Raw genomic sequence first — 144,179 nt, 5'->3', positions numbered from 1 at the left:
TTTCCCTTTCCCTGAAGAGGAAAGAAAGAAATGGGAAACTCCACCTATAGTAGACACTTCTGTATCTAGGTTGTCTAAAAAGGTGGTTTTACCTGTCCCTGGTTCAACTGCCCTAAAGGAGCCAGCTGACCGCAAGATTGAGACTATGCTCAAATCTATATACACTGCTACAGGCATGGCTTTAAGGCCCACTATTGCTTGTGCGTGGATTTCTAAAGCCATAGTAAAGTGGTCAGGCACATTACTAGAGGACTTAGATGCTATGGATAGATGTAACATTGATTTGTTTTTGCGTCACATACAGGATTCTGCTGGATTCATGGTAGAGGCCATGAAAGACCTTGGAATGCTGAATGCAAGGATTACTTCCATGGCAGTATCAGTATGCAGAGGACTCTGGCTATGCCAATGGACTGCAGATGCAGAATCCAAGAAAAGCGTGGAGAACCTACCCTTCACAGGTCAGGCTCTGTTTGGGGATGCATTGGATCCGTGGATTTCCACGGCAACTGCAGGTAGGTCAACCTTTCTCCCCTCAGTGGCTCCACCGACTAGGAAATCTTATCCTACATCTACGCTGCAGTCCTTTCAGTTGGCAAAAAATTAAAAATCCAAATCCCCTTCCACCTTCTTTAGGGGTGGTCAGGGAAAATACAAAAAAATTGGACCAACAGGTTCTCAGGAATAGAAACCTAGTTCTGTCTGCTCAAAATCTTCAGAATGACGGTGGACCTCCCAGCCTGGGGATTGGGAAGGTGGGAGCAAGACTAAAAAATCTCAGTCACATCTGGGCGTCATCAGGCCTAGACTCCTGGGTGATGAAAATTGTTACCCAGGGATGCAGACTGGAGTTTCAGGAACTCCCACCTCTCAGATTCTTCAAATCAGGCTTACCAGTTTCGCTGACAGAAAGTGCTATCCTACAGGAATCCATTAAAAAATTGGTCAAAACAGATGTTATTGTCCCAGTTCCACCTCACCTACACCACAGAGGTTATTATTTCAACCTATATGTGGTGCCGAAACCGGATGGTTCGGTAAGGCCGATTTTAAACTGAAAGTCATTGAACCCTGCGTAAGGGAATTCAAATTCAAGATGGAATCTCTGAGAGCGATGATATCAGGTCTGGGGGAAGGGAAATTCCTAGCATCCCTGGATATCAAGGATGCATACCTTCTCATTCCGATCTGGCCGCCTCAACAGGCTTATCTCAGATTTGCGCTGCTGGATTGTCACTATCAGTTCCAAGCGCTGCCGTTTGACCTCTCCATAGCACCTAGAGTGTTCACCAAGGTCATGGCAGAGATGATGCTACTCCTCCGCAGGCAAGGAGTGAATATAATTCCATATCTGGACGATCTCCTGATAAAAGCGTCTTCCAGGGAGAGGTTGTTACAGAGTATTGCTCTCTCAACTCGACTACTCCAGGATCATGGGTGGATCCTGAACCTCCCAAAGTCAAATTTGGAACCGACAAGGAGACAGCCCTTCCTGGGATGATACTCGATACGGAAGTGCAGAGAGTATTTCTACCGGTGGAGAAAGCGTTGGTGATCCAATCAATGGTACGGGATGTCCTGAAGCCAGCCCGGGTATCGGTTCATCAGTGCATTTACCTTCTGGGGAAGATAGTAGCCTCCTACGAGGCTCTTCAGTACAGAAGATTCCATGTGAGGTCCTTCCAACTGGATCTCCTAGACAAGTGGTCAGGACCACATCTTCACATGCACCAGCGGATACGCTTGTCGCCAAAAGCCAGAATTTCACTCCTCCAGTGGCTGCAAACTTCTCACCTACTCGAGGGCCACAGGTTCGGGATTCAGAATCTGATCCTTCTAACCACGGATGCAAGTCTCAGAGGTTGGGGAAAATTTCCAAGGAAAGTGGTCAAGTCTGGAATTCATCCCTCCAATAAACATTCTGGAACTAAGGCCTTCTACAAGTGGCACATCTTCTGCAAGGTTCAGTCGGACAATGTGATGGCAGTGTACTACATAAACTAACAGGGCGGAACAAAGAGCAAAGCGGCAACGACAGAGGTAACAAGAATCCTACTCTGGGCAGAAAAGCACGCAGTGGCACTATCACCAATCTTCATTTCAGGGAGTGGACAACGGTGAAGCAGACTTCCTCAGCAGACACAATCTCCATTCAGGAGAATAGGGCCTCCACCCGGAGGTGTTCGCAGAGGTGACAAGCTGTTGGGGTGTACCTCAGGTAGACATGATGGCCTCTTGCCTCAACAAGAAGTTTCGCAGTTACTGATCCAGGTTGAGAGACCCACAGGCAGTGGCGGTGGATGCACTGGTAACTCCGTGGGTGTTCCAGTCAGTGTATGTGTTCCCTCCACTTCAACTCATCCCAAGAATTCTCAAGCTAATAAAAAGAACAAGAGTTCAGGTGATCCTCATTGCTCCAGGCTGGCCAAGGAGGGCTTGCTATACGGATCTTCCGGAGTTATTCCTGGAGGATCCGAGGCCTCTTCCTCTTCACGAGAATCTTCTTCAACAGGGGCCATTCGCTTATCAAGACTTACTGCGGCTAAGTTTGATGGCATGGAGGTTGACTGCCAGATTTTAGCTCGGAAGGGCATTTCGGAAAAGGTCATTTCTACCCTAATTCAGGCTAGGAAGGACGTTATGTCTAAACATTACCATCGAATATGGAAAAAGTATGTGTCTTGGTGTGAATCCAAGAAGTATCCAACGGTGGAGTTTCAACTAGGATGGTTTCTCCTCTTTCTGCAGGCTGGTGTGGATGTGGGCCTACGCTTGGGCTCCATTAAAGTCCAGATTTCAGCCTTGTCCATATTTTCCAGAAACAATTGGCTGCTCTCCCTGAGGTTCAGACTTTCTTGAAAGGGGTTCTAAACATCCAACTTCCCTTTGTGCCTCCTACAGCACCTTGGGATCTTAATGTGGTGCTGCAGTTCCTGCAATCAGATTGGTTCTCGACACGGAAGTGCAGAGAGTATTTCTACTGGTGGAGAAAGTGTTGGTGATCCAATCAATGGTACGGGATGTCCTTTGCAGGAGGTGGACGTCAAATTTCTTACATGGAAGGTGTCAGGAATCGGCATTCAGCAATGTCTCACCTACCAGCGCGCTGGTGTGCAGACCTCTGGAGGTCATGGCCCCAGTTGCAGCTGCATGGATGTGCTGACCGTGAACGTTGTTTTCCGTGTCGCTGAGTACCCCTGATTCAAGTCCCAAGAGTGCCTTGCTGTGTGCCAGTGTCCAGCCATGTGGGTGCCGCCATGACACCTGCTCTCAACTGACCCAGGCATCCAATCCAGTCCTGTGCTTACCCTCAGAGTTTAGGAATCAATCACCGCAGAGCAAGGGGTATAAAGTTCGGTCCGTGGCTCAGACACATCGCCTCGGACAACGAGTCACATTGGTGCCTCAAAGTTCTCCTGGTTCCCGTGTTCCTGTCTCCAGTGGTTCCCTGTGATTCTTCTTATCGCTTCTTTTCATTTCCTTTATTCTGCTACAGACTCCAGCCAAAGCCAGCCGCAGCTCATCAGTAGTAAGAGACTCTCCTCAGGTGTTTGTTACACTGCTTTACCTGTGCATCTTGTTAAATACAACTTATGCAAGCTTGTTCTAATGGGACTGTCTCCTGCCTGGGCCCTGTGTGGTAATAAGAACTGAGCTATACAGAGACTGTGTGTTTTATCAATATTACCGGAGTTCTGTTTTCCAAACCATTTCAGTTACCAAGTTATTCCACGTTTTGTTATCAGAGACTTTATTTGCTTCAACCCTTCTGCATTCAGCCATCAAGTTGTTTTTCATATATATTTGTGTTGCCAGAGATTTTTACCTTGGATTCAATTACCGTTACTATTTCTTTTCTGCCATTACCAATGCTAAGTACCATCTGTTGTTACATCCTTGCTTTGTGACCTCTGTGTGTATTAAACTTTAGCGCATATGCGCAGGACTTTTATTCTGCATCCATGTTTCATATATTGTACCAACACTGACCCACTAGTGCCCCCTCCGGGGACAGACAAAATCAGAAACCTGACAGAAGGCAGTCACACTGTTGGCAATGGCATCTGCTAGATGTGTGTCTGAATTGGGGGCTTTGTCTTGCAAGAGCCCCCATTTGATTTTCCATGAAGATAGGGCTGAGCTCAGAACATGTCAGCAATTTCTTCCTAAGGTTGTGTCTGCTTTTCATATCAACCAACCTATTGTGGTGCCAGTGGCTACTGACTCCTCAATTACCTCAAAGTCCTTGGATGTGGTGAGGGCTTTGAAGATTTATGAGAAGAGAGCCTCTCATCACAGGAAGTCGGACACTTTGGTAATTCTTTATGATCCCAACAAGGTTGGGTGTCCTGCTTCTAAGCAGATGATTTCTCGTTGGATCAGGTTTACTAGTCAGCATGCTTATTCTATGGCAGGTTTGAAGTGTCCAAAATCTGTTAAGGCCCACTCCACTCGTAAAGTGGGTTCTTCCTGGGTGGCTGCCCAGGGTGTCTCGGCTTTACAGCTTTGCCGAGCAGCTACTTGGTTTGGGTCGAACACGTTTGTTAAGTTCTACAAGTTTTATACTATAGCCTCTGAGGACCTTAAGTTTGGTCAATCTGTTCTGCAGGAACCTCAGCACTCTCCCTCATGTTCTGGGAGCTTTGGTACACCCCCATGGTACTAAATGGAACCCCAGCATCCTCTAGGACATAAGAGAAAATAGGATTTTAATTACCTACTGGTAAAACCTTTTCTTGTAGTTTGTAGAGGATGCTGGGCGCCCGCCCTGTGCTTCGTATTTCTGCATTGTTACTTGGTTCAGTATTATTGTTTCAGCCATTGCTGAATTATTCCAAGTTGGTTAGCTTGGCTTTCCTATTTGTTATGTGTGAGCTGGTGTGAATCTCACCACTATCTGTGTATTTCCATCTTTCGAAGTATGTCCATCTACTTGGGCACAGTTTCTAGACTGAGTCTGGTAGGAGGGGCATAGAGGGAGGAGCCAGCCCACACTATTACACTCTTAAAGTGCCAGTGGCTCCCAAAAGACCCGTCTATAACCCATGATACTAAATGGAACCCCAGCATCCTCTACGGACTATGAGAAAAGGATTTACCGGTAGGTAATTGAAATCCTATTTTTGGGGGTTTAAGATTAGGCAAACTAAAAGAACATCAAGAGTTCTTGAAGAGCGAAACATGAAAATTAAAGTTTCTGCTGGTAAATTGCTATTAACTAACAAAACAACAGAAACTAAACATGCCAAAACACAGGCTTGAACCAGGGACCAGGGGATCTTTAGTCTAACACTCTCCCAAATGAACTAGTTCAGATAACTGTGAAAACGGCAAAGTCTATTATGGGGTTTAAGATTATGCAAACTAAAAGAACATCAAGTGTTCTTGAATAGTAATAACTCAACATTATAGTTTCTGCTGTTAAATTCCTTTTCACTGAAGAAAAATCTTATTAAAAAAATGCCAAAACCCATGATCGAACCAGGGAGCTTTAGATCTTCAGTCTAACGCTCTCCAAACTCAACTATTTCGGCTAGCTCTACTAATGAGAATTTATTTTACTGGGGCTAATGATAATGCAAACTGTAATAACATGAAATGTTCTTGAAGACCAGAACCTGGACACGGCAGTTTCTGCTTCTAAATTGCTATTCTGTAACAAAAAACAGCCACCAAACATGCCAAAATCCAGAATTGAACCAGATACCTTTAGATCTTCAGTCAAATGCTCTCCCAACTGAGCTATTTTGGCTAACTGAAAGTGGCAAAGTCTTTTTTGGGGTTTAAGATAAAGCAGACTGAAAGAACATCAAGTGTTCTTGAGCAAAACCTGAAAATAAAGGATTCTGCTGGTAAATTGCTATTCAGTAACATGCTATATTGCTTCTTGCTGAATTGCTATATAGTAACAAAATGCAAACACCCAAACATGTTGAAACCTATGATCGAACAAGGGACCTTTAGATTTTCAGTCTAACACTCTTCTAACTGAACTATTTCAACTAACTGTGGAAATAGTAATGTCTTTTTTTGGGTTAAAGATAAGACAAACTAACAGAACATCAAAAGTTCTTGAGCGAAACATGAACACAAAAGTTTCTGCTGCTAAATTGCTTTTCACTGAAGAAAAAACTTATTGAAAAATGCCAAAACCCAGGATCAAACCAGGGACCTTTAGAGATTCAGTCTAACACTCCCAACTGAGATATTTTGGCCAGCTCTACATATGAGAAAGTCTTTTTTTGAGGCTAATGATAATGCAAACTGAAATAACATGAAACGTTCTTGAAGATTGAAACCTGAATACAACATTTTCTGCTGCTAAATTTGTATTCATTAACAAAAATCAAAACACCCAAACCCGGGACATTAAGATCTGCAGTCTTATGCTCAACCAGCTGAGTTATTTTGACATGCTCTACAAATGAGAAAGTCTTTTTTGGGGGCTAATGATAATGCAAACTGAAATAACATATAATGTTCTGGGAAGATCGAAACCTTAACACGACAGTTTCTGCTGCTAAATTGCTATTCAGTAATAAAAAGCAAACACCCTAACATGCCGAAACCTGGGATTGAAAGAGATGACCTTTAGATCTTAAGTCTAACACTCTCCGAAACTGAGCTATTTCGGCAAACTGCAAAAGTGGAAAAGTCTTCTTGGGGTGCTAATGATAACGCAAACTAAAATACCTTGAAATGAATGAGAAAGTCTTCTTGGGGGGCTAATGATAATGCAAACTGAAAGAGCAAAACCTATGCATGACAGTTTCTGCTGCTAAAATGCTTTTCACTGAAGAGGAAACTTTTTGAAAAATGCTGGCATCCAAGACCTTCATATCTTCAGTCTAACGCTCTTCCAACTAAGCTATTTTGGAAACCTCTGTGAATGAGTAGTCTATTTGGGGGCTAATGATAATGCAAACTAAAATAACATGAAATGTTCATGAAGATTGAAACCTGAACACAAGTGTCTCTGATAAAATGCTATTCAGTTACAAAAAGCAAACACCCAAACTCTGGATCGAACAAGTGCCCTCATTCCGAGTTGATCGCTTGCTAGCTACTTTTTGCAGCCGTGCAAACGTATATTCGCCGCCCATGTGGGAATGCATTTTTGCTTTGCAAGTGTGCGATCGCATGTGCAGCTGAGCGGTACAATTTTTTTTTTTTGCAGTTTCTGAGTAGGTCTGAACTTAATCAGCCCTTGTGATCACTTCAGCCTGTCTGGTCCCGGAATTGCTGTCAGACACCCGCCCTGCAAACGCCTGGACAAGCCTGCGTTTTCCCTACCACTCCCAGAAAACGGTCAGTTGACACCCATAAACGCCCTCTTCCTGTCAATCTCCTTGCGATCGGTTGTGCGAATGGATTTGTCACTAGAAGCATTCCACAGCAACGATGCTGTTTGTACCCATACGATGCACGTGTGCATTGCGGTGCATACGCATGCGCACTAGTAACCTGATCGCTGCACTGCGAAAAATGGCAGCGAGCGATCAACTCGGAATGAGGGCCAATGAACCTTCAATCTAATGATCTCCCAAATTAGCTATTTCGGCAAACTGCATAAATGAAAAATTCTAAATACTAAAATTTCATGAAATGCTCTTGAAGAGCGAAACCTGGACATGATAGTTTCTGCTGCTAAATTGCTTTTCACTGAAGAAAAAACATTATGAAAAATGCCAGAACCCAGGATCAAACCAGTGACCTTTAATCTAACGCGCTCCCAGCTGAGCTATTTCAGCAAACTTTATAAATGAGAAAGCCTTTTTTTGTGGCTAATAATAATGCAAACTAAAAAACATGAAATGTTCTTCAAGAGCTAAACCTGAACAAGATAGTTTCTGCTGCTAAATTTCTTTTCACTGAAGAAAAATCTTAATGAAAAATGCCAAAACCCAAGATCGAACCAGGAACCTTTAGATCTTTAGTTTACCACGCTCACAACTGAGCTAGTTCTGCAAGCTATACAAATTATAGTGTTCTTTTTGGGGGCTGAAGATAATGCAAACTAAAATAACATGAAATGTTCTTGACGATCGAATACAAAACAGGACAATTTCTACTGCTAACTTGCTATTCAGTATCAAAAAGCAAACACCAAATCATGCCTACACACAGGATTGAACAAGGGACCTTTAGATCTTTTGTCTAACGCTGTTGCAACTGAGCTGTTGAAGCAAGCTGCATAAATGGGAAAGTATTTTGGAGTCTACATATAATGCAATCTAAAATTACATGAAATGTTTTTAAAGATCGAAACCTGAACATAAAAGGTTCTGCTGCTACAGATGTGTTTACGTACACCTTTCCTATATCCTGCAATGAGAGAAGGGATTTAATTTGGGATACCACACAGAGCAGTGGGAAATGGATAGAATATTAAGGATAGATATTTTATGTGATGTGGTCACACACCTATAAACCCCGGTATTCCCAAGTGGTCTCCCAACCAAGGGGGTCATTCCGCGTTGATCGCTCGCTAGCTAGTTTTAGCAGCCATGCAAACGCTATGCCGCCGCCCACTGGGGAGTGTACTTTAGCTTAGCAGAAACATGAACGTATGTGCAGCCAAGCTCTGCAAAAACAGTTTGTGTAGTTTCAGAGTAGCTCTGAACCTACTCAGTGCTTGTGATAACTTCAGCCTATTCGTATCTGGATTTAACGTCGTACACCCGCCAAGCAAACGCCCAGCCACGCCTGCGTTTTTTCAGACACGCCTGCATTTTTGCAAACACTCCCTGAAAACGGTCAGTTGACACCCAGTAACGCCCCCTTCCTGTAAATCTTCTTGCAGCCATCAGTGCGACTGAAAACTTTGCTAGAACCTGTGAAAAACAACAACGGGCTTTGTACCCGTACGACGAGCGTGCGCATTGCGGTGCATACGCATGCACAGAAAAGCCATTTTTTTAGCCTGATCGCTGCGCTGCGAACAACGGCAGCTAGCGATCAACTTGGAATGACCCCCCCAAGTACTAACCAGGCCCTACACTGGATTGCTTACAAGATCAGATGAGATTGGGCATATACAGTGTGGTATGATAGTAGGTTTGTTAGGACCCTCATAAGCAATGTGCCATGGTTTGCAAGGTAAATTACTTTTTCTCAGAAGGATTCTGAAACAAAAAATTGTATAAAAGTGACCATCATTCACCTAGGAGTAACCCAGAAAGCCAGGGTATACAGAGGATTTAAATAATCTGGTCACTTTGTGTATCAAAAAAGGAGGCACAAGGCATCTGTGTCTCAATCAATTCAGGTAAACATTCTTTATTTTTATATTGGTATAGGTTTATATTAGAGGGTATAATTATGGTATTCCTACCCTTCTGTTTTTCTCCCATTGTGCCAAAATTGGTATTGGGAGAGGAATGAGAGAGGGTGGCACCTTCCTTCAGTTAGAAAGAAGAAAGTTTGAGATATCTAACACTATGGTAATGTAGAATTTTCACTGATGCACCAAATGCAGTGCAGAGAAAGGGTTTCATTATTAGTCTAATACGCGATATGCTCATAGGGAGGGAAAGGGAAACAAAGGAAACACGCAAATACACAGATAAACAAATATGCTTTGTGCAGTGTGTTAAGTTCATGTAATCATGGAACCATACTGTTTATCCTTTTATTAACTACGTTCTCATTTATCGTCCTCTCAGAGGGATTGTGATGTAATGAGATATCCTTATGCATACAGCAAAGAAAAAAAGGGGTCTAGCAATACCAAATATTTCAGATATCTCAAAGAGTACCTCAATGCTTTTTCAAATTTCTCCTGAAATAGTCAATATGAAACACATCCTGAGTCCTGTGGTTAATCTGCTATTTTGTTTCAATTGTAGCACATGCACTTGCAACAATTGTTGCCAAATATGGATTTATAGAGGGACTTGAGGACCTTTCAATGCAGCCGTCCAGTGCACGTTTATATTAAGCACAAAGTAGGTGCTTTCACCAAGCTAGCTGTGTCTGAATATTATAACAGAAACACATGCAACAAATGTTGCCGAATATTAATGTTAATAAAGAGACAGGTAAGGCTTAGAGTAGGGCCACTTAATAAACATTAAATTCAGCAACAAATAAAGAGTCTACTCCCTGCTTACCGCCCCATGGCAATGTTTGGTAGGTATCAGTAAATAATGGTACAATACCGGGTGTATACTTGTGCCAAAGAAAGCAAATGTTACCATACAGTTGAGGCACCGTGTGATCTTAGGGATGGTTCCAGTCGGGTAGCTTCCATTGAAAAAGATATTGTGAAACGCACATTAGGGAGAAATGAACGCGGTCACGTAGGTGCACACACGTGACCGACAGAGCTGGTGGGAGACAGTTTGGGACCATCCCTCAGCCCGCATGGCACCTCACCTGTGTGGTGTATCAGAATCCTTCTGAGAAAAAGTCATTTACTTTACAAACAATGGCACATTGCTTATGATGGTCCTAACATACCTACTATCATACCACACTGTATATTCTCAATTCATCTGATCTTGGAAGCAATCCAGTGGTGGGCCTGGTTAGTTCTTGGTTGGTTGGGAGACCACCTGGGAATATCTGGTTTTGTAGGTGTGTGACCATACAACCCTACACAGAGGGACAATTTCTACATGGTCTCTGACATAATCTTGCATTTCTATAACTTATAATTACATTTTCTTTTATATTTTCATGATTAGAACCACAATGCCAATTTAATACATTTTAAACAATATTGGGCAATCTGTGTATCTTATATTTAAAATATATGTAATAAAAAAAAATATTATGCTGTGAGGATACCGGGTTCAAAATCACTCAAGCTTGGTAGTAGATGAAAAACCAACCATGGTTTATTGACAGAATAGGTTATAATACCATTCAGCACACTTCTGTAATCCAATTCCACATGACGATTCCCACCACAATCTCCTGACAGAACATTACTTCTTAGTCTGGGAGCAGAGAGTCTCTTCTAGCAATACAGAGTTCCAAATAAATCCAATATAATGGGTCCCCAAGCAGATCCCTGGCAGAACATCACTTCTTAGCCTGGGATCAAAGAATCTCTCTTCAGCTCTCTGGATAGCTCTACTTATACCTCCAGAAGCTTCATATTGCTGGGGTGTGTGTGACCTCTGTGTCTTAGGATCTTACAGCATTGGAATACAATACATATTCTAGTCAAGGTGATTACATCAGTCAGAGAGCCACCCTGTCTGGTCAGCTCACTTTTGGACAATGGGGAGTAAACAAACATAGACAATGGTACCTTATATGACTCACCCTCTGAGGGTCCACTGTGGTGTATGAAAACAATGGGAAACTAGGTCTTACATAAATACATTATCTAAAGGGTAACAGATAACATAACACAATTACATATATTAACAATATTAAGGTTGATTTAAACACAGTATTGGGTGAGCAGCAATGGACATGTTATGGAGAATGAACAAACAGACAAATGGATGAATATGGATATGGGTATAAAAAGTACATATTTGACACAGGAAATGAGGCATAGCTATCTTAATTGTCACAGACCTCATTTTCTCACATTCCTCTCCCACTTTTTAGACATAATGTCCCAGCAAGTTGTAGGTAAAGTCCTCAATGTCCAAGCAAGGCTGTTGGGATAATCCAGTAAGACTTTCCTTAGGTTTGGTGAGAGGGTGATTAGCAGTTCAGAAGCTCCTCCACCACTTTTAAGCCCTGTGCCTGGGCAATACAAACTAGCTAGCACTGTAACGCCACCTGGGTCAAAAGGACTGTGGGTCATGTTTCCTGAAGAATCTAATGACCGGCCTTTTGGGTCTGGTGAATTATGATCAGCAATCCACAATTGCTCAGTTCTTCACCAGATTCTCAATTATATGTCCCTGGTAGCAAATAACTCTGGGCACAAAACATATTTGTAAATGCCTGAACCTCTCCCACTCATTCCGTGGTCTCCCACCTGAGAACAAGCAAATAGTGGCATACTGGCTGAGAGCAGTTTCCCTCCTGGTGTTGCATTACATCCCTCACCTCTGGCACTTCAGGAGTGGGTATTTTATCCATGTGTCCCAAACATAAATTTGTCAGTTGCATAAGGACGGGCAGATGCTGGCGCTCTGCCATGGCCTCAGATACAGTGTGGGGCTCTCCTCCACCCTCATCAGATTGCATGCCCAAAATCTATCCAATGGCAGTAACATGTTGGGGCTCCTGCCCTATTGCCAAAGGCAAATTGAACTTTGGCTGCAGGGAAGTAGCAAATCCAACAATTTGTCTCTTAACTCTTCCCCCTCAAAAGCCACTTTCACTGTTCCCTCAGGAAATTCCCTATGTGGCTGCAGAGAAGCTGACAGGATTGACAAATCGCTGTCCAGGTCTTTTCCCTCAAAAGCCAATTCCCCCTCCCCCAAACACAACACTGTGAATGGCTCAGTAGCCAGGACTGGTTGGTGCTCACCTGAAGGATTCCCCTGGAGGCTCTGTTGCTCCAGTGGTGGTAGGGTGACCATGGCGACTTCTTCCTCAATGTCTCGCTGGCACTCTGCGATGGTTTCTATATCCTCCAAGCCCACAAATGGCCAGTTGTGACACAGCTCGGGCTGGTCACAGAGTGTTTCACTGCGACATTCCCCCAGGGAGAAGAGAATGGGTTGCAGAGAGTGCTTCCTTGCATCCACCTGGTCAAGGTCAGACATTTCCAGTGTAACATACTGGGCAGACAGTTCTTGGCACTCTCTCACTAAGTCCTCATCTTCCATCTCAGCAAAAGGGAAGTTGTAGTGCAGTTCCTCCCTCGTGCCTGGATTGTGCTCACTGCTTTCTTCACTTCAACGCATGCTTCCATCCGTAGAGAACACTGGGCAACGTCTTTCCTTGGGTATGGGAGAAGCTGTTGCAGGTGGTGCCTTTCAGCATCCACCCTGTAACACTGGTCTCGCCATGCTGGGGTATCCAGGGGCCCCCGATCCAATGCCATTTCCTCTGTCTCTGTCCAGGAAGACACTTTACTCTGCACTTGCCCTTCCGTCTATGTATATTGTATCCTTTATGTCATTTGGGCCACTGTGGTGATCACTTCCTCCCTGAATTCCTCCAACTCTGGCTCTCTTAGCAGATTCCATGTGGCTGCTTCACTTCTGCAGTGCATGAACACATTCCCCAGATGACACAACTTGTCCTGTATGCTGGATACTCTCCACCTGCTGATTATCCACTGAGCTTCATTCCAGTACTCCCAAATGTACTGCATCTTGGTAAATATAAATAACATATCCGGCTTCCCAGCCTGCCAATATGCTGACGAACTTCCATCCACAAGCTCCACTGCCCTGGTTCCATTACTGATCCCCTCTGCTGAGTCCTGGACCATATCCTCCTGTTCCTCCTCATCACAAGGGTGCTCAAAGTCCCATTGAGCCAATTTTCCAATTAGGGACCCCTTGGTATCCACTGTATTAAATACAATGTTTCTTGCATGACACAGTTCTTGCATGACTCCCTTCTTGCTGTATCGGTAGCATAGCGCGGCGGAATCCATTGCCTGCTGTGGTTTATTCCTTTCTGCTGGTGTCTTAAGTGATCCCACTGCTGCCACCAAAGCTTGGTAGTAGATGAAAAACCAACCATGGTTTATTGATAGAATAGGTTATAACACAGTTCAGCACACTTCTGTAATCCATGTCCACATGACGATTCCCACCACAATCTCCTGACAGAACATTACTTCTTAGACTGGGAGCAGAGAGTCTCTTCTAGCAATACAGCATCCCAGATAAATCCAATATAATGGGTCCCCAAGCAGATCCCTGGCAGAACATCACTTCTTAGCCTGTGATCAAAGAATCTCTCTTCAGCTCTCTGGGTAGCTCTACTTATACCTCCAGAAACTTCATATTGCTGGGGTGTGAGTGACCTCTGTGTCTTAGGATCTTACAGCATTGGAATACAATACATATTCTAGTCAAGGTGATTACATCAGTCAGAGAGCCACCCTGTCTGGTCAGCTCACTTTTGGACAATGGGGAGTTAACAAACATAGACAATGGTACCTTATATGACTCACTCTCTGAGGGTCCACTGTGGTGTATGAAAACAATAGGAAACTAGGTCTAACATAAATACATTATCTAAAGGGTAACAGATAACATAACACAATTACATATATTAACAATATTAAGGTTGATTTAAACACAGTATTGGGCGAGCAGCAATGGACATGTTATGGAGAATGAACAAACAGACAAATTGGATGAATATGGATATGGGTATAAAAAGTACATAATTGACACAGGAAATGAGGCATAGCTATCTTAATTGTCACACACTTCATTTTCTCACACCTGCCATGTATGGCATGGCTTTGCATGCCATAAACTCAGACATTAAGCCATGCTTTGTTATTTTTAACTTAATTTGCTTCTTTATACATATTCTATTATGGGTAATCAAAAATTTAAAATCCATCCTCTCACTACTCGTAGAAAAAACTTAGCTGTGCTATGCATGACATGCCAAATTCAGCAAAATTGAAAAGGGGAATGTGGACACATCTGTAAATTGCTTTTCACTGAAGATAAAACTTATCAAAATATGCCAAAACCTGTGATTTAACAAGGGACATTTAGATCTTCAATCTAAAGTTCTCCCAATTGAGCTATTTCAACAAGTTGAAAAAAGTTTTGTGAATCCCCTGTAAATGGCGCACTAAAAGCAACCCACTAACTGATTCACCATAGTTGAACCTCACCACAAGTTCAAATAATAATACAAGTTTTAAATAGAAATTTGTAGGAATCAAGATGGCAGGCGCGTACTCAAAAAAATTATGTATACTTAACACAACGTCCCTGAGGTATATGGATAAACTGAATCTCCACACTGCCACGTGAACGCCCTTCTTTTCTTCCTCTGCACAATTCTCTTCTCTCGGGCCAAAACTGACATGAAAAAAGAATAATGCATGTATGTGCAGTAAAGTTTTTTAATTAAAAAGCAAGTCTCTCTTATTGCCACACACATTCACACGGAGAAGATGATATTAATCCACTGAAGATGTGTACCCCAACTCACTTTCCAAATGGTAGTTTTAAACGCATAAAGGTATCTTTTATCCACTACTGTGTCAGAAAAACATAAATTTGGTGATATACCCCTTCTACCAGAAAAGGTAAGCGTACCTCATTCACACAAATGAGGTTTGATAGAAGCACATAAAAGTTTCTTTTATATTCTAACAGATGAATATGAGGCGTACCCTACTCATGGGAAAAGTGATAATGTTCAAACACATCTGGGTTTCTTTCGACGGTTTAATATGTAAGTTGTTCCCAACAACTCATCACCATATATGAATAATCCCAGAGCTTGCACCAAGCAGAATTTCAACCACGATAGGTCCACATAAAAAATATTTATTGATTAAAAAACACCCCACACAGTTGGGGTATAAAGCAGCACAAACAAATGAGTCTGAAAAGGTGTTATAGCAGTGTGACTTACACAAAAAATCCAAATATACAATCTCATAAAAATTACAATGTTCAAAAAACGTATAAAAAAATCGATAGATATCAGTTTATACCTAGATGGTATAAAGGAAAAAGTCCACACTCTCAGTTGATCAACATCTTTCAGCCTGTCATAGGCCTTTATCAAGACATAACACATGTAGAGAGAGTTAGATTTGGGTGAGGTGTGTTCAAACTGAAATCTAAATTGCAGTGTAAAAATAAAGCAGCCAGTATTTACCCTGCACATAAACAATATAACCCACCCAAATCTAACTCTCTGCACATGTTATATCTGCCCCCCCCCCCTGCAGTGCACATGATTTTACCCATGAGAGAAAGATTTTGTTGCTGCGATCAGGTCTGAATTAGGCCCACTCTCCCAACTGAGCTATTTCAGTAAGCTCTACCAAATGAAAAAGTTTTTTTTTTCAGGCTAAAGATAATGAGAAATACAATACCATGAATTTTTCTTAAAGTTCGAATGATGCACATTTCACTTTCTTCTACTAGATTGCTTTTTAGTGAAAAAATATTATCCCAACATGCCAAAACCCATAATCTTTAGTTCTTTAGTGTCAAGGGAGGCAGTGCTGGCAACAATAATCTTGGGGCCAGGTACACTGACATCTCTTAGGGGCCCCCCTTGACCCCCAAACCCCCACACACACCATACCACCACCACACACCCACACTTCCCCTACCTGCATGTGACAATACATGTATTACCAAATATAAGACATTCAAATACTGTTTTGTGAAGGTCAAGTACAAAGGAATTCAAATAACAAGCTGTGTCAATGTCCAACATTTCAGTCCTGGCAAACTTGTATCAACTACATAAAACAATCATCCAAACAATACCTTATATACCAGATTCTTATTAATGTATAGTGAACAGACAGTGTGCGCCCCGCCACCGCCGGGCCCTGGGGCTGCAACGTCACCGACGTATGACATGTGTCATGGCATTACACGCTTACCGGGGTCGGGGGTTGGTGTCTGCAATGCCATGGACACAGTGGGATGATATTGGGATCCCAGTGCTTGGAATGCCAGCAGTCAGAAGACCAACAGTGGCATCCTGATGTGCAGAATCATGACAGCTGCTAAGTATTCTAACCCCCCTCTACCCCCTTAATCCTAGCCCTACCTACCCGCAGCCTACCCCTTACCCTCCCTCTTTAGTGCCTAACCCTTACCCTCCATTTTTATTGCCTAACCCTCCCCCTAGTGCCTAAACCTAACCTCTCCCAGTCCCCGCAGTCTAACCCTAACCTTCCTTGGCATACTTACAATGTCGGGAACCCGGCATCAGTGGTGGATTTCTGGCGTCGGTATTCCGAATGCCAGCATCCCAAATGTTGATGTGCTAACTGGATCCCGACACAGTAATCTTGACACTAATGCAGTATAATTATTAAACAACAGTTCACAAAAACATATAAATAACAATGTATAACAATGTACCTTAAAATTAACACATTACATACATTTGATACCAGTGAAAAAGTGACAATATCTATACAAACAAAATTTGATGAACTGAAATATAATAAAAAAGGGGGAGAGAGAGAAAGAGAGAGAGAGTCAGTGTCACTCAGTCTTCTTCTTGATTGCTGCATCATCACAGGGGAGCAGAGGAGGGTATATGCAGTTAGGGCATGCCGTTGCTGTGTGAAGCCAACAGTGCTGCAGCTTGGGGCTTGTGCCTACTTCCAGTTGCTTCTTTCAGCAGCACTGCTCTTCCTGGCCACGGTGGCAGGGACAGAAGAGTTAGGGCCAGCGTTGGCACAGCATAATGATGTTCACAGACCAGGTGACAGAGGTAATGGAGGTAACCAGGATGGAGGTGGGTGTTACCCTTGCCTGTTTGGGGCTTTGTTTCTTACTCGAGTGACATTGGATATGCGACCGGCGCGCTCAGTCTGTTTTTTTCTAGTTAGTTGATGCAGCTCTGTTTTGTTTCTCGCTGGATCACGGGCCCCTTTGATCCATGGGGTCCATGACAGGGATACCTGAAGGGAGGTACACAAGTAGAGATGTGCGCTTAAATTCTAAGTAATCAGACTAGATTGCTTAGAAATTAGCACACATCGCTCCGAGTGTATAGCCCATAGCGATGCGGCTATCGCAGACTTTAGATTGGCCTGCATACATGCTAAATCTAGTTAGATCGCTCACTTAACTGTTGGATGAAGTGAGCGTTTTGGTTTTTTGTTCCCGCTCGCTCAGCACACATCGTGCTGTATGCTGAGTGTCCAGAGATGTGTGCTGAGTGATATGTGCTAGATCGCTCAGCACACATCTCTGGGAGAAATCTGTACATATGTACCCCCCTTAATGCTCTCCCAACTGAGCTATTTTGGCAAGCTCTACCAGTAGGAAAGGCTTTTTCTGGGCTAAAGATAAAGAAAACTAAAGTAGCGAGATATGTTCTTAATGTTCAAATGATGTACATTTCAATTTCTGCGACTAAATTGTTTTTCAGTGGAAAAAACCTTTATACAAACATGCCAAAACCCAGCATATTTAGATCTTCAGTCTAATGTTCTCCCAACAGAGCTATTTCAGTGATATCTACTGATATCAAAGCTTTTTTGGGGGGGCAAAAGATAATGGAAACTAAAATATTATGAAATGTTCTTAATGTTTGAATGATGTACATTTCAGTTTCTGTTACTAAACTGCTTTGAAGAGTGGGTGATCAAAGGCTTTTCCAACTGCCCCCCTGTGGGACATTGTGGCCCATGGGTGAAACAGTGGGAGCGTGTCCGATTAGTGGGACTGTCCTGTTGGAATCCAGGGTATGTCCCAATTGGAATGCACAGCGTGTGGTGACCGGATAGTCACGAGGAGAGGAAGCAGGAGGAAGTGCTCTCTCGTGGACTGTGACCCATGTAGCAGCGAGAGACACTACCCTGCCCGACACGTGGACCCGCAGCTTCAGGAAAGAGGAAAAAGGCACTGCAGCTTCCACGTAAGAGGAGGGAGAGACACTGGCACTGTGCCAGCCGGAGCGAGGAGGTGCTTCCCCGATCTCCAGAGTGAACACTGGGGTGAGCACTGCAGGGTGACACTGGAGCGGGACATATACACAGCTGAGAGGCACAAGGAGCTCAGCAGTCCCACAGTACACAGCTCTGTACTGGAGCCTGGGAGCCTATAAGAGCCCAGTGAAGCATTACCAGCAGAGGCATCCAGGGAGCAAACCCCCTCACTCCTTCCCAGAGGCCACCACTTCATTTGGAAGCAGAGGGCCCCAGAGAGAAGTGGAGAGAGGTGGGAAACCAATCCAAACCCTGTCTCTCAACTGGGAATTCTACTTACCTCTGGATATGGCTCAATAAAAGGTTGGAGCACCAGAAGCGGGAGCTAATGAACATTTTCTTCAACAGAGAGAGGATTTGGTAATGATTACATGCTGAATAATACTAACATGGCCATGTTTAATTAACCATCACTCTGCATGGAAAAGTTTGATTAAGAACTGTTTAGTTGACTGCATGGAAAAGTCTAACTAAAAACTGTTCAGTAATGTGCATGATTACTAACATCGGATAAAGAATATATACTAATGCCTGCTAAGTGACTGATTGTCCAAACATCGGACACCTTTCAGCTGGATACAAAGTCTCTAATGATTAACACTGCAGTGAATGCCTGATATAAGATACTCTGTAACAATAGCCTGCTGAAATTTATATAACACCTGTCACTTATCTATAAGTAAATACAAAGTATCTTATTGGAATACAGCTATAGGATTACTGAAAAGGAATATTTGTGTTTATAATGAGGTGGTTGTAAGGATTATATATGAATGCATTGTGATTTTAGTAAATTTACACTATTATCAGCTAAAGTTTACAAAGAGATAATATATTTTAAAGGATAAAAATAAAATGTGCAAGCTTCCCAATTGGACCAGTATGTTACAGAGATATTCCAAAATTTACTTCCAGATCTTCCTAACTCACAGCTGATTAATAGACTGTATACATAGACTTCGGAAAAAAAAAAAAAATCCCAGAGAGTATGCCTAGAGATACGATAATGAGAATACATTATTACCAAACCACATAGCAAAGTCTGAGAATAACCAGAGACAATCCAAAGGCAGGAAAAATTCTGTGAATCCTCCATATTTTTGGGGACATATCGATGGATACATTAATTAAAAGGAAAGCATTATCTAGAGTTACGACTACGCTCAGGCAAGTAAATATTCCATATAAATGGGGATTTCCAGTTAAATTGTGAATCATAAAGGCACCACCAACATCTGGAGGTCTGAGGAAGAAGCTTTGAAAACATTAGATCACTGAGAAATTGGATATGCCCCAAGAGCACAAGAGCGTGTTCAGCCAGTCCAACAAGAATGGTTGGACACAAGGCATAAATTGGAGAAGTGAACTTGGATTAATGGGTTTTAGGGTGGAATATATATATATTTCATTTTTTTCTCTCTCTTGAAGGTTTAAGGAGATATAGGGAGAATGTGTCCATAAGCTGAAATAATAATACATTTTGGGAAATGCGGTCACATATATTGTTTAAGGAATGCATATGTTGGAAACAGTAATATACTGAAATGGTGTATATATTCACACATATACTTATGATGGATATTATTATTGGAAGGATTTGCTTGACAGTTATACACATTTTGACCACAGGTTTAATTCAAAGAGAATACATATAGGGGAATACACTAGGCACTATATATACCCCTTAAAGAAGACACAGTTAGTATCACAGTGAAAGAAAAGTATAAGATATAAGGTGATTTAGAGATTAAAGGTTTAACCACTTAACTGATGATTTATTTCACCAAAAACCGCTCCAAAATTGTCGGGGTGTTTTATGAGTGAATTAGGTGAAGAACATGAATTGGGATCCGGTCTGAAGATCGACAGTGTCTAGGTCGACAATGTTTAGGTCGACCACTATAGGTCGACAGTCACTAGGTCGACATGGATGGAATGTCGACAGGGTTTCTAGGTCGACATGTGCTAGGTCGACAGGTCTAAAGGTCGACATGAGTTTTTCACATTTTTTTTTTGGATTTTTTCATACTTAATGATCCACGTGGACTACGATTGGAACGGTAAAGTGTGCCGAGCGAAGCGAAGGCACCATGCCCGAAGCATGGCGAGCGAAGCGAGCCATGCGAGGGGACGCGGTGCACTAATTTGGGATCCCGGTCACTCTACGACGAAAACAACACCAAAAAAAAAAATTCCTCATGTCGACCTTTAGACCTGTCGAACTAGCACATGTCGACCTAGAAACCCTGTCGACCTTCCATCCATGTCGACCTAGTGACTGTCGACCTATAGTGGTCGACCTAAACATTGTCGACCTAGATACTGTCGATAAAACGAACCACACCCCATGAATTTAACCCTATCCCAAATGCTTTTAGTTTAAAAAAAAAGGAAAAAAAATATTTTTATTTATTTATTTATTTATCGGTTTTTTAAATTTTTAAAAATTGATCGGGAACATCGTGACTATCGGAACATCGCGACCAGTGTGGCTTTCATTTTGAAAGCCGGGACAGCCTGCAGGTATACAGGGGAGGGGGTGGCGTGGGAGGGGTCATTTACACTCCCCAGTGGCTGCCATTGTCTGCAGCCGCTGGAGGGGGTGGATCCTGCTGTGCTTACCGATCAGCAGTGATCGGCATCACGGCAATCAGGGGGGAGAGTGCGGGGAGGCAGAGGGACCTTCCAGCCCTCTGACAGCAGCAGCAGAGGGAAGTTTATCTTCCCTCCAGCTAACACTCTCTATCTGACTGGTCGCATCCTGTGCAACCAGGTCAGATAGAGCACTTGCATGCATGGTCGCATCTGATGTGACCATGCCAGGCAAGTGGATAAAGGAGACAAAGGTAGATTGGTTTATGGGTCCTTGAAGGGTATATTTAAAACACGGTTTTAGAGGTTGGATAGACACTACTACATATGGATATGAGGATGTCTTATATCCCGAAGAGTTAGTAGAATAGACCCTTTGAGCATTTGAGCATTGAGATAAATGGGAGCTCATATAAAGATTGAAAAAGAGAAGTTCCATATAAAAGGGAGCTTTTGGGGTGTTAGGGTTTTTTTTATCCCCCCCCCCCCCATATACATTTACATCTCTCCTTTCCTCTATTTTTCTTTTTCTAAGTCCCTACTATGGACTAGAAATCTCGACCATTTAGGTATGAGGAATAAAAGCAATTGGAGTAAAAGGGCTGGTTCTTCTGGTAATACTTTTTTATTTTTTTAAATATTTTTTTTTTCTGGAAGATCAATTATATCAAGGTTTGATGAGTGATGGGAAACTAAGGTCGCTAACCTTCGATAAAAATGAATACCTCAATGAATAGAGGTCATAAAGGCACTCGAGGTAGAGCCTTGCTAATGTATGTGTTTATGTAATATGTTAAGTCATATGTGTTATAAGTATTGTCTCATTGCATTGTATTTGATACAGGACATAAAGGGTATGGGACTCCAGGTCACCACCAAAAAGGTTGACACACCTTAGGTTGACACCAATTGGTCGACACACCTTAGGTCGACACCTGAAATAGGTCGACATGAACAAGGTCTATGTGGAAAAAGGTCGACATTAGTTTTTAATGTTTTTTTGGTGTCGTTTTCTTTGTAGAGTTATCGGGAACCCCAATTAGTGACTGTGTCCCCTCGCATGGCTTGCTTCACTCACCATGCTTCGGGCAAGGTGCCTCGCTCTGCTAGCGCTGTGCTCGGCACAGGTTACAATTCCCAATTGTAGTCCATGTGGATTGTAAAGTATGAAAAACTTCAAAAAATGGAAAAAAAATTTGAAAAACTCATGTCAACCTATTTTATGTCGACCTTGTTCATGTCGACTTTTTGTCCATGTTGACCTATTGCAAGTGTCGACCTGAGGTGTGTCGACCAATTGGTGTCAACCTAAGGTGTGTCAACCTTTTTTGGTGTTAACCTGGAGTCCGGATAGAGGGCATAAGATAGAGAAGAACAGACGGGAGTTAGTTAAAGGAAAACAGAATAGAAGGGAAGAATTTAAAGATGGAAATAGGAAAAGGAAATGTAAAATAATAGTATGATTAATTTGATGTCAATAAATGTCAAAGGGTTAAACTCACAGCAGAAGAGGAAAGGGGCACTCAAATATTTTTATGAGCAAAAAAATCAGTTTGGTAGCACTACAGGAGATGCACTTTTTGAGAACAGCAGCCCCAGTTTTCTTTGATAATCGATATACAAAAGCGTTCTTCTCGAGTGCCATCAAAAAGAAATGTGGGGTTGACCTATTATTTAGTTGTAAAGTGGATTTTGAACTTGAGACTTAATTTACTGACAAGGAAGGTAGATATATTATTTTAGAGGGGAAATTAAATGGTAAAAAGGTTACAGTAGCATCGGTGTATACACCTAACGTATCACAAATAACTTTTATTAAAACCTTCCTGAAAAAAATATAAAAAGAGTCAGAAGGCTCAGTCTTTATACTAGGAGACTTTAACTTGGTGACGGATGCAAAGGTAGATAAATCTGATTATATTAAATTCAAATCTTCTCAATCTATGTATAGTATAACAGAGAGGTTTGATAGATTTACTAAGATGGGAGTTCTATTTAAGATGGGATGTTGCCCATAGCAACCAATCAGATTCTACTTCTCATTTATCTAGCACCTTCTAGAAGATAATACCTGGAATCTGATTGCTTGCTATGGGCAACATCCCATCTTAAATAGAACTCCCATCTTAGTAAATTTACACCATGGAGAGTAAAGCATCCAGCAACCGGGGATTAAACATTTTTTTCTGTCGCACATAAAACATAATCATGAATATAGTTTATTTTCACAGATAGGATGACCTTACAGAATATTGGGGGTATTTCCGAGTTGTTTGCTCGCTAGCAGTTTTTAGCAGCCGTGCAAACACTATGCCGCCTCCCACTGGGAGTGTATGTTAGCTTAGCAGAAGTGCGAACGAAAGGATCGCAGAGCGGCTACAAAATAAATTTGTGCAGTTTCAGAGTAGCTTCAGACCTACTCGGCGCTTGTGATAACTTCAGACTAATCAGTTCAAGGTTTGACATCACGAACTCGCCCTGCGTTCGCCCAGCCACGCCTGCGTTTTTCCTGGCACGCCTGCGTTTTTTCAAACACTCCCTGAAAACGGTTAGTTGACACCCAGAAACGCCCACTTCACATCAATCACTCTGCGACCAGCAGTGCGACTGAAAAGCTTCGCTAGACCCTGTTTGAAACTACATCAGCCATTGTAAAAGTACGTTGCGCATGCGCATTGCACCGCATACGCATGCGTAGAAGTGCCTTTTTTTGCCTGATCGCTACGCAGTGACCGAAAACAGCTAGCGATCCACTCGGAATGACCCCCATTAGGTGAGCAGAAATACAGTACTACCAAGAACATGGTCAGATTATGCGCCATTAATTGTAATTTGGGAAGAGAGAGCCTATAAAGAGCTCTAGAATTTGTAGATGTCCAAATTTTATCTTCAACTCAATTGAAGGTAACCAACAGATTACGAGTTCATTGGAAGATTTTCTGCTGTCTAATACCTTACAACAAACCAACCCAGTTAATTTTTGGTGAACACTAAAGGCGGTGATGAGAGGTAATATAATACAGATAGCATCGAGGATAAGAAAACAAGAAACTAAGCTTTTAAAAGACTTAGAAAATAAGATCAGGGACCTTCAACAAAAACATAAGGAAAAACCTAATTAGGATCAAACTAGAAATTAACTCACTAACTTAAGAGCCGCGTTAGCGATACATAATATCGACAAAGACCGGGATAGCCTCAATCAAAGATACTATTTGGAGGGTAATAAAGCGTCACGCCTTTTGGCCAGGAAAATTAAAGGAATGAAACTGAGAAATTCGGCTAAAGCCCTTTTTAACCCTAAAGGTGTTAAGGTAACAAATCCCTTAGAGATTTCAAATACATTTGCTAATTATCTCAAGCAACTTTATAACATAAAAGATGACCCTAAGACATTTCATCCTAATAATGAAGAAATAAATAGATCTTTTTCTGTCAAAAGTAAAACTCCCCAAGAATAAACAGAAGCAATTAGAAATATTGAATCTAACATGGAGAACTTAGGAAGTAATAGAGACTATTAAGTCACTGAAACTTAATAAGTCCCCTGGTCCGGACGGATTTATAAATAATTTTTATAAAAATTATCAAAAAGAATTAGCACCTATCCTTGTACAGGAATATCAGACAGGGATGCAAGAAGGGAATTTCCTGGAGGAGCTATTAGAAGTCCATGTCATTTACAATTGGGAAGGAAGGGAAAGACCTAACCTCACCACAAAACTATAGGTCAATAGCGCTGTTAAATACAGATATTAAAATCTACGCAAAAAAAATGATTGTAAACTTCTGGGGGAACTGGTCAATCCAGACCACGTAGGCTTTGTTAGTAAAAGGCAAGGATCTGTTAATACCAGAAGAGCAATTAATATAATAGAACAATCACAATATAAGAAAATTTTGCTGGTGGTGATATCGCTGGACGGAAAAAAGGCATTCGATCGCCTACATTGGGGTTATATGTAAAGGATACTTAAAAATATGGAATAGTAGGTGGCATCTTGAAGGCCATATTGGCGTTATAAACTTTACCAACAGCCCATGTTTTCTGTAATGGGTTTGCTTCATCTAAATTTTATATCATGAATGGAACCAGACAGGGGTGTCCTCTGTCCCCAATTATGCTCGGGTTAGAAATAGAACCACTAGCGGAAAGGATAAGACAGACCCAGGGAATAAAGGGCCTAATTTTGAATGGTATACATCAGAAGATCATATTATATGCAGACAATGTCCTGCTATTCCTAACAGAACCTAAAGAATTACTTTCTGAACTTCTGGATTTAGTGGGTAAATATCCAGAGGTCTCTTATTACAAATTCAACAGAAATAAAACGGAAGCACTCCCAATGAATATTAAATCGGCAGACTGTAATAACCTAAAAACATAATTTACATTTAACTGGAAGATGGACACATTAAAATATCTTGGTATACAATTAGCCACAAGTGAAAAAAACCTTATAGATTATAACTATGGTAAACTTTTGCAACAGTTAAACGGTATAGTAAATAAATGGATGTTCCAAGAAACAACGTGGCTAGGCAGAGTAGTGGTGATATTTATTATTATTTTATTATTATCCTTTATTTATATTGCGCTACAAGAGTTCCATAGCACCCAATTACAGAGTACATATGCACATAATCAAAACAGGAATAACATGATAAAAATGTTTCTCCTACCAAAGCTCTTATATCTCTTTCGGTCTATTCCAAGATGGCTTCCTAAATATTAGATATACAGATTTAACACAATATTTAATAGATTTGTTTGGAGAAGTAAATAGCCCAAATTGGCAAAAAAATATCTGTTGTTGCCTAATTCTCAGGGGGGATTAGACTTTCCAATCTAGAGATATATCAATCCGTCTGCTTTATTAATCAAATCACAGATTGGGTAACAAGAGATAACAGTAAACCAGGTATAGAGATGGAAAGAAATATGGTTGGAGAAATCCCACTGAGGGATTTAATTTGGCTCCCTGGGCAAAGTAGGAATCTAACAAGGCCAATATCGAAGGCAATAGGGGCATCTCTAAGAGCATGGGATGGCTGCATTGCACAACTAGGCCTTTCTGAAGCCCTGATAAAACATTTATCATTGAAGGCATTGACAAAAATCATTCCTAAAATGAAATTAGACAAATGGAGAGACTAGGGCATTTATATATTGGATGACTTATATCTAGAGAATCTATTGATGTCGTTTGCACAAATTAAGTAAAAATATCAGCTCGAAACAGGAGAATTTTATACATTCTTACAAATTAGACATTGAGTATGTTTATACCCTAGCTCTTTGGAAGTGCAGAGAGTGTTACCAAAAAAAGTTCTGACGCAGCTATCTACACCAAAGAAAAGCAGTGATATTGCATTCTGGTATAAAGTTTTATCAGAAGGTAAACCAGAGATGGATTTAAAATTGTAAAAGGGGGGACAAGATCTGAACATATCTATGGACAGGTTGCATTGGGCCCAATTGTTTCAGTCAGTACACCAGATGTTTAAATCGATTACACATATTGAAAGATATATAGAAATCTTTTACAGGATGTATTCAACCCCAGCTAAGATCCATAGAATCTGGCCAGAGCAACCAGACCTCTGTAGGAGATGTTATGTAGAGCGCGGAGATATCATTCACATTTTTTGGTCATGTAGAAAATTGCTGGCTTTCTGGTCAGAAATAGGAAATTTAGTAAACCAAATATTTGGGTTTGAAACTCTACTAACTCCTCAGATGGCATTGCTACATGTATTTCCATTCAACATGGAGAACGCACATAAATATATATTAAGCCAGGTGCTTATTGCTGCTAGAGCAGCACTAACCCAGTTATGGAGATAAGAACATATTCCATCTATAAAGATAGTAATAATAAGATTTTAAACCTACCGGTAAATCTTTTTCTCCTAGTCCGTAGAGGATGCTGGGGACTCCGTAAGGACCATGGGGCATAGACGGGCTCCGCAGGAGACATGGGCACCATAAAGAACTTTTAGTATGGGTGTGCACTGGCTCCTCCCTCTATGCCCCTCCTCCAGACCTCAGTTAGAGAAACTGTGCCCAGAGGAGATGGACAATATGAGGAAAGGATTTTGTTAATCTAAGGGCAAGATTCATACCAGCCCACACCAATCACACCGTATAACCTGGAATATACGCAACCAGTTAACAGTATGAACAAAAAACAGTATAGGTCAAAGACCGATCTCAACTGTAACATAACCCTTATGTAAGCAACAACTATATACAAGTCTTGCAGATTTAGTCCGCACTGGGACGGGCGCCCAGCATCCTCTACGGAACAGGAGAAAAAGATTTACCGGTAGGTTTAAAATCTTATTTTCTCTTACGTCCTAGAGGATGCTGGGGACTTCGTAAGGACCATGGGGTTTATACCAAAGCTCCAAACCGGGCGGGAGAGTGCAGATGACTCTGCAGCACCGATTGAGCAAACGCGAGGTCCTCATCAGCCAGGGTATCAAACTTGTAGAATTTAGCAAAAGTGTTTGAACCCGACCAAGTAGCCGCTCGGCAAAGCTGTAATGCTGAGACGCCTCGGGCAGCCGCCCAAGAAGAGCCCACCTTCCTAGTGGAATGGACCTTTACCGAATTTGGTAACGGCAATCCAGCCGTAGAATGAGCCTGCTGAATCATGTTACAGATCCAGCGAGCAATAGTCTGCTTAGAAGCAGGAACGCCAACCTTGTTGGCTGTATACAGGACAAACAGAGCCTCTGTTTTCCTAACCCTAGCCGTTCTGGCTACATACATTTTCAAGGCCCTGACTACATCCAGGGACTTGGAGTCCTCCAAGTCGCCCGTAGCCACAGGCACTACAATAGGTTGGTTCATATGAAATGAAGAAACCACCTTAGGCAAAAATTGAGGCCGCGTCCTCAACTCTGCTCTATCTTCATGGAAAATCAAATAGGGGCTCTTGTGAGACAACTCTGACACCCGCCTTGCAGATGCCAAGGCCAATAACATGACCACCTTCCAAGTGAGAAATTTTAATTCAACCGATTGAAGAGGTTCAAACCAGTGAGATTTCAGGAAACTTAATACCACATTTAGGTCTCATGGTGCCACTGGGGGCACAAAAGGAGGCTGGATGTGCAGCACTCCCTTCACAAAAGTCTGGACTTCTGGGATAGAAGCCAATTCCTTCTGAAAGAATATAGATAGGGCCTAAATCTGTACCTTAATGGAGCCTAACTTCAGGCCCATATCCACTTCTGTCTGTAGAAAGTGGAGAAAACGGCCCAGATGGATATCTTCCGTAGGAGCATTCTTGGCTTCACACCAAGATACATAATTCATCCAGATACGGTGATAGTGTTTCGCCATCACCTCCTTCCTAGCCTTTATCAGAGTAGGGATGACTTCTTCCGGAATACCCTTTCCAGCTATGATTCGGTGTTCCACCGCCATGCCGTCAAATGTAACCGCGGTAAGTCTTGGAACACGCAGGGGCCCTGCTGCAACAGGTCCTCCCTGAGAGGGAGAGGCCACGGATATTCTGTGAGCATTTCCTGAAGATCTGAATACCAGGCCCTTCGAGGCCAATCTGGAACAATGAGTATTGTCTGCACTCTTTTTCTTCTTATGATTCTCAAAATTTTTGAGATGAGAGGAAGAGGAGGGAACACATAGACCGACTGAAACACCCATGGTGTCACCAGGGCATCTACTGCTACTGCCTGAGGGTCCCTTGACCTGGCACAATACCTCCAAAGCTTCTTGTTGAGGCATGACACCATCATGTCTATTTGAGGAAGTCCCCAATGACTTGTTATCTCTGCAAAAACTTCTTGAAGTCCCCACTCCCCTGGATGGAGATCGTGTCTTCTGAGGAAGTCTGCTTCCCAGTTGTCCACTCCCGGGATGAAGACCGCTGACAGAACGCTTACGTGATTTTCCATCACCAGAATCCAGTCCTGATTGCCGAACCTGCGACCCTCTAGAAGGTGAGCACTTTGCAGCCACCACAGGAGAGACATCCTGGCCCTGGGGGACAGGCTTATCTTTTGATGTATTTGCAGATGGGACCCTGACTACTTGTCTAGAAGGTCCCACTGAAAAGTCCTCGCATGGAACCTGCCGAAGGGGATGGCCTCGTAAGCTGCCACCATTTTCCCCAGAACCCGAGTGCATTGATGAACCGACACTCTTTTTGGTTTTAGCAGGTCTCTGACTATGTTCTGGAGGTCCTGGGCTTTTTCCATTGGGAGAAAAACCCTCTTCTGTTCCGTGTCCAGAATCATTCCTAGGAATGATAGTCGAGTCGTTGGAATCAATTGTGACTTTGGCAGATTGAGAATCCAACCGTGCTGTTGTAGCACTCTCAGGGAGAGCGACACGCTCTTCAGCAATTGCTCTCTCGATCTCGCCTTTATCAGGAGATCGTCCAAGTATGGGATAATTGTGACTCCCTGCCTGCGCAAGAGCACCATCATCTCCGCCATCACTTTGGTGAAAATCCTCGGAGCCGTGGAAAGCCCAAACGGCAACGTCTGAAACTGGTAATGACAGTCCTGTACCACGAATCTCAGATACTCCTGAAGAGGAGGATATATGGGGACATGAAGGTATGCATCTTTTATGTCCAGAGACACCATAAAATCCCCCCCTTCCAGACTGGAGATCACTGCCCGGAGTGATTCCATCTTGAATTTGAACTTTTTCAAGTACAGGTTTAGGGATTTTAGATTTAAAATGGGTCTGACCGAAACATCCGGCTTCGGGACCACGAACAGGGTTGAATAGTACCCTTTTCCCTGTTGGGCCAGGGGAACCCTGATAATCACTTGCTGTTGACACAGCTTTTGAATTGCAGCTAACACTACTTCCCTCTCCGGGGGAGAAGCTGGCAAGGCCGACATGAAAAATCAGCGAGGGGGCACCTCTTCGAATTCCAGTTTGTAGCCTTGGGAAACAATTTCCATCACCCAAGGATCCACGTCTGACAGAACCCAGACCTAGCTGAAGAGTCGAAGACGTGCCCCCACCGGTGCGGACTCCCTCAGTGGAGCCCCAGCGTCATGCGGTGGATTTAGTAGAAGCCGGGGAGGACTTCTGTTCCTGGGAACTAGACGTAGCAGGCGTTCTTTTTCCTCTACCCTTACCTCTGGCAAGGAAGGAAGAGCCCCGACCTCTTCTGGACTTATGCGACCGAAAGGACTGCATCTGATATTGTGGAGTTTTCTTTTGCTGTGGGGGAACATAAGGCAAAAAGGTAGATTTACCGACAGTAGCTGTGGAAACTAGGTCCTCGAGACCTTCCCCAAATAAAACGTCACCCTTGTAAGGTAAAACTTCCATATGCTTCTTTGAGTCGGCATCACCCTTCCATTGGCGGGTCCACAGAGTCCGCCTAGCTAGGACCGCCATGGGGTTGGCCCTTGAACCTAGTAGTCCGACGTCTCTTTGAGCATCTCTCATATATAAGACTGCGTCTTTGATGTGACCCAAGGTCAACAAAATGGTATCCCTATCTAGGGTATCAAGATCTGCTGACAAGGTATCTGTCTAAGCTGCTACCGCGCTACAGACCCAAGACGATGCTATAGCCGGTCTGAGTAAAGCACCAGCATGTGTATAAATAGATTTCAAAGATGTTTCCTGTCTGCGATCAGCAGGATCTTTGAGAGCTGCCGTGTCAGGGGACGGCAGCGCCACCTTCTTGGATAAGCGCGTCAACGCCTTGTCTACCCTGGGCAAGGATTCCCACTGTACTCTGTCCTGCGCAGGGAAAGGATACGCCATAAGAATTCTTTTGGGAATCTGCAGTTTTTTGTCTGGAGTTTCCCAAGCTTTTTCAAATACAGCGTTCAGCTCATAAGATGGTGGAAATGTTACCTCAGGTTTCTTTTCCTTAAACATGTGTACCCTCGTGTCAGGGACAGAGGGGTCATCAGTGATATGCAAAACATCTTTTATTGCAATAATCATATAATGAATACTTTTGGCCACCCTTGGGTGTAACCTAGCCTCATCATAGTCGACACTGGAGTCAGAATCCGTGTCGGTATCAGTGTCAGCTATTTGGGATAGGGGACGCTTTTGAGACCCTGAAGGGCCCTGTTCTCTGGACTCTGCATTGTCCAATCTCTGATGTAACAAGGTCACATTTGCATTTAAAACATTCCACATGTCCAACCAATCCGGTGTCGGCGTTGCCGACTGAGACCCCCCAATCATCTGCTCTACCTCCTCTCTAGAAGAGCCTTCCATTTCAGACATGCCGACACGCGTACCGACACCCCCACACACACAGGGATTGTATATTAATATGGAGACAATTCCCCCAATAAAGCCCTTTGGAGAGGCAGAGAAAGAGTATGCCAGCACACACCCAGCGCCAATAACCCTGGAAATCAAATTCCCAGACAAGTAGCGCTTTTATATATTTATATAGATAAATCTATACACTCACTGCGCCTTACAAGTGCCCCCCCCCCCTCTTTTTGGCCCTCTGTCACCGTGTTCAGCAGGGGAGAGTCCGGGGAGCCAGCTTCTGCAGTGTGCTGTGTAGAAAATGGCGCTGGTTAGTGCTGGGAGATCAAGACCCGCCCCTCCAGTGGCGGGCTTCGGTCCCGCTCAAATTTTATTTATACTGGCTGGGGTTAAAATATATACTGCCAGTCTGCCACTGTAGCCTATATTCATATTTGTGCCAGTCCTAGAGGTTTATTGCTGCCCAGGGCGCCCCCCTGCGCCCTGCACCCATCAGTGCCTCAGTGTGTGTGTAGTGTGGGAGCAATGGCACGCAGCGTTACCTCATAGAAGATCTGAAGTCTTCTGCCGCCTTTGAAGTCTTCTTTCTTCTTATACTCACCCGGCTTCTATCTTCCGGCTCTGTGAGGAGGACGGCGGCGCGGATCCGGGACGAACGGCGAGGGTGAGACCTGAGTTCCGACTCTCTCTGGAGCTAATTGTGTCCAGTAGCCTAAGAAGCAGAGCCTATCATTTAAGTAGGTCTGCTTCTCTCTCCTCAGTCCCACGATGCATGGAGCCTGTTGCCAGTAGTGCTGGCTAAAAATAAAAAACCTAACAAAATGCTTTATTCAGAGAAACTCAGTAGAGCTCCCCTGTAGTGCACCCATTCTCCTCTGTGTACAGAATCTAACTGAGGTCTGGAGGAGGGGCATAGAGGGAGGAGCCAGTGCACACCCATACTAAAAGTTCTTTATGGTGCCCATGTCTGCTGCGGAGCCCGTCTATGCCCCATGGTCCATACGGAGTCCCCAGCATCCTCTAGGACGTACAAAGAGAAAAATAAAATAAACCATAGTTATAAAATGGAAACATGGATTGAGACACGTTCTAAAATAGTAAGGAAGTGAACAGTATCAGAGTTAAAGGAGATTTATTGAAGATAGATATGATATAGAATTTCTTAACGCTATTCTGGAAATAAGCAATGCCTATCTGAACGAGTAGGAGAGTAAAAAGGAAATTCTTATAAAGTCTGTATTAAATTTGTCCTGTATGCAATGTCTGTGTGTGTACAACATGAGAGATATTTTTGTACTCTCATGCATGTTATATACTAAATGTATAATATGATAAATGCAATAAAAACTATTTGTAAAAAAAAAAAAAAGGAATGCACGGCATGTTTTAAATAGTTTAAATCTTTTTACAAGCGGCAGCCCACTTCAGGGGCACAGTAATAATAACCCCACTTTAGTTGGTTCTGAGAACTCCCTTAACAATAATGTAATACAGCAACAGCAGCATATTTTAAAAGTTAAAGGGATAATTAACACCTATTACCCAATAAGGGGAGGAGTCAATTACCAGCAGGTATATAAGTGTGTATAAGGAGCTCCTCACTAGACACCTTTAAAAAGACCGTATTAAGGTTGAAATGCGTCGATGTGTAGGAGCACCTGTTCTCATCTGTACCCAGTGTTCTGAATCCATATGGTGAGATAACTCAGGCTATATATTTCCCCACCTCCTATGTGGTTTCATGATATGCAGTCAAACCATCTGATTCACTGGGTATAAGCTCCTCTGCCAATTTAAGAAGTTGTTACAGTTTTTATGTTATTCCAAATTGCTGTTTTACGATTTTAATGATTCAAATTTGGTTGGTATACTACAAAATGGCCTGTGTTTCTCCTTAAAACAGAGTGAAACGCCATTCCAGACAGACATCGGAAGAGACCGGACCAAAAAGATACCTTTACATGCATAAAACACTTACCTATGAGTAAGCATACATGTGAGCACCTGTTGTAAGCCATTAGAGGTGAGAGTGAACCACTGATTGGATGTGTGGAGAGCAACACTGGACTAGAACTAAGGGGCCCTACACACTCGGCGATGCGCCGCTGAGATGCCCGACGGCCGATACGGCCGACGAGCAACCCGGCGGCGGGGGGGCAGTGACGGGGGGAGTGAAGTTTCTTCACTCCCCCCGTCACCCGGCTGCATTGAAGTGCAGGCAAATATGGACGAGATCGTCCATATTGGCCTGCATGCACAGCCGACGGGAGATCAGCGATGAACGAGCGCGGGGCCGCGCATCGTTCATCGCTGGAGTCTCCACACTGAAAGATATGAACGAGTTCTCGTTCATTTATGAACGAGATCGTTCATATCTTCCAGAATATCGGCATGTGTGTAGGGCCTATAACACAGAAACTAAAGATATCTTTATAAGAGTACCACCGATCACTGAATGTAAGCCCACATGTAAGCATCTGACACCATGTGAACACTAGGGTGAAGCTACTGTATATATGAAAAAGAGAACCCATCGCATAGGTATTTTTTCATCCAATTCGGGAACATTTATCTGTTGTGAAAACTCTAAAGTCAATAGAATTCATAGATATTTTCTGTCTGTCTTTTTCTCATCCTTGTGTATGAGAACTGCAAAGGACATTTCGAATACTGTCTGAAAAAGTGAAGAACCTCACGATTCACTATATGGTAACGACTCACTGTATGATAACTAGTAGTACATTTTATATATATGTATGTATATATATATATATATATATATATATACATTGCTTTGTATGTGGGAGCGCAATCTAGGGCTGTATCTACCATTTTGTCTTTTCATATTATTCTTCAGATGTGTATGGTGACATATCTTTGATACTGCTGACAGAAGCTGCTCCTGAGTGCGCAGCTTGATTCTAATCTTTTCTGTGTGACTGTTGGGAGGTATGCTTAAAGTTCGAATCAGGAACAATTCAGTTTCTGTTGCTAGTTTGCTTTTCAGTGTAAAAAAAGGTAATCAAACATGCCAAAACCTGGGATCTTTAGTTCTTCAGTCTTAAAAAGGCCCATACACACTAGAAGACTTGAAAGATGTGAAAGATTAACAATTTGGAAGATGAGTGATTTCCCTTGAACTCCCTGACAATCGATATTGAGTGTACACACTGAGCGATTTTACAAACGATCTGAACGTCGAATGATCTGCTCTGCTGGGATTGAGGGGATTGAGCTGCATGCATGGATGACTGACAACCTGCTTCAAATGAGCGCAGGTGCACGCATCATTCATTGTTTGCTGTGTACACACTAGAAGATTTGAACAATAGATCAGTCAAAACCATCGTTATCGCTCAAATCGATTGAAAAAATCTTCTATTTTGTGTGGGCCTTATTTCTTCCCAACTGAGCTATTTTGTCAAGCCCTACTTGTGGAAAAGGCTTTTATTGGGCTAAAAATCATAGGGACTAAGATCACATGAAATTTTCTAAACGTTCAAATACTTCAGTTTCTACTGCTGCTGTTTTGCATCTCATTGTTACAAAATGTATATTTTACGGTAAGTGGGAGCATGGAGCTTGTTATTCTTTATTCCTAAAACCCAGTAAGTTCAATCGTTTTGCTCTTTATTATTAAAATACTTCAATTCTGAAAGTGTTTATAAATTATATTTTGATGCCTTGCGCCAAGGGCGTAACTACCATAGTTGTAGGGAGTGCAGATGCTGTGGGACCGAGAGCTAGAGGGGCCCACCTTCACTGTCAAAGTTAAATGTGTCATATACATTTTTCAGCACTGGTAAATACATATGGGCCCTTTCAAATGTTTGACATGTGGCCTACAATTTATCTAGTTAGAGTATACCCCTGGACCAGCTCATTGTAATGTGGTATAAAATAAATTGGAGGGCATTATAATGTTACATACTGTAATATGAACTGGGGATCTCTAATGTGGTAGAATATGAAGTGGAGGCACTATAGTGTGGCATAATATGTACTGGGGACACTGTATGTCATAATGTGAATTGGAGGAACTGTTCTGCATAATGTGTACTGACAGTCCTACAATGTGACATAATGTGCACCAGGGCACTACTATGGTTCATAAAAGAAACTAAGGCACTACTGTGGTTTAGAAAATTAACTAGGGAACTATTATGGGCAATAAAATTAACTGCTGCAGAGAGGTGTCTCACTACTGTAAACTCATTCATTATAAACCCTTAATCAAAACCTGAAATGGTTGTTGCAAAATTTAGTCAAGAATCATTTTGCGAAAAAGTCAAGCTAGGACGATTGCTAACATGAACACTGTATTTCTGCTATATATACTGTGTTGTTAAAGAAAAGGTTATGTCCATTTGGAAGCTGAAACAGAATAATGAACTTTGTTAAGAAATAATGTTGCTTTATATTGATATATTTCAACACTGATCTCTTCTCACTTAAAGAAGAAAAAACATATCCAAATATGCGATTGATCCAGGGTTGATCAGTATTATATCCCTGGATACGGGATGCCAGAGGTCAGAATACTGAAGCTGGCATCCCAGTACTTGTAATCTTGACAGGGAGGAGGCTAAGAATGTTTCCCCTGCCCCCTGTTCCCTAACCCTCCTTTCCTACAGCCTAGTGCATGACCCTTACCTCCCCCAGGTAGTGCCTAAACCTAACCCCCCTTGCTCCTCAGCCTAACCCTCCACCTTAGTGCCTAAACCTAACCTTTCCCCCCCTGGTAATTAACCCTAACCCCCCTTCCCGCAGCCTAACCCTAACCTTTCTCAACCACAACCCCCCCCCCCCCACACACACACACACACACACATACCCCCCGCAGATTAATCCTAATCTCCCCTGGTGGAGCCTCAACCTAACCCATCCCCCACCCGGTCCTAACCCTAATCCATCTACTATACTGATGTTCAGGATTCCGGCATCAGGATTCTAAAGGGTGTCGGGATTCCGGTATCAGCATTCCGACTGCCAGGATCCCGACCACCAGCATCTTGACCACATCCCATTCAAGGACCTTTAGATCTTCAGTCTAATGCTCTCCCAATTGACCTATTTCAACAAGCTCTATAAATGGCACAGGTTACTTTATGGTTGGGGCGGAAATACAGATGTCAATGAAAGTCAAGGTGCTCCAAGGGTAGTGCTAGATAATAATATATATAAATAATAAATAAGCCTTCAAATAGATTTTATTCAAATTATTTAATTTAGAAAATAGAAATATTGTTGAGAATTTTTGGAACAAATATTCAGAGGTTAAGTCATTAAAGCAAACATAGAGGCTTTAAAGCAACATAGGGGCCCATTATCGTCTTTCCGATGTTGCGGACTGGCATCGAAGATGGCATGCTACTTCCACAATGACAATATTCTCAAACTGTCTCACTATGCCTACAATCCATGGCCAGGGCTATTAAAATAATAAAATGTAATATAAACTTTGTATAGTTTGTCAAATGTTACCTATTGGATAATGTGCCTTAGAAAATGGCCTGGCCTGTCATATAATTGAAAAATCAATGGATAAACGGGTATATACCAATCATTTTTTGATCACATTTGGCAATATTTCTACTATTGATGATGCAGTCTTGTTCTGGTGTCACACATGTTGCCTGCAATATTGCAGAATATGTGGCTACCTTTACCCTCATTTGTAAAATCCTCTCATAAAATACAACCTTTAATGGACAAATGCAGACTGTTACAGGTGGCACCCTGACTTCCCTCATTGCTTTAGATACTGCTTTATGCACCTCAGAGCAGGTATAAGCATGTGCCGCAGTCCTCCCTTTCACAGGGCCCTCACCCCAAAGACTGGCCCCAGCCTAGGGATGGTTCTCTGGCAGGTAAACCGCACGAATGTATGTAAAAGAAACAAGGTGTATGTTTCCTTCCTCCATTGACTCTTCCCACTCACATTTATGGCACATGCTTCCTCTGAAGACCCTGATCAACAACGGGTAGTGATTGTGTGCAGTTCATAATGAATTGGGTGAAGATTGTGTGTCTGCATGTTGCTGTTGTGTCTGGAGTGAAAGAGGGGGAGAAGCAGTGTGTGTCAGGGTGCACCGCCTCCTGGAGTGTGGGAAGTGAATGCAGAGGAAGGACAGTGTGGGCCTAAGTGGGTGCTAGTAGAGTGCTGGCAGTGAAGGCAGGGTAGGGAGGGGATGTATGTCTGGGTGCTGCTTGGATGTTGGCATTGAATGTGGGTTAGGGGAAGTGTGCATCTAAGTGCTGCTGAGATTTGGGTGTTGGTAGTGAATGCAAGCAGGGAGGGAGGGGCACCAACAACTATTTTGCCTCTGGGATCCTAGTATGAACATACACTCCTGCTTTTTTGGGGTTAATTTAATGAGATCTAAAGATATAATGAAATGTTCTTAAAGTTCATATCACATACACTTCAGTTTCTGCTGATATAACATTCATATTTCACTGTTCAATTGAATGATGGAGCTTGTTATTCTTCTTTCCTAAAACACAGTAAGCTCAAACTTTTGCTTTTTATTATCAAAATACTTTCAGTCTTACATTGTTAATTTATATTTAGATACCTGTTATCTCTTCTAAGACAATTAATTAACACATTATGCTGTTTATCATTCAAATACATCCAGGTTTACAGAGTACTATTGTCTCGTAGAAGAGAAAACCCCAAAGATCTTAGGAGTGCTTCCTCATTTTCAAACAGAGATGTTTCTCTGGTGTGCCTCAAACCCTTATACTCAAAGATTTTTTTTATATTTATAGAGAAAATAAGGCATTAAAAAGAATGAAAAAAAACATATGGCATTGGCATTGCTTCCCTAAAGATTTAAGGATATTGTTGTTGTTTTTTTTGTTTTTTTCATTTTTTCCATACCCCAAAAACATACTAGTAGGTTATTTGCCTTCTCTGTAAAATAGAAAAGGAATTTAGATTGCAAGGTCAAATGGGCAGGGACCAGTGTGATTTGCATATAATGTCTTTTGAACTCTGCATCATTTGGTGGTGCTATACAAATAGACAATAATAATATAGAACCTGTGTCTAATGCACAGATCTTCATTTTGTCAACATGGCATGCTTTTTCCATTCATTTAATATGTTTAATATTTCTAAAAGTGAACTAGATTAGGTTGTTTCCATATTCTTTAAATATCTTAAATACATTTCCATAAAAGATTTGACACAAGCATCATACCTTATTAGGTTGTTTTTAGCTGTGAATTAGCTATTTATTGTTTTTCATTGCAATGCACAGTATCACACAACTCTTCACATCCCATTAATTCTAGAATCAATCTTTCTATTTATATGGGGTTTTCACTCATGTGTATATCACTTTAATAAGTTTAAAGGGCAACTTTAATAAGTTTAAAAAGCAATATTCTTCTCTTCAGATTAGTTTACAACAATTAAAATCCATTCTGCAGTTGCACCCGAACAAATGTAAGGTATTATTTGGTAAATGCAAACAGACATAGGACTCCAGCCAATATTTAATGTTCAGGCTTCTCTCAGGCTTTGGATGAGGAGTACTGCAGACAGTACGACAACAGCAAAATGTGTTAGTTGTTATACTACTAACATAATAACATCCCAGGATCAGGAAAAGATACAAATACAGTAAAATACAGAAACCAGTCACCTGTGAGTCATTTTAAGGTGTGTCTGACTAGGGCCTAAGCACTTTACTCATATCAGTATTTATCTGTTGCTCAACTGAATGTCCCCAGTTTTTAAACAGGCTAAGATAGAACAAACTTTAACCAATGAATGCTCATAGAACAAAATGTATTTTGAGATGAGAGTGCTGATCAGTGTGTGAGACAGTTTCCTTTCTAATGGTGTAACTATGGGCCTTATTCAGGTTCGCAATTTTCAGAATATCGGTCCAGTGCGCAGGACCCATTCTGCATGTGCGCGGCCTAGGAGATACAATCACATCACAGTGATGTGAATGCCTCTGCCTAATTGACAGGAAGAGTCGTTTGTGGGGCGGTCGGGGCGGCGATGCAGCATTGTGGGAGCGTGGTGTCAAAAATGTGTGCGGGGCCGGACAGCTGCAAAGGGAAACATATCCATGCTGCACCTGCCTTCACAGCCAGGCTGTGTAGGCAGGGGTCGACCCTAGTTGCTGAGATCATGAACTGATTGTGATGCAATCGCAATTGGATTGCGAATGCAGCGCTGGGTGGCACTTAGCATAATGGGTGACCTTGCCCTGTGCTGAGCGTCCCCAAGCATGCAAACATATGCAGTTGCAATTTTGCTAAATTAGCACAACTGCAAATGATGCTGAATATGATCCTGTGTCAGTAGGGATAGGTTTGCATGTGATATGCCTGGTATAACTGAAGCAGATAGAATATGATGGCAAATACACAGCATATGAAAAAATGAATACATCTTGTTAACTATGATGTCAAAAATATATAAATTTAAGTATACCTAGTTCTGATCAATTAGAGTTTCCATTAATATTATAACGCCCAAAGTGGCGTTGCTACTTGCAAAGTAATATTGCTAGACATGTTTTTTTTATTTCTCATCTTCGTCCTCTTCCTCCTTGTCTTCCTGTTGTAATTCATCCTTAAGTTGGTCCCGTGCAAATTCTTCAAATACCATATCCTCATCCTGCTCACTGTGCAACAATGGAGATAACAAAAAATGCTATGTTAACAACCACTTTATGAACTATTTATTTAACAACGTATTTTATGTATTTATTATTACCAGTTATTGATATAGCACACACATATTCTACAGCACTTTACAGAGAATATTTGACCATTTACTGTACATCAGTCCCTGCCCCAGTGAAGATTACACTCTACATTTCTTACCACATGTACACACATTCATGCTAGGGTTAATTTTGCTTGGAGCTAATTAACTTACCAGTATATTTTTGGATTGTGGGAGTAAACCAGAGTACCCAGAGGAAACCCACACAAGCACTGAGATTATGGGCCTAATTCAGGATTGATCGCAAAATTTTTCTCTAATGGGCAAAACCATGTGCACTGCAGGTGGGGCAGATATAATATGTGCAAAAAGATTAGATTTGGGTGGGGCGTGTTCAAACTGAAATCTAAATTGCAGTGTAAAAATAAAGCAGCCAGTATTTACCCTGCACAGAAACAAAATGACCCACTCAAATCTAACTCTATATGCACATGTTATATTTGCATTAGCAGGTGGTGTCTGGATCTTCAAAGGAGGCACTTGGCAGGCCCCACCCACAATAATTAAGAGACAGCAGTATCTTGATTGTCTATTGGCAAAATGGTCGGCCAATAAGCTAATTGCGCCATACACTATAAATCTTTATCGAGGATTGGTTGCTATCAGGTTTGTAAATCTGATTTAGCAATCAAGATCTCTTTTGATTGGAAACACTAATCGGGGGACCCCATATATTGCCAATTTATTGGGACAATCATCTGCAAAACAGTGAAATGCCCCAAATTATCACAGCTGTATGGGAGCCTTAATTCATATATGCTCCAGAACCCACTCTTTGAGGAGGCTTTTAGATCACTATCGTTATGCTATAACTGCTATTGATTGCTCCAAGAGGGCAACCAAACTTACTGTGTGGGAGGTTGTGTGATGAGTCAGCGCAATTGTTATAGAGTAATCCTCATAGGTGGTGGCAATAAAAGAAGTGTGACTCCGTCTAGGTATTCAAATTACCATCTCTGACAATAGTCAGGGCACAAACCGTCAAGGATACTTACTGAGGTCCCTGACAACTCTATACAGTTGTGTCAGTAGCTGCTGCAGAATGAATATACCATTGATGTCCCATAAATTAGTATTTTATGAGTAGTGCACCCATTCACATTGTTTATAATATCATTAATAGTAATAACATCATTTTCTCTGGTAATAAGAATGGGTATCTCAGATATGCTTTCTCCTTATATGACTGATGTGAGAATAAATGAATCCAAATAGTCAATTATCAGTATTTCTCTACTACTCTATGGGGTATATTTACTAAGCTCCCGATTTTGACCGAGATGCCGTTTTTTCTTCAAAGTGTCATCTCGGTTAATCTCGGTAATTTACTAAACACTAATCACGGCAGTGATGAGGGCATTCGTAATTTTTTGCAAGTTCAGGTAAAAAATTACGAATGAATACACCATCGGTCAAAACGCGGCTGTTTAAGTATGAATCTCGGTCATTTACTAAGAAGTGCAAAGCCAAAAAAGAACAAACACTGCCGTGAAAAATTACAACTCGTAAAAAAGTGCTAAAAAAAAACAGACCTTTTTTTTTTATTCGTGATTGGATAGGCATGCACGGATCCATGAGATCCGTGCATGTATATCAGTGGGAAGGGGTGGGAAAGTGCTTATTTTTTCAAAAAAAATTGCGTGGGGTCCCCCCTCCTAAGCATAACCAGCCTCGGGCTCTTTGAGCCGATCCTGGTTGCAGAAATATGGTGAAAAAAATGACAGGGGTTCCCCCATATTTAAGCAACCAGCATCGGGCTCTGCGCCTGGTCCTGGTCCCAAAAATACGGGGGGAAAAAAGAGTAGGGGTCCCCCGTATTTTTAAAACCAGCACCGGGCTCCACTAGCTGGACAGATAATGCCACAGCCGGGGGTCACTTTTATACAGCGCCCTGCGGCCGTGGCATCAAAAATCCAACTAGTCACCCCTGGCCGGGGTACCCTGGGGGAGTGGGAACCCCTTCAATCAAGGGGTCCCCCCCCCCCAGCCACCCAAGGGCCAGGGGTGAAGCCCGAGGCTGTCCCCCCCCATCCAATGGGCTGCGGATGGGAGGGCTGATAGCCTTTGTTGTAAAATAAAAGATATTGTTTTTAGTAGCAGTACTACAAGTCCCAGCAAGCCTCCCCCGCATGCTGGTACTTGGAGAACCACAAGTACCAGCATGCGGCGGAAAAACGGGCCCGCTGGTACCTGTAGTACTACCACTAAAAAAATACCCAAAAAAACACAAGACACACACACCGTGAAAGTATAATTTTATTACATACATACACACATACATACATACTTACCTTATGTTCTCACGCAGGTCGGTCCTCTTCTCCAGTAGAATCCAAGGGGTACCTGTTGAAGAAATTCTACTCACGAGATCCAGGGGTCCAGGCTCCTCGGCAAATCCAGGGATAATCCACGTACTTGAATAAAACAAAAAAACGGTTGCCCGACCACGAACTGAAAGGTGACCCATGTTTGCACATGGGTCACCTTCCCACGAATGCCAGAAACCCACTTTGCCTTCTGGCTAAGTGGGTTTCTTCAGCCAATCAGGGAGTGCCACGTTGTAGCACCCTCCTGATCGGCTGTGTGCTCTTGTCCTCACTGACAGGCAGCACACGGCAGTGTTACAATGTAGCGCCTATGCGCTACATTGTAACCAATGATGGGAACTTTCTGCCCTGCGGTTGACCTAAAGTGACGTCACCGCTGAGCAGAAAGTTCCCATCATTGGTTACAATGTAGCGCATAGGCGCTACATTGTAACACTGCCGCGTGCTGCCTGTCACTCAGTACAGGAGCACACAGCTGATCAGGAGAGTGCTACAACGTGGCACTCCCTGATTGGCTGAAGAAACCCACTTAGCCAGAAGGCAAAGTGGGTTTCTGGCATTCGTGGGAAGGTGACCCATGTGCAAACATGGGTCACCTTTCAGTTCGTGGTCGGGCAACCGTTTTTTTGTTTTATTCAAGTACGTGGATTATCCCTGGATTTGCCGAGGAGCCTGGACCCCTGGATCTCGTGAGTAGAATTTCTTCAACAGGTACCCCTTGGATTCTACTGGAGAAGAGGACCGACCTGCGTGAGAACATAAGGTAAGTATGTATGTATGTGTGTATGTATGTAATAAAATTATACTTTCACGGTGTGTGTGTCTTGTGTTTTTTTGGGTATTTTTTTAGTGGTAGTACTACAGGTACCAGCGGGCCCGTTTTTCCGCCGCATGCTGGTACTTGTGGTTCTCCAAGTACCAGCATGCGGGGGAGGCTTGCTGGGACTTGTAGTACTGCTACTAAAAACAATATCTTTTATTTTACAACAAAGGCTATCAGCCCTCCCATCCGCAGCCCATTGGATGGGGGGGGACAGCCTCGGGCTTCACCCCTGGCCCTTGGGTGGCTGGGGGGGGGGGGACCCCTTGATTGAAGGGGTTCCCACTCCCCCAGGGTACCCCGGCCAGGGGTGACTAGTTGGATTTTTGATGCCACGGCCGCAGGGCGCTGTATAAAAGTGACCCCCGGCTGTGGCATTATCTGTCCAGCTAGTGGAGCCCGGTGCTGGTTTTAAAAATACGGGGGACCCCTACTCTTTTTTCCCCCCGTATTTTTGGGACCAGGACCAGGCGCAGAGCCCGATGCTGGTTGCTTAAATATGGGGGAACCCCTGTCATTTTTTTCCCATATTTCTGCAACCAGGATCGGCTCAAAGAGCCCGAGGCTGGTTATGCTTAGGAGGGGGGACCCCACGCATTTTTTGGGGGGATTTTACATTGTTTAATTAAAAATAAAAAATAAAAAGAACCCCAGCACGGATCACACAGATCCGGCCGAGATTGATTGTAAAAAAAAACGGCAGTGTTTTGCTAATCACTGCCGTAAAATTAGGAAAAAAAAAAACGAATGACATCGACATCGGAAGAAAAGAAAAACACGAATACGACAGCTTAGTAAATCCATCGTAATAAATTCAAAAAGTTGCAGTTTTACACTCTCGATGTCATTCGTGATTGAACTTTGACCTATTTTCGGAAATTACGAATGTTAGTAAATATACCCCTATGTCTTGAGTGACTCATGTTTTGACTACCATACAGACAGCAAGAACATTAGTTCATTCACCACTGGAACAAATGCAAAATCTCTACCGCTCCAACAATAGCCCTGTCAAAATAACTTCTGCACTGCAAAGTCTGCTTAAAGTGTAGTTGAATCTTACTTTTCTTTAGCTGCCATGACACGCAATAGCATAAAACGAAAAGAAAAACAATTATATGCATTGAAGTCATTGACTGTGCAACTATGACAGTACATCCTATGCATTCAACATAACTAGTGTTTTTCAGCCTGTCCCCCTTAAGAGCTTTTTAATCAAGCATATTGGCCCTGTTAATAAAATGGAAGCAGTTACTGTACTTCAGGGTTATAAATTAACTAAAAGTTCTGTTTATTATGTCTGTAAAGCAGGAGATATCACAGATAATAAATATTAGTCATGATTGCCTCCGGAATAGCAGCACAATGAGGACTAGCCCCAAACATTGTTTCTCCCTATATACTGTATACTGTACATACTGTAAGTGCCAGATTCATTCAACTTTTACAATGGCTCTGGGAGACCCATTGAAAATACATTTTGGGGTGATATTCTATGTATTGGTGATGTGGGATTTATCACCAAGATTTCTTAACTACAATAACATAATCAAATGCTCCAACCTCTAACTTAAGATTGTGCTTATTTAGGTATTGTGTCCTTACTATCAAATCACTGCAGCTACTGTATACCAATCAACAATGGAGAAATGGCCCATATTTTATCATTAGGCAACTCCAGACCCAATACTTCATATATAGCTGCCATCTACAATGAACGTCAACTTCATGAGAATTTCTCAGTGATATTTTGTAATGTCCATCAAGAAACATAAAAACACATTGCTCGAATTAATTTTGATTTTAAAAACACAATTTAGCTCCAGTTGAACAACTTACCTGGTTTAGGATGCATGAGAATAAATGGAAGTTCTGTGGAGACCTCACTAAGTACGAGAACAGATAACATAGAATAAGAACCAATGGAAATATGGCCATCGCATCTAAACTTTTTGCAAAAGTACTAAATTAAAAGTTTGAGACTTTGAAAAGTCTTCTCATGAAACTAATCTATCATCTATTCATCACAATCTTAAGTTTGAAGCATAGTAAATAAACAGGAATAGTCCTGCATGGCATGGCTTGTAACCTGTCAGAAAACTTGATCTCCTCCTCGTCGCATATTACACATGAAATCAGTTCCACACATGTGCATTACTAATTTTCTTCCTGCAAATGGAATTCTGGAGCGCAAGCAATGGCTATTAAAGTTCATTTTAAGTGCAAAGAAGGGGACATAAGTTTCCCCACTATTTAGCTTATCTCTGCACTCTGAGTGCAGATACCAGCCAGGGCACTGATGATCAGTCCCCACTGAGACCCACTCTTCTGCGCTCTACATGACAGAGGGAGTAAATGCCACAGGATGTGTTTGTGTGTGTGGGGGGTGGGGGGGAGGGGGAGTATGTGGCAGTAAGTGAAATTTACAGCCAATGAGGGATTTATTGCTACTCTGGGGGGATCTGTGGCCACTCGGGAATCCACTGACACTGGGAGAGGTGAGTTTTATAGCACATTAGGAGCTACAGCCACATGGGATGTTGTTACAGGGGTGAGGCGCATCATGCAGCACTGTTCAGCAACACTAGGGTTGTAGGAAAATGCTACAGGGGGAGAGGACAATTGCTACACTGGGATCCATGATGGGATTGAAAAATGCTACAGGGAACCTGGGACAATGATACAGTCATCTGCTGGACATGCTCCAAGGGTGGTGCTAGACACTCCCTAGGCATATTCTTTTTGCTAAAAAAAAATAATAAATAAGCCTTCAAATAGATTTTAGTCAAATTATTTCATTTAAAAAATAGAAATATTGTTGAGAAATTTTGGAACAAATATTCAGAGGTTAAGTCGTTAAAGCAAACATGGAGGCTTTAAAGCAACATAGGAACCCATTATCGTCTTTCCGATGTTCCAGACTGGCAATGAAGATGGCATGCTACTTCCACAATGACGATATTCTCAAACTGTCTTACTATGCCTACAATCCATGGTCAGGGCTATTAAAATAATAAAATGGAATATAAACTTTGTATAGTTTGTCAAATGTAACCTATTGGATAATGTGCCTTATAAAATGTCCTGTCATATAATTGAAAAATCAATGAATACATTTTTGATCACATTTGGCAATATTTCTACTATTGATGATGCAGTCTCGTTCTGGTGTCACACATGTTGCCTGCAATATTGCAGAATATGTGGCTACCTTTACCCTCATTTGTAAAATCTTCTCATCAAATACAACCTTAAATGGACAAATGCAGACTGTTACAGGTGGGATGCTAGCCAACTTGTATATTATAGGGCTGACCCCGAGTCACACACAAAGTGGCTGTAGCTGTGGTTAGCTGCAGAATATACTACCTTCTGCTAATGTGAGATTCCGTAGGGCTAATATGGGTGTTCATGCAGCTGCAGGCAGAAACCCGTGCTGCCTACTGATTTTATGCAAACAACACTTATCATTATCAACACTTGCACAAGTCCCCGCAAGAGATGCATTTATCATGAAGCCTTATTGTAGACAAATCTCATGGCCCTATGTGGGCACTGCTATTATGTAGTGTAGGACTGCTGATATCAGAGAAGCTGTGAAGTAGCTCAGCAGCTTTCCATATGTTTGTAAATTTATGTAACAAATATCTCTGAAATTATATTACCAGATAGGTTCAAGTATTTTTATAGTTAGTAGTCAGTGTGCTAGGTGGATTCCAGGGGGTAGCACCCCCCCTTCCTTTCTGTTTGCTGTTTGCTGTGACCCCTCCCCTTTTTCTAGCACCTCATAAGTATTTTCAGAATGATTGAGCTGCTACCACTGTTTGTTTGCATGTGTGTGAAGGCATAGAATGGGAGCAGCATTTGAAAGGCATGCTTGTCCTTGTAGTGCTAATGGGAGATCTCAGGGGTGGCTATCAGGTAAACTAGCCCACAATCGGAATGCATTTTTGTATGATCCTTTATCATGAGGCCTTACTGTAGACAAATCACATGGCCCTATGTGGGCACTGCTATTATGTAGTGTAGCACTGCTGATATCAGGGAAGCCATGAAGTGGCTCAGCAGCTAAACATGTATTTGCAAAGTCATGTAACAAATAACTCTAAAATTCTATTACCAGATAGGTTCAAGTAATGTTACCGGTATTAGTCAGTGTGCTGGGGGGATACCAGCAGGGAGTGGGGTGGGAAGCACCCCCCCCCCTTCCCCTTTCTGTTTCCCGCAAAAGGTGCGTCAGAAACTGGTTTCTCTTCCTGATACGCAAAACTCAGAATCACACAGAGCTTTAGGTATATGCCCATGACACTCGCCCAATTCAGGGCTTTTCTGTATGCTTGCATTGTGGTCACTTAGTTGCTGCCTAGAAATGCCCAATTACACAGAAAGACAGACGCCCCCATGCACAGAGTGCGGTCGGATGGTGAATCAGCCCCTATCTTGTTTAGTGTTTTGCTTCTACACTAATTTGGCTCTACTTGGTGCAAAATATACAGTATATGTTTTACCTGGAAGTCATATCTCCCAACAAGCTGCAGATGAAAGAAAATGAAGGAAATACAATTATTAATGATAAATGCAGCATATAATTATTTTCTAGTCTGCAGGAAGTGTAACTTAATGTAATTAAATTAAACTTATTCTTATCCATTAGCAGCAGTGTGAGACCTTCAATAGACATAAAGACAGGCCTGCTGCATAAAGATAGAAAACCTGCTCCTACAATCACCCTGTTATGATATCTCAGATATATTCAATTCTCCTAAGCATTATTAATAGCATCTTAAGGCAACTTTTTTTAAATCCACTACCAATGTCACATTTTTACAAAATGCGTTTGTTGCACTTTAAGTGGATCAGATCATGTTATATCCAAATTCCACTAAATCAGATCCAGAACAATTGTCAAATGCAGATAAATCATTCATTTTTGGTTTGAAAAAAGTCAGCTTAGTCAACTATGTATAGTCAACAATAGTTGACTAAGCCATTGCGACAATAGTCCTTAAATAAGGCATTCCAATTATAAAGTTGCCGTATTTATGGCACTTTTGTTTGCAGCATTTTTAAAATTGTTCCATTAATCAATCATTTGCCATAAATGACATTTCACAGAAGTGGCATCTGAATTGTTATCTACTCTGTATCTTTGTTCAAGATAACCCAGACATGCATCTTCCCCACCATATTACACATCTTATATGGTTTAGTATAAAGTATGGTTTAGTATAAAGACAGGATCCAAAAACACAGGTCACACAAAGGTCACACAAAAACAAATGTGTTGAATTTTAGAAATGCTGACTTTGCAAAAATGAGGAGATGTTTAAGGGATTCATTGGTGGACTGGAGGAACTTGGAAGGAGTGCAGGAGAGGTGGGAAAAACTGAAAAGTGCAATACTAAGGGCAACAGACCTTTGTATCAAAAGGGTTAGGAAAAGCACCATGAAAAGGAAGCCAGTGTGGTTCACAAAAGAAGTATCAACTGGTGTGAAAGCAAAAAAGATGGCTTTAAGAAAATACAAACAGATTCAAAATAATAATGACAAAGAGGTGTATCTTGACAGACGGAAAGATGCTAAGAAAGTGATCAGACGTGCAAAGGCAGAAGCTGAGGAGAAAATGGCCCATTCAGTAGATAAAGGAGGCAAAACTTTTTTAAGTATATAAATGAAAGGAGAAAATCAAATGGTGGAATAATAAGACTTAAGACAGAGAGTGAGAATTTGGTGGAGGGAGACAAGGCAATAGCAGATAACCTAAATAATTATTTTTGCTCAGTATTTACTACAGAAGAAGGGAAGGATCCACAGTTAAGTTGCAAGGACATTCATAAAAATAAGGTAGATGAGACTACATTTACAGAGGACAAGCTCCTAACAAAACTTTCAAAACTAAAAGTGGATGAATCAATGGGGCCAGATGGGATACCCCCAATGATACTAAAAGAGCTAAAAGATGTGCTGGTGACACCATTAACATAATTATTTAACCAGTCACTAAATACAGGTGGAATTCCAGAGGCCTGGAAAAGAGCGAATGTAGTTCCACTGTACAAAAGTGGAAGCAAGGAAGAAGCAAGTAACTACAGACCAGTAAGCCTTACATCAGTAGTAGGGAAAGTAATGGAAAAACTATTAAAAGAAAGACTTGTGGAATATCTTAAATCAAACAACTTACAGGATCCAAAACAGCATGGATTTACTGGTGGGAGATCATGCCAAACAAATCTTATTGACTTTTTTGACTCTGTGATGAAAATAATAGATCAAGGGGGAACTGTAGATGTAGCTTATCTAGACTTTAGTAAGGCATTTGACACTGTCCCACATTGCAGATTCCTAAATAAACTTGAAAGCATGGGGGTGGATTATAAAACCATTAAATGGATAAGAACCTGGTTGCAGGATAGAAAACAGAGAGTTGTAGTAAATGGAGTGCAATCTATGGAGGGAAATGTTACCAGTGGAGTCCCCCAGGGATCTGTACTTGGACCAGTTCTCTTTAATATCTTTGTTTGTGACATTGCAAATGATATTGAAGGGAAAGTATGCCTTTTTGCAGATGATACAAAGATTTGCAACAAGGTAGACACACCGGGAAGGGTAAAACAAATTATTGATGACATAGCTAGGATTGAGAAATGGCCAAGAATGTGGCAGCTACAGTTTAATGCTACAAAATGCTAAATAATGCACTTGGGTCTCAAAAACCCAAAGGCTAAATATAGTATCAAGGGTACTATATGAAAACTACTGAGGAGGAAAGGGATTTAGGAGTCATTATTTCAAGTGACTTAAAGGCAGGAAAGCAATGCAACAAAGCATTGAGAAAGGCTAATCAGATGCTTGGTTGCATAGCAAGAGGAATCAGTAGCAGGAAAAAAAGAAGTAATAATGCCACTGTATAGGTCATTGGTGCGGCCTCCTCTGGAATACTGTGTCCAGTTCTGGAGACCATATCTCCAGAAGGATATAAATACATTAGAGAGTATACAAAGAAGGGCAACTAAAATGGTGCATGGCCTACATCACAAAACTCACCCGGAAAGGCTAAAAGATCTTATCATGTATAGTTTGGAGGAGAGAAGGGAAAGGGGGTACATGATAGAAACGTTCAAATACACCTAGGGTTTTAACAAAGTTCAGGAGGGAAACATAATTCAAAGGGAGAGAAGTACTAGAACTCGAGAACATACTGTACACTGGGGAAATTTGAGGAAAAATTACGTCCCAGTCCCAGAAAGGGTAATGGATAAGGGGAATAGCCTCCCATCAGAGGTGGTAGAGGCTAAGACTGTAGAGCAATTTAAACATGCTTGGGATAGGCATATGAATATCCTTACAAAGAATTAAGGTTCAAACAGGGCTGAGATTACCTAAAGGATAAAAAAAGGGGAAGACTAGATGGGCCAAGTGGTTCTTATCTGCCGTCACATTCTAAGTTTCTGTTTCTATCTTTACCTTCAAACGGTAGTTCTCTTTCTGTTTCTCTAACGTATTTTAACATTAATCTTGGATTAATTACATAAGTAATTGGTGAAAAAACACCTTAAATATAATTTATTTGATTATACAAAAGGTGCTACTACAGTATAACAAAATTGGTGGGAATAAATGGAACAGATAGGTTCTGTCCATGATCTTTCTCAACTAATGTGTTTGAAACACAAGTTTAATAGCTGTAGTCTGGGAGAGATTTATCAAAGCTTGGAGAGAGATTAAGGGGGAGATGTACTAAGCAGTGAAAAGAGTGGAGAAGTGAGCCAGCGGAGAAGTTGATTATAGCAACCAATCAGCATTAAAGTAACATTTCTAATTTGCATACTATAAAATCATACTATATAAATCATGATTGTAGACATAAAGAACTAACCAGTCAGCCTCCAACTGTCATTTTACAGGCTGTGTTTGAAAAATGACAGAAGCTTATTGTTTGGTACTTTTTTCTCTCTACTTTATCTCTCTCCAAGCAAACCCTGTAGACTACAATTGTTAAGCTTGCTTTTAAAACCCATTAGTTGAGAAAGATAATTTAAAATGTCAATTCAATGGATCGCACTGCCCATGAGTTGTCGGCATCAGATCATTTCAGCAGTCACAAGCATCACAGATTGTCCTTTGCAGTCTATACAAGAAAACCTGCAAAGTTCTTCTAATGTTATTCCATGGCAGTAAGGGCAGTGGCACATATTGCTGAGAACTAAAGCAAAATGTTTTTTTTTTAATCTGGGATATTGTTGTTTTGTTTTGTTATTACTTCACGTACAGTATTGTATCTTTATAAGTAATTTGATAGTGCATAAATATCCAACATCTGTATCTTACCCAGAGACAGTGAGTGTGACTTTAATCTTGTAATCGACCAGGATTCCCATGACAGTGCGGTCAATACCTTCCTTCAGCCTGTAAAAGTAAATTATAATGACCAAAATGCATAAGAACTGTTGGCTGTATTTGCTAAATCGATGCAGTAGTTTCTGCTCAAGAAGGTGAAAGCAGCTGAATCAGGTGGCAAGTTCTGATGGTAGCAAAACAGAGGAATTAAAAAAATGCTGATGTTATTGTTGTAAAAGTCTAAATAGCAGTAAAGGTAATAATGATTAAGGTGGCAATATTTATTTTAAACATAAAAAAAATGTAGCTTCCACCCTATGACACGAGACTACCCTTGCAGTCAGGCCCGGCGCTACCCGCTCAGCGAAGGGTTGCAGTGCACGGAGGCGTGGGGACGGAGCGGCACTCTCCCTGCTCTGCATCCCTTCCCTGCTGCTGCGCCGTCTTGTCCCCCCTGCTACTGCTGCCAGCTGCTGTGCCTGTCACTGTATGACAGGCGGCGGCGCTGGCATCAAGAAAAGCTCACTCCCCTCACCTGTGTGACAGCAGCTGTATGGATCAGAGGAGGGGGCGAAGCTACACGGAATGGAAGGGGCGGGGCTAAATGGAATGGAAGGGGTGGAGCTACACGGACCAGGCTGCTGTAGAGAGAGGGACAGCCAGACTTCGGTAAGTGGGGGGTGAGAAAGAAATATGTGTGTGTGTGTGTGTGTGTGTGTGTGTGTGTGTGTATGGTGGGGGTGTGTGTATGGTGGGTGTGTATGTGTGTATATATGTGTGAATTGTGTGTGTGAGGTATGTCTGTGTGCACACGCATTATCGACGCTACTACTGGGGGGGCCATTACATGTAAGGACGCTGCTACTACTACTGGGGAAGGGGCATTACGTATAATGACGTATACTACTGGGGAAGGGGCATTACGTATAACGAAGCTACTACTACTTGGGGGGGGGGCATTATGTATAACAACGCTACTACAGGAGGGGGCATTGCATGAAAGGATACTACTACTACAGGGGGGGCATTATGTATAATGATGCTACTACTGGGAGAGCCATTACATGTAAGGAAGATACTACTACTTGGTGGGGTGACATTACGTATAACGATGCTACTACTGGGGGGGCATTACATGTAAGGACGCTACTACTACAGGGGGGCATTACGTATAACGATGCTACTACTGGGAGGGCCATTACATGTAAGGACGGTACTACTACTTGGGGAGGGGCATTACGTATAACGACGCTACTTCTGGGGGGGCATTACATGTAAGGACGATACTACTACTTGGGGGGGTAGCATTACGTATAATGATGCTACTACTAGGGGGAAAATTACATGTAAGGACGCTACTACTACTGGGGGGGGCATTACGTATAATGACGCTACTACTAGGGGGGAATTACATGTAAGTACGCTACTACTACAGGGGGGCATTACGTATAACGATGCTACTACTGGGGGGGCCATTACATGCAAGGACGCTACTACTATTTGGGGGGGCATTACGTATAATGACGCTACTACTGGGGGGCATTACATGTAAGTACGCTACTACTACAGGGGGCATTACGTATAACGACGCTACTACTGGGGGGCATTACATGTAAGTACGCTACTATTACTGGGGGGGATTACGTATAAGGACGCTACTACTGGGGGAGGCGGCATTATGTATAAGGACAGTACTACTTGGGGGCATTAATTATAAGGACGCTACCATTACTGGGGGGGCATTATGTATAACAATGCTACTACTACTGGGGGGGGCATTACATATAAGGATGCTACTACAACTGGAGGTGCACTATATATAAGGATGCTACTACTACTGTGGGTGCCTTACATGTAAGGATGCTACTACTACTACTGTGGGTGCACTGTGTATAAGGATGCTACTACTACTGTGGGTGCACTGTGTATAAGGATGCTACTACTACTGGGGGGCATTATGTATAAGGATGCTACTATTACTGGGGGGACATTATATATAAGGATGCTATTACTACTGGGGTGCATTACATATAAGGATGCTACTACTACGGGTGGGGCATTACTTATAAGATGAATAAGATTTTGCTACTGTGTGGGGTAAATTTAAATGGGGTTACTATTGTGTGGCCATGACCCTTACTTGTGAGACCACACCCCTTTTCCTGGCATACGCTAAAGGCGCGCGCTGACCCTTTGTCGAATATGGGAGGACGCAATTTATAGTTTGCAGGGGGGTGCCGAACACCCTAGTACCGGCCCTGCTTGCAGTGTACATGTGCTAGTCTAGTAAGTGAGTCTGGAAATATCACAGTTTACATATAGTGACCACTATATTCTACTTGATGCAAATGCTGATGTTCTGTTGTTGGGAATGCAATATATCTGATGGAAAGCAATATAGTATTATCATACATTGTATTCATCTAATGAAAAGTAATGGAATATTTGTCTCTGATCAGTTACCTGATCACTAATAGAACCCAAGTGTCATGCACAGTGCTGTAACTAGACATTTTAGCGCTGTGTGCAAGAAATGACATTGGCGCCGCCCCCCCGCCCTCATATTGTAAAATAGGGAGAGTGCGTAGTGTGTGGGGGGGGGAAATATAGGCGCGTTGTTTCATGGGGAAGGGGTGTGGCCACAAAATAATACCAATTCATATTGCGGTGCACAGTAGTCTCCATTATTCAAATTACTCCGCAAAGTAGCGCCACTACACCAGGTAGAGCCCTTTTTACACATTACGGAGGACAGATTCCCCTTTTTACACATTACAGCAGACATCGTCCACATTACGACAGACAGAATCCACCTTTTACACATTATGGCAGACAGAGTCCCCCTTTTTACACATTAAGGCAGCCAGTCCCCCTTTTTATACATTACGGCAGACAGCGTCCCCTTTTTACACATTATGGCAGACAGCGTCCCCTTTTTACACATTACGGCAGACAGCGTCACCTTTTTACACATTACAGAAGACAGTCCCCCTTTTTACACATTACGGCAGACAGCGTCTCCTTATTACAAATAATGGCAGACAGTCCCCCTTTTTACACATTATGGCAGACAGCGTCCCCTTTTTACACATTACGGCAGACAGCGTCACCTTTTTACACATTACGGCAGACAGCGTGCCCTTCTTACACATTACAGAAGACAGTCCCGCTTCTTACACATTATGGCAGACAGCATCCCCCTTTTTACACATTACGGCAGACAGCATCCCCTTCTTACACATTACGGAAGACAGTCCCCCTTTTTACACATTGCGGCAGACAGCGGCTGTCACGATCCGGGTATCTGGACGCCATTTCTTACCCATCAGATGCCTCCTAAGGCTGGCTCAGCGCTCCAGGACCGGATCCCATCTGTTATCCTGATGTGTACATTCCTGTATCCTCTCCTGTCACTCTGGGACGCTGTCACAGTAAACGCCATATTACACCCGGCATGGCGTCTCCCGCGGCCTCCGCCGCCGTCCCTGAACTTCTGCATGCAGAGTGTCTGAGTGGCGATTACGTCAGCCGCGGCCTCCGCTGTGTCCGCGTGGTTGGATGTGCATCTGTCAGCCTGGCGCCTCCTGTCTCCGGTGGCCGGCGCCGCCATTACTGTTTTCATTACCACATGGATTACAAACCAAACTTCCCTCCAAGTGTCTGCATGGGCGCAGCCATCTTGGATTCTGTCAGCTGATCATTTCCACCAATCTGTTCTCAGTATTGATAATCTGCATAATTGCCTAGCCAATCCCTTCCTTGCTGCAGGTATAAATACACTGTGCCTGAGCAAGGAAGGCGTCAGTGCTTTGGTTGTCAAACCTAGTTCCTGTTTGTCTCTCTCCTGTGATTGTCTTCCAGGTTCCAGCTCCTGTCTCAAGACTTCCACCATAGAGACCCGCACCAGCATTCCACCTGCGGTGTAGCCTGACTCTCCAATCCATTGTGGATTCATCTGTTTCCAGCTACAACATTACCTGCTTCCAGCTCAGCTTCCAGCAGAGTACAGCTTCCCTTAAAGGGCCGGTGTCCTTTCTACACTTTACCACTCTCCACCGGTATTATTATTTCTCCGCTCTCAAGTTCTACATTTCAGTTCATATTTCATCGCTCCCAAGTTCATTTATTATTTAACTGGTTCCAGCCAGTATCCACTCCGTGCTAACAACAGTCTGGTTCCAGCCAGTATCCACAGCAGCTGTTTTATCTTCAGCAACCCAGCTTTTCCTGGAACACCAGCTGGCACAATCCTGGGTTATCTCCATTGCTACAGTCGGGCCTGGTAAGGACTTTCCATCTAGAAGATCATAAGAACTATCTCACACTACCAGTGCCTTGTGGCTCCTGCCATCCTGTAGTACCCAGGAACTGTATTTATTCTTTGCTGACTTTTACGTTTTCTTTTACTGCTGCTGTGTTGCGGAGTTGTCATAATAAACATCATTGACTTTTATCCAAGTTGTCGTGGTCACGCCTTCGGGCAGTTATTATTCATGTTACTTACATGTCCAGGGGTCTGATACAACCTCCCAGGTTCCGGTACATCTCAGCCCCTACAACTGAGGCTGCCTCCCGTCAGCTCAGGCCCTCAGTTGTGACAGTAAGCACTGACCTAATGAATCCAGCCGGAGACCAGGATCAAGCGGCCAGGCCGATGCAAGAACTGGCAGCCCGACTAGAACATCAGGAGGCTGCACAGGGCCACATCATCCGCTGTCTCCAGGATCTCTCTACTCGGCTGGATGGGATTCAGACAACTCTCCGTGGATCAGGCGCGTCTGGTGCGTCAACCACAGTGACTCCAGCTATAACCCCACCCACCTTACCCATTTCTGCTCCACGTCTTCATCTTCCAACGCCAGCAAAATTTGACGGATCTCCAAGATTCTGCAGGGGATTTCTCAACCAGTGTGAGATTCAGTTTGAGCTACAACCTGGCAATTTTCCCAGTGACCGTACAAAAATTGCCTACATTATTTCTCTTCTCAGTGGCTCAGCCCTTGATTGGGCATCACCGTTATGGGAGAGGTCCGACACCCTGCTATCTTCCTACACTGCCTTCGTGTCAACATTCAGGCGCATCTTCGACGAGCCAGGCCGGGTAACCTCAGCTTCATCCGAGATTCTCCGTTTACGCCAGGGGTCACGTACTGTAGGACAATATCTGATACAGTTCCAGATCCTGGCATCCGAACTGGCATGGAACGACGAGGCCCTGTATGCTGCATTCTGGCATGGCTTATCTGAGCGTATTAAAGATGAATTAGCTACCAGAGACTTACCTTCTAAGTTAGATGAGCTAATCTCACTCTGCACGAAAGTGGATTTACGTTTCAGAGAGAGAGCAACTGAGCGTGGAAGATCATCTGCTCCAAAATCTTCTGCTCCTCCTCCTCGTCAACTGTCACCATCTAAAGATGAGCCCATGCAACTTGGCCGTTTCCGTTTAACTCCTGCTGAGCGCCGAAGACGTCTCTCCGAGTTTCTCTGTCTCTATTGTGCAGCTCCGTCTCACACCATTAATGCCTGTCCCAAACGTCCGGGAAACTCCAAATCCTAGCTCGCCAAGGAGAGGGCCGGCTAGGAGTAATGATCTCCTCTCCATCTCCTCAAGATTGTAATCTTGCAGTCTCGCTTCAAGTTGCTCAACGTTATCGGAACGTCATTGCCCTCCTTGATTCCGGAGCAGCTGGGAACTTTATTACCGAAGCCTATGTTAAACGGTGGTCCCTACCCACCGAGAGACTTCCTTCGTCCATTTCTTTAACTGCCGTGGATGGCAGCAAAATTTTTGATGCAGTTATTTCTTTAAGGACTCTACCAGTTCGTCTGAGAGTGGGAGTTCTTCATTACGAACTTATTTCTTTTTTAGTGATTCCAAGAGCCACACATCCTGTGGTCCTGGGCCTTCCATGGCTCCGTCTTCACAATCCTACAATTGATTGGACGACTACGCAAATCCTGGCATGGGGTTCCTCCTGTGCTGAGATATGTTTGTTTAAAGTATTGCCTGTCTGTTCTTCCTCCCCCAGGTCGTCTGATGTTCCACCTCCTCCATATCAAGATTTCACGGAGGTGTTCAGTAAAGCTTCTGCTGATATCCTTCCTCCTCATAGAGAATGGGACTGTCCGATTGATCTCGTTCCAGGGAAGGTTCCACCTCGAGGCCGAACTTATCCGTTGTCTCTGCCTGAGACGCATTCTATGGAGGAATATATTAAAGAGAACCTAGCAAAGGGGTTCATTCGACCTTCTTCTTCTCCAGCCGGCGCAGGCTTCTTTTTTGTAAAAAAGAAAGATGGTGGTCTGCGGCCGTGCATCGACTACAGAGGTTTGAACGACATTACCATCAAGAACCGTTATCCTTTACCCCTGATTACTGAGCTCTTTGACAGAGTTAGCGGAGCTACCATCTTTACAAAGCTGGACTTGCGAGGTGCATACAATCTCATCCGGATCCGTGAGGGTGACGAGTGGAAGACCGCCTTTAACACCCGTGACGGACATTATGAGTACCTCGTCATGCCCTTCGGATTGAGCAATGCTCCAGCTGTCTTCCAGCATTTTGTCAATGAGATCTTCAGAGACATTCTATACCGTCATGTCGTGGTCTATCTAGACGATATCCTCATTTTTGCCAACGATTTAGAGGAACATCGTTTTTGGGTTAAAGAGGTTCTGTCCCGTCTCCGTGTCAATCATCTCTATTGCAAATTAGAAAAATGCGTCTTTGAAGTCAAGTCCATTCCGTTTCTAGGGTACATTGTGTCCGGTTCCGGACTAGAGATGGATCCTGAGAAACTACAAGCAATCCAAAATTGGCCGGTACCCTTAACCCTCAAAGGGGTCCAGAGGTTCTTAGGGTTCGCCAACTATTACCGAAAGTTTATACGAGACTTTTCCACCATTGTGGCGCCTATTACTGCTTTCACTAAGAAGGGTGCTAACCCGTCCAAGTGGTCTGAAGAAGCCATGCAAGCATTTCATCTTTTAAAAAAAAGGTTCATCTCTGTGCCTGTTCTGAAACAGCCTGACATCGACTCTCCTTTCATCTTAGAGGTGGATGCCTCCTCCGTTGGAGTAGGAGCGGTGTTATCTCAGAGGGCTAAAGATGGCCATTTACACCCTTGCAGTTTCTTCTCCCGGAAGTTCTCCCCAGCTGAGCGCAACTATGCCATTGGCGACCAGGAGTTGCTAGCCATCAAGCTCGCTCTAGAAGAGTGGAGGTATCTGTTGGAGGGAGCTTCTCATTCAATCACCATACTTACAGACCACAAGAACCTTTTATACCTGAAGGGCGCACAATGTCTCAACCCTCGTCAGGCCAGATGGGCACTTTTCTTTTCCAGGTTCGACTTTAAACTCCAGTTCTGTCCGGGCTCTCAGAATCGCAAGGCCGATGCCCTTTCCCGCTCATGGGAGCAAGAAAATGAGTCAGAGTCTTCAGACAAGCATCCTATTATAAATCCGTTGGCATTCTCCACGGTAGGGATGGACTCTACGCCCCCATCAGGGAAAAGTTTTGTGAAGCCGATGCTAAGGAAGAAGCTCATGCATTGGGCTCATGCTTCCCGTTTTGCCGGACATACAGGTATCCAAAAAACCCTGGAGTTTATCTCTAGGTCCTATTGGTGGCCAACTCTGAAAAAGGACGTCTTGGAGTTTATTGCATCTTGCCCAAAGTGTGCCCAACATAAAGTATCCCGCCAGTCGCCTGCGGGGCAACTGGTTCCACTATCCGTTCCCCGTCGACCATGGACCCACTTGTCGATGGATTTCATTACAGACTTACCCATGTGCAACAAGTTCAATACCATCTGGGTGGTAGTTGACCGGTTCACCAAGATGGCACATTTCATTCCTCTCACCGGTCTTCCGTCAGCTTCCAAGTTGGCTCAAGTATTCATACAAGAGATCTTCCGACTCCACGGTCTTCCTGAAGAAATTATCTCAGATCGAGGAGTTCAATTCACAGCCAAATTCTGGCGAAGTTTATGTCATGTCCTCCAAGTCAAGCTAAAGTTTTCCACGGCTTACCATCCTCAGACCAATGGTCAAACCGAGAGGGTGAATCAGGACTTGGAGGCCTTCCTCCGCATCTATGTGTCCTCCTCTCAAGATGACTGGGTTCAATTACTTCCCTGGGCCGAGTTCTGTCATAACAACCAGTATCATTCTTCATCTGCTTCAACACCATTCTTCACTAACTTTGGATTCCACCCTAAAGTCCCTGAGTTCCAACCGCTTCCAGCAACTTCTGTTCCCGCAGTGGATATCACCTTGCATCAGTTTGCCAATATCTGGAAGAGCGTACGATCAGCTCTGCTCAAGGCATCGTTCAGGTACAAGAAGTTTGCGGATAAGAAGCGTCGAGCAGTTCCTGCTCTCAAGGTGGGTGATCGGGTATGGTTATCCACGAAGAATTTGAGGTTAAGAGTTCCCAGTATGAAGTTTGCACCTCGCTATATCGGTCCTTTCAAGATTGAACAAGTCATCAATCCTGTTGCTTACAGACTCCAGTTGCCTCCCTTCTTAAAAATACCCAGGACATTCCATGTTTCCCTGTTGAAACCGCTGATCTTGAATCGGTTTCATTCCTCACTTCCTCCAACTCCGAAAGTCCAAACTCAACGAGGCGTTGAGTATGAAGTGGCCAAGATCCTGGACTCACGTCACCGTTACGGTCAACTACAATATCTTATTGACTGGAAGGGTTATGGTCCTGAGGAACGTTCATGGACCAATGCTTCTGATGTCCATGCTCCTGCCTTGGTCCGGAGATTCCATTCCAAGTTTCCTCAAAAGCCAAAGAAGTGTCCTGGGGCCACTCCTAAAGGGGGGGGTGCTGTCACGATCCGGGTATCTGGACGCCATTTCTTACCCATCAGATGCCTCCTAAGGCTGGCTCAGCGCTCCAGGACCGGATCCCATCTGTTATCCTGATGTGTACATTCCTGTATCCTCTCCTGTCACTCTGGGACGCTGTCACAGTAAACGCCATATTACACCTGGCATGGCGTCTCCCGCGGCCTCCGCCGCCGTCCCTGAACTTCTGCATGCAGAGTGTCTGAGTGGCGATTACGTCAGCCGCGGCCTCCGCTGTGTCCGCGTGGTTGGATGTGCATCTGTCAGCCTGGTGCCTCCTGTCTCCGGTGGCCGGCGCCGCCATTACTGTTTTCATTACCACATGGATTACAAACCAAACTTCCCTCCAAGTGTCTGCATGGGCGCAGCCATCTTGGATTCTGTCAGCTGATCATTTCCACCAATCTGTTCTCAGTATTGATAATCTGCATAATTGCCTAGCCAATCCATTCCTTGCTGCAGGTATAAATACACTGTGCCTGAGCAAGGAAGGCGTCAGTGCTTTGGTTGTCAAACCTAGTTCCTGTTTGTCTCTCTCCTGTGATTGTCTTCCAGGTTCCAGCTCCTGTCTCAAGACTTCCACCATAGAGACCCGCACCAGCATTCCACCTGCGGTGTAGCCTGACTCTCCAATCCATTGTGGATTCATCTGTTTCCAGCTACAACATTACCTGCTTCCAGCTCAGCTTCCAGCAGAGTACAGCTTCCCTTAAAGGGCCGGTGTCCTTTCTACACTTTACCACTCTCCACCGGTATTATTATTTCTCCGCTCTCAAGTTCTACATTTCAGTTCATATTTCATCGCTCCCAAGTTCATTTATTATTTAACTGGTTCCAGCCAGTATCCACTCCGTGCTAACAACAGTCTGGTTCCAGCCAGTATCCACAGCAGCTGTTTTATCTTCAGCAACCCAGCTTTTCCTGGAACACCAGCTGGCACAATCCTGGGTTATCTCCATTGCTACAGTCGGGCCTGGTAAGGACTTTCCATCTAGAAGATCATAAGAACTATCTCACACTACCAGTGCCTTGTGGCTCCTGCCATCCTGTAGTACCCAGGAACTGTATTTATTCTTTGCTGACTTTTACGTTTTCTTTTACTGCTGCTGTGTTGCGGAGTTGTCATAATAAACATCATTGACTTTTATCCAAGTTGTCGTGGTCACGCCTTCGGGCAGTTATTATTCATGTTACTTACATGTCCAGGGGTCTGATACAACCTCCCAGGTTCCGGTACATCTCAGCCCCTACAACTGAGGCTGCCTCCCGTCAGCTCAGGCCCTCAGTTGTGACAGTAAGCACTGACCTAATGAATCCAGCCGGAGACCAGGATCAAGCGGCCAGGCCGATGCAAGAACTGGCAGCCCGACTAGAACATCAGGAGGCTGCACAGGGCCACATCATCCGCTGTCTCCAGGATCTCTCTACTCGGCTGGATGGGATTCAGACAACTCTCCGTGGATCAGGCGCGTCTGGTGCGTCAACCACAGTGACTCCAGCTATAACCCCACCCACCTTACCCATTTCTGCTCCACGTCTTCATCTTCCAACGCCAGCAAAATTTGACGGATCTCCAAGATTCTGCAGGGGATTTCTCAACCAGTGTGAGATTCAGTTTGAGCTACAACCTGGCAATTTTCCCAGTGACCGTACAAAAATTGCCTACATTATTTCTCTTCTCAGTGGCTCAGCCCTTGATTGGGCATCACCGTTATGGGAGAGGTCCGACACCCTGCTATCTTCCTACACTGCCTTCGTGTCAACATTCAGGCGCATCTTCGACGAGCCAGGCCGGGTAACCTCAGCTTCATCCGAGATTCTCCGTTTACGCCAGGGGTCACGTACTGTAGGACAATATCTGATACAGTTCCAGATCCTGGCATCCGAACTGGCATGGAACGACGAGGCCCTGTATGCTGCATTCTGGCATGGCTTATCTGAGCGTATTAAAGATGAATTAGCTACCAGAGACTTACCTTCTAAGTTAGATGAGCTAATCTCACTCTGCACGAAAGTGGATTTACGTTTCAGAGAGAGAGCAACTGAGCGTGGAAGATCATCTGCTCCAAAATCTTCTGCTCCTCCTCCTCGTCAACTGTCACCATCTAAAGATGAGCCCATGCAACTTGGCCGTTTCCGTTTAACTCCTGCTGAGCGCCGAAGACGTCTCTCCGAGTTTCTCTGTCTCTATTGTGCAGCTCCGTCTCACACCATTAATGCCTGTCCCAAACGTCCGGGAAACTCCAAATCCTAGCTCGCCAAGGAGAGGGCCGGCTAGGAGTAATGATCTCCTCTCCATCTCCTCAAGATTGTAATCTTGCAGTCTCGCTTCAAGTTGCTCAACGTTATCGGAACGTCATTGCCCTCCTTGATTCCGGAGCAGCTGGGAACTTTATTACCGAAGCCTATGTTAAACGGTGGTCCCTACCCACCGAGAGACTTCCTTCGTCCATTTCTTTAACTGCCGTGGATGGCAGCAAAATTTTTGATGCAGTTATTTCTTTAAGGACTCTACCAGTTCGTCTGAGAGTGGGAGTTCTTCATTACGAACTTATTTCTTTTTTAGTGATTCCAAGAGCCACACATCCTGTGGTCCTGGGCCTTCCATGGCTCCGTCTTCACAATCCTACAATTGATTGGACGACTACGCAAATCCTGGCATGGGGTTCCTCCTGTGCTGAGATATGTTTGTTTAAAGTATTGCCTGTCTGTTCTTCCTCCCCCAGGTCGTCTGATGTTCCACCTCCTCCATATCAAGATTTCACGGAGGTGTTCAGTAAAGCTTCTGCTGATATCCTTCCTCCTCATAGAGAATGGGACTGTCCGATTGATCTCGTTCCAGGGAAGGTTCCACCTCGAGGCCGAACTTATCCGTTGTCTCTGCCTGAGACGCATTCTATGGAGGAATATATTAAAGAGAACCTAGCAAAGGGGTTCATTCGACCTTCTTCTTCTCCAGCCGGTGCAGGCTTCTTTTTTGTAAAAAAGAAAGATGGTGGTCTGCGGCCGTGCATCGACTACAGAGGTTTGAACGACATTACCATCAAGAACCGTTATCCTTTACCCCTGATTACTGAGCTCTTTGACAGAGTTAGCGGAGCTACCATCTTTACAAAGCTGGACTTGCGAGGTGCATACAATCTCATCCGGATCCGTGAGGGTGACGAGTGGAAGACCGCCTTTAACACCCGTGACGGACATTATGAGTACCTCGTCATGCCCTTCGGATTGAGCAATGCTCCAGCTGTCTTCCAGCATTTTGTCAATGAGATCTTCAGAGACATTCTATACCGTCATGTCGTGGTCTATCTAGACGATATCCTCATTTTTGCCAACGATTTAGAGGAACATCGTTTTTGGGTTAAAGAGGTTCTGTCCCGTCTCCGTGTCAATCATCTCTATTGCAAATTAGAAAAATGCGTCTTTGAAGTCAAGTCCATTCCGTTTCTAGGGTACATTGTGTCCGGTTCCGGACTAGAGATGGATCCTGAGAAACTACAAGCAATCCAAAATTGGCCGGTACCCTTAACCCTCAAAGGGGTCCAGAGGTTCTTAGGGTTCGCCAACTATTACCGAAAGTTTATACGAGACTTTTCCACCATTGTGGCGCCTATTACTGCTTTCACTAAGAAGGGTGCTAACCCGTCCAAGTGGTCTGAAGAAGCCATGCAAGCATTTCATCTTTTAAAAAAAAGGTTCATCTCTGTGCCTGTTCTGAAACAGCCTGACATCGACTCTCCTTTCATCTTAGAGGTGGATGCCTCCTCCGTTGGAGTAGGAGCGGTGTTATCTCAGAGGGCTAAAGATGGCCATTTACACCCTTGCAGTTTCTTCTCCCGGAAGTTCTCCCCAGCTGAGCGCAACTATGCCATTGGCGACCAGGAGTTGCTAGCCATCAAGCTCGCTCTAGAAGAGTGGAGGTATCTGTTGGAGGGAGCTTCTCATTCAATCACCATACTTACAGACCACAAGAACCTTTTATACCTGAAGGGCGCACAATGTCTCAACCCTCGTCAGGCCAGATGGGCACTTTTCTTTTCCAGGTTCGACTTTAAACTCCAGTTCTGTCCGGGCTCTCAGAATCGCAAGGCCGATGCCCTTTCCCGCTCATGGGAGCAAGAAAATGAGTCAGAGTCTTCAGACAAGCATCCTATTATAAATCCGTTGGCATTCTCCACGGTAGGGATGGACTCTACGCCCCCATCAGGGAAAAGTTTTGTGAAGCCGATGCTAAGGAAGAAGCTCATGCATTGGGCTCATGCTTCCCGTTTTGCCGGACATACAGGTATCCAAAAAACCCTGGAGTTTATCTCTAGGTCCTATTGGTGGCCAACTCTGAAAAAGGACGTCTTGGAGTTTATTGCATCTTGCCCAAAGTGTGCCCAACATAAAGTATCCCGCCAGTCGCCTGCGGGGCAACTGGTTCCACTATCCGTTCCCCGTCGACCATGGACCCACTTGTCGATGGATTTCATTACAGACTTACCCATGTGCAACAAGTTCAATACCATCTGGGTGGTAGTTGACCGGTTCACCAAGATGGCACATTTCATTCCTCTCACCGGTCTTCCGTCAGCTTCCAAGTTGGCTCAAGTATTCATACAAGAGATCTTCCGACTCCACGGTCTTCCTGAAGAAATTATCTCAGATCGAGGAGTTCAATTCACAGCCAAATTCTGGCGAAGTTTATGTCATGTCCTCCAAGTCAAGCTAAAGTTTTCCACGGCTTACCATCCTCAGACCAATGGTCAAACCGAGAGGGTGAATCAGGACTTGGAGGCCTTCCTCCGCATCTATGTGTCCTCCTCTCAAGATGACTGGGTTCAATTACTTCCCTGGGCCGAGTTCTGTCATAACAACCAGTATCATTCTTCATCTGCTTCAACACCATTCTTCACTAACTTTGGATTCCACCCTAAAGTCCCTGAGTTCCAACCGCTTCCAGCAACTTCTGTTCCCGCAGTGGATATCACCTTGCATCAGTTTGCCAATATCTGGAAGAGCGTACGATCAGCTCTGCTCAAGGCATCGTTCAGGTACAAGAAGTTTGCGGATAAGAAGCGTCGAGCAGTTCCTGCTCTCAAGGTGGGTGATCGGGTATGGTTATCCACGAAGAATTTGAGGTTAAGAGTTCCCAGTATGAAGTTTGCACCTCGCTATATCGGTCCTTTCAAGATTGAACAAGTCATCAATCCTGTTGCTTACAGACTCCAGTTGCCTCCCTTCTTAAAAATACCCAGGACATTCCATGTTTCCCTGTTGAAACCGCTGATCTTGAATCGGTTTCATTCCTCACTTCCTCCAACTCCGAAAGTCCAAACTCAACGAGGCGTTGAGTATGAAGTGGCCAAGATCCTGGACTCACGTCACCGTTACGGTCAACTACAATATCTTATTGACTGGAAGGGTTATGGTCCTGAGGAACGTTCATGGACCAATGCTTCTGATGTCCATGCTCCTGCCTTGGTCCGGAGATTCCATTCCAAGTTTCCTCAAAAGCCAAAGAAGTGTCCTGGGGCCACTCCTAAAGGGGGGGGTGCTGTCACGATCCGGGTATCTGGACGCCATTTCTTACCCATCAGATGCCTCCTAAGGCTGGCTCAGCGCTCCAGGACCGGATCCCATCTGTTATCCTGATGTGTACATTCCTGTATCCTCTCCTGTCACTCTGGGACGCTGTCACAGTAAACGCCATATTACACCTGGCATGGCGTCTCCCGCGGCCTCCGCCGCCGTCCCTGAACTTCTGCATGCAGAGTGTCTGAGTGGCGATTACGTCAGCCGCGGCCTCCGCTGTGTCCGCGTGGTTGGATGTGCATCTGTCAGCCTGGCGCCTCCTGTCTCCGGTGGCCGGCGCCGCCATTACTGTTTTCATTACCACATGGATTACAAACCAAACTTCCCTCCAAGTGTCTGCATGGGCGCAGCCATCTTGGATTCTGTCAGCTGATCATTTCCACCAATCTGTTCTCAGTATTGATAATCTGCATAATTGCCTAGCCAATCCATTCCTTGCTGCAGGTATAAATACACTGTGCCTGAGCAAGGAAGGCGTCAGTGCTTTGGTTGTCAAACCTAGTTCCTGTTTGTCTCTCTCCTGTGATTGTCTTCCAGGTTCCAGCTCCTGTCTCAAGACTTCCACCATAGAGACCCGCACCAGCATTCCACCTGCGGTGTAGCCTGACTCTCCAATCCATTGTGGATTCATCTGTTTCCAGCTACAACATTACCTGCTTCCAGCTCAGCTTCCAGCAGAGTACAGCTTCCCTTAAAGGGCCGGTGTCCTTTCTACACTTTACCACTCTCCACCGGTATTATTATTTCTCTGCTCTCAAGTTCTACATTTCAGTTCATATTTCATCGCTCCCAAGTTCATTTATTATTTAACTGGTTCCAGCCAGTATCCACTCCGTGCTAACAACAGTCTGGTTCCAGCCAGTATCCACAGCAGCTGTTTTATCTTCAGCAACCCAGCTTTTCCTGGAACACCAGCTGGCACAATCCTGGGTTATCTCCATTGCTACAGTCGGGCCTGGTAAGGACTTTCCATCTAGAAGATCATAAGAACTATCTCACACTACCAGTGCCCTGTGGCTCCTGCCATCCTGTAGTACCCAGGAACTGTATTTATTCTTTGCTGACTTTTACGTTTTCTTTTACTGCTGCTGTGTTGCGGAGTTGTCATAATAAACATCATTGACTTTTATCCAAGTTGTCGTGGTCACGCCTTCGGGCAGTTATTATTCATGTTACTTACATGTCCAGGGGTCTGATACAACCTCCCAGGTTCCGGTACATCTCAGCCCCTACAACTGAGGCTGCCTCCCGTCAGCTCAGGCCCTCAGTTGTGACAGCGGCCCCCTTTTTACACATTACAGAAGACAGTCCCCCTTTTTACACATTACGGCAGACAGCGTCTCCTTATTACAAATAATGGCAGATAGTCCCCCTTTTTACACATTACGGCAGACAGCGTCCCCTTATTACACATTACGGCAGACAGCGTCCCCTTATTGTTAGAACAGGCTGTGTTTGTGGATCCATTGGACTCTGACCAACCAAAGCAGCAGATGCCCCTGAGTGCTAGAAACAAGGAGGACAAAGCTAATTCCTTTTCATATATTAAGGATAACAGATCAGAAAGAGACTGTAGGAAGACTTAGACTAATCAGCTCAGGATTGAGAAACTGCAGGGAATGAAGTCCCTGAATGATACAAGGCCGAGATTAAAGAACTGTGAGGAATATACTTAGATTGATATAAAGACGAGACTGAAGAACTGTGAAGTAGAGTTGTTGAGTGATGCGAAGGCAAGGCTGAAGAATTGTGAAGACTGTTAGCCGGATGATGTGAAAATGTGAATGTGGAACTGTGAAGACTGGTTGCCTGATGATACGAAGATGTGAATGAAGAACTGTGAAGGCTGGTTGCAGGATGATGCGAAGACGTGATTGAAGAACTGTGAAGACTAGTTGCAGGATGATGCAAAGACATGAATGAAGAACTGTGACGACTGGTTGCTGGATGATGCAAGGACATGAATAAAGAACACAGGCTAAAGCTGGCGAACCATCGCGAGAATTCTGCAGAATCCAAAGGCACCAGTGGGAGAGCGGTTGACCGTGACTGTGCACTGGAGAGCTGGCGAGCGTTGTGCAGCGAGAGTCGGCTGAGAGCTCAGAGAGCCTGATGGGACCAATTAACAAGAGACGCACAGAACAAACTGTGGTAGCACAGAGCTAAGGCACAGAGTAGCCACAACAAAGCACTGGCACAGAATGCAATAATCCCAGCCTATTTATAGGCAGCAGGAAAACAGGATTGGCTGACACTCACCCATCACGCTCATTGGTGCTGCCCTTGGTCTCCAACATGGCCGCTCCCAGCACTGCAGACACACCAGGAAGCTGCAGGCCACTAGGTCCTCCCTCCAACCTCTGGAAGCCGTCACTCCCGCCGCTGACTCAGCCGCATCCCCGTGCTGGCCACAGAGCGCAGCAGGCAGCCGCACCGGAGAGGACTGGTCCCGGGATCCGCAGCGCTAAGCGCCTGTCGCCAGACACTTATTACACATTACGGCAGACAGCTTCCCCTTTTTACACATTACGGCAGACAGTCCCCCTTTTTACACATTACATCAGAGAGATAGAATAAATAGATAGATGATAGATAGATAGATAGATAGATAGATAGATAGATAGATAGATAGATAGATAGATAGATAGATAGACAGACTATTCAGAATAAATGATACTTACTGTCTCTCCGCTGGCTCAGGCAGTCAGGCTCCTCGGCGCAGTAGCTGCTGAAAGAACCCAGGCAGGTTAGGAAGAGGAGGGAGGTGGACTCAGGAGCCGCAGCTGCACACTGTAATTTGTAGCACCACCGCATGCAGCTGTCCCTCTCCTTCCACATTGGCTGGCCGTCGCTGCTGTGAATGCTGGGATGAGGGAAGCGCATCCCAGCATTCACAGAAGCGGCGGCCAGCCTATGTGGAAGGAGAGGGACAGCTGCAGCGGTGCCACCACCAAAAACAGTGTGCTGCTGTGGTTCCCTCCTCCCCCTCCCTCCTCTTTCATCTCACCTGTTCCCAGGAGCTGCTCCTCTCCTCGATCCAGCACATACAGGTGGCTTGTAATGAGTCAATTTGACTCATTACAATGCCGCTAACTTCAGGGAATGTGGGCAGTTGTGCCCTCAGGGTGACTGCGCTGTGTGCCAGGCACACACGTAGTTACGGCCCTGGTCAAGCAGCTCATGCTGTTTGAAAAATCATTAAAGGTCCAATCTATTCTTAAACTTTAGCTGTGAGTTGAGGTGCAATAAGTAGTATTAGAATTCTGAACTCTAATTACTGGGGGATGATATTTCATCTGAAGCATCAGGTCCCCCAGAGACTTCAATGGTAGAGCAATATGCTCCATTTTCCTAACACTGCTGGATTATTTCCAAAACTGTTGGCAATTCCTCTCCTCTGTGACTTTTATTCTGATGACAAAGAAGGAAAGCAGAGCCTTAAAAGAAATGATCGGTTCAGGGGTAGGGGAAGGGTGGGCAGGAGGTTTGACCTAAATAAAGTGGTTATGAATCAAAGGTTCGACAGTCAAAAGATTGAATTATAGAATTATACTTTATTATTATCTGGATGACAGATTGACAGTTAAAAGGTCGACAAGCAGTAGGTCAACACCAAAATGGTCGACATGCACAGGTCGACATGGTCAAAAGGTCAACAGGGTTGACATGGTTATGGTCAACACCAGTGCTTAAAGTGGTCCTACAGAGGTGGTGGAACTCACCCCCCCTCCCCACGGCGCCCATGCAACAAAGGTATTGCACGCACCGCAAAAAAGGAGCGTGGTCTCAAAAAAGGGGCATGTTACACAATAGTAATAATGCCCACAGTAGTAGCACCCCATAATACACATAATGCCCACAGCAGTAGCGCCTCTTATACAATGCCCACAGTGGTAGTGCCCCTTATATATAGCCCATAGTAGTGGTGCACCTTATGCAATGCACGCAATAGCAGTGCCCCTTATGTAGATGCCCCTCAGTAGTTTGCACCCCAGTAGATGCCCCCCAGTAGTAATGCCCCCTGTAGTTTGCCCCCGTAGTAATGCCCCTCAGTTGTTTGCCCCCAGTAGATGCCCCTCAGTAGTTTTCCCCCAGTAGATGCCGCTACACAAATAAAAAAAAAACACAACACACCATACTTACCAAGCCCCGCTCCGTGTCCAGCCGCTGCAGTCATCTGGGCGTCCGCTCCTCTGCACTATGGGAGAGACGTCATGACGTCTCTCCCATAGCGCGTACTGACAGAGCCGGAAGCCGGAGCTCAGTACTGAGCTCCTGCCTCCGGCTGCCGCTGTGCAGGGAGACGGGAGCCCGCTGGTAACACAATCTCAGCGGGCGCCCGGCATCTCCCTGCTGTGCCGCCAGGGACACATCGGGTGAGGTGAGCCAGAAGAGGCGGAACTGCGTCCCGTCTCCAAGTGGAACTGACGGAATGAAGTTCCGCCCCATTCCGGCTCACTTTAACCCCTGGTCAACACATTAAAAGGTCTACATTGTTTTTGGTGTCAAATTTCAAGCAGGTGGACCCCCGCTTCGCTCGTCATGGTTTGGTGCAGGTTACCATTCTCAATTGTAGTCCACGTGGATGGTAAAGAATGAAATAATCCTAAAAATTCCAAAAATTCCAAAAAAAACTCATGTCGACCATATGTGGTAACGTGTGGTAAATTTGGTAACGTGGCCAGAAAATAACCATTATAGGCCTGATCTTTTGAGCACATTAACAGGCTAAAATGATACCAGGAGTGATCCAACAAACTAATCAAATTGCCAAACAACTGGAACCCTTAGCTCTATATTGGGCGATGGTGGTAGCTCAACCGTCCAATATATCAGTGGTTCTCAAACTCGGTCCTCAGGACCCCACACAGTTCATGTTTTGCAGGTCTCCTCACAGAATCACAAGTGAAATAATTAGCTCCACCTGCGGACCTTTTGAACTGTGTCAGTGAGTAATTAATAGAGATGTGCACTTGAAATTTTTCGGGTTTTGTGTTTTGGTTTTGGGTTCGGTTCCGCGGCCGTGTTTTGGGTTCGACCGCGTTTTGGCAAAACCTCACCGAATTTTTTTTGTCGGATTCGGGTGTGTTTTGGATTCGGGTGTTTTTTTCAAAAAACACTAAAAAACAGCTTAAATCATAGAATTTGGGGGTCATTTTGATCCCAAAGTATTATTAACCTCAAAAACCATAATTTCCACTAATTTTCAGTCTATTCTGAATATCTCACACCTCACAATATTATTTTTAGTCCTAAAATTTGCACCGAGGTCGCTGGATGACTAAGCTAAGCGACCCTAGTGGCCGACACAAACACCTGGCCTATCTAGGAGTGGCACTGCAGTGTCACGCAGGATTGCCCTTCCAAAAAACACTCCCCAAACAGCACATGACGCAAAGAAAAAAAGAGGCGCAATGAGGTAGCTGTGTGAGTAAGATAAGCGACCCTAGTGGCCGACACAAACACCTGGCCCATCTAGGAGTGGCACTGCAGTGTCACGCAGGATGGCCCTTCCAAAAAACACTCCCCAAACAGCACATGACGCAAAGAAAAAAAGAGGCGCAATGAGGTAGCTGTGTGAGTAAGATAAGCGACCCTAGTGGCCGACACAAACACCTGGCCCATCTAGGAGTGGCACTGCAGTGTCACGCAGGATGGCCCTTCCAAAAAACACTCCCCAAACAGCACATGACGCAAAGAAAAAAAGAGGCGCAATGAGGTAGCTGTGTGAGTAAGATAAGCGACCCTAGTGGCCGACACAAACACCTGGCCCATCTAGGAGTGGCACTGCAGTGTCACGCAGGATGGCCCTTCCAAAAAACACTCCCCAAACAGCACATGACGCAAAGAAAAAAAGAGGCGCAATGAGGTAGCTGTGTGAGTAAGATAAGCGACCCTAGTGGCCGACACAAACACCTGGCCCATCTAGGAGTGGCACTGCAGTGTCACGCAGGATGGCCCTTCCAAAAAACACTCCCCAAACAGCACATGACGCAAAGAAAAAAAGAGGCGCAATGAGGTAGCTGTGTGAGTAAGCTAAGCGACCCTAGTGGCCGACACAAAACACCTGGCCCATCTAGGAGTGGCACTGCAGTGTCACGCAGGATGGCCCTTCCAAAAAACACTCCCCAAACAGCACATGACGCAAAGAAAAAAAGAGGCACAATGAGGTAGCTGTGTGAGTAAGATAAGCGACCCTAGTGACCGACACAAACACCTGGCCCATCTAGGAGTGGCACTGCAGTGTCACGCAGGATGGCCCTTCCAAAAAACACTCCCCAAACAGCACATGACGCAAAGAAAAAAAGAGGCGCAATGAGGTAGCTGTGTGAGTAAGATAAGCGACCCTAGTGGCCGACACAAACACCTGGCCCATCTAGGAGTGGCACTGCAGTGTCACGCAGGATGGCCCTTCCAAAAAACACTCCCCAAAAAGCACATGACGCAAAGAAAAAAAGAGGCGCAATGAGGTAGCTGTGTGAGTAAGCTAAGCGACCCTAGTGGCCGACACAAACACCTGGCCCATCTAGGAGTGGCACTGCAGTGTCACGCAGGATGGCCCTTCCAAAAAACACTCCCCAAACAGCACATGACGCAAATAAAAATGAAAGAAAAAAGAGGTGCAAGATGGAATTGTCCTTGGGCCCTCCCACCCACCCTTATGTTGTATAAACAGGACATGCACACTTTAACCAACCCATCATTTCAGTGACAGGGTCTGCCACACGACTGTGACTGAAATGACGGGTTGGTTTGGACCCCCACCGAAAAAGAAGCAATTAATCTCTCCTTGCACAAACTGGCTCTACAGAGGCAAGATGTCCACCTCATCATCATCCTCCGATATATCACCGTGTACATCCCGCTCCTCACAGATTATCAATTCGTCCCCACTGGAATCCACCATCTCAGCTCCCTGTGTACTTTGTGGAGGCAATTGCTGCTGGTCAATGTCTCCACGGAGGAATTGATTATAATTCATTTTAATGAACATCATCTTCTCCACATTTTCTGGAAGTAACCTCGTACGCCGATTGCTGACAAGGTGAGCGGCGGCACTAAACACTCTTTCGGAGTACACACTTGTGGGAGGGCAACTTAGGTAGAATAAAGCCAGTTTGTGCAAGGGCCTCCAAATTGCCTCTTTTTCCTGCCAGTATAAGTACGGACTGTCTGACGTGCCTACTTGGATGCGGTCACTCATATAATCCTCCACCATTCTTTCAATGGGGAGAGAATCATATGCAGTGACAGTAGACGACATGTCCGTAATCGTTGTCAGGTCCTTCAGTCCGGACCAGATGTCAGCATCAGCAGTCGCTCCAGACTGCCCTGCATCACCGCCAGCGGGTGGGCTCGGAATTCTGAGCCTTTTCCTCGCACCCCCAGTTGCGGGAGAATGTGAAGGAGGAGATGTTGACAGGTCGCGTTCCGCTTGACTTGACAATTTTGTCACCAGCAGGTCTTTGAACCCCAGCAGACTTGTGTCTGCCGGAAAGAGAGATCCAAGGTAGGTTTTAAATCTAGGATCGAGCACGGTGGCCAAAATGTAGTGCTCTGATTTCAACTGATTGACCACCCGTGAATCCTTGTTAAGCGAATTAAGGGCTCCATCCACAAGTCCCACATGCCTAGCGGAATCGCTCCCTTTTAGCTCCTCCTTCAATGCCTCCAGCTTCTTCTGCAAAAGCCTGATGAGGGGAATGACCTGACTCAGGCTGGCAGTGTCTGAACTGACTTCACGTGTGGCAAGTTCAAAAGGTTGCAGAACCTTGCACAACGTTGAAATCATTCTCCACTGCGCTTGAGACAGGTACATTCCACCTCCTATATCGTGCTCAATTGTATAGGCTTGAATGGCCTTTTGCTGCTCCTCCAACCTCTGAAGCATATATAGGGTTGAATTCCACCTCGTTACCACTTCTTGCTTCAGATGATGGCAGGGCAGGTTCAGGCGTTTTTGGTGGTGCTCCAGTCTTCTGTACATGGTGCCTGTACGCCGAAAGTGTCCCGCAATTCTTCTGGCCACCGACAGCATCTCTTGCACGCCCCTGTCGTTTTTTAAAAAAATTCTGCACCACCAAATTCAAGGTATGTGCAAAACATGGGACGTGCTGGAATTTGCCCATATTTAATGCACACACAATATTGCTGGCGTTGTCCGATGCCACAAATCCACAGGAGAGTCCAATTGGGGTAAGCCATTCCGCGATGATCTTCCTCAGTTGCCGTAAGAGGTTTTCAGCTGTGTGCGTATTCTGGAAACCGGTGATACAAAGCGTAGCCTGCCTAGGAAAGAGTTGGCGTTTGCGAGATGCTGCTACTGGTGCCGCCGCTGCTGTTCTTGCGGCGGGAGTCCATACATCTACCCAGTGGGCTGTCACAGTCATATAGTCCTGACCCTGCCCTGCTCCACTTGTCCACATGTCCGTGGTTAAGTGGACATTGGGTACAACTGCATTTTTTAGGACACTGGTGAGTCTTTTTCTGACGTCCGTGTACATTCTCGGTATCGCCTGCCTAGAGAAGTGGAACCTAGATGGTATTTGGTAACGGGGGCACACTACCTCAAGAAATTGTCTAGTTCCCTGTGAACTAACGGCGGATACCGGACGCACGTCTAACACCAACATAGTTGTCAAGGCCTCAGTTATCCGCTTTGCAACAGGATGACTGCTGTGATATTTCATCTTCCTCGCAAAGGACTGTTGGACAGTCAATTGCTTGGTGGAAGTAGTAAAAGTGGTCTTACGACTTCCCCTCTGGGATGACCATCGACTCCCAGCAGCAACAACAGCAGCGCCAGCAGCAGTAGGCGTTACACGCAAGGATGCATCGGAGGAATCCCAGGCAGGAGAGGACTCGTCAGAATTGCCAGTGACATGGCCTGCAGGACTATTGGCATTCCTGGTGAAGGAGGAAATTGACACTGAGGGAGTTGGTGGGGTGGTTTGCGTGAGCTTGGTTACAAGAGGAAGGGATTTACTGGTCAGTGGACTGCTTCCGCTGTCGCCCAAAGTTTTTGAACTTGTCACTGACTTATTATGAATGCGCTGCAGGTGACGTATAAGGGAGGATGTTCCGAGGTGGTTAACGTCCTTACCCCTACTTATTACAGCTTGACAAAGGCAACACACGGCTTGACAAATGTTGTCCACATTTCTGGTGAAATACTTCCACACCGAAGAGCTGATTTTTTTGGTATTTTCACCAGGCATGTCAACGGCCCTATTCCTCCCACGGACAACAGGTGTCTCCCCGGGTGCCTGACTTAAACAAACCACCTCACCATCAGAATCCTCCTTGTCAATTTCCTCCCCAGCGCCAGCAACACCCATATCCTCCTCATCCTGGTGTACTTCAACACTGACATCTTCAATCTGACTATCAGGAACTGGACTGCGGGTGCTCCTTCCAGCACTTGCAGGGGGCGTGCAAATGGTGGAAGGCGCATGCTCTTCACGTCCAGTGTTGGGAAGGTCAGGCATCGCAACCGACACAATTGGACTCTCCTTGTGGATTTGGGATTTCGAAGAACGCACAGTTCTTTGCGGTGCTTTTGCCAGCTTGAGTCTTTTCATTTTTCTAGCGAGAGGCTGAGTGCTTCCATCCTCATGTGAAGCTGAACCACTAGCCATGAACATAGGCCAGGGCCTCAGCCGTTCCTTGCCACTCCGTGTGGTAAATGGCATATTGGCAAGTTTACGCTTCTCCTCCGACAATTTTATTTTAGATTTTGGAGTCCTTTTTTTACTGATATTTGGTGTTTTGGATTTGACATGCTCTGTACTATGACATTGGGCATCGGCCTTGGCAGACGACGTTGCTGGCATTTCATCGTCTCGGCCATGACTAGTGGCAGCAGCTTCAGCACGAGGTGGAAGTGGATCTTGATCTTTCCCTAATTTTGAAACCTCAACATTTTTGTTCTCCATATTTTAATAGGCACAACTAAAAGGCACCTCAGGTAAACAATGGAGATGGATGGATACTAGTATACTTATGGATGGACCAGCGACTGCCGACACAGACGTAGCTACAGCCGTGGACTACCGTACTGTGTCTGCTGCTAATATAGACTGGATGATAATGAGATGAAATTAATATATATATATATATAATATCACTAGTACTGCAGCCGGACAGGTATATATATTTATTATGTAATGACTGATGACGGACCTGCTGGACACTGTCAGCTCAGCAGCACCGCAGACTGCTACAGTAAGCTACTATAGTAGTATGTATCAAGAAGAAAGAAAAAAAAAACCACGGGTAGGTGGTATACAATTATGGATGCACCAGCGACTGCCGACACAGAGGTAGCTACAGCCGTGGACTACCGTACTGTGTCTGCTGCTAATATAGACTGGATGATAATGAGATGAAATTAATATATATATATATATATATATATAATATCACTAGTACTGCAGCCGGACAGGTATATATATTTATTATGTAATGACTGATGACGGACCTGCTGGACACTGTCAGCTCAGCAGCACCGCAGACTGCTACAGTAAGCTTCTATAGTAGTATGTATCAAGAAGGAAAAAAAAAAAAACACGGGTAGGTGGTATACAATTATGGATGGACCAGCGACTGCCGACACAGAGGTAGCTACAGCCGTGGACTACCGTACTGTGTCTGCTGCTAATATAGACTGGATGATAATGAGATGAAATTAATATATATATATATATATATATATATATAATATCACTAGTACTGCAGCCGGACAGGTATATATATTTATTATGTAATGACTGATGACGGACCTGCTGGACACTGTCAGCTCAGCAGCACCGCAGACTGCTACAGTAAGCTACTATAGTAGTATGTATCAAGAAGAAAGAAAAAAAAAACACGGGTAGGTGGTATACAATTATATATATATTATATACAATTATATATATATATATATATATATATATATATATTAAACTGGTGGTGATTAATTAAACTGGTGGTCAGGTCACTGGTCACACTATCAGCAACTTGCAAGTAGTACTCGAGTCCTAAGCAGACAATCACAATATATACTGGTGGTCAGTGTGGTCACAATGGCAGTGTGGCACTCTGGCAGCAAAAGTGTGCACTGTACGTTAAAATATGTACTCCTGCTCTCAGACTCTAACTGCTCCCCACTGTCTCCCCCACAAGTCAGATATACAGTCACACTATCACTTCAGCAAGTAGTAGTACTCCTCCTAATGCTCCCCAAAATTACTAAAGTAAATACTGTGTCTCTCTCTACTCTAGTCTCACTCTCTTCTCTATAAACGGAGAGGACGCCAGCCACGTCCTCTCCCTATCAATCTCAATGCACGTGTGAAAATGGCGGCGACGCGCGGCTCCTTATATAGAATCCGAGTCTCGCGATAGAATCCGAGCCTCGCGAGAATCCGACAGCGGGATGATGACGTTCGGGCTCGCTCGGGTTAACCGAGCAAGGCGGGAAGATCCGAGTCGCTCGGACCCGTGTAAAAAAACCTGAAGTTCGGGCGGGTTCGGATTCCGAGGAACCGAACCCGCTCATCTCTAGTAATTAATACACCTGTACACCTGCTGGGTTACCTGCAAAACATGCACTGTGTGGGGTCCTGAGGACCGAGTTTGAGAACCTATGCAATATATTATTAATACAAAGAGGACAAAGACATGGTTTACATTAAGTTCAGACTCACAGGGTGCTAGAAGCCAGATTGGTGTCCTCATGCTTTAATTTTCCATCTAGTGCGATTTCCCGTTTTTCTCTATTATATGCCAGGATAGGCAGCAGCGTGAAGGTGTGGTTGTAAGTGCCCTTTGCTGGTACTTTATCCCTGGTGATAGAAAGATTTTCACATTACTTTAAGGGCTGGTATATACAGTCATGTTAAAGTGCACTAATTTCATCATGCTGATTGCAAACACTGCAACTGTAGCATCAGTAATGACAGTAGTTCTCTAATTGGTACATATGCTAGCAGCACTTCTAAGACTGTGGAATTCTGCAGACAAAAATCATTATATTGAAGAAGTGCACTACAACAGAGATCAGTGATCCTGATCCATTCTGGGGTTATATTGTTCTGTACTTTATACACAGCACACTTCAACATGACTGTGTGCATGAGCCTAAACAACAATGGCCCTTATTCCGAGTTGATCACTCGCTAGCTATTTTTTGCAGAGCAGCGATCACATAGTCTCCGCCTCTAGAGGAGTGTATTTTCGCTTTGCAAGTGTGCGAATGCTTGTGCAGCCGAACGGGACGGAAATTTTTTTTGCAGTTTCTGAGTAGCTCTGGACTTACTCAACCCTTGTGATCACTTCAGCCTGTCCGGTCCCGGAACTGACGTCAGACACCCGCCCAGCAAACGCCTGCACACGCCTGCGTTTTCCCTACCACTTCCAGAAAACGGTCAATTGACACCCATATATGACCTCTTCCTGTCAATCTCCTTGCGATCGGTTGTGCGAATGGATTCGTCGCTAGAAGCATTGCACAGCAACTATGCTGTTTGTACCCATATGACGCGCGTGCACATTGCGGTGCATACGCATGCGGAGTAGTAACCTGATCGCTGCGCTGCGAAAAATGGCAGCTAGCGATCAACTCGGAATGAGGGCCAATGTTACCAATCCCAATCCAACACATTGTGCTAAAGATTATTAATTAGAATAATTAGAATGCTAAAGGGGTTATGGTTTGTTCTTATATAGAGTTATTATGCAGGACTGATCCTGGCTACAGTATGATCTAATGATCCAATAGCTTTCCAGGAGAGATAGTTCCACTTACTGAGATTCATCCAGAGCCACCGTCTTGGTGTAATAATCGCTAGAATACAGCACCACATTAGAAACTTGCTCCACTGCATGAAAATACAATACACATTAATAATTAGTGGGAATGCTTATAATTAGCAATCAAGATATGTAGAGTAGCAGGGAGAAAAATAAATGATGTTGACAATCTTCTCTTATATATAATAGGATTTTGGTTACCTACCGGTAAATCCTTTTCTCATAGTCCGTAGAGGATGCTGGTGTCCACATTTGTACCATTGGGTATAGACGGGTCCACCAGGAGCCATTGGGACTTTAAGAGTTTGAGAATGTGGGCTGGCTCCTCCCTTTATGCCCCTCCTGCCAGACTCAGTTTAGAAACTGTGCCCGAGGAGACGGACATCTTCTAGAGAAGGATTTAACACAGATAGTGGCGAGATTCATACCAGCTCACACATACAAGGCACATCATGCTAACTTAGCTTGAAAACTCAGCAACCGCTGAAACATTACTTACCAAGTAACAAGGCAGTATGCAACTAAAACGAACTTGTACTGAACCAAATAACGATAGCAGGAAAACAAAGCGCTGGGCGGGCGCCCAGCATCCTCTACGGACTACGAGAAAAAGATTTACCGGTAGGTAACCAAACTCCTATTTTCTCTTACGTCCTAGAGGATGCTGCGGTCCACATTAGTACCATGGGGATGTACCAAAGCTCCCAGAATGGGAGGAAGAGCACAGAGGCTCCTGCAGAACTGATTGACTGAACTTCAGATCATCAGAGGCCAAAGTATCAAACTTGTAGAACTTTGCAAACGTGTTCGACCCAGACCAAGTTGCAGCTCGGCAAAGTTGTAAAGCCGAGACACCCCAGGCAGCCGCCCAGGAAGACCCCACCTTACGAGTAGAGTGGGCCTTGACAGTTGTAGGACACGGCAATCCTGCTGTAGAATATGCATGCTGGATAGTGAACCTGATCCAGCAAGAGATCGTCTGCTTAGAAGCAGGACACCCCATTTTTTTGGGATCATACAGGACAAACAGAGAGTCCGATTTTCTGTGATGAGCAGTCCTCTTCACATAGATTTTCAGAGCCTTACAATTCTAAAGGACTTTGATGAAATTGAGGAGTCAGTAGCCACTGGCACCACAACAGGTTGGTTGATATGAAATGCCGACACAATCTTTGGAGGAAAATGCTGACGTGTCTGGAGCTCAGCTCTATCTTCGCGAAAGATCAAGTATGGGCTTTTACAGGACAAAGCCCCCAACTCCGACACACGTCTAGCAGAAGCTAAGGCCAACAACGTGACAGTCTTCCATATAAGAAATTTTACCTCAACCTCCTGTAGAGGCTCGAACCAGTCCAATTGGAGGAACTGCAACACTACGTTAAGGACCCAAGGTGCCATAGGCGGTACAAAGGGAGGTTGGATGTGCAGAACTCCCTTCAAAAAGGTCTGAACCTCAGGGAGGGCAGTCAATTGTTTCTGGAAGGAAATGGATAGGGTCGAAATCTGGACCTTCACAGATCCCAACCTCAGGCCCATATCCACACCAGCTTGTAGGAAGAGGAGAAACTGTCCCAGTTGAAACTCCACTGCAGGAAATTTCTTGGACTCACACCAAGATACAGATTTTTTCCAAATTCGATGGTAATGTTTAGACGTTACTCCTTTCCTAGCCTGTATCAGGGTAGGAATAACCTTGTTCGGAATGCCCTTTTAAGTTAATATCAGGCGTTCAACCTCCATGCCTTCAAATGTAGCCGCGGTAAGTCTTAATAGGCGAACGGCCCCTGCTGCAGCAGGTCCTCCCGAATAGGAAGAGGCCTCGGCCCTTCTTGGTGAAGATCCGCGTACCAAGCCCTTCTTGGCCAGTCTGAAGCAATGAAGGTCACTTGAATCCTTGTTCTCCTTATGAGCTTTAAAACTCTTGGGATGAGTGGAAGTGGAGGAAACATGTACACCAACTGGCACACCCACAGAGTCACTAGGGCATCCACCGCCACTGCTTGCGGGTACCTCGACCTGGAACAATACCGCCAAAGCTTCTTGTTGAGATGAGAGGCCATCATGTCGATCTGGGGTATGCCCCAAAGATCTGTTACCTCCTTGAACACCTCCAGATGGAGACCCCATTCCCCTGGATGGAGATCGTGCCTGCTGAGGAAGTCCGCTTCCCAGTTGTCTACTCCCGGAATGAAGATTGCTGACAGCACCAACGCGTGTTTTTCTGCCCAGAGCATGATTCTTGTTACCTCTGACATTGCAGCTCTGCTCTTCGTTCCGCCCTGTCAGTTGATGTAAGCCACTGACGTTATATTGTCCGACTGCAATTAAATGGCCTGATTTCTCAGAAGATGGGCCGCTTGAAGAAGACCGTTGTAGATGGCTCTTAGTTCCAGAATGTTTATTGGCAGGCCGGCTTCCAGACTTGACCACCTTCCTTGGAAGGTTTCCCCTTGAGTGACTGTGCCCCAACCCCGGAGACTTACATCCGTGGTTAGAAGGATCCAGTCCTGAACCTCGAACCTGCGGCCCTCCAGAAGGTGAGGCAGTTGCAGTCACCAGAGGAGTGAAATCCTGGCTTTTGGTGACAGACATATTCTCTGGTGCATGAGTAGATGGGATCCCGACCTCTTGTCCAGGAGATCCAGTTGGAAGGACCGAGCGTGAAACCTCCCGTACTGCAGGGTCTCGTAAGAGGCCACCATCTTTCCCAGAAGGTGAATGTACTGATGAACCGACACCCGGGTTGGCTTCAGGACATCCCGGACCATTGTTTGTATCACCAACACTTTTTCCTCTGGAATAAACACCCTCTGCACTTCCGTGTCGAGGATCATTCCCAGAAAGGACAACCTCCTGGTTGGTTCCAAATGTGATTTTGGAAGATTCAGGATCCAGCCATATTCCCTGAGAAGCTGGGTCGTGAGAGCTATGAAACGCAACAGCTTCTCCTTGGACGATGCTTTTATCAGCAGATTGTCCATATATGGAATTATGTTCACCCACTGTCTGCAGAGGAGAATCATCATTTCCGCCGTCACCTTGGTGAATACCCTCGGTGCTGTGGAGAGGCCGAATGGCAAGGCCTGGAACTAAAAATGACAGTCCAACAGTGCGAATCGAAGATAAGCTTGATTCAGCAGCCAAATCAGAATGTGGAGGTATGCATCCTTGATATCCAGGGATACCAGGAATTCCCCCTCCTCCAGACCTGATATCACTGCCCTTAGAGACTCCATTTTGAACTTGAACTCCCTCAGAAAGGGGTTTAGTGATTTTAAGTTCAGAATGGGCCTGACCGAACCATCCGGTTTTGGTACCACAAAAAGGTTCGAATAGTAACCTTTGTTTTGCATATGAGGTGGTACTGGCACATTGACCTGTGCCTCCACCAACTTCTGGATGGCTTTTTGAAGGACAGTGCTGTCCACCAGCGGAGCAGGCAAGCCTGATTTGAAAAATCGGTGAGGAGGGAGATTTTGAAATTCCAACCTGTTCCCCTGAGACACAATATCTTGCACCCAGGGGTCCAGGCCGGATGACACCCAGACGTGACTGAAATGCCTGAGTCTCTGTCCCACCGGCCCCACCTCCGGGGCTTGCAGACCACCGTCATGCAGAGGACTTTGGTGTACCTGAAGCAGGTTTCTGTTCCTGGGAATCTGCAGCCGTAGGTTTCTTGGACTTGGGCCGACCTCCCCGAAAGAAGGTGTTGGACGGCTTGGCCTTTCTGGGCTTGGTAGATCGAAAGGGCTGTGATGTAGCTGAAGAAAAGGGTTTCTTTGGAGCAGCTGTAGCTGATGGAAGAAAAGGTGACTTACCAGCCGTAGCCGTGGAGATCCACGCATCTAACTCTTCCCCAAACAGAGCCTGACCTGTGTAGGGTTGGGTCTCCACACCTCTCCTGGATTCCGCGTCAGCAGACCACTGGCGCAACCACAGTCCTCGACGAGCTGATACAGACATGGAAGAAATTCCCGCAGCCATGGAACCCAGTTCTTTCATGGATTCTTCCAGAAATCCTGACGAATCCTGAATGTTACGTAAAAACAATTCAACATCACATTTCTCCATAGTATCCAAGTCTTCAAGTAACGTGCCTGACTACTTTACTATAGCTTTGGCAATCCAAGCACTGGCAATAGTGGGACGTAGTATTGCCCCAAAAGCCGTGTACATGGATTTGAGCGTATTATCAATTTTACGATCAGCCGGCTCTTTCAAGGCGGTAGATCCTGGAACAGGTAAAACGACCTTTTTTGAGATTCTGGATACTGACATGTCAACAATAGGTGGGTTTTCCCATTTTTTCCTATCCTCTACCGGGAAAGGAAATGCCACCAGAACCCTTTTAGGTATCTGGAATTTTTTATCCGGGTTTTCCCAAGCCTTTTCAAAAATTCCTTTGACTCAGGGAAGGTTAGCGAGGCTTTCTTATTTTCAGTGAAGTAAGCCTCCTCAACCTGCTCGGGTGTTGTATCAGCAATATTCAACACATCTCTAATAGCCTCTATCATCAACTGAACCCCTTTAGCAAGTGATGCTGCCCCCAGCAACACATCCCCGTCACTGTCTGCAGTGGCAGAGTCGGTGTCCGTATCATTCTGCATGATCTGCACAACCCTATTTGAAATCTGAGAAATCATTGATTTGATAGAGGATAACCACTCAGGCTCCCTTGCTGGTGTCTGTGCTAAACCAGTGCAATCCTGATTACTTGGAATGGTATCATCCTGAGAGGACATATCCCCTGCAGCATATGACAGAGTTCCTGGACATTGCTAATTGGAGACCACAGACACTCCACACACACAGGAGAGGACAGAGTTTCACCCCCAAGAATGGCAAGAGAGACACAGAGATTGGAGCCAACCCACACACAGCGCTGTTAATGCAAAGTGAGACCCCTACTAGCGCTGACTGTGCACCTTAATAGGTTACGCAGTCTTAATGCAGCCTTTCCCCCTTCTACAACCCCCTGGTACCATGACACATAGATGGAGTTGCTGTGGAGGGACTTGCTTTTCCTGGACAGCTCTGTGCAGGCAGGAAAATGGCGCTGAACGCTGATGGGCCCGCTCTGAGGAGAAACTTCGCTCCCAAAATGGCGCTGTCTTCCCGCTCTTCACAAGGATTATACTGGCCTGAGGTAAAATGCTGACTGAGATCCACGGACCCCGACAGGCTTGCTGACCAGTGCAGGGTTTAGGCGCTGGCTCAGGGTGCCTTTCACAGCATCACACTAAGTACCGTTGAGCCTCGGAGCGCAGTTAGTACTGTGCTCCTACCCTATTGCCGCCATCTTCACACCGGCCCCCCGCTTGCTAGGGGGTCGGTGACTCACTCGCCACTGATTTTCAGCTCTGTAAGGGGGGACCGCATGCTGCTGGGGTGAGCGATCCCCTGTGGCGGGGAATGATCTATCCCCTCAGGAGCTCAGCGTCCTGTCAGCGGAGATAGTGTCTCAGACCCCGCAGGGCGGACACTACTCCCCCCCGCCCTTAGTCCCACGAAGCAGGGAGGCTGTTGCCAGCAGACTCCCTGTAAAATAATAAACTCTAAAAAAAACTTTACCAAAGAAGCTCTGTAGAGCTCTTCTAGCTGTGACCGGCTCCTCCAGGCACATTTTCTAAACTGTGTCTGGTAGGAGGGGCATAGAGGAAGGAGCCAGCGCACACTCTCAAACTCTTAAAGTGCCAATGGCTCCTGGTGGACCCGTCTATACCCCATGGTACTAATGTGGACCCCAGCATCCTCTATGACGTAAGAGAAATATATATTACCTCCTAACTTTGCATGTTGGGGAATTGGTGTGGCAGCACACACGTACAATCCGGCAGTGTGGTCATGTATGAATATAGCATGGCCAGTCATCCCCAGGAGAGAACAAATTGCTTATCACAAGCTAGGCCTCAGTTAATTTTTCCCTTTAATAAAGACACCTGTTTAATGCCTTGTGCACCATAGGCAGGTGCATACTGCACCCTACCATTAGCTTGCCCTATTTCCTTCTATGTTCTTGATCTGCTATGTTGAAATCATTTTGAGCATGCGATCAATGATTCATGCATGCTTTTACCATCCAAAATATAAAAAATGGTCATGAGTGCATCAAAACATACAACCCGCCCTTCCCCCCAAGACTACCACCCACCTACACCCCAGTGATGTGTGGTGGGGTGAGGCAGATGAGGCAGAGCATTTCTTGTCATACTAACATTTGCACCACAGTTTTGACTATATAAAGTATATGAAAAATACAGAAAAATGTTAGAAATATCTTCTTTATATTATTGTAATAATTTTTATAGTCAAAATTCTGAAGTAAAAAGTCTATGACAGGTGAGGCAGTGCCTCCCCTGCCTGTCTTTTACGCACATCTCTGATCAAAACTCACCAAATTTCCAGGAGCTTATACTGCTGCACCAGTGTATAATGCCCAGATGTACCCTTGGGCTCAAATATTGTGTGTAAATCTGGCTCTGGTGCTAGCTAGTGCCTCCTGAGCCATTTACCTCACTGCACGTCCTTGCTACACCCTTACTAAACACATCTATAGCAGACCTATAATAAAGTCTGCAGGTATGATGCCATGAACTACTGACAAGAGGGCTGGACTCTTATTGGATAACGGGCCAGCCAATAGAAAAGCACCCCTATCAAAATAAGTGACTGCAGTGTTTCCATTTACATTAACTTTTCCAGTTTCTGAGAAAATGTCCCCTATTTTGATTTTTCAAGGAAGTCAGAAAATACCATTTATGTTGCTCATATAAAGCTCATTCTTATCCATTAAAAAAATGTGCAAGGGCACAGGGCCTGTCTCTTGTGTGAGTCTGCTAATACTATTCCTTACTCCAGATTACATTTTTGTGTACTACTGCTATGCTTGCAGGTATAATTTAGCATTTTCAATCAAAAGTTTGTTATGTGCTACTGCAATATTTCTGTTCTGCACTTGAGTTACATTATGTTTACCTGCATTACAAAGTTTTGCAGTTCTTGGCATGTTATAAAATACTGTAACTGGTTAATCTGTAGTATATTAATATATACTATTATTATGCCTTACCTGATGTAGATATTTTCTTGACTGTTTTCTCTGAATTATTGGTCACAGAAACAGCCACAGAAATCTGTTCTCCATGATAAAACACCTGTTGATGATTGTTCAGTGGATTATAATCATTTATCAGTTTTCATATGTAAACATAAACTCCGGGTTCAATTAGAATAATATGTTTTAGGTAAATGAAAAGGGGTTTTCTAACTATAATATATAGAGATCCGCAGTGCATTTAGTTTTATGCATGGGCACGTATTTGACCTTTTTTGAGAAATGTCTCCATGGAGGCACTTGGAGGTCTATTTGCAAGATTTGCACAATGGCAGTCCCAAATGTTACTATCACATTTGTACATCTGCCTTATTAATTACAAGCTTTCCTTTTTCTTCCAAGATATTGCTCATTCAAGCTTCATTTGTGTTTTCAATAGGTCTTGAGAATAGGGGACTACAAGGACTATCTTTGTTATTACGCTGCTATATAGCTTCTATAAATATCCTTCCCCATCTAAAGTGCATTTGGATGAATAGTTAGACTATCAATTATGTCATTTAGGTTCTTGAATAGGGCCCACGGAGCGGTATCCGGACTCCAGGTCGACAGCACAAAGGTCGACACACCTTAGGTCGATGCCAATTGGTCGACACACCTTATGTCAACATGGACAAAAGGTCGACGTGGACAAAAGGTCGACATGAACAAGGTCGACATGGAAAAAGGTCAACATGAGTTTTTCACGATTATTTTCTTTTTCTGAACCTTTTCATACTTAACGATCCACGTGGACTACGATTGGAACGGTAAAGTGTGCCGAGCAAAGCGGGAGCGGAGCGAAGGCACCATGCCCGAAGCATGGCGAGCGAAGCGAGCCATGCGAGGGGACGCGGTGCACTAATTGGGGTTCCTGGTCACTCTACGAAGAAAACGACACCAAAAAAACATTAAAAATTCATGTCGACCTTTTTCCATGTCTCGTTCCTGTCGACCTTTTGTCCATGTCGACCTTTTGTCCATGTTGACCTAAGGTGTGTCGACCAATTGGCGTCGACCTAAGGTGTGTCGACCTTTGTGCTGTCGACCCTCAGTCCCAGACCCCACGGAGCACCCAGTGTCCCAGATAGTGCCAACCCATTTTTAGCTAAGAAGGTGGTAGGATGTGGGAGGGTAACATACTCTTCTGGGCCACTCCTAAAATTTGGGCGTCCCCTTGATATCTGGTAAAGTATGAAAGTAGGCAAGTTGACTTGGATGGTATAAAAAGTAACCCAGACCAGCTGCCGCCCAATTTCATTACTTAACACTGACATCAAGCTCTTTGCAAAACTTATAGCCAATAGACTTAAGATATTACTCCCTACACTTAAACACTCGGACCAGGGGGAGTTTGTCCCTGGTTCAGACGCTCAGGAGAACACCACCAAAGTCATCGATCTCATAAACTTGCCTCTGGCAGTTTCATACCAGTGGTGCTATTTTCCATGGATGCTGAAAAGGCCTTTGATAGGATCAATTGGCTATTTATGCAGGGCGTTCTAACACACTTTGGCTTGGGTCCTGATAGCCTTCATAGAATATTGGCACTTTACCACTTCCCTTACGCAAGGATTAGAATTAATGGTACCGCCTCAGAGCATGTCAAGATAAATAATAGTACCAGACAAGGGAGCCCCCTTTCTCTTCTAATTTTCATACTTTATATGGAAGTCCTTTCTTGTACTATTAGAAATAACCCTAATGCTTTGTCTTTTAAAATCAGAGAGAATGAATATAAATTGGCATTATTTACGGATGATTAATTCACGATCCTGTCCAATTCAATTATTTCAGTCTATAACCTGATGACTGAATTTCAGAAATTAGGGAGCTTGTCTGATTTTAAGGTGAATTTTTCAAAACCAATAGCCGTAAATCTGATGGCGCCCTCACATTCTGTTGACATTTTAAAACAGTCTTTTGCTTTCTCCTGGCACCACTCTAGTCTCAAATATTTTTGAATTACTATAAATAACACATCACACCACTTTGATGACAATTTTAGACCTCTGCTCCATACAGTTTGAACGAGTTCCGGGTCTGCGCACAAAGACTTTCTTCTGGATGGGTAGGGTTTTTATCATAAAAATGAACATGCTACCTGGAGTTTTATATTTGCTACAGACTCTCCCCATCCATGTCCCCAATGTCTTCCATGCAAATTTAACTGGATATGAAAGACTGGTCTTTCTCAATACATTTGCTAGCTCTGTCAGTTACTCAGTTATCGAAACTCAATTTAAGGTTCTCTCACACTGGGATAGGCATCCCTTTGCTCTTGTGAAGATATACCCTGGTGTATCTTACCGATGCTGATGATACAGATCAGAACTGATTCCCCACTACATATCTGGTGGGATTGCCAAATTCTTCCTTTTTATGTAAGAAAGTTATTTTCCTTTCTACATCAAGTATGGGCCAAGGAGTTCCTTCAGACCCACTTTCTGGTTCTTAAACTTACATCCTGGGCCTGTAGTGACCTATAAGAAATCCCTACTTAAATATCTCAACAGTGCTGCTAACTTAGTAATTCCAGTCTGCTGGAGGTCCACTTCCCCATTCTCACTTAAAGAATAGTTAACTAGAATAGACCTCTATATGACCATGGATGATCTTCATCTTGGGGTTGAGAAGATCAAGAATTCGGCTCAATTTCGTGTTCATGGTTGGGATTCAAGTATACCACGTCTTGCATAGCAGCTAATGGGTGACTCACTCTGTCAAGTCATTGCCCGCCTGTACTAGTCTGTTTAAATGCTTTCATTAGTTCTATGATATGATAGGAAATATACACCCCTTTTCTCTTCCCCTTATTTTGTTGTATGCTTATGGTCAAGATTTCGGCCTTGAAACTTTTAGATGTTTATGCTGTGTTACTGCCTTCTGATTACTGTTCCATCTGCAGCTGCTATTTCCATGCATATGTTTTATGTAGCTATGCTTTTAATGGACAGTTTGTCTTGACTTCATAAGTTTTAAAAGTTTAATAAAAATGTATTGCAAATAAAAAGTAGCCTAGAAAAGGTGTTGGCTAAATCATCACACTTCATAGAACATGTATAAATTAAATTGTTCTGCAGGGATTTAATGGTTCTGTGACATTCAAGAAATGAAACCCCCCTCTACATATGTATCATTTAACCATTGAATACCATCTAAATATACAGTTCCACAATACAAAATCTTGTCTGTGCATTTGACCACAATACAAAACACATGACGTTCTCCATTGCTGTCAATGCTATCTTGATATTTTCAACAAAACATACTAAACCAGGCACCAGGCACATATAAAGAGGTACAATCACGTAAAATGCAGATGGGTGTCACAAAATGGAATTTGCTATATGGACCCACATATTCAAAGCATCTTAACTAGAGATGAGCGGGTTCGGTTCCTCGGAATCCGAACCCGCCCGAACTTCATGTTTTTTTTCACGGGTCCGAGCGACTCGGATCTTCCCGCCTTGCTCGGTTAACCCGAGCGCGCCCGAACGTCATCATGACGCTGTCGGATTCTCGCGAGACTCGGATTCTATATAAGGAGCCGCGCGTCGCCGCCATTTTCACACGTGCATTGAGATTGATAGGGAGAGGACGTGGCTGGCGTCCTCTCCATTTAGATTAGAAGAGAGAGAGTGAGATTGATTTGAGACAGAGACACTTGATTTACTGGAGCTTAGGAGTACTGTAGAGAGTGCAGAGTTTAGTAGTGACTGACCACAGTGACCACCAAACAGTGCAGTTTTATTTAATATAATCCGTTCTCTGCCTGAAAAAAACGATACACAGTGACTCAGTCACATACCATATCTGTGTGCACTGCTCAGCCCAGTGTGCTGCATCATCTATGTATATATCTGACTGTGCTCACACAGCTTATAATTGTGGGGGAGACTGGGGAGCAGTGCCAGTTATAGGTTATAGCAGGAGCCAGGAGTACATATTATTAAAATTAAACAGTGCACACTTTTGCTGCAGGAGTGCCACTGCCAGTGTGACTGACCAGTGACCTGACCACACTGACCACCAGTATAGTTAGTAGTATACTATATTGTGATTGCCTGAAAAAGTTAAACACTCGTCGTGTGACTTGTGTGGTGTTTTTTTTTTTATTCTATAAAAAACTCATTCTGCTGACAGACAGTGTCCAGCAGGTCCGTCATTATATAATATATACCTGTCCGGCTGCAGTAGTGATATATATATATTTTTTATATCATTATTTATCATCCAGTCGCAGCAGACACAGTACGGTAGTTCACGGCTGTAGCTACCTCTGTGTCGGCACTCGGCAGTCCATCCATAATTGTATACCACCTACCCGTGGTTTTTTTTTCTTTCTTCTTTATACATACATACTACATCTCTTTATCAACCAGTCTATATTAGCAGCAGACACAGTACAGTAGTCCACGGCTGTAGCTACCTCTGTGTCGGCACTCGGCAGTCCATCCATAATTGTATACCACCTACCCGTGGTTTTTTTTTCTTTCTTCTTTATACATACATACTACATCTCTTTATCAACCAGTCTATATTAGCAGCAGACACAGTACAGTACGGTAGTCCACGGCTGTAGCTACCTCTGTGTCGGCACTCGGCAGTCCGTCCATAATTGTATACCACCTACCCGTGGTTTTTTTTTCTTTCTTCTTTATACATACATACTACATCTCTTTATCAACCAGTCTATATTAGCAGCAGACACAGTACAGTAGTCCACGGCTGTAGCTACCTCTGTGTCGGCACTCGGCAGTCCATCCATAATTGTATACCACCTACCCGTGGTTTTTTTTTCTTTCTTCTTTATACATACATACTACATCTCTTTATCAACCAGTCTATATTAGCAGCAGACACAGTACAGTACGGTAGTCCACGGCTGTAGCTACCTCTGTGTCGGCACTCGGCAGTCCGTCCATAATTGTATACCACCTACCCGTGGTTTTTTTTTCTTTCTTCTTTATACATACATACTACATCTCTTTATCAGCCAGTCTATATTAGCAGCAGACACAGTACAGTAGTCCACGGCTGTAGCTACCTCTGTGTCGGCACTCGGCAGTCCATCCATAATTGTATACCACCTACCCGTGGTTTTTTTTTTCTTTCTTCTTTATACATACATACTACATCTCTTTATCAACCAGTCTATATTAGCAGCAGACACAGTACAGTACGGTAGTCCACGGCTGTAGCTACCTCTGTGTCGGCACTCGGCAGTCCGTCCATAATTGTATACCACCTACCCGTGGTTTTTTTTTCTTTCTTCTTTATACATACTACATCTCATTATCATCCAGTCTATATTAGCAGCAGACACAGTACAGTAGTCCACGGCTGTAGCTACCTCTGTGTCGGCACTCGGCAGTCCATCCATAATTGTATACCACCTACCCGTGGTTTTTTTTTCTTTCTTCTTTATACATACATACTACATCTCTTTATCAACCAGTCTATATTAGCAGCAGACACAGTACAGTACGGTAGTCCACGGCTGTAGCTACCTCTGTGTCGGCACTCGGCAGTCCGTCCATAATTGTATACCACCTACCCGTGGTTTTTTTTTCTTTCTTCTTTATACATACATACTACATCTCTTTATCAACCAGTCTATATTAGCAGCAGACACAGTACAGTAGTCCACGGCTGTAGCTACCTCTGTGTCGGCACTCGGCAGTCCATCCATAATTGTATACCACCTACCCGTGGTTTTTTTTTCTTTCTTCTTTATACATACATACTACATCTCTTTATCAACCAGTCTATATTAGCAGCAGACACAGTACAGTACGGTAGTCCACGGCTGTAGCTACCTCTGTGTCGGCACTCGGCAGTCCGTCCATAATTGTATACCACCTACCCGTGGTTTTTTTTTCTTTCTTCTTTATACATACATACTACATCTCTTTATCAACCAGTCTATATTAGCAGCAGACACAGTACAGTAGTCCACGGCTGTAGCTACCTCTGTGTCGGCACTCGGCAGTCCATCCATAATTGTATACCACCTACCCGTGTTTTTTTTTTTTTCTTCTTTATACATACATACTACATCTCTTTATCAACCAGTCTATATTAGCAGCAGACACAGTACAGTACGGTAGTCCACGGCTGTAGCTACCTCTGTGTCGGCACTCGGCAGTCCATCCATAATTGTATACCACCTACCCGTGGTTTTTTTTTCTTTCTTCTTTATACATACATACTACATCTCTTTATCAACCAGTCTATATTAGCAGCAGACACAGTACAGTAGTCCACGGCTGTAGCTACCTCTGTGTCGGCACTCGGCAGTCCATCCATAATTGTATACCACCTACCCGTGGTTTTTTTTCTTTCTTCTTTATACATACATACTACATCTCTTTATCAACCAGTCTATATTAGCAGCAGACACAGTACAGTACGGTAGTCCACGGCTGTAGCTACCTCTGTGTCGGCACTCGGCAGTCCGTCCATAATTGTATACCACCTACCCGTGGTTTTTTTTTCTTTCTTCTTTATACATACATACTACATCTCTTTATCAACCAGTCTATATTAGCAGCAGACACAGTACAGTAGTCCACGGCTGTAGCTACCTCTGTGTCGGCACTCGGCAGTCCATCCATAATTGTATACCACCTACCCGTGGTTTTTTTTTCTTTCTTCTTTATACATACATACTACATCTCTTTATCAACCAGTCTATATTAGCAGCAGACACAGTACAGTACGGTAGTCCACGGCTGTAGCTACCTCTGTGTCGGCACTCGGCAGTCCGTCCATAATTGTATACCACCTACCCGTGGTTTTTTTTTCTTTCTTCTTTATACATACTACATCTCATTATCATCCAGTCTATATTAGCAGCAGACACAGTACAGTACGGTAGTCCACGGCTGTAGCTACCTCTGTGACGGCACTCGGCAGTCCGTCCATAATTGTATACCACCTACCCGTGGTTTTTTTTTCTTTCTTCTTTATACATACATACTACATCTCTTTATCAACCAGTCTATATTAGCAGCAGACACAGTACAGTAGTCCACGGCTGTAGCTACCTCTGTGTCGGCACTCGGCAGTCCATCCATAATTGTATACCACCTACCCGTGGTTTTTTTTTCTTTCTTCTTTATACATACATACTACATCTCTTTATCAACCAGTCTATATTAGCAGCAGACACAGTACAGTACGGTAGTCCACGGCTGTAGCTACCTCTGTGTCGGCACTCGGCAGTCCGTCCATAATTGTATACCACCTACCCGTGGTTTTTTTTTCTTTCTTCTTTATACATACTACATCTCATTATCATCCAGTCTATATTAGCAGCAGACACAGTACAGTACGGTAGTCCACGGCTGTAGCTACCTCTGTGTCGGCACTCGGCAGTCCGTCCATAATTGTATACCACCTACCCGTGGTTTTTTTTTTCTTTCTTCTTTATACATACTACATCTCATTATCAACCAGTCTATATTAGCAGCAGACACAGTACGGTAGTCCACGGCTGTAGCTACCTCTGTGTCGGCACTCGGCAGTCCGTCCATAATTGTATACCACCTACCCGTGGTTTTTTTTTTTTTCTTCTTTATACATACTACATCTCATTATCAACCAGTCTATATTAGCAGCAGACACAGTACGGTAGTCCACGGCTGTAGCTACCTCTGTGTCGGCACTCGGCAGTCCATCCATAATTGTATACCACCTTCCCGTGGTTTTTTTTTCTTTCTTCTTTATACATACATACTACATCTCATTATCATCCAGTCTATATTAGCAGCAGACACAGTACAGTACAATAGTCCACGGCTGTAGCTACCTCTGTGTCGGCACTCGGCAGTCCATCCATAATTGTATACTAGTATCCATCCATCTCCATTGTTTACCTGAGGTGCCTTTTAGTTGTGCCTATTAAAATATGGAGAACAAAAATGTTGAGGTTCCAAAATTAGGGAAAGATCAAGATTGTCACGATCCGGGTATCTGGACGCCATTTCTTACCCATCAGATGCCTCCTAAGGCTGGCTCAGCGCTCCAGGACCGGATCCCATCTGTTATCCTGATGTGTACATTCCTGTATCCTCTCCTGTCACTCTGGGACGCTGTCACAGTAAACGCCATATTACACCTGGCATGGCGTCTCCCGCGGCCTCCGCCGCCATCCCTGAACTTCTGCATGCAGAGTGTCTGAGTGGCGATTACGTCAGCCGCGGCCTCCGCTGTGTCCGCGTGGTTGGATGTGCATCTGTCAGCCTGGCGCCTCCTGTCTCCGGTGGCCGGCGCCGCCATTACTGTTTTCATTACCACATGGATTACAAACCAAACTTCCCTCCAAGTGTCTGCATGGGCGCAGCCATCTTGGATTCTGTCAGCTGATCATTTCCACCAATCTGTTCTCAGTATTGATAATCTGCATAATTGCCTAGCCAATCCCTTCCTTGCTGCAGGTATAAATACACTGTGCCTGAGCAAGGAAGGCGTCAGTGCTTTGGTTGTCAAACCTAGTTCCTGTTTGTCTCTCTCCTGTGATTGTCTTCCAGGTTCCAGCTCCTGTCTCAAGACTTCCACCATAGAGACCCGCACCAGCATTCCACCTGCGGTGTAGCCTGACTCTCCAATCCATTGTGGATTCATCTGTTTCCAGCTACAACATTACCTGCTTCCAGCTCAGCTTCCAGCAGAGTACAGCTTCCCTTAAAGGGCCGGTGTCCTTTCTACACTTTACCACTCTCCACCGGTATTATTATTTCTCCGCTCTCAAGTTCTACATTTCAGTTCATATTTCATCGCTCCCAAGTTCATTTATTATTTAACTGGTTCCAGCCAGTATCCACTCCGTGCTAACAACAGTCTGGTTCCAGCCAGTATCCACAGCAGCTGTTTTATCTTCAGCAACCCAGCTTTTCCTGGAACACCAGCTGGCACAATCCTGGGTTATCTCCATTGCTACAGTCGGGCCTGGTAAGGACTTTCCATCTAGAAGATCATAAGAACTATCTCACACTACCAGTGCCCTGTGGCTCCTGCCATCCTGTAGTACCCAGGAACTGTATTTATTCTTTGCTGACTTTTACGTTTTCTTTTACTGCTGCTGTGTTGCGGAGTTGTCATAATAAACATCATTGACTTTTATCCAAGTTGTCGTGGTCACGCCTTCGGGCAGTTATTATTCATGTTACTTACATGTCCAGGGGTCTGATACAACCTCCCAGGTTCCGGTACATCTCAGCCCCTACAACTGAGGCTGCCTCCCGTCAGCTCAGGCCCTCAGTTGTGACAGTAAGCACTGACCTAATGAATCCAGCCGGAGACCAGGATCAAGCGGCCAGGCCGATGCAAGAACTGGCAGCCCGACTAGAACATCAGGAGGCTGCACAGGGCCACATCATCCGCTGTCTCCAGGATCTCTCTACTCGGCTGGATGGGATTCAGACAACTCTCCGTGGATCAGGCGCGTCTGGTACGTCAACCACAGTGACTCCAGCTATAACCCCACCCACCTTACCCATTTCTGCTCCACGTCTTCATTTTCCAACGCCAGCAAAATTTGACGGATCTCCAAGATTCTGCAGGGGATTTCTCAACCAGTGTGAGATTCAGTTTGAGCTACAACCTGGCAATTTTCCCAGTGACCGTACAAAAATTGCCTACATTATTTCTCTTCTCAGTGGCTCAGCCCTTGATTGGGCATCACCGTTATGGGAGAGGTCCGACACCCTGCTATCTTCCTACACTGCCTTCGTGTCAACATTCAGGCGCATCTTCGACGAGCCAGGCCGGGTAACCTCAGCTTCATCCGAGATTCTCCGTTTACGCCAGGGGTCACGTACTGTAGGACAATATCTGATACAGTTCCAGATCCTGGCATCCGAACTGGCATGGAACGACGAGGCCCTGTATGCTGCATTCTGGCATGGCTTATCTGAGCGTATTAAAGATGAGTTAGCTACCAGAGACTTACCTTCTAAGTTAGATGAGCTAATCTCACTCTGCACGAAAGTTGATTTACGTTTCAGAGAGAGAGCAACTGAGCGTGGAAGATCATCTGCTCCAAAATCTTCTGCTCCTCCTCCTCGTCAACTGTCACCATCTAAAGATGAGCCCATGCAACTTGGCCGTTCCCGTTTAACTCCTGCTGAGCGCCGAAGACGTCTCTCCGAGTTTCTCTGTCTCTATTGTGCAGCTCCGTCTCACACCATTAATGCCTGTCCCAAACGTCCGGGAAACTCCAAATCCTAGCTCGCCAAGGAGAGGGCCGGCTAGGAGTAATGATCTCCTCTCCATCTCCTCAAGATTGTAATCTCCCAGTCTCGCTTCAAGTTGCTCAACGTTATCGGAACGTCATTGCCCTCCTTGATTCTGGAGCAGCTGGGAACTTTATTACCGAAGCCTATGTTAAACGGTGGTCCCTACCCACCGAGAGACTTCCTTCGTCCATTTCTTTAACTGCCGTGGATGGCAGCAAAATTTTTGATGCAGTTATTTCTTTAAGGACTCTACCAGTTCGTCTGAGAGTGGGAGTTCTTCATTCCGAACTTATTTCTTTTTTAGTGATTCCAAGAGCCACACATCCTGTGGTCCTGGGCCTTCCATGGCTCCGTCTTCACAATCCTACAATTGATTGGACGACTACGCAAATCCTGGCATGGGGTTCCTCCTGTGCTGAGACATGTTTGTTTAAAGTATTGCCTGTCTGTTCTTCCTCCCCCAGGTCGTCTGATGTTCCACCTCCTCCATATCAAGATTTCACGGATGTGTTCAGTAAAGCTTCTGCTGATATCCTTCCTCCTCATAGAGAATGGGACTGTCCGATTGATCTCGTTCCAGGGAAGGTTCCACCTCGAGGCCGAACTTATCCGTTGTCTCTGCCTGAGACGCATTCTATGGAGGAATATATTAAAGAGAACCTAGCAAAGGGGTTCATTCGACCTTCTTCTTCTCCAGCCGGCGCAGGCTTCTTTTTTGTAAAAAAGAAAGATGGTGGTCTGCGGCCGTGCATCGACTACAGAGGTTTGAACGACATTACCATCAAGAACCGTTATCCTTTACCCCTGATTACTGAGCTCTTTGACAGAGTTAGCGGAGCTACCATCTTTACAAAGCTGGACTTGCGAGGTGCATACAATCTCATCCGGATCCGTGAGGGTGACGAGTGGAAGACCGCCTTTAACACCCGTGACGGACATTATGAGTACCTCGTCATGCCCTTCGGATTGAGCAATGCTCCAGCTGTCTTCCAGCATTTTGTCAATGAGATCTTCAGAGACATTCTATACCGTCATGTCGTGGTCTATCTAGACGATATCCTCATTTTTGCCAACGATTTAGAGGAACATCGATTTTGGGTTAAAGAGGTTCTGTCCCGTCTCCGTGTCAATCATCTCTATTGCAAATTAGAAAAATGCGTCTTTGAAGTCAAGTCCATTCCGTTTCTAGGGTACATTGTGTCCGGTTCCGGACTAGAGATGGATCCTGAGAAACTACAAGCAATCCAAAATTGGCCGGTACCCTTAACCCTCAAAGGGGTCCAGAGGTTCTTAGGGTTCGCCAACTATTACCGAAAGTTTATACGAGACTTTTCCACCATTGTGGCGCCTATTACTGCTTTCACTAAGAAGGGTGCTAACCCGTCCAAGTGGTCTGAAGAAGCCATGCAAGCATTTCATCTTTTAAAACAAAGGTTCATCTCTGCGCCTGTTCTGAAACAGCCTGACATCGACTCTCCTTTCATCTTAGAGGTGGATGCCTCCTCCGTTGGAGTAGGAGCGGTGTTATCTCAGAGGGCTAAAGATGGCCATTTACACCCTTGCAGTTTCTTCTCCCGGAAGTTCTCCCCAGCTGAGCGCAACTATGCCATTGGCGACCAGGAGTTGCTAGCCATCAAGCTCGCTCTAGAAGAGTGGAGGTATCTGTTGGAGGGAGCTTCTCATTCAATCACCATACTTACAGACCACAAGAACCTTTTATACCTGAAGGGCGCACAATGTCTCAACCCTCGCCAGGCCAGATGGGCACTTTTCTTTTCCAGGTTCGACTTTAAACTCCAGTTCTGTCCGGGCTCTCAGAATCGCAAGGCCGATGCCCTTTCCCGCTCATGGGAGCAAGAGAATGAGTCAGAGTCTTCAGACAAGCATCCTATTATAAATCCGTTGGCATTCTCCACGGTAGGGATGGACTCTACGCCCCCATCAGGGAAAAGTTTTGTGAAGCCGATGCTAAGGAAGAAGCTCATGCATTGGGCCCATGCTTCCCGTTTTGCCGGACATACAGGTATCCAAAAAACCCTGGAGTTTATCTCTAGGTCCTATTGGTGGCCAACTCTGAAAAAGGACGTCTTGGAGTTTATTGCATCTTGCCCAAAGTGTGCCCAACATAAAGTATCCCGCCAGTCGCCTGCGGGGCAACTGGTTCCACTATCCGTTCCCCGTCGACCATGGACCCACTTGTCGATGGATTTCATTACAGACTTACCCATGTGCAACAAGTTCAATACCATCTGGGTGGTAGTTGACCGGTTCACCAAGATGGCACACTTCATTCCTCTCACCGGTCTTCCGTCAGCTTCCAAGTTGGCTCAAGTATTCATACAAGAGATCTTCCGACTCCACGGTCTTCCTGAAGAAATTATCTCAGATCGAGGAGTTCAATTCACAGCCAAATTCTGGCGAAGTTTATGTCAAGTCCTCCAAGTCAAGCTAAAGTTTTCCACGGCTTACCATCCTCAGACCAATGGTCAAACCGAGAGGGTGAATCAGGACTTGGAGGCCTTCCTCCGCATCTATGTGTCCTCCTCTCAAGATGACTGGGTTCAATTACTTCCCTGGGCCGAGTTCTGTCATAACAACCAGTATCATTCTTCATCTGCTTCAACACCATTCTTCACTAACTTTGGATTCCACCCTAAAGTCCCTGAGTTCCAACCGCTTCCAGCAACTTCTGTTCCCGCAGTGGATATCACCTTGCATCAGTTTGCCAATATCTGGAAGAGCGTACGATCAGCTCTGCTCAAGGCATCGTTCAGGTACAAGAAGTTTGCGGATAAGAAGCGTCGAGCAGTTCCTGCTCTCAAGGTGGGTGATCGGGTATGGTTATCCACGAAGAATTTGAGGTTAAGAGTTCCCAGTATGAAGTTTGCACCTCGCTATATCGGTCCTGTCAAGATTGAACAAGTCATCAATCCTGTTGCTTACAGACTCCAGTTGCCTCCCTTCTTAAAAATACCCAGGACATTCCATGTTTCCCTGTTGAAACCGCTGATCTTGAATCGGTTTCATTCCTCACTTCCTCCAACTCCGAAAGTCCAAACTCAACGAGGCGTTGAGTATGAAGTGGCCAAGATCCTGGACTCACGTCACCGTTACGGTCAACTACAATATCTTATTGACTGGAAGGGTTATGGTCCTGAGGAACGTTCATGGACCAATGCTTCTGATGTCCATGCTCCTGCCTTGGTCCGGAGATTCCATTCCAAGTTTCCTCAAAAGCCAAAGAAGTGTCCTGGGGCCACTCCTAAAGGGGGGGGTGCTGTCACGATCCGGGTATCTGGACGCCATTTCTTACCCATCAGATGCCTCCTAAGGCTGGCTCAGCGCTCCAGGACCGGATCCCATCTGTTATCCTGATGTGTACATTCCTGTATCCTCTCCTGTCACTCTGGGACGCTGTCACAGTAAACGCCATATTACACCTGGCATGGCGTCTCCCGCGGCCTCCGCCGCCGTCCCTGAACTTCTGCATGCAGAGTGTCTGAGTGGCGATTACGTCAGCCGCGGCCTCCGCTGTGTCCGCGTGGTTGGATGTGCATCTGTCAGCCTGGCGCCTCCTGTCTCCGGTGGCCGGCGCCGCCATTACTGTTTTCATTACCACATGGATTACAAACCAAACTTCCCTCCAAGTGTCTGCATGGGCGCAGCCATCTTGGATTCTGTCAGCTGATCATTTCCACCAATCTGTTCTCAGTATTGATAATCTGCATAATTGCCTAGCCAATCCCTTCCTTGCTGCAGGTATAAATACACTGTGCCTGAGCAAGGAAGGCGTCAGTGCTTTGGTTGTCAAACCTAGTTCCTGTTTGTCTCTCTCCTGTGATTGTCTTCCAGGTTCCAGCTCCTGTCTCAAGACTTCCACCATAGAGACCCGCACCAGCATTCCACCTGCGGTGTAGCCTGACTCTCCAATCCATTGTGGATTCATCTGTTTCCAGCTACAACATTACCTGCTTCCAGCTGAGCTTCCAGCAGAGTACAGCTTCCCTTAAAGGGCCGGTGTCCTTTCTACACTTTACCACTCTCCACCGGTATTATTATTTCTCCGCTCTCAAGTTCTACATTTCAGTTCATATTTCATCGCTCCCAAGTTCATTTATTATTTAACTGGTTCCAGCCAGTATCCACTCCGTGCTAACAACAGTCTGGTTCCAGCCAGTATCCACAGCAGCTGTTTTATCTTCAGCAACCCAGCTTTTCCTGGAACACCAGCTGGCACAATCCTGGGTTATCTCCATTGCTACAGTCGGGCCTGGTAAGGACTTTCCATCTAGAAGATCATAAGAACTATCTCACACTACCAGTGCCCTGTGGCTCCTGCCATCCTGTAGTACCCAGGAACTGTATTTATTCTTTGCTGACTTTTACGTTTTCTTTTACTGCTGCTGTGTTGCGGAGTTGTCATAATAAACATCATTGACTTTTATCCAAGTTGTCGTGGTCACGCCTTCGGGCAGTTATTATTCATGTTACTTACATGTCCAGGGGTCTGATACAACCTCCCAGGTTCCGGTACATCTCAGCCCCTACAACTGAGGCTGCCTCCCGTCAGCTCAGGCCCTCAGTTGTGACAAAGATCCACTTCCACCTCGCGCTGAAGCTGCTGCCACTAGTCATGGCCGAGACGATGAAATGCCAGCAACGTCGTCTGCCAAGGCCGATGCCCAATGTCATAGTACAGAGCATGTCAAATCCAAAACACCAAATATTAGTAAAAAAAGGACTCCAAAACCTAAAATAAAATTGTCGGAGGAGAAGCGTAAACTTGCCAATATGCCATTTACCACACGGAGTGGCAAGGAACGGCTGAGGCCCTGGCCTATGTTCATGGCTAGTGGTTCAGCTTCACATGAGGATGGAAGCACTCAGCCTCTCGCTAGAAAACTGAAAAGACTCAAGCTGGCAAAAGCACCGCAAAGAACTGTGCGTTCTTCGAAATCCCAAATCCACAAGGAGAGTCCAATTGTGTCGGTTGCGATGCCTGACCTTCCCAACACTGGACGTGAAGAGCATGCGCCTTCCACCATTTGCACGCCCCCTGCAAGTGCTGGAAGGAGCACCCGCAGTCCAGTTCCTGATAGTCAGATTGAAGATGTCAGTGTTGAAGTACACCAGGATGAGGAGGATATGGGTGTTGCTGGCGCTGGGGAGGAAATTGACCAGGAGGATTCTGATGGTGAGGTGGTTTGTTTAAGTCAGGCACCCGGGGAGACACCTGTTGTCCGTGGGAGGAATATGGCCGTTGACATGCCTGGTGAAAATACCAAAAAAATCAGCTCTTCGGTGTGGAAGTATTTCACCAGAAATGCGGACAACATTTGTCAAGCCGTGTGTTCCCTTTGTCAAGCTGTAATAAGTAGGGGTAAGGACGTTAACCACCTCGGAACATCCTCCCTTATACGTCACCTGCAGCGCATTCATAATAAGTCAGTGACAAGTTCAAAAACTTTGGGCGACAGCGGAAGCAGTCCACTGACCAGTAAATCCCTTCCTCTTGTAACCAAGCTCACGCAAACCACCCCACCAACTCCCTCAGTGTCAATTTCCTCCTTCCCCAGGAATGCCAATAGTCCTGCAGGCCATGTCACTGGCAATTCTGACGAGTCCTCTCCTGCCTGGGATTCCTCCGATGCATCCTTGCGTGTAACGCCTACTGCTGCTGGCGCTGCTGTTGTTGCTGCTGGGAGTCGATGGTCATCCCAGAGGGGAAGTCGTAAGCCCACTTGTACTACTTCCAGTAAGCAATTGACTGTCCAACAGTCCTTTGCGAGGAAGATGAAATATCACAGCAGTCATCCTGCTGCAAAGCGGATAACTGAGGCCTTGACAACTATGTTGGTGTTAGACGTGCGTCCGGTATCCGCCGTTAGTTCACAGGGAACTAGACAATTTATTGAGGCAGTGTGCCCCCGTTACCAAATACCATCTAGGTTCCACTTCTGTAGGCAGGCGATACCGAGAATGTACACGGACGTCAGAAAAAGACTCACCAGTGTCCTAAAAAATGCAGTTGTACCCAATGTCCACTTAACCACGGACATGTGGACAAGTGGAGCAGGGCAGGGTCAGGACTATATGACTGTGACAGCCCACTGGGTAGATGTATGGACTCCCGCCGCAAGAACAGCAGCGGCGGCACCAGTAGCAGCATCTCGCAAACGCCAACTCTTTCCTAGGCAGGCTACGCTTTGTATCACCGCTTTCCAGAATACGCACACAGCTAAAAACCTCTTACGGCAACTGAGGAAGATCATCGCAGAATGGCTTACCCCAATTGGACTCTCCTGTGGATTTGTGGCATCGGACAACGCCAGCAATATTGTGTGTGCATTAAATATGGGCAAATTCCAGCACGTCCCATGTTTTGCACATACCTTGAATTTGGTGGTGCAGAATTTTTTAAAAAACGACAGGGGCGTGCAAGAGATGCTGTCGGTGGCCAGAAGAATTGCGGGACACTTTCGGCGTACAGGCACCACGTACAGAAGACTGGAGCACCACCAAAAACTACTGAACCTGCCCTGCCATCATCTGAAGCAAGAAGTGGTAACGAGGTGGAATTCAACCATCTATATACTTCAGAGGTTGGAGGAGCAGCAAAAGGCCATTCAAGCCTATACAATTGAGCACGATATAGGAGGTGGAATGCACCTGTCTCAAGTGCAGTGGAGAATGATTTCAACGTTGTGCAAGGTTCTGATGCCCTTTGAACTTGCCACACGTGAAGTCAGTTCAGACACTGCCAGCCTGAGTCAGGTCATTCCCCTCATCAGGCTTTTGCAGAAGAAGCTGGAGACATTGAAGGAGGAGCTAACACGGAGCGATTCCGCTAGGCATGTGGGACTTGTGGATGGAGCCCTTAATTCGCTTAACAAGGATTCACGGGTGGTCAATCTGTTGAAATCAGAGCACTACATTTTGGCCACCGTGCTCGATCCTAGATTTAAAACCTACCTTGGATCTCTCTTTCCGGCAGACACAAGTCTGCTGGGGTTGAAAGACCTGCTGGTGAGAAAATTGTCAAGTCAAGCGGAACGCGACCTGTCAACATCTCCTCCTTCACATTCTCCCGCAACTGGGGGTGCGAGGAAAAGGCTCAGAATTCCGAGCCCACCCGCTGGCGGTGATGCAGGGCAGTCTGGAGCGACTGCTGATGCTGACATCTGGTCCGGACTGAAGGACCTGACAACGATTACGGACATGTCGTCTACTGTCACTGCATATGATTCTCTCAACATTGAAAGAATGGTGGAGGATTATATGAGTGACCGCATCCAAGTAGGCACGTCACACAGTCCGTACTTATACTGGCAGGAAAAAGAGGCAATTTGGAGGCCCTTGCACAAACTGGCTTTATTCTACCTAAGTTGCCCTCCCACAAGTGTGTACTCCGAAAGAGTGTTTAGTGCCGCCGCTCACCTTGTCAGCAATCGGCGTACGAGGTTACATCCAGAAAATGTGGAGAAGATGATGTTCATTAAAATGAATTATAATCAATTCCTCCGCGGAGACATTGACCAGCAGCAATTGCCTCCACAAAGTACACAGGGAGCTGAGATGGTGGATTCCAGTGGGGACGAATTGATAATCTGTGAGGAGGGGGATGTACACGGTGATATATCGGAGGATGATGATGAGGTGGACATCTTGCCTCTGTAGAGCCAGTTTGTGCAAGGAGAGATTAATTGCTTCTTTTTTTGGGGGGGTCCAAACCAACCCGTCATATCAGTCAAAGTCGTGTGGCAGACCCTGTCACTGAAATGATGGGTTGGTTAAAGTGTGCATGTCCTGTTTATACAACATAAGGGTGGGTGGGAGGGCCCAAGGACAATTCCATCTTGCACCTCTTTTTTCTTTTATTTTTCTTTGCGTCATGTGCTGTTTGGGGAGGGTTTTTTGGAAGGGCCATCCTGCGTGACACTGCAGTGCCACTCCTAGATGGGCCCGGTGTTTGTGTCGGCCACTAGGGTCGCTTATCTTACTCACACAGTCAGCTACCTCATTGCGCCTCTTTTTTTCTTTGCGTCATGTGCTGTTTGGGGAGGGTTTTTTGGAAGGGCCATCCTGCGTGACACTGCAGTGCCACTCCTAGATGGGCCCGGTGTTTGTGTCGGCCACTAGGGTCGCTTATCTTACTCACACAGTCAGCTACCTCATTGCGCCTCTTTTTTTCTTTGCGTCATGTGCTGTTTGGGGAGGGTTTTTTGGAAGGGACATCCTGCGTGACACTGCAGTGCCACTCCTAGATGGGCCCGGTGTTTGTGTCGGCCACTAGGGTCGCTTATCTTACTCACACAGTCAGCTACCTCATTGCGCCTCTTTTTTTCTTTGCATCATGTGCTGTTTGGGGAGGGTTTTTTGGAAGGGACATCCTGCGTGACACTGCAGTGCCACTCCTAGATGGGCCCGGTGTTTGTGTCGGCCACTAGGGTCGCTTATCTTACTCACACAGCGACCTCGGTGCAAATTTTAGGACTAAAAATAATATTGTGAGGTGTGAGGTATTCAGAATACACTGAAAATGAGTGTAAATTATGGTTTTTGAGGTTAATAATACTTTGGGATCAAAATGACCCCCAAATTCTATGATTTAAGCTGTTTTTTAGGGTTTTTTGAAAAAAACACCCGAATCCAAAACACACCCGAATCCGACAAAAAAAATTCGGTGAGGTTTTGCCAAAACGCGGTCGAACCCAAAACACGGCCGCGGAACCGAACCCAAAACCAAAACACAAAACCCGAAAAATTTCCGGCGCTCATCTCTAATCTTAACAGCTCTTAATGTGTCTATTATGTGTCTTTTAAGTTAGGCATATATTAACTAAAGGTTGATTTTCATAGATTTCTACTATTTCAAATCGATGTTGAGTTTCCAGGGCTAAAAAACATATTAACTAACATATGCAGTGGGATGCTGGCCGATCTCTGACATTTTTTTAAAGCGACAAACAGTTACAAGGCAAAACCATGCCTTGTAGGTGATTGCCCCTTTAAAACATCTAAGATCGTCCGGCATCCCACACCTCCAGTGATCTTAGACAGTATTACATCCAGCTTATGATATTTTTATATAAATTTTTAAATGTTAGTAAATGTGTGGCAACTCAACATTGATTTAGAGCGATTATCTATGGTTTGAAATTGATAAAAATTATTCTAAATTGACCATTAGTACATACTGTATACCCCTTAGACTTGTTTTATTATTACTCACATCTCATTTCACTGTTTAGACTAGTGTTTCCCAACTCAGTCCTCAGGCGACCTAACAGGTTTTTCAGATCTCTTTAGTATCTAAATTAAAATAATTAGCACCACCTGTGGTTTATTTAAAATGTGTCAGCCAGTAATGACTACTCTTGTGCACCAACTAGGAGATCTTTAAAACATGCACTATTAGTTGTCCCTGAGGACAGGAGTTGTGAAATACTGGTTTAGACTCTCCCCTATTACATTTTTAGGGATGTTTTAAATTGAAGTGGTTGTGCTTTCATTGTAATTGTTACTCTGTACGGAAATACGGACACTTGTTGACACAGTATAAATGAGGCTTATTATTAAAATGAATCATCATAATGTTAAATGACAGCGCTATGGTTCCTTATCTTACCTCTTTGGTCAGAGAAGCAGTCAAGTGTAGGGGTTTATCCGACATAAAGAACTGCCAAGAGGTCTCTGCGCGGGGTTTAGGTCCTGGCTGGTCAGGCGCGTATTGGATTTTGCGGATCAACAGACGCACAGAGTTTCTTAAAATAGCAAAGGTTGGTTAATGAATTTGCATTAAAGAATTATTAATTAAACAACAAAAATAAAATCTTTAAAAAAAACGATAGAATATGTTGTCTTGATACATGGTTGAAATACAGCGTAGTGTAGCCATATGAAAGGAAAAGCTGAGGCCCAGATTTATCAAGCCTTAGAGAGTGATAAATTGCATGGTGATAAAGTATCAACTAACCAGCTCCTAACTGCCATGTTACAGGCTATGTTTGAAAAATGACAGTTAGGAGCTGATTGGTTGGTTCTTTATCACAGTGCAATGTATCACTCTCCAAGGTTTGATAAATCTGGGCCTAAGTTTGAGAATGAGTTCCAGAATGTTTGCTGAATTATAGTACAGGTTGAGTATTCCTTATCCAAAAGACTTGGGACCAGAAGTATTTTGGATATTGGACTTTTCTGTATTTTGGAATAATTGTGTACCATAATGAGATATCATGGTGATGGGACCTAAGTCTAAGCACAGAATGCATTTATGTTTCATATACACCTTATACACACATCCTGAAGGTAATTTTAGCCAATATTTTAATAACTTTGTGTATTAAATACATTTTGTGTTCATTGAGCCATCAGAAAACAAAGGTTTCACTATCTCACTCACTCAAAAAATTCTGTATTTCGGAATATTCCGTATTTCGGAATATTTGGATTTGGGATACTCAACCTGTATCATGTTTTATCATATTGCCATGGAACTAATATATGTTCTTCGCTATGAATACTATATATGTAAATTAATTAACTGCACATAGTAAGGGAATAGTAAACATTTACCACAATGGTATAACATTCAAAAACACAATTCCCACAATTCAAAAGTAGACCTAAAAATCACAATCCATAGATTTGTGTGCAAATTTGTATAGATGACAGAAAGCCAACTCACTTCTTGTGAACTCTGTCCTCTAAGTTGGTTGCAGAAAATGCTTTAATCTCAAAATCCACACCACATGCCTTAAAGCAGTGAGACAGAAATATATTAACTAGGATATGCACAAAATATAGTACAAAAATGTGTGTCAGCTCTCGAGTCTACTAATGTTATTTCACATATGTATAAGCTATAGATACAGTCACAAACATTTTACTATAGTTTCCAGGGGCATTTTTTATTTTTATTGCAAGGTGCCGGGTCTCGGAGCATAGCTCCATCCCCGACACCCACAAAGCCCATTCTCCAGGCTGCAATTGGCCTGTGGGTCATTCACTGAAATAATAGGGATGATTATCGATGAATGAAAACATTCAATGGTCTCCTATAGCATAGTTGGTGACCATCGATGGGCACTCACAGTTTTGCCATCTATTGTAACCATGAATGGCGAACACACCGATGGCCATCCCTAGCTTTGTTTGCCTCCATCTCTCAGTAGATGTCCGTGGCTGAAGATTTAAGCCCCGCCCCCTCAGTGATATAATGCCGCAATTTGCGGGAGTATAGGAGAGGGAGGGGTCTAATACCGTGAAGTGCTCGCTCCTCACAGACCTGAGCTACTAGCAGGCTGCAACAAGTAGTGTGCTGTTGTATATAGTGCACGTGAGTGGGTACATATGTGTGGCTTACTTCTACTTGGTATATTATGTATATTTATGTTCTGTACTGTGGGAATCTTGCATTTATTTCTGAGGGTGCTGCAAAGTTCCCCCACTTTCCCAAGGCTTCGCCTCTTTATTGGTGCACATAGGGTCCACTCCCTGTACCACCAATGTTGGGTGGTATGAATATACTGTGGCACTGCCAGTCAGCGATGAGTCAGCAGACAGCATAAGGGCCATAGTAGTGGAAGCAGCAGGGGGCAGTGTCAATTTATTGATGGAGCTCCCACAATTTAGTTGCCCAGGGCCTCCACAAGCCTTAATCTGGCCCTGCTGTCTCACCAGTGCTCATAGCTTGGGCTGGTTGCCACCATTGTGTGGGGATGGACAGCAAAAGCTGCAACAATATATAAACTTATTAGGCATGTTATGTGGCTTTTTTTTGTAGCAAAGGTAATGACAATGTATTCCCTCAATTCTTCCTATGAGTTTATTATTGCATAGAGAGTCTCTGTGGGTGATGTAAAAACTTTCTACTGCCAGTACCATTACCTGCCTTTGTGGGGTATATTTATTAAAGGGAAGGTTTACAGAAGTAGAGATGTTGCGTATAGCAACCAATCAGTTTTTACTTTTAATTTATGTAGCACCTTCTAGTAGATAATAGCTAGAATGTCTTTGGTTGCTATGGGCAACCTATCCACTGCTGTAACCCTGCACTTTAGTAAATCTACCCCTAGATATACACCATAGCTCCTGCCCTTTCACTTACTCTTAAGCCGGGTACACACTAGACAGTATATCGTCCGATATATCGTTCCAATGCAGATTGGAACAATATAACGAATACATCATCTAGTGTGTACAAATGATATGCGCGCTCCTGCGGGTTGCAAGCATGGCCTGCAGGGGATTTCACTAGCAATTATTTGCTGCAGAATGCAGCATGTCATGCGTCTCTTCCCAGTCAGACTTGGCATAGGCCGGTGTGTATGCACTTGCCACATGCCAAATCTTATCGACAGTGATGACATGCTGGGTACACATTATCTAGTGTGTACTCAGCTCTCTGCTTGTTTTGACAAGCTTGGTATTTTTTGTCCTGATTCTGAACCACACAGAGCCAGACTTATATCCTCACCTTCCCCACATCTGTTGGAGCTGGCTGAAGACACACTGAGCAGGGCAAGTAATCTGGGAACTGTAAGAGAGACAACAAAAGAGAAAAATGTGTTCTTAATGTGTATCCATCACCTATATGAAGCCAATTCCTGAGCTGAACCAATATTCTGCCTATCAATACACTTCACTTTACAGTAAGTGATATCAAAGAGGCAAATATGCCTCAGCAATGTCAATAAATGCTTTCATTTAATAAAAACATAGTTAATGTTTGTGGTGGATTTTCTTTCTTTCAAAAAAAAAAGAAAGCAAATAAACATGTAGATGTGGTATTACCGCCATCAAGAAAGGATAGGCATTGTTCCCCAACTTCTTCATCAGTCGCTCCTGAGTTTTGGTGAGGCATTTCACATCTTCCACGGGAGGATAAACCTGCGTCCGCGCAAAATAAAGGTCCTTGCGAAAGGTCAGTCCGATTACATCAATATCTTCATTACCATAGCGGAATGCACAAGTCAGAGTGACGTATACTGCAAACAGCATGCACAACAGACAGAAAAGAGAGAGCATAGAGGTCAGACAGGATCTACAGAAAAAATATATTTTACAGTTGTCTTTTAATAAAGTATTATACATGTCCAAGCCACCTGTCCCTTTGAAAATGTTAATTATAAATCAAAAATACTTTCAAATGCAAGTTATAAAGTCATATACATAGTACATAAAAAGTATAGGAGCAAGAACATGAATCGCAACAAATAATGTAATACAAGCCATGGAGAGTGATAAAGTGGAGAGAGATAAAGTAGCAGCCAGTCAGCCCCTAACTGCCATGTTAGAGGCTGTGTTTAAAAAATGTCATTTAGGAGCTTATTGGTTGGTAGTTTATCTTTCTCCACTTTATCACTCTCCAAGGTTTAGTACATCGGCCCCCGGGAAGGGTCAAATATCCTAAAAGGCTTAGGGCCTAATTCAGACCTGATCATAGATGTGCTAAATTTAGCACATCTGCGATCAGTTTCACAGACATGCGGGGGTACGCCCAGCACAGGGCTAGTTCGCCCCGCATGTCTAGCATCTCACTGGGCTCCCGGGGTGCGCACGCACAGTGCGGCCGCTGCGCGTGCACACTCCACAAAGTAATTCAGACTGCGATCACTGCCACTGCAATGATCTATTCTGAATTACCCCCTTAATGAAAAGTGATTTCCAAAGCTCAAAGGAAGGGGTCACAGGGTTTAGTTTAATTGTGATGGTGCATTATTGTTATACCTAAGAATTGCCTCTTCATCCTGAATATACTCAATTAGAACTAGCAGTTCTTGAACAGATTGTCTGTTGCAGAATGTTTACATTTAAATAATCTGGTAGCATTTGGATATCTACCCCTAATATTGCAATGCCCATGAACCTTTCCAACCCAGAAACTATGTCAGATAGGGAACAAAGACAGAATTGAGAGGCATTGTCTACACCGATACAGGTGCCAAAATTAACTCAATATACTTTGAATTATACAAGACTTTCCTAATATTTTAACATTTTCCGTTCTTGGCAGAGTTAGAATAGTCTTTAGGCATATGAGGCAAGTGTCTATATGCACCTGACTAAAATAGGTCCATCAACTAAGCAATCAAATTTCATCTCCATCTACCACACACATGACACCAACTTCATAGCTTTTGCCAAAACTACCTGCCTTCCAGAAAGCTCTCAGATATTGGGACCTCTTGCCTCTCCTCCATCATTCCTTTCCCCACCCAAGTCTCCTGTCTGTCTCTTGTGTGGCCCTTCTTTCGCTTGACCTTAATGTATACTGACAGCCCCTTTAGGTCATACTTGTTCCCCCTTCCCTCATGTCACTTGTCATGTAAGATCCTCCGATATGGGGTAGAAGTGATATCTGTGCATGTTATGTGCTCTGATATCACTTCCCCCTTTGTAAGACTGCGGTGGTAGGTGCATGCCCTTGTCTATGTTGGTGCTGCTATCTACAAGACAGCACGCCGATATGTGGGGCAATGTATGAATGGTCAGTGGCACTGACCCATCCGACACCTGCAGCTATCAATTTTGACAGCTGCAGTTGTCGTTGCCCATTCACCACAGAAGGGACAGTGCTGTCCATGGCTGTGGTGGTTGCTGACTTCAGGCTGCATGTGAAATCTCGCAAGAGAGTCCAAGAATTTCAAACATCTTGTCTTTGCTGCTACCTTCTTCACCTCGGTAAAGAGGCAAAAAGGAAGGGTTATACCCAAACGATAAGTGTGGGTATAATACATTTACCCCTAATTTCTCTTACGTCCTACAGGATGCTGGGGACTCCGTAAGGACCATAGGGTATAGACGGGCTCCGCAGGAGACATGGGCACTCCAAAGACTTTAGAATGGGTGTGCACTGGTTCCTCCCTTGCCCCTCCTCCAGACCTCAGTTAGATCCTGTGCCCAGAGGAGACTGGGTGCACTGCAGGGGAGCTCTCCTGAGTTTCTCTGAAAAATACTTTTTGTTAGGTTTTTTATTTTCAGGGAGCACTACGGGCAACAGGCTCCCTGCATCGTAAGACTGAGGGGAGAGAAGCAGACTTACTTAAATGATAGGCTCTGCTTCTTAGGCTAATGGACACCATTAGCTCCAGAGGGTCAGAACGCAGGTCTCACCCTCGCCGTTCGTTCCGGAGCCACGCCGCCGTGCTCCTCACAGAGCCGGAAGATAGAAGCCGGGTGAGTATTAAGAAGAAAGAAGACTTCAAAGGTGGCAGAAGACTTCAGATCTTCACTGCTCCCACACATACACACACAGCGGGCACTGTAAGGGTGCAGGGTGCAGGGGGGGCGCCCTGGGCAGCAATATTAACCTCAAGGGACACTGGCAAATAGATTAGATACTGCAGAGGCGGTATATTGAAAAAACCCCGCCAGTATAAATAATTTGAGCGGGGCCGAAGCCTGCCGGTGAGGGGGCGGAGCTTGATCCTCCAGCACTAACCAGCGTCATTTTCTCCACAGCACACTGCAGAGAAGCTGGCTCCCGGACTCTCCCCTGCTGAACACGGTTAAAGAGGGCAAAAAAGAGGGGGGGCACATTTAATTGGTGCAGTGAGTGTATTTATATATTTATATAAAAGTGCTGTACTAACTGGGATTTTATTCCAGTGTCCGGTGGCGCTGGGTGTGTGCTGGCATACTCTCTCTCTGTCTCTCCAAAGGGCCTTATTGGGGGACTGTCTCCATATAGATATATCCCTGAGTGTGTGGGGGTGTCGGTATGTGTCGGCATGTCTGAAGCGGAAGGCTCATCTAAGGAGGAGGTGGAGCAGATGATTGTGGTGTCTCCGTCGGCAATGTCGACACCTGATTGGTTGGATATGTGGAATGTTTTAAATGCAAATGTGTCTTTATTACATAAGAGATTGGACAAAACAGAGTCCAGGGATAAAACAGGAAGTCAATCCATGGCTTTGACTGTGTCACAGGGCCCTTCAGGGTCTCAGAAACGTCCCCTATCCCAAGTAGCAGACACTGATACCGACACGGATTCTGACTCCAGTGTCGACTACAATGATGCGAGGTTACACCCAAGGGTGGCCAAAAGTATTCATTATATGATTATTGCAATAAAAGATGTTTTGCATATCACAGATGACCCCTCTGTCCCTTACACGAGGGTATGCATGTTTAAGGAAAAGAAACCTGAGGTAACCATTCCCCCATCTCATGAGCTGAACGCGTTATTTGAAAAAGCTTGGGAAACTCCAGACAAGAAACTGCAGATTCCCAAGAGAATTCTTATGGCATATCCTTTCCCTGCACAGGACAGGTTACGGTGGGAATCCTCACCCAGGGTGGACAAGGCTTTAACGCGCTTGTCCAAAAAGGTGGCGCTATCGTCTCCAGACACGGCAGCCCTCAAGGATCCTGCTTATCGCAGACAGGAAACTACCTTAAAATCAATTTGTCAGGAATCTGCATTCTCCATCGCATCACTACTGTGGAACTACAGGTTCCAGCAGTTCAGTTCAGTTCCAGTTCCAGTTTTCAGTCTACTGCAGCCTGGAGTACACAGTGCTTCAGCTAACTCACAGCTGATCTGAACACCCAATCCAGCGGGGTGTGTTCTCACAGATGCAACATCCAATCATCACAGACCAAGGGGTATAAACTCCAGTTCCTGGCTCAATCTCATCGCCTTGTACAACACGTCACATTCTGTGAACAGGCGTCTCCTGTTTGCAGTCATCTGTCTGCAGAGATACCCCTGTGTATTGGACCTGTGGAACTACAGGTCCCAGCAGTTCCAGTTCCGTTCCAGTTCCAGGTTCCAGTCTTCAAGCCTTTGTTTCCAGCAGTCTTCTATTTCTGGCATCTCCAAGTCATCTCCCTGTTCCAGTGTTCCTGTGGAATTACAAACTCCAGCCACAGCCAGCCACAATCCACCAGCAGTAAGAGACTCTCCTCATGTGTTTTATCATTATCTACCTGTGCACTCATTATCAGTTACCATCTGTGCATCTCAGCAGTTAACATCTATTTGTTTAGAGACTGTCTCCTGCTTAAGCCCGTTAGGCTATCTGGACTTGTGCTTCATAGAGACTGTACAGTTATCAGAGTTCTGTTTTTCCAAAGTTATTTCATCCTGAGTTATACTGAGACTGTGTGCTGTTTACAATTACCGGAGTTCTGTTTGTGTCAATCATAGTTACCAGTAACTTTTGAGTATTTATTTCCTGTTATTTCTGGTTTTGCATTCCACTGCACCTGTTATTCAATTGCTTTGTGATCCCTGTGACATAATAAATATCAGTGCCTATGCGCAGGACTATTCTTCGGTCACCTTGTGTATTACGTCACACCAACACTGACCCACTAGCGCCCCCGCCGGGGACAGACAAAATCAGAATCCTGACACAATTTATGCACATACGGGTGCCTTGCTCAGACCGGCAATAGCGTCGGCTTGGGTTTGTAGCGCTGTAGCAGCTTGGGCAGATACCTTGTCAGCTGACATTGATACCCTAGATAGGGATAGCATTTTATTAACCTTGGGTCACATTAAAGACGCAGTCTTATATATGAGAGACGCTTCGAGAGACGTTGGACTGTTAGATTCAAGAGCCAACGCCATGGCGATTTCTGCTAGGCAAGCCCTGTGGACCTGCCAATGGACGGGTGATGCCGACTCAAAGAGACTGTTACAGAGTAATTCCATTATATACATTTTAGGGACATATATTATCATACAAGGAATGAATTGATAATATTGGCTTCTGTAACCTGAAGCCTAATTAACATCCCTACACTGTAGCCTTGGCCAATTAGCATTTAAATAACCAAGCTCACATGGCCAGCTCAGCTCACTGATACAGCTAGCCCACATGCTGTGAAAGACACACCCACAGGTTGTATACCTGAACACTTGAAATCAGAGGGCACTCTCCCAAAACCACTGAGGCAGATGTACAGTAGCTGCACACAGCTACAAAGCCTCCAGAAGCATGAATTGCTCATCACCAGGACCGATCTCCTTACTAAGGCTAAGTATTGTATACACATGGCTTAATGGCATAGAATAGTTAAATATGTGTTTGTGGTAAAGTAGTTGTGAAACGATTGACATAGAATAGTTAATTTGGAGATACAAATGGCTTAAGGTTAATGATACTTGTGCAATTATGTGATTGTTATGTGTTGGTGATAATACTCTATGAAATCTGTAATGAATTGGAACAGTAGACAATCTGTAGCATAGCATTCCTGGTATACATTTGTGGATGGTGATTTATAACAGATTGTAGTGGTTTTATATAGTGCATCTTGCTGAAATATAGCATGTGCTTGTAGCAATGGCAGGCTGATACTTGTGGTTACCTGGTGATCTGGTCTTGTGATGGTTCATATAATATGGACAGCATACAATATGCTCTGGTTATTGAGATACTGTTTTGGCTTGGAATTGTGAAAGGTGATTAGATGGCTTGGAATTGTAAAATCAGCACATATGCATTATGTTGAAGCTTATACATTTTGCAATATAGTGGAGTCTTATGGCTTCTGCTATGTGACTATGGCATAGCAAAGAATGCCATGTGTTTGAACTTGCACACTTAAAATGGCTGCTTGCATTCCCTTTTGAACCATATGTTACAGACTTTGGAATCATGGGAGTTTTCCCAAAATGGAGTCTAGCTTCTGTCCCATGCGGTCTGTGGACAATGCAGCCACATGCTGCCCCTCCCCCACCCACACACAAACACACACGTACATATACCAAAACCAATCCCCTAAGGTATTTCTCTAAGATATATATCGTTTCCAATATATATCAATAAATCTAGGATTTAGCCGAGTGCTTTGAGTGATATCTCCCCAGTAATAAATAAAAATATATATATATATATATATATATATATATATATATATATATATATATATATATATATATATATATATATACAGTACATACATACATATTCACACTTCTTTCATCCTGTTCTTTTCTTATATAGTTTAAATCTGTGAAACTATTATATGGTGACTTGCATTGTATTTGACCAATACTGTTTAATGATAAAAGTGAATTCTATGAGTAGCAATTGTTTGTTGAAATACATTCTTATGATTTACATTATATATGACTGGCGTGCATTCTTATATGAAAAGAATATTCCTAATGATTTAAAGATATATATGTCTAGATGCAACCTCTGCGGGTTTGTTAATAAAAGGTACACAATTAGTGATGAATTATTATAAATCACTAAAGGGTTAAAATTATACATTTGCTTCAAAGATATGAAATATAGTAATATAATACAAGCAATAGAATCAGACAGAGAAAAGAAGGGGAATAGAGAAGGAAAATGTATAACCCTTTATCATTACCCCTTACCATTGACGCCCGAACAGTACTGCTTTCAATTTAAAAGCAGAGAACCCATATTATTTTTTCTGTTTAAATCGCTTGTATACAAAATATACTTTTATCTCTCTCCGTGCAAGATTTGTTTTTTTTCAGCACTAAGAAGTTTCCTCAAGACCAAGGATTCACACTGAAGTAACCAAGCAAGTATGGTTTTAATTTATAACTTTTATTTGTTACAGCAAATACAGTTATCAAATGTATTATAAACTGTAGCACTCTCCCCAAGTTTATAAAGCAGACATTTTGCTGTTCAGATCAACTTGTTCACAGCCAATGCAGCCAGGAATTATCACCATTGTTCTAATTGATGTACAAACAGTTCCTTTTCTGGCTGGTTTAAAACCTAAGATTTGCATACCAATAGGTTTCCTTGAATACTAAAGTAACTAAAGAATTTGTATGGGACAGAGTAAAAAAAAATTTAAAGTTTAAAGTCAAACTGCTTTAGTTTTGTTCTTAACAGATGCATAATTAATTGCAGCAAACCCATAAATGACTTGTAAAAATTTTTGGGATAAATAAAAGTTTTTATAGTTTTGAAGCAAATATTAATAGAACTGAAAATTTATTGATAGCGATAATAATTTTTTTGTTTAACAGAAATGTATGGAAAGTGTATTCCAATGTACTGTGCTGAAGTAATGACACAAACATTACTTAATTGGCAACTTTTCTAATGTTTGTAAAGGAAATCATATTTCACACAGGAAGGCTTTTAGCACCAATGTGAAGCATGATTTCAACTTACCAGTTACCACACCTTGTTGTTTTGCTCAAAATTTTAGCAACAACAGAATAGGGGTATTGTTTACAGTGTACAAGACCCAATAAAACAGGGATCTGTATCATACTGTACAGTAGCATTACTGAGCACACACATGCAATGCACTTACAATACAATTAGTTAAAATTAATAGATTGTTAATGACTGAATATAAGAACCTTATTTAGGAAGAAGAAAAGAATATAGATCATTAAACTTGCTAACACTATTTTCTTCTCTTTCCAGATGGACTAAGTGTTATTTTTTTGTTGTTAATATTCCTCTTCTTAGAATAAGTTCGTGTAGATTCCATGGAATTATGGATACTTGACAGGTTTTAGTCAAGGGTGTGATATCTGAGTGTGGTACTCAGTCAAGGTATGAGCCGCGTGGGGCGCTCCCATGGACTCATAGATGTAACGCATTAAGCGTAACATCTGGGGGACTCTGCCCTGGTTGCAGTGGTACAAGGCATTCGTTGAATATGTCTTTGAAAGTTGTCTAGGTGGGTACGTGCTTTGGCGACATATTAAGAATTTTGAGCAGACCAATGCGCACTGGATACCTGTTTTAAGGCCGCTATTAGCGATTTCGGCTGGGTGACTCCAGGTCTGCAAGATAAATTCACCGATTCTATAGAGAATCGAGGACTTCATTTCCACGCAGCAGGTAGCAGGGATATCACACAAATTAGTAATACAGTCATAGAACACCGTACATTAAAATATCGATTTCCTTAAATAGTTTAAGAAACTCGCAGAAGGGGGGTATACTAGACCCATTTATTCAACTCATTTACAATTTATAGGTAACCCGGTAAGAAGCTTATAATCAGGTAAGGTATTGATAAGCATGGTGTAATTACATGGACCATATAGCGGGTTTTGCAATGAGTCCTGTAATAATCGTTCTATAGATTGGTAAGCAGAAGGTATTTGAAAAAAGACTAAATCGCAGGAAGGCAAAGTCTTTAACAATAACGGTAAAGATGGATATTCATTTAATTTAAGATGCCGTAGATGTTAGGATGTCTAAATCTTTCTTTCCTTAGATAAACTGGTCATATGGTAGTAAATATATATATATGACTTCAGGAAACATGAATTTTTAGACTGCTATATACATTACATTATAAATATTAAGAATCAATGCCATATATGTAATACTCGGAACGTTGGACATGTAATATGCCCTTAGTACTAGGCATGTTATATGATAAGCAAAGATAAGGCGATCTGGGTCTGTCATGTACATGTACATAAGGAGACGTCTTTTTGTAACATTGTTGACAGATGATAACGGATTCAACCTTTCAGCTTATAACAATGTTTGAGATACATATAATTGTTCTTAAAACTGTATATGGTAATACATGGGATACAAATAGACAGGTGATATTAAAATCCTGCTCTTTGTGAAATCCCAGGTATATACAGGTATTTAAAATGGAATATATATGTATATATTGGAGGAAAATATCCTCAAACCACCTAGTGGTAGTAAGTATGTATTGCAGCCCTCTGACCAGATTCTTAGGAATTGGAAAATGGGCGGGACAAGGTTCTTTTGGAAGATCTGGAAAAGTTTAATAGCTGACATATCTCTCATAAGGTGACACAGTATTGGATAAACATTGTCACAACTGTTGTAACAGTACATATGGAAAGGTTGTATAAATCCCAAATGCTTGTTAAGAGCTGACACAAATGTGATTTTATTTTTTGTGTTCACAAATCTCTGTAAATCCTAGTTAAATTGAGATGTTCAGAATTAAGGAATTAAGAATAACCCTGATGTTTATGGTCTTATACACCAGGACAGGGGGGTGACCATAGGTCATAAAATATGAATATCCTGTTTAAACTGTCACAGTAATGATTGAAACTGTGGAAAGGTAAGTTATCCTTAAATGTCTATAGTGTTAATTTTGATGTTTGTTTTTTTACCTCTGATGACCAGTAGAGACACTTTTGTACTTTAGGAGTTTTGGAAGTACCAGATATTGATGTTGTTAGATCAAATGGTAGGACAACTCCTGGATTCTTTTAACCAGAAAATTGAGAAATTTGCTCATGTTAGAAAAGTGGCTTTGCAGAACATGCATGGATCAGCTGTTTGCAAAGAAACTATAAAATCATAATCACAAGGTAATCGCAAGATATTGAGCTAATGGTTGCCTAATATCTGATATATGATGGGTCTGTTAACTTGAGTTGTTTCATCTCATCATTATGGATCCATAGCAGGTAAAAGAATGGTCTCATATTTAAATAGGTTCTACAGGACAATGTTGTGTTATTGGTAATCTATTTGGGTAAAACTTACTGACAGTTTGTGTTTTCAATAGATAGGAAAAAGTTTAATTTTGACAGTAATTGTATTATATATGCTAATGTTTTTATTTTCTCAGAGCACCAAGAAACATTCCACAAATTTGTCAAAGAGCCCAATACTTCCTTGATTCTCCTTCCCAATTAATATACAGATTATTGGAAAGGAGAAAGGGGGGGTGGTATATGGGTTAGTTCAGGAGAAATATATGTGAAAATCCTGAATATCGGGACAATGTTTTATGAAAATGTGAAAAGCAAAGGCGGGGCGTGGCCTGGCTGGCATCAGGAGAAGTCGGGTTCCTGCAGAGCTCCGGCCAGCAACACAATAAAATAAACCTCTGAGCTAACTTTGGGGGCCCACCTGCAAGGAAACAATCCCCTGAGCCCTGCTACATCACCCTGCACCCGGAGGTCGAGGCTGCGGAATCGGGGAGGCCCTGTGTTGCCCCCTGCGGATTGCAGCCTACCTCCGCCCCAGAAGCCGGGGCCTCGATTTTGGTGTGGAGCCGTCGGTCCGTTGGACCTGGTGCGGCGATTCTGCGGACCCCTCCCCCACCTGAGCGGCGCTCCCTGGCACCCAAGAGCTCACCCATCAGCCACTGACCCTCACAGGAGACCGACGACCGGACAATCTGCGGGAGGTGAGAGCCGGGACGAGTGTGACTGGCGGCCGGCGGCCATCTTGTGGTTGGCGCCGCCCGGACTTTAAGCTCTGCTTTGCCGATCCCTGGCCTCTCCGGGCGCCTGCCCTCCGACCCCCACCTCATACATCCTCGCAAGAACAGATCTCCCCCCCCCCCCCCCCCCCACTGGTGGGGATCAACGACCCGGGGACCTCCGGAGGATCCGTGTTTCATTTACAGGCGGCGGCCATCTTGTGACTGGCACAACTCTCTCCTCACTCCATAGCTAGAAATGGCTGTAGCTCTAGCTCCCTCTTGTGGCGACTTTTAGATTAGACAACTCACAGCCACTATAAATATATTTCTATACTCCTGCCTATTCTCATGTCTCCTGTTTAGCGGCTGGAGGGGAGTTATCATATTACACCTTGAAACAACAGGTGCAAACTTTAACAGCCCTGCCGCCATCTGCCCGGAGGCTTTCACCCTGCAGAGAGCTGACCCTGCACCCCTGCTGGAATAGGCGCTGCTGCGATCACCTATATCTCGGAAGCTCCACCTGCTCCACCCATAAACCCATGCCGGCCTCTACACCTGTGTGACATTTCTCCTCGCCCATGTGCGCTGTTCACGGACTGATGCCTACCGGTCCTGAGCTATTACTCGTTGAGATGTAACCTGTTATACTTCCGCTTCTTTTTTCCTCTCCATGTGACCTCATTATAGCCTGCTCCTTGCGTGAGGCGACTCCTACTGTATAAATCGGTTCTCCGTTGCCCGCTTATTTTTATGGAAAAATTTCTCATACCCACCCCGATGTCAATTGCTGACCCCGCCTCTACAACCCGAGGCGATACTGTGTGGAGACACTCGTCTGATTCAGATTGCTCTGTCACCCGTTCCAGGTCCTTACAAAAACGCAAGTCTGCTCCGGCCAATAAGCCTCCCAAAATGAAACCTGCGGATATTGCGGCGGTGCTGGGCCCTCTACTAGATGAAAAACTGGCGGGCCTTAGAGAAGCTATTGACTCTACTCTATCCAAATTAACTCAACACTCTGGCCGCTTAGATGACGTCGAACAGAGGGTGTCTACCCTGGAGGATGATTTGCATGCAGCACAACTCACCATTAATTCACAGCAAAGCGACATTTCGGATCTGACCCAGAAGCTAGATGATTTGGAGAATCGCGGACGCAGAAGTAATCTCCGGGTGGTGGGTATCCCCGAATCGGTCAAAGGCTATGAGTTACTTGATCTTCTCTCTAACTGGATACCGCAACAACTGGCCATGGATCTCAAAGGTGCCCCTCTGGCTATTGAGCGGGCACATAGAATAGGCCCTGAACGTAAAACGAACTCTGGTCGCCCTCGCCCGGTGATCATGAAAATCCTTAATTATGCCGACAAAGCTCGACTCTTAGACCACTACCGGAAGACGGATAGCTTAACCTACAACGGAGATCGGCTCTTGATATTTCAGGATTTTTCCACCATTGTCGCTGCTAAACGCAAGGAGTTTGCCCCGTTGTGCAAGCAACTGTTTAATGCCAAAATCAAATTCTCTTTCCTGTACCCGGCCCGGCTGCGGGTCTTCGAGGACGGCAAGCCGTTGTTCTTCGATGACATAACACTCGCCAAGGCCCACTTCTCGAGTTTACCCACTTGACTGTTGCACTGTTATTATTGCTTGCATGCATGTTTTTCTCTCTTTTTTTTCTCCATCTGCAGGTCACGTGGAGAGGAATAATTGCGCAGCTCTGTGTATACAATGAGCTGTAAATTTTCTTGTTTTTCTTGTTTGTTTTCTATGTTACTGTTTAATATTGTTGGTTGCACCTGCCAGACCTGCCGACCCCGATCCTCCATGGGTCAACCCCTTCCCGCTCGCTGGGACGGGCAGGGGCCCTACTTTACCTCTAGTATATTTTTTCTTGCATTCCCAACCATCGGTATAGGCTGATAGAGCTGACCCTGCTCCTACTCCCCCCGCCGCCGCGGAAGATACCCCACTCCTTGCCTTCAATATAGTATCATGGAATGTGGAGGGCCTTAACGCTCCAGTGAAGCGTAAGAAAGTGCTCTCCCACCTCCACCGTTTGACCCCTCACATCACCTTCTTACAGGAAACACATTGGCTGGACGATCCCCGTAACACTCTACGTGCCCCCTGGATCGGGGATTGTATCTCGGCCCCTTACTCTAATAAGACCAGGGGAGTTGCCATCCTTTTTCACAAGTCCCTACAATATTCGATACGCAGAAAATTTCTCGATCCTAATGGGAGATTTATTTTGCTAGATGTGATTATTGATAATGTCTTGTATACTCTCCTTAATCTATATGCCCCAAATGTCTCTCAACAGGATTTTTTTGCAGTTGTCCTACAGAAACTTTCCTCTTGGGGGAGCTCTAATCTAATCCTAGGAGGAGATTTCAACACGGTCATCGATCCGTCCATGGACAGGTCTGGGGTGAGTACTTCATCCTCCAAATCCGGCTATGATCTTCTTTCTTCCCTCTGTTCACAACTTGCTCTCTCTGACCCTTGGCGTATCCATCACCCTCTTCTTCGTGATTACTCTTTCTACTCTCACCCCCACTCCACACACTCCCGTATTGATTATATTTTCTTATCCCGACACCTCTTTCCTAAAGTCACTCACACATCGATTCAAAATATTATTATCTCAGACCATGCCCCTATTATGATCTCTCTTAAGCTTGCGTTGCCCCAATGCTTTTCCAAATGCTGGCGATTCCCTGCCTATCTTACTCACTCTGAGGATTTTCTCCTACACCTTAGACACACTTGGCACACCTACGTTTCTGATAATTTGACCCAGGCGGAGGATGTCTCACTGTTCTGGAGCGCCTCTAAAGCTGTTATCCGGGGCCACATTATCTCATACGTAAATTCCAAACGCAAAGCATTTAACTCCCGCCTCCATGAACTGAGCTCCCTTCTCACCTCAACTTATAGAACGTATAAGCGTTCCGACACTCCCGCACATAAAGAGGCTTACCTGACTGCTAAACAAGTATATGATACCTTCCTAACAGAGCAGGCCCAGACACGATATGATTACCAGCGGAACAAATTTTTTAGATGGGGTAATAAATCGGGCAGACTCTTGGCAAACCTCGCTCGGGGACCCCGGACGCGCACATGGGTTGAGGTGGTTAAATCTTCAGACACTATTATATCAGATCCGACAGCCATTTGCGCCGAATTTATGCAGTTTTACAAATCCCTATATACAGCAGAGCCAGATAACGTGGAGACAGGTAAATCCTTTCTGTATGACGCTCAGCTTCCTGTCCTCTCTCGAGATGACAGGGACCTTCTCGAGATGTCTATAACTGAGGAAGAGATACTCACAACTATCAAATCTTTACCAAACGGCAAGAGCCCAGGCCCTGATGGCTTTGGGGCTGAATATTATAAATTACTTAATGCTGAAATCACACCCACTCTAGCCAAATTATATAATCATATCTTTACCTCCAGAACTATACCCTTATACTTCAATGAGGCACGGATAATCGTAATACCCAAGCCGGGTAAAGATCCCTCCCTTGTGGGTTCTTATCGCCCTATCTCACTTCTTAACCAAGACTTCAAATTGCTTACCAAACTAATGGCCAACCGTCTACAGTCTTGTCTGCCTCATCTCATTTCCCCGGCCCAATTAGGCTTTATTAAAGGCAGACAATCTGTACAAGGTATTAGATCGGCGATAGCTGCTATTTCCCATACCCGCCTTCATAATTTGGAAGACAATATTCTTATCAATCTAGACGCCGAAAAGGCCTTCGATAAAATCGCTTGGCCACACCTTTTTAGAGTGCTCTCCCATCAGCAATTTGGCACTAATTTCTGTAGTCTAATGCGGACCCTCTGCACTGCTCCGATGGCCCAGGTGGTAGTTAATAATGTGGCCTCCTCTTCCTTTTTTCTTGAGAGAGGCACCAGACAAGGATGCCCTCTCTCCCCTCTGCTTTTTAATTTGGCCTTGGAACCTTTTATTCGTTATATCCAACTACTACCTGGGTTTAGAGGCATTGTTATTGGGGATCGCGAACTCAAAGTTATAGCCTTCGCAGATGACCTACTTATATGTACCTCTGACCCTAAACGCTCCCTTCCTGTATTGGTAGAGGCAATTGACAGATTTTCGTCTTTTGCTGGCTTCTCCATTAACTTTGCCAAGTCTGAAGCCCTGGCCATATTTGGCCAGGCGAGACTGGGTTGGATTAGACCCTTCCCGTTTAGATGGGCCCCCTCGCATATCACCTTTTTAGGAGTGGCTCTACCACAACATCTCTCCACCCTCTATGCACGTAATATTACCCCGATCATACATAAAATACAGACTGAACTTAGCCTATGGCAAAACCTTCCCCTTAATATGTTAGGGAGATGCAACCTGTTTAAGATGGCAAGCTTCCCGAAACTCCTGTATATTCTCCAAATGACTCCCATTCTTCTCACTAACTCCGACTTTTCTTTACTTAATACCTTGCTTTCCAAGTTTATATGGAACCGTAAGCGCCCCAGGATAAGCCTAAAAAAAATGACGCAATCGGTGCGCCAAGGGGGTGTAAACCTACCAAACATTAAACAATACAATCTAGCGTGCTTACTACGTTTCGCTATGGATTGGCTCAGTGGCAACGATGTATTCACAGATACCAAGTTAGAATCTCAGCTTTGTGCTCCTCTCTCTCTTGCTTACCTCCTACATGCCCGGCCCTCTCAAATAAAATCTTCCCAATTTGATAACCCGCTATTGTCTTCCACTATTAAGGCGTGGAAAATGGCTAGGAAAGCCCTTGGTCTCAAATATTATTACTCAGTATCTCTACCTTTGCTTGGAAACCTGGAGTTCCAAAATGGTACTGCCTCTTTGCCTTTTGGTGCTTGGTGCTCCTCTGGTTTAAAGACTCTACGTAATCTGATGACACCTACTCACACTCCTTTGCCATTCCAGGAGGCTATTGAGAAATATGCAATTTCACCCCTGCATGGATTTTACTACTCCCAGGCTATACATTATCTTACATCCGTTCTCCCTCACCTCACGGGAAAAGACTTTGTTAACCCCTTAGACTCCCTTTTACGCTCCAACACATACTCCATATCTTCTATCTATGCACGCATCCGCACTGAACTGGACCCCCACACTGATTTTCCTGATCTGGCTAAATGGATCTCCCAAGTTCCTACACTCACAGTAGACACCCTACTAGATACTTTTTTTATGACCCTTAAACTAATACCGGCTAGTATATATCAGGAAATGGCCTATAAACTGCTACACAGGGCATATATTTCGCCCAAACAAGGTTTTCTAATGGGTATATCAGATAGGGCCGGATGTAATAAATGCTCAACGGTAGAAGCTGACCTTTTCCATTGTCTCTGGGCCTGCCCTGTCATCCAAAAATTCTGGCATACCTTACACCACTATGGCACCTCAACGCTAGGCATCCCCTTTCAATGCACTGCTCCCTGGGCCCTCTTTGGTCATCTGTCGGACCAACCTGGAATTCCACGCACTGATAAAAAATTGATAGTGCTACTTTCAGCAGTGGGGAAAAAAGCTATATTGCAACAGTGGATCCATCCTACCTCTCCTACTCTCCCTATGGCTACTTCTAGGTTACTCTTATTTAATATGGACTGGCTGGAGGCCTCTATCCACAAGGAAACCCTGACTCCTGCACTCTTTAAGTGCTGGGATAAATACATTTGTACCCTCCCTGCCCACACTAAACTAGCAATACATAAATGTTTCCAATCTAACTTTTGGTACTCTCTCCGACAACTTGATAGCCAACTTTCTCTAACTGACTGAGCCTCCTATCTTCCCCTCCCCCTCTTCTTCTTCATCCGTACTTCCCTCTCCACACACTTCTTCTTCTTTTCTTTCCCCTTTCTTCTTATTTCTCCTGTTTCTTCCCTGGCGGATTGGTTGGACACTTCTATGGACGGATCGGTGGCCTGTGGCTCTTGGTAGGTGTTTTTGCCTATTTTTGTTCTAACGTTTTTGTGATCTTTTTTACCTCCCCTTTTTTTTTTTTTTTTTTATTTGAACTGCCGGAATTGAGTGTCAGTTTTTAGTCAGTCATATTCAGTCCCATTCTCAATATATTATAGCCTGACCGCCGCTCTTCTGGTGGTTTACAGTTTGTTCTTGTTGATTGTTTTGGAAAATTGGAAAATTTCCTCCACCTACTCATATATGCTGTGTACTTTTACCTTTCTTATTTGCCTACTTTGATGTAGATATGTTTGATATGTATGCGGTTTTTTCCTTACTTCTGTACCATGTTTTGGAGGTATTTAATAAACATATTTGGAAAAAAAAAAAAAGAAAAGCAAAGGCATCCTAGGATCTGGATGCCATCTAGTGGCTAAAATGTGAAGATTCAAACTGTAGCACTCGCAAATAGTGGCAAATGTGATTTGTACAAATTTCAGAATGGGGTATACAAAATCATAAAGTATCTTAGAGGGTGGGGAGGGACAACTAATGCTCTGGAAGAGTTTCTGTTTCTCGCATCTACAGGGAAGCAAGTCAACAGAAGGATATCAAAAGGCTACAGGTGGATCGGATGGAAGAGAAGACATCATGGGTAGGTAGAGAGACATCCAAACTGATACCTCTTTATTTCCTACGTAGATACAGATGAGAAGGACGAGCCCAGCTGTAGACAGACAATATATCCAAAGATGACTGCATGGACCCTTAGATGATCGGACAGGACACAGACCAGAAGTACCGTACACAATGACCTGAACCAGATGGTCCAAGGGATGATGACACCTTCATAAGACCCCACCACACTATGAGAAGACTTCACAAAGAAACAACTAGGCCTTTAGTTTCCATTGTTGAGGGATATTAGGAAAGGGCTTGCCCACATAGGCAGATTTTTTTGTCCTTGCATAAGTATACATAAATATAAAAACAAGGTTTTTTTCAATCTACCTATGGCGGTGCAGGGGAGAAATGTCTCTTCTCAACCCCTTCATTACTTTATACTTTGAACTGTGAAATGACTTTGTTGTAATCTTTTCCAAACTAAATCTTTTCTTTCTTTAGACACCTGTACTAACACAGAACACACACTTACACTAAAATGTTTTTGACTGTATGTCAGTTTAATCTGTCGAATGCCAGATCACTGTCAACAGGGGGATATGTTACAGAGTAACTCCATTATATACATTTTAGGGACATATATTATCATACAAGGAATGAATTGATAATATTGGCTTCTGTAACCTGAAGCCTAATTAACATCCCTACACTGTAGCCTTGGCCAATTAGCATTTAAATAACCAAGCTCACATGGCCAGCTCAGCTCACTGATACAGCTAGCCCACATGCTGTGAAAGACACACCCACAGGTTGTATACCTGAACACTTGAAATCAGAGGGCACTCTCCCAAAACCACTGAGGCAGATGTACAGTAGCTGCACACAGCTACAAAGCCTCCAGAAGCATGAATTGCTCATCACCAGGACCGATCTCCTTACTAAGGCTAAGTATTGTATACACATGGCTTAATGGCATAGAATAGTTAAATATGTGTTTGTGGTAAAGTAGTTGTGAAACGATTGACATAGAATAGTTAATTTGGAGATACAAATGGCTTAAGGTTAATGATACTTGTGCAATTATGTGATTGTTATGTGTTGGTGATAATACTCTATGAAATCTGTAATGAATTGGAACAGTAGACAATCTGTAGCATAGCATTCCTGGTATACATTTGTGGATGGTGATTTATAACAGATTGTAGTGGTTTTATATAGTGCATCTTGCTGAAATATAGCATGTGCTTGTAGCAATGGCAGGCTGATACTTGTGGTTACGTGGTGATCTGGTCTTGTGATGGTTCATATAATATGGACAGCATACAATATGCTCTGGTTATTGAGATACTGTTTTGGCTTGGAATTGTGAAAGGTGATTAGATGGCTTGGAATTGTAAAATCAGCACATATGCATTATGTTGAAGCTTATACATTTTGCAATATAGTGGAGTCTTATGGCTTCTGCTATGTGACTATGGCATAGCAAAGAATGCCATGTGTTTGAACTTGCACACTTAAAATGGCTGCTTGCATTCCCTTTTGAACCATATGTTACAGACTTTGGAATCATGGGAGTTTTCCCAAAATGGAGTCTAGCTTCTGTCCCATGCGGTCTGTGGACAATGCAGCCACATGCTGCCCCTCCCCCACCCACACACAAACACACACGTACATATACCAAAACCAATCCCCTAAGGTATTTCTCTAAGATATATATCGTTTCCAATATATATCAATAAATCTAGGATTTAGCCGAGTGCTTTGAGTGATCTCCCCAGTAATAAATATATATATATATACAGTACATACATACATATTCACACTTCTTTCATCCTGTTCTTTTCTTATATAGTTTAAATCTGTGAAACTATTATATGGTGACTTGCATTGTATTTGACCAATACTGTTTAATGATAAAAGTGAATTCTATGAGTAGCAATTGTTTGTTGAAATACATTCTTATGATTTACATTATATATGACTGGCGTGCATTCTTATATGAACAGAATATTCCTAATGATTTAAAGATATATATGTCTAGATGCAACCTCTGCGGGTTTGTTAATAAAAGGTACACAATTAGTGATGAATTATTATAAATCACTAAAGGGTTAAAATTATACATTTGCTTCAAAGATATGAAATATAGTAATATAATACAAGCAATAGAATCAGACAGAGAAAAGGAGGGGAATAGAGAAGGAAAATGTATTACCCCTTATCAGAGACATATGGAAGTTTTGCCTTACAAGGGTGAGGTTTAATTTGGGGAAGGTCTCGCGGACCTGGTTTCCACAGCTACCGCGGGTAAATCTACTTTTTTACCTTATGTTCCCCCGCAGCAAAAGAAAACACCACAATATCAGATGCAGTCCTTTCGGTCGCATAAGTCCAGAAGAGGTCAGGGGCTCTTCCTTCCTCGCCAGAGGTAAGGGTAGAGGGAAAAGAATGCCTGCTAAGGCTAGTTCCAAGTAGCAGAAGTCCTCCCCGGCTTCTACTAAATCCACAGCATGACGCTGGGGCTCCACTGAGGGAGTCCGCGCCGGTGGGGGCACGTCTTCGACTCTTCAGCCACGTCTGGGTTCAATCAGACGTGGATCCTTCGGCGATGGAAATTGTATCCCAAGGCTACAAGCTGGAATTCGAAGAGGTGCCTCCGCGCCGATTTTTCAAATCGGCTTTACCAGCTTCTCCCCCAGAGAGGGCGATAGTTTTAGCTGCAGTTCAAAAGCTGTGTCAACAGCAAGTGATTGTCAAGGTTCCCCTAGTTCAACAGGGGAAGGGGTACTATTCAACCCGGTTTGTGGTTCCGAAACCGGATGGCTCGGTCAGGCCCATTCTAAATCTAAAATCCCTAAACCTGTACTTGAAAAAGTTCAAATTCAAGATGGAATCGCTCCGGGCAGTTATATCCAGCCTGGAAGGGGGGATTTTATGGTGTGACTAGACATAAAGGATGAATACCTTCATGTCCCCATATATCTTCCTCATCAGGCATACCTGAGATTCGCTGTACAGGACTGTCATTACCAGTTTCAGACGTTGCCGTTTGGGCTTTCCATGGCCCCGAGGATTTTCACCAAGGTAATGGCGGAAATGATGGTGCTCCTGCGCAGGCAGGGAGTCACAATTATCCCGTACTTGGATGATCTCCTGATAAAAGCGAGATCGAGAGATCAGTTGCTGAAAAGCGTGTTGCTCTCCCTGAGAGTGCTGCAGCAACATGGCTGGATTCTAAATCTACCAAAGTCACAGTTGGTTCCAACGACTCGGCTATCTTTCTTAGGCATGATTCTGGACACGGAACAAAAGAGGGTTTTTCTCCCAATGGAAAAAGCCCAGGAACTCCAGAACATGGTCAGAGACCTGTTAAAACCGAAAAGAGTGTCAGTCCATCAATGCACTCGAGTACTGGGAAAAATGGTGGCGACCTACGAGGCCATCCCCTTCGGCAGGTTTCATGCGAGGACATTTCAGTGGGGCCTTCTGGACAAGTGGTCCGGGTCCCATCTTCAAATTCATCAGAAAATAAGCTTGTCCCCCAGGGCCAGGGTGTCTCTCCTGTGGTGGATGCAGAGTGCTCACCTTCTAGAGGGTTGCAGGTTCGGTATTCAAGACTGGGTTCTGGTGACCACGGACGCGAGCCTCCGAGGATGGGGAGCAGTCACACAAGGAAGAAACTTTCAGGGACTATGGTCAAGCCAGGAGGCTTGTCTACACATCAACATACTGGAATTAAGGGCCATATACAACAGCCTACGACAAGAGGAGAATCTTCTTCGCGACCTACCGGTTCTGATTCAATCAGACAACGTCACAGCTGTGGCTCATGTAAACTGCCAAGGTGGGACAAGGAGCAGAGTGGCAATGGCGGAAGCCACTAGGATTCTTCGCTGGGCGGAAAATCACGTAAGCGCTCTGTCGGCAGTCTTCATTCCGGGTGTGGACAACTGGGAAGCAGACTTCCTCAGCAGACACGATCTCCATCCAGGAGAGTGGGGACTTCATCAAGAAGTTTTTGCAGAGATAACAAGTCTTTGGGGACTTCCTCAAATAGACATGATGGCGTCACACCTCAACAAGAAGCTTCGGAGGTATTGTGCCAGGTCAAGGGACCCTCAGGCAGTAGCGGTAGACGCCCTAGTGACACCATGGGTGTTTCAGTCGGTCTATGTGTTCCCTCCTCTTCCTCTCATCTCAAAAATATTGAGAATCATAAGACGAAAAAGAGTGCAGACAATACTCATTGTTCCAGATTGGCCTCGAAGGGCCTGGTATTCCGATCTTCGGAAGATGATCACAGAAGATCCATGGCCTCTTCCTCTCAGAGAGGACCTTTTGCAGCAGGGGCCCTGCGTGTTCCAAGACTTACCACAGTTACCTTTGACGGCATGGCGGTTGAACACCGAATCCTAGCTGGGAAAGGTATTCCGGAGGAAGTCATCCCTACTCTGATAAGGGCTAGGAAGGAGGTGACGGCGAAACATTATCACAGTATCTGGAGGAAGTATGTATCTTGGTGTGAAGCCAAGAATGCTCATACGGAAGATTTCCACCTGGGCCGTTTTCTCCACTTTCTACAGACAGGAGTGGATATGGGCCTGAAGTTAGGGCCGAAATCTGTAACTTAATGGAGCCTATCTATATTCTTTCAGAAGGAATTGGCTTCTCTCCCAGAAGTCCAGACTTTTGTAAAGGGAGTGCTGCACATCCAGCCTCCTTTTGTGCCCCCAGTGGCACCATGGGACCTTAACGTGGTGTTATGGTTCCTAAAATCTCACTGGTATGAACCTCTTCAAACGGTTGAATTAAAATTTCTTACTTGGAAGGTGGTCATGTTGGCCTTGGCATCTGCAAGGCGGGTGTCCGAATTGGCGGCTTTGTCTCACAAAAGCCCCTATCTGATTTTCCATGTGGATAGAGCAGAGTTGAGGACTCGTCCTCAATTTTTGCCTAAGGTGGTTTCATCGTTTCATGAACCAACCTATTGTGGTGCCTGTGGCTACGGGAGACTTGGAGGATTCCAAGTCCCTTGATGTAGTCAGGGCCTTGAAAATTTACGTAGCCAGGACGGCTCGGGTTAGGAAAACAGAGGTACTGTTTGTCCTGTATGCAGCCAACAAGTTGGCGCTCCCGCTTCTAAGCAGACTATTGCTCGCTGGATCTGTAACACGATTCATCAGGCTCATTCTACAGCTGGATTGCCGTTACCAAATTCGGTAAAGGCCATTCCACTAGGAAGGTGGGCTCTTCTTGGGCGGCTGCCCGAGGTGTCTCGGCTTTACAGCTTTGCCGAGCAGCTACTTGGTCGGGTTCAAACACTTTTGCAAAATTCTACAAGTTTGATACCCTGGCTGATGAGGACCTCATGTTTGCTCAATCGGTGCTGCAGAGTCATCCGCACTCCTGCCCAGTCTGGAGTTTTGGTATAATCCCCATGGTCCTTACGGAGTCCCTAGCATCCTCTAGGACGTAAGAGAAAATAAGATTTTAAACCTACCGGTAAATCTTTTTCTCCTAGTCCGTAGAGGATGCTGGGCGCCCGTCCCAGTGTGGACATATTTCTGCAAGGCTTGTATATAGTTGTTGCTTACATAAGGGTTATGTTACAGTTAAGATCAGTCTTTGGCTGATGCTGTTTTGTTCATACTGTTAACTGGGGTTGCGTATATTCCATGTTGTACGGTGTGGCTGGTATGAATCTTGCCCTTAGATTAACAAAAATCCTTTCCTCGTACTGTCCGTCTCCTCTGGGCACAGTTTCTCTAACTGAGGTCTGGAGGAGCGGCATAGAGGGAGGAGCCAGTGAACACCCATTCTAAAGTCTTTGGAGTGCCCATGTCTCCTGCGGAGCCCGTCTATACCCCATGGTCCTTACAGAGTCCCCAGCATCCTCTACGGACTAGGAGAAAAAGATTTACCGGTAGGTTTAAAATCTTATTTTCTTTTCATGTCTTTATTTCATAGTTGCCCACATTTAAAATAAAGTCAAGGGAGACTTTTATGCTAAGCCAATGTATCAACAACTCTTCGGTGCTGTCTAGACTGACCTTGGTGTATAATGTAATGAATCAATATTAATGTGCAAAATAAGAAATACGAAGCTGTGTATTTGATCAGTATGAGGTGGGAGGGCATATTCACTTACAAAAATGTCAGTGATTAAATGTTTAAAACTTGGTACAGTCCCATAAATTAGGGGCAGCTGACAGCTATGGACTCTTACCTCTGGTTCCAAATCCAGCTACTGGTTCCTTGTTAATGCACAAACACCAGCATGGACTATCTAGTTACAGTAGACCAAGCTCTGAATTATCAGGTTATTGCTGTTCACTGACGATGATCTTAGTTTAGCAAGCTTCCTATAACTGCTAAACAGGCCATGCTGGTTTTTACATAGGGCCTGATTCAGATTTGTATGTGAACCTGATGGTTTATGTAGAAATCTGCTGATGTAGGAACTGTGCATGTGCTCACAGACACCCCCTTAACCACAGCATGGTTGACATGCTGCGGCGTTTGGGGGGGAGAGCAGGGTTGACGCATACTGCCTGGACCAGGCTGACTAGTTCCAACAGCCAATGTGAGTAAGCTAAAGCATCTTTGGACATAGCACTCGGATCACAGATGCTGCAGGAGCTACAAGCGCCTCCGGCAGCATTCCCATTGTGCAATACCATACATATCCAAATCAGGCCCATAGTTGGCAGAATAAGAAAAAATATCCCTATCTACCCGACCTAAGGTAGATCACATAATGCAGACAAATTAATTACAAATGGAATCATAAAACACTATTGGTTGGTTGGTTGGTTGATTGATTTTCAATTTTAATTCCTGTGACTACTCACCTTTCTTTCCTTTAAGGAGATCAGGATCCACAAACACAACTCCATCTGAGGAAAAATAGGGATAATGGTCTGATAAGAAAACATGCCATAAATACTAGCAAGTAGTGTAACCAAAATAATAAAGAGCACAAAGTTTTCATACAGAGCATAGAAAAATAAAAATAAAGTGTTCCTAATTGTTTATTTGCTACTTTGCTTACAGTAATTTGAATGTGAGCAGCATTATTTCAGTTTTGCTCAGTGTTGTCCGTCTGTGTTTGAATAATCAAATATATTTTTATATGCAGTTTTGGCTGGTTTTCTTTCTAGTTACTTGATTGATAAGAACAGATGGGGTAGAATGTGGGTTGGTATAATATGTGATCACAGATAAGTGATAGATGTCCATCATCTAGCTAAAGATAAGAGGATTTGTCATTCAATAGCAGTGGCTAAAACAAGTGTCAACATGGACACGGTCTAGTGGAGTTCAAGTACAAATAGATTAATGTGTGCCCAAAATATTGTAAATCTTGGGGTTGGCGAGAAGGAACTGAAAACTTGTGTAAACAGTATTGTACAAGCTAACATACTGTATAACCATATAGAATTACATTACACAACTTCTGACTGCACATAAAGTGTACATGATTGTGGGGTTGATGTATCAAGCAGTGTGAAGTGGATCAGTGGAGAAGTTGCCCATAGTAACCAATCAGTATCTATCTTCTTGTAGAATGTACATGGTAAATACTACCTCAAAGATGATTGGTTGTTATGGGCAACTTCTCCATTGGTCCACTTCTACACTCTTCACTGCATAAAACATTAACCCCACTCTCCCACATACCTGATGTTATTATAGTGACTGAGAAAACTCACCTACTGGATCCACAGATTCCACGTGATCAACATAATCTCTTTTGCCCAGATATACACTCACCTGTGCAAACAAAGATACAAATGATTACAGTGTATTCAGAAGGGACAGGAACACTATGGGAACTGTGTATAATTAATATAGGAAAGATAGAAAATAGTTGCCTTAAACACAAGACAATCTCAGTGGTTACAGAGAGAGAATCCCTCATTATTTTATAAGCAAATCTGTTACACAATTTCTAGCATGATACATGAACCAATTCCTCTTTGTGACTTTTACCAGATCAGAACAGAAATATTATGTTTGCTATCAATATTGTTTACAGTAATTGCAGATGATGTATATACATAAATAAGATTTATTATCTTAGGACTCACTATGTTTGAATTATATAAAATATATTAAATTACATATAAAAATGCCATCATATTCCTAATAATTCTTATTTTCTTACCAATGCTTCACATAGTTTCAATCCACAGTTTGTAGGAAGGAAGTTAGGTGATCACATATGTGCGTTTAACATACTCACAAGAGAGGATTTTTTTTTTCCTGTTTTTGGTTTTCAGAACTTTCTAAATAATATGTTTACAGATAAAAGGTCCCATACTTGTTTATAGTAAATTAGTGTTCCCTTTCCACTAGCCATTTATGGAGTTCCCTACCAAGCCCAATCATTCCTTTGATGGCCTTTTCAGATCTTTAATGCTATCTCAAAATACAACTCTTTTATATATTTTATTATAATTTATTATTTACTACTCACACTAATACAACCACATCCCTACCCTACTCCCACCTGTATTACTGTAATTAATGCACCCTAATACCTATTATACTTAACTCAACCCTACTGCCACCTACACTGCACATGCTAATCCACCAACAACCCTACCCTACTCCCACCTGTATTACAGTAATGCACCTTCACATCTACCCTACTCACCTATACTATCCACATTCAAGCCCCCTTATGCCTGCCCCATTCCTAGCTGTACTACCCACACTGTCACTACCCAAAACCCACTATACTTCTCACACTAATGCTTCCTCAAACCTACTGTATCCTACTCCCACCTGTACTACCCACACTAATGCACTGTCACATCTAAGCTACTCACAACTATACTACCAAAACTAATGCACCCGCAAACTTACGATACTCCCATCTGTACTACCCACACATCTTCACATGTATGTTTATATAATAATAATAATAATAAAAATAATAATAATAATAAATATGCTCTCTTTGATTTACTTAAAGGTGTTCTAATCCCCTCTGCTCATTCTCTCTCCTCTGTTTCTCAGTTTCTACCTTCTGTGCTAATCCCTCTTTTATTTATTTCTTTTCAAACATCTATAAATTTAAGGACAGCTTAGAACCCCATATGCCATAGAGCTCTCCCGGCGGTGTACAGTGGGCTCAAGCTTATATTTTGTTGGACCACAGCATAAGAGTGGGGTTCCATATATGTGCAATGCCACTTGGTGCAATGTCTCTCCTGATATACTGTAGTTCACAGTTTTAGATAGATTTCTAATATAACATTTTACATACTTTTGCATACACATGGTAAACTGGTCAAAATGGATTAATGTAAAGGAGATCAAAAATAAGGTTGTTTTACACTAATGTGCAGCTTATTTTATACCTTATTCTATTATTATTATTATTATTATTATTATTATTTGGTGTAATTACATGTATATTCATTGTACTTTTATAACAATAACCAAATAATTAAAATTATTATTATTAGTAGTAGTAGTAGTATGTAATAAAAGTACAATGAATATAAATGTAATTACATCAAATAATGACAGTAGTAATAATAATAATAATAATAATAATAATAATAATAATATTAGTAGTAGTAGTATGTTATTTATTGTGATTTTTTCTTTTGTGCTAAAAAAATGAATCATATGAAACCCCCCAAACCTCCCATTTCCTAATGGAATCCAACATTTGATCTACACAATACAATGCAGTGAAGACATTTGCTTACCGCCTTGTCCCGGGAGGTTTTCTTGTAGATGACATGTCGGGATTTCTTGTCACTCATGACGCTAGTTGTCAGTCACAGAGACCTTGAGGCAGACAGAGATACATCCAGGTATTTTAAAATCCTATGTAAAGCAGTTCTTTCTCCATTTACATATTTTTCCCATTGTAAAAAATACCCGATCATATGGTGCTATGCTGAATGTAAGACTGAAGATGAAACAATCTCCAGCAAATTATTAAGGGCATTAACAAATAGTTTAACATTAACAGAATAATCACCAGAGGAGATATAACCGTAGATAGGCACCTTACTTATATTGTATTAAATTACTGAAGCACTTTTAAAATGTAAAAGCAGTAGCCAAATTTATGCAACTTGTATATGTATATATCCACTACTGTAAATGAAAAGGATATCAGAATTCACCAAGACCTTCGTCATGTTGAGACATAAGCCAACATCTTGGTGCAAGCAATTATGGCTACAAATGTCCTTATAAATGACAGCAGAGACTAGTTATAATGCACACAATGAATACTGAACTGCTTACATCATGACTCAGGGATACTAATGTGACTTGCAAATTGTTCAGTCTACCGGTGCTACACTTATTCGCTGCAATTTTGATAAACCGGAATACATCAGTAGTTTTTTTCAGGCAAAGACTGTTCTGGGAAATTTGAGACACATGGGAGTTCAAATCACTATTCAATGCTTAATACAGATATTAAATATGTATATTGATACAAAAAGCAGGCACAGCTGGATGAAAGCAGTATGAAGCGTGTATGCATGGCAAGTATCCTCCTTTATCAGACCTACTGTTTAAAATATTAATAATAATTCTTCTACTGCCATACCAATTTTTCTTCCCTTATGAAAGTGTATCAATTAAACTGAAACATTGTACTACTGAAACATTGTACACTGAAACTTTAGTAATTTTTGCATATAAGACCCAAAGTGCCACCGGAGTTTGGATGTGTGTGTGTGTGTGTGTGTGTGTGTGTGTGTGTGTGTGTGTGTGTGTGTGTGTGTGTGTGTGTGTGTGTGTGTGTGTGTGTACAATTAAAATCCAGTATATTGGCACTAAAAGGCAGCATTTAATACAATGAATGTGCGAATATCATAAAGAACAAGATCATTTTCAATTTTGAGTGCCACAAAACAGTTGTCAGGTTATTTTACACAAAGGGGGTCATTCCGAGTTGTTTGCTCGTTATTTTTTCCTCGCAACGGAGTGATTAGTCGCTAATGCGCATGCGCAATGTCCGCAGTGCGACTGCGCAAAGTAAATTTGCTATGCAGTTAGGTATTTTACTCACGGCATTACGAGGTTTTTTCTTCGTTCTGGTGATCGTACTGTGATTGACAGGAAGTGGGTGTTTCTGGGCGGAAACTGGCCTTTTTATGGGAGTGTGTGAAAAAACGCTACCGTTTCTGGGAAAAACGCGGGAGTGGCCGGAGAAACAGAGGAGTGTCTGGGCGAACGCTGGGTGTGTTTGTGACGTCAAACCAGGAACGACAAGCACTGAACTGATCGCACTGGAAGAGTAAGTCTCGAGCTACTCAGAAACTGCACAGAGAAGTCTTTTCGCAATATTGCAAATCTTTCGTTCGCAATTTTGATAAGCTAAGATTCACTCCCAGTAGACGGCGGCTTAGCGTGTGCAAAGCTGCTAAAAGCAGCTTGCGAGCGAACAACTCGGAATGACCCCCAAAGTCCATATGTCTGTTGTGCTTTCAAAATAAAGAAGTGCCCTAGGTCTCTTTTAATTTTGTTCATCATCATTTGATTTAACATACATTGTTAGCACATTCAGATTATTGGTCATACACATCAAATAAAGATAATCTTAATTTGTAGAAAACACAGTCAGAAGAGTTGAGTAGCAGGTATTTAGTAGATTAAATGTGTGTGATAGTTCCATATTACCCATGATATAGAATGCCACCTCATATATCTCAGCATATAAAACTATTAACAATAGTTCACTGTACAGATTCCTAGCACACAACAGTTAGAAATCAGATTAATACAATAAGAAGTTCCGGGTTTTAAACAATCTTTTTTCAAAGTCATTAATATTTCTTAAATTGACATTTACAAAAAACACATAACTGACACTATGGGGGCCATTTATCAATGAGTTTTAGCTATTCAAAAAATGTTGCGTATGATAAATGGTGCTTCAGCCAAATAGCTCCTAAGGAACTGATTTGCTGAAGCATCATAAATCATACGCAACAAATTTTAAATAGTTAAAACTCTTTGATAAATGGGCCCTATAACTATTGGAAGTAAAGAGCCAAAAAAAGGCTTAACAATAAAACAATGTTAAATCATTTTAGTTTTGTACTTGAATAAATGTTTTCCCCTCAAAGACAAATGGCTGGATTATGAAACATTAATCTAATATATTAAATATATACTGACACACAAGCTCTGAGTGCTGGACTATTGTCACTTATATCTCATCTGATGACTGTTCTGCTAACTGTCCTGTGCTGGAGTTTGCATTTGTCTGTAGACATACATCCAGCAATTATCTATCTATCTATCTATCTATCTATCTATCTATCTATCTACTTACTGTATATACAGTAGTATATGCACATCATATTTGTAAAACTATTACTAATTACTATTACAAAACAAATTAAAATACGATAAAAAAAACAGTTATTAATAATAATAATAATAATAATAATATACAAAAGCAAACACATTTCCAGAGATGATATTGTCTAGACTAAAGACACAAATGTATGAGGCTGCAGAGATCCCCATTACTGTAATATCAGGCAGGTACTGGTAGTCTCTTACTATGCAGACAGATGAGAAAGGTCCCGGCTCTCAGCAACAGCAGATATACACTCTGATCTACAAGTGTCTGCTGCACAATTTGTAGCATCAGCAAGGGGGTGGGGAGGAAGAAACATCCCATTAATCCTTCACTTGTAGGTGTGAAGGATGCAGGATTAGGAGATGAGCCAGAAGTATCTGATTCAGCAGCAAGGAGCATTAACAAGAGGTTGTAGGACATAGGATCGTGGGGGAGACATTCCATGGAAATTACTTCCAATTAGATGTTCCTACTACATCTATAAAGGGTGAGCAAAGAGGTCAGGCTGAAAAGCTTGATGTTCAAATGTCTTTAGCACAGGTGACCTATTGAGCACACTGCACCTGGCGACAAACAACAAAGCACTAATACGCAGGTATATATTAGTTACTCTAGTAGTAATCCTCTGACGGCAACATATATCTTTCCCAAGAGAAAGGGTTATATTTGCACACTGGCAAAATGAAAATCAGTATTGACAGTATATAAAACTATAAATAATGTTACACATGTGATTGAAATAGGTGATTTATTTCTGAATTATAATTTGAAAACCACAAATACTAAAGTTTATACAGCTGGCAGCAGCCGGACTGGCGCATGAAGGGCCCACCGGGGGAAAGTAGAAATAGGGGGGCCACGCTTAGGGGTGTGGCCATCCACCACAGAGGTTTGGCCTTCTATTAGAGAGTGTATGATTTGGACCTCTTTATAAATAAATATAGTAATATGCATGCATAATAATGTAGCCGATTAATAAGAGCAATGCACTGTAATGAATACAGCATAGTCCTGTGCAGTATAATGGGACTTATGTATAGGGTGATTCTCCAGAAAGTGCATCACATGCTTTTACAGTTTTTTTTCTTTTAAACTGATCTGTTAAGAAATTGTTGTTATATGAAAACATAATTTCTTAGTAGCAATGCCTTACCCTATAACTTAAGACCCACTAAAATCTTGGTATTATGGGGAAGTATGTCGCTTGAATTTGTGTAGCTGTCTCGTGCATCAGAGAGAATCGCCCTATAATGTATAATGCAAGTGAATAGTGTAAAACCTAATTCCTAGAGGACAGGGTGGACCCTCAGGCAGTGGGACTACCGAGGGTTTCCTCTGCACCCCTATGGGCTAGTTCGACCATGGCTGACAGTGATTGTGACACACAGTATATGTCTCTGTATTAGCAGGAAGTAAGGGAAAAAACATGGTATGAAGGATGAAATTAAGTTGGCATCCCGACGCTTGGAATGCCAGTGGCTATAAGACTGGTGCCCGAATCCTAACACCTGTCAGGAACCCAAAGCCAGAGTCCCATCACCTGACATCCCTGAATGTAAGTATGCCAGGTAGGGTTATGGTTTGGCTGTGGGTGGGGAAGGGTTAAGGCTAGGCTGTGGAATGATGAGGGTTACGGGAGGCTGTGGGTAGGGAGGGTTAGGGTTAGGCTGTGGTGGGGAGGGTTAAAGTTAGGCTGCGGGTGAGAGTTAGGGTTAGGCTGTGGGAAGGGAGGGATAGCATGAGGCTGCAGGAAGGGAGGTTAAGGTTAGGCTGCAAGAAGTGAGGATTCGGATTAGGCTGTGAGAAGGGAGAGTTAGGGGTAGGGTTGGGAGAGGGATGGCATACATAACTACCAGGTGTCAGGACTCTAGGCACCGAGATGCTGCTGTCAGTCATATGACCGCTGGCATTCTGAGTGCCAGTCTTTCCTACCCAACCCTGATGGTCTAAATCAATGGGCATTATTTGATCTATTTTAGTGGCTGGAAGACATGAGCTCTGTAAGCTGCATTAGCAATAGCTTTTGTGAACATTTAAAGCACTGTCAGGGACATTTTATCTTAGAGATTACGTTTCTGTGGTTCGTTGGGGTTTAGCATATTCTGCTTTTGACATCTACAGACAGAAGGGGATGCTTACTACACCATGAGGCATGGGCTTATACCAACACTCCTGCATCTGTACAAGAGAACTTACACAGGTGTTTGTTTCCAAATTCTATGGTAGAAAAAAATAAAATAAATGCATTTGATTTTCATTGGACTTGACATACTAAAATGGAATAAGTAGCATTCGGAAAAAAGTTACCACAAAGCAATGCAATGGAATGTAGAAAACTTCCAATGCCGTCTACAGTCAGACCCGATTGCCAGGGGTGTGCGGTGTTGTTGCATAGTTTGCAGGGTACAGAGGAGGCACCATCACTGCCCCATAACACCTGAATGTGGCATGCAGGGTGTCTGCAGAATTGCCTGGAGTGACAGGCACCCAGGACACTCCAGGCAATGCTCTACTACATAGAGGAAGTGGCCCCACCTCCAAGGTATGACATCCTGACATCACAGGTTCTAGAGGCGGGCCAGACAGATTTTACAAATGATAAAAATGTTTGGTAAGCGATAACACATTTAAAACAAGGTAGGTACCCTAACACTTTATCCTCACAATATTTGCATTTATATTTCCTACTCAAGAGTATCACAAGCCTGCAGCAATTTACACTGAAAACTGCAGGTTAGAAAACAATACTGCATTTTCAGTTTTGAATATGTCCTAGATCCTAATTTAAAGTTTGCTCCAATTTGGCTGCATGAACATAGGTGTAAACTAGAGCTGTAAAATTACAGCTATAAGATTATTTTGAGTTGCACATTTGTTAAAGTCAAACCACATACACAATCAACCAGTGTAAAGATCCAAAAATAACATAATCAAATAATTACATTAAAACGTGTGTGTCTAACCCCTAAAATAAGGAGCAATCACCAGTGTAAAAGCAGCCAGAAGACAATGGGGGGAATTCAAATGTTTGAAAAGTCAGTTGGGTGTCTGTTTTTTCCTATCTAATAGACAAGAAAAAAACAGACACCCAACCGACTTTTCAAACATTTGAATTTCCCCCAATGAGTGAGAGCCAAGGTCCTCTTGGAAAAGCAGCAACAAGCACCAGGTTTTTAGGACCTTATTCAGCATCAGTTGCAGCAGCGTTTGCTGCTGAATAAGGTCAGGCTCGGTTGATCACGCTATAACGTGGAGAGTCTCAGTATGGGAGAGTCTCCCTGTCATACTGTGAATCCACCACTAGCCTAACCAACACACTGCAATTCCTTAGGATAATCTTCCTTAGTTATGCAGGCTCTCCCCATGGCAAATCAGATACATGATGAATTGTATTTAGGCATGTCCTGGAATCTGCTATTTGATATTGTAAAAAAAAGTACTATCTTGGTACTACATGTCCAAGTAATCACTAGCAACCATTTATTGCTTTGTCATACTATTATAGAACTACAAGCACCAGCATGCCCATGGCTGTCAGTTATTATGTAACTTGCTGTTTTAAAAGCACTTATACATACATCACAACTGTCCCGATATTTGCGGAACAGTCCCATTTTTTGGGGACTGTCCCGCTGTCCCACCCGTGGGCTGTAGTGTCCCACGGTGGGGGTGGGGGTGGGGGTGAGAAAGGGGGCAGTTGGGAGGCTCCTGTACCTCTTTGGCTGCTCTGCTTAGGGCAGAGCTTGGTGTATATATGCTGTGCACATGCCAGGACTGGGGGCATGCCAGCAGCTCACAGAGCACTGGCCATGCCCACACAGTTACGAAAATGGAAGGCGTGGCTCGCAATCGCGGCATGCCCACGAAGCCAAGCCTCTTTTTATAGGCCACACCCATTTTGGGTTGGGTGTGGCTATGCCGTGTCTGGGAGTCCCTATTTGTGAGGTCCCAATGTTGGGAGGTATGACTTATGGACAACACAGCTTCAGACTGGGTTTCCAAGGTTAATTCAACTTCTCCATTACCTAATTTTTAGCTTGCCAATTAGGGTTATTATATACCCAACACAGTGAATGTGCCATTACTATAGCATACCTCCCAACATCGGGAGATAGGGCAGCACTCCCAGCGCTCCCAGATGCGCCCTGTGGCCGAAAGCGGGCATGACCTGTAGAAAAGGTGGCGTGGCTTCGCGGGAGTGCTGCGATCGCAAGCCACAGCCCAGTTTTCCGTCACTGAGGGGGCATGCCCAGCGCCCTGTGAGCTCCCGGCATGCTCCCAGACCCTCTGTCTCCCATGAATAGCGCACAGAGACTATTCACCTCTGCTCTGCTAGGCAGAGCAGCAGTGACAGGAGCCTCCCAACTGCCCCCCCCCCCACACGGGACACTGCAGCCTGCGGGTGGGACAGTCCCAAAAAAACAGGACTGTCCCACGAAGATGGGGACAGTTGCTACAGCATTGCATGTGCACTAAAGGAACATAATAGCATTACAGACTGTCAGCTAAGCTAGGTACCACAAACTAACTTTAATTTGAAAAACTCAGTACTGTAATGGAAATCATTTATCTGAGAAGGAAATAAAACACTAACTTTGTTTTTTTAACAGTTTTATTTTAATTGTGGAACACAAACATAAAATAACAATAGCAAAATCAGGCACGGATAAAGAAAACACATTGCAATCATTCATATAGAGATCCATGAATTGACACAATAAAATAAATTATTGGAGGGAAACAAAACAAATCAAACTAAATAAAATCAATATAAATAAATCAGGCATAGTGGACCATAAAATCAACTACCAGGGTGATATCAGCAGATAGCGAAACAAAATACCCTTCCTAGATAGTAAAGAACTTTTCTGTGCTGACTTCCTTTCAGCCAGTCCATGCAAAATGCATAGAACAGCTTAGAGTGGAATAAAGCCATAGTAGGAGGCTCTGCCTGAACCCACGTACGTATGTAGAATACATTTTCTTGCAACTGCAGACACTATAAATAAAACCTTCTTACTGCCATGCAACAGTAGTGGATAAGGGAGTGACATCCAAAATTGCTCATTCCGCTTTAAATATGTAACAGCAAAACAACTGACCTGCCTCCAAATATAGGAAATAAGGGGGCACTCACACATGCAGTGCAGGAATGTGGTCTCAGACTTGTTGCATTTGGGGCAAGCCCCGCTATCAGAAAGACCCATTACAAATCTACAATGTGGAGAAAAATAACGACTATGGGAAAATGTTATAAATCATTTCTCTATACATACTGGAGGAAAGGGTATGTAGTGAGTATGAAAAAGATTTCAGGAGCTGCTCCAAGGTAATATGTGGAAATATTTATAAACATGAGGACAGGCCCGTAGTAGAACGTATGTGATCCCATGGGGTATTTAACAAGCAATAATAGCAGGAAATGGCTTCAGTGTCATCTAATGAGCAGGAAAACATAGAGTCCAGGTTATTGGACCAATCTAAAGGAGATTTTATTTAACCATGGCACTCGCGTAATGCTGAGCTTGGTAAAGTGCCAGAGCCTGTGTCTGCATGAGAGTTAGGAGCTGATTGGCTGGAGCACCATTTATCATATGATAAAACTTGTTAGTAAAACAGCCCCAAAGCACCAACTAGTCAGCTGCTGTTATTTTTCAGACATAGGGGGAGATGTACTAAGACTCCACCTACCATGGAGATAAAACTGCTACTGCTTTGCCTACTACCGCTGCGGAGCCGGAGGCGGCTACTGCAATTGTTACTAAAAATATCCCCACAGAATGAGTGAGTGTTAAGTACCCATCCCCCCCTTGGCGCTGTCAGGCAGCAGAGCAGAGACTGTGGACTCACCTATCTACCAACGAGATGATGTTTTAACAAAACTTTATTGACAACTGACAATGAGCTCACTGCCTGCTTCTACAC

At 43.9% G+C, this 144,179-nt stretch overlaps 1 protein-coding gene and 1 non-coding gene across 2 annotated transcripts; both read right to left on the bottom strand.

The window, feature by feature from the left end:
* Positions 1 to 5,679: 5,679 nt before the first annotated feature.
* On the bottom strand, positions 5,680 to 5,752 carry TRNAF-GAA (transfer RNA phenylalanine (anticodon GAA)). The gene has a single exon. It is a non-coding gene; the product is annotated as a tRNA-Phe (tRNA).
* A 32,847-nt stretch (positions 5,753 to 38,599) lies between these two features.
* On the bottom strand, positions 38,600 to 135,711 carry SAG (S-antigen visual arrestin). Its single transcript, XM_063919559.1, has 14 exons — positions 135,628 to 135,711; positions 133,615 to 133,675; positions 132,754 to 132,798; positions 108,991 to 109,184; positions 108,674 to 108,733; positions 106,883 to 106,950; positions 105,824 to 105,959; positions 85,928 to 86,012; positions 78,854 to 78,926; positions 77,754 to 77,891; positions 51,613 to 51,690; positions 47,793 to 47,816; positions 45,124 to 45,170; positions 38,600 to 40,033 (listed from the first exon to the last, which is right to left on the bottom strand). Exons 1-14 carry the CDS (start codon positions 135,682 to 135,684, stop codon positions 39,873 to 39,875), a joined length of 1,227 nt encoding a protein of 408 aa, XP_063775629.1. The 5' UTR covers positions 135,685 to 135,711; the 3' UTR covers positions 38,600 to 39,872.
* Between the last annotated feature and the right edge of the window lie 8,468 nt (positions 135,712 to 144,179).

The sequence above is a fragment of the Pseudophryne corroboree genome, chromosome 4, assembly GCF_028390025.1.
Source record: "Pseudophryne corroboree isolate aPseCor3 chromosome 4, aPseCor3.hap2, whole genome shotgun sequence".
In the NCBI taxonomy this organism is placed as follows: Eukaryota; Metazoa; Chordata; class Amphibia; order Anura; family Myobatrachidae; genus Pseudophryne; species Pseudophryne corroboree.
This window is presented reverse-complemented; position numbering and strand designations above follow the sequence as displayed.

Excerpts from the sequence above, each read along its gene's own strand:
- SAG (XM_063919559.1), bottom strand. The coding sequence starts at position 135,684 with ATGAGTGACAAGAAATCCCGACATGTCATCTACAAGAAAACCTCCCGG. Across the intron at positions 108,734-108,990 it reads CCTATCCTTTCTTGATGGCG|TTCCCAGATTACTTGCCCTG; the intron begins GTAATACCACAT and ends TCTCTCTTACAG. Across the intron at positions 51,691-77,753 it reads AATCTGGCTTCTAGCACCCT|GCTGAAGGAAGGTATTGACC; the intron begins GTGAGTCTGAAC and ends TTACTTTTACAG.